This window comes from Oncorhynchus tshawytscha, linkage group LG22 (genome assembly GCF_018296145.1).
Source record: "Oncorhynchus tshawytscha isolate Ot180627B linkage group LG22, Otsh_v2.0, whole genome shotgun sequence".
NCBI classification, from domain to species: domain Eukaryota; kingdom Metazoa; phylum Chordata; class Actinopteri; order Salmoniformes; family Salmonidae; genus Oncorhynchus; species Oncorhynchus tshawytscha.
In genome coordinates, this window is record NC_056450.1 from 10,748,742 (window position 1) to 10,861,643 (window position 112,902).

At 42.7% G+C, this 112,902-nt stretch overlaps 2 protein-coding genes across 12 annotated transcripts; both read right to left on the reverse strand.

Annotated features, from left to right (window-relative positions):
- Window positions 1-9,838: 9,838 nt before the first annotated feature.
- On the reverse strand, window positions 9,839-36,207 carry mical1 (microtubule associated monooxygenase, calponin and LIM domain containing 1). Of its 9 annotated transcripts, none has more exons than XM_042303724.1 (26): window positions 34,449-36,207; window positions 33,918-34,037; window positions 31,387-31,688; window positions 30,764-30,971; window positions 28,996-29,103; window positions 28,726-28,821; window positions 28,382-28,537; window positions 27,877-27,977; window positions 22,898-23,155; window positions 22,521-22,636; window positions 20,754-20,880; window positions 19,914-20,001; window positions 17,444-17,591; window positions 16,972-17,168; window positions 15,641-15,741; window positions 15,027-15,089; window positions 14,437-14,644; window positions 13,773-13,837; window positions 12,875-13,520; window positions 12,508-12,726; window positions 11,665-11,783; window positions 11,468-11,581; window positions 11,092-11,185; window positions 10,781-10,874; window positions 10,466-10,539; window positions 9,839-10,289 (listed from the first exon to the last, which is right to left on the reverse strand). In XM_042303724.1, exons 3-26 carry the CDS (start codon window positions 31,642-31,644, stop codon window positions 10,081-10,083), a joined length of 3,867 nt encoding a protein of 1,288 aa, XP_042159658.1. In that variant the 5' UTR covers window positions 31,645-31,688; window positions 33,918-34,037; window positions 34,449-36,207; the 3' UTR covers window positions 9,839-10,080. The 9 variants fall into 9 exon arrangements, with proteins under 9 accessions (XP_042159658.1, XP_042159657.1, XP_042159651.1 ...); XM_042303723.1 differs by having other exon boundaries at window positions 11,665-11,786; window positions 15,641-15,738; window positions 34,449-36,206; XM_042303717.1 differs by having other exon boundaries at window positions 11,665-11,786; window positions 34,449-36,205.
- Window positions 36,208-36,569: 362 nt separating this feature from the next.
- On the reverse strand, window positions 36,570-91,576 carry src (v-src avian sarcoma (Schmidt-Ruppin A-2) viral oncogene homolog). 3 transcript variants are annotated; one of them, XM_042303726.1, is made up of 13 exons: window positions 91,139-91,576; window positions 51,461-51,725; window positions 51,027-51,126; window positions 48,019-48,036; window positions 47,279-47,377; window positions 46,678-46,781; window positions 45,182-45,331; window positions 44,881-45,036; window positions 44,124-44,380; window positions 43,847-44,000; window positions 43,495-43,626; window positions 43,009-43,230; window positions 36,570-36,745 (listed from the first exon to the last, which is right to left on the reverse strand). In XM_042303726.1, the coding sequence occupies exons 2-12, from the start codon at window positions 51,714-51,716 to the stop codon at window positions 43,022-43,024; spliced, it is 1,635 nt and encodes a 544-aa protein (XP_042159660.1). In that variant the 5' UTR covers window positions 51,717-51,725; window positions 91,139-91,576; the 3' UTR covers window positions 36,570-36,745; window positions 43,009-43,021. The 3 variants fall into 3 exon arrangements, with proteins under 3 accessions (XP_042159660.1, XP_024239868.1, XP_024239870.1); XM_024384100.2 differs by lacking the exon at window positions 36,570-36,745 and having other exon boundaries at window positions 41,633-43,230; window positions 91,139-91,575; XM_024384102.2 differs by lacking the exons at window positions 36,570-36,745; window positions 48,019-48,036 and having other exon boundaries at window positions 41,633-43,230; window positions 91,139-91,574.
- Window positions 91,577-112,902: the final 21,326 nt, after the last annotated feature.

The window sequence follows — 112,902 nt, forward strand, 5'->3', positions numbered from 1 at the left end:
TGCCCCACCACCACAGAAAGCACTGGGCAAGGCTGAAACAGCTGCAGTTTGTATGCAGCTTTATTTACAAATATTATTTTGTTTTTACATTGTTTGCAAACTAATTCTTGATATGTTTGAATGCCAAAATAACATGTAAAACAGGCAAAACATTTGTTTAATAATATATATTGTCACAGGCCAGCTCATAGCCTGTGGCAAAAATGAGGGGACAAGAACAACAGGTATAGGCCAATCAAAACGGTTCAACTTTAAACAAAGAAAAAGGAATGAGGTGTGAAAGTATGTAAAGTGCAGGGATGTGTGAATCTGTGTGTGTGAATGATTGAGTGAAAACTATGTAAAACTACAAAGGAACAAACAAAACAGTATCATACCTGGAGGAGCAGAGAGGGAGACGAGTGGTTAGTGAAGCAGTTTAAATACCCTGAGCCCAGGTGGCTCCAATCACTAACGACCCTCCTCTGCCTGCAGGAGGAACTGCCCCTGCAATGCAGAGGAGGGGCCGTTACAATATATATATATTTTAGGTAAACGAGCCCCACCTGCCCTGAATGACGGGTTGCCACTGCATAACAGAGATGAGTACTGAAGAGCTGTTGCATGATAACAATGATGTATGTATTCTCCCACACTGAGCTTACCTCAACTGGAGGGCTGGGCTCACTCCCAAGCCCTACCAAGGTACCCAAGACCTGGCAGAGTAGTCCAACGTTCTCCACTAAATATAAATCTGTTGGACAACCTCATTGACAATCAAACCAAAGGACCATTCTAGAGCTCATCGGTGCCTTATAATACTGACACAAAAATGACCATAACTTGTGCACTGGCAAACTATGCTAATATTTTGCATCTTCCCTTGCCTTGAATCCCAAGAAGGCACCATCTGCCCACTGGCCCAGCTTGCCAACTCACTCATTCAGACCCAGAGCACAAGGTTAAAGCATGAAACATACTTTACATGACCCTTTGTTCCGTTGGGAGGTCCTGTATATTGGAAGTGTTGAATGCAAGCAATGTAATCAAGGGTTCCTAGAACAACAACAAAAATGAATATTGAATACTTACAGCTAAGTTAGCTGATTGAAATGGAGGTCGAACGATTAATCGGAATGGCCGATTTAATTAGGGCCGATTTTCAAGTTTTCATTTTTTTTTTTTTACACCTTTATTTAATCTGTATTTAACTAGGCAAGTTAAATATATATTTTTTAAAATTGTACCTTTAATTTACTAGGCAAGTCAGTTAAGAACACATTCTTATTTTCAATGACGGCCTAGGAACGGTGGGTTAACTGCCTTGTTCATGGGCAGAACGACAGATTTTTACCTTGTCAGCTCGGGGATTCAATCTTGCAACCTTACAGTTAACTAGTCCAATGCTATAACCACCTGATTACATTGCACGCCTGCCTGTTATGCGAATGCAGTAAGCCAAGGTAAGTTGCTAGCTCGCATTAAACTTATCTTATAAAAAACAATCAATCGATCATAATCACTAGTTAACTACACATGGTTGATGATATTACTAGTTTATCTAGCGTGTCCTGCGTTGCATATAATCGATGCATATTCGTGAAAAAGGACTGTCGTTGCTCCAATGTGTACCTAACCATAAACATCAATGCCTTTCTTAAAATCAATACACAGAAGTATATATTTTTAAACCTGCATATTTAGCTAAATGAAATCCAGGTTAGCAGGCAATATTAACAAGGTGAAATTGTGTCACTTCTCTTGCGTTCATTGCACGCAGAGTCAGTGTATATGCAACAGTTTGGGCCGTCTAATTATGACATAACATTGAAGGTTGTGCAATGTAACAGGAATATTTAGACTTATGGATACCCATTAGATAAAATACGGAACGGTTCCGTATTTCACTGAAAGAATAAACGTCTTGTTTTCCGGATTCGGCCATATTATTGACCTAAGGCTCGTATTTCTGTGTGTTATTATGTTATAATTAAGTCTATGATTTGATAGAGCAGCCTGAGCTGTGGTAGGCACCAGCAGGCTCGTAAGCATTCATTCAAACAGCCCTTTCGTGCGTTTTGCCAGCAGCTCTTCACAATGCTTCAAGCATTGCGCTGTTTATGACTTCAAGCCTATCAACTCCCGAGATTAGGCTGGTGTAACCGATGTGAAATGGCTAGCTAGTTAGCGGGGTGCGTGCTAATAGCGTTTCAAACGTCACTTGCTCTGAGACTTGGAGTGGTTGTTCCCCTTGCTCTGCATGGGTAACACTGCTTCGAGGGTGGCTGTTGTCGATGTGTTCCTGGTTCGAGCCCAGGTAGCAGCGAGGAGAGGAACGGAAGCTATACTGTTACACTGGCAATACTAAAGTGCCTATAAGAACATCTAATAGTCAAAGGTTTATGAAATATAAATGGTATAGAGAGAAATAGTCCTATAATTCCTACAATAACTACAACTTAAAACTTCTTACCTGGGAATATTGAAGACATGTTAAAAGGAACCACCAGCTTTCATATGTTGTCATGTTCTGAGCAAAGAACTTAAACGTTAGCTTTCTTACATGGCACATATTGCACTTTTACTTTCTTGGCAACACTTTGTTTTTGCATTATTTAAACCAAATTGAACATGTTTCATTATTTACGAGGCTAAATGGATTTTTATTGATGTATTATATTAAGTTAAAATAAGTGTTCATTCAGTATTGTTGTAATTGTCATTATTACAAATAAAACAAATTTTAAATTGGCAGATTTAATCGGTACCAGCTTTTTTTGGTCCTCCAATAATCGTTATCCAATAATCGGCATTAAAAAATCATAATCGGTCGACCTCTAGTTTGAAATGCATGATTTACTGAAACACAGACAGACACTGGCTGATCTTGATAATGAAGTGTTACACTGTACAGTCATGTTTAAACTGTGAACTCAATGGAAGAGTGCTAGTTATGACTGGAAGAATAAGAATGGTACATCTTGCTTCTACATCTGCATTGCTTGCCGTTTGGGGTTTTAGGCTGGGTTTCTGTACAGCACTTTGACATCGGCTGATGTAAAACGGGCTTTATAAATACATTTGATTGATATCTATCCATCATTTCAGGTCAAGTCAGCCCCTTAATGTGATATTAATAACACTGAAGGTCTCACTTGAACTATTATTATATTAGAGAAACCACTTGACCTACAATTCTAAATAAAATACACCCAAAATGTTTGACCTAATAGAAAGGGCTACTCTTCAGATGCTGCAACCTGGTCTCAGAGCATTAAGTAACCATCTATCTTATGTAACCATACCAAACGTAACATATCATATTCATTTGAGTGTCATGGATTTACACTTTACATGTAGTCTGAGACCAGGCTGGATTAATGGCCACACTGGGATTGGAGAGACATGTCAATGAGGTAATCTAACTCCTCTTGTAATTATCTCCTATTTATAATCCAGATTCTATCCCCCCTAGCGATTAAAACAATAGAGTTTATAAGGTTATCTATAATTGAACCCTAATTGATTGTTGATTGTTTTCTGTGAGGATCACTGTGCAAAGTTTCACAAGGCTTCACTTGACACGTAAAGCAATGGCCATACCTGTGTAGTAACAATGTAATTCCTCATCCACAACATTGTATTAACATGTTGTTACAAAGAACTTTGGTAAATTGCATTGTTGCAATCATCACCACAATCTGACAACAACAATGGTGACCCAACCAACCTATGTCAATGGTCAAGTAGGATTAGCTCAGGCCAGGCTGCAGGCACATCAATACCATATAAAACTGTCCGTATTCTAGTATGAGCGAGGTGTCTGGGGGTCAGGGCTCTGTGCAGGCCAGGCAAGTTCTTCCACACCGATCTCAACAAACCTTTTTTATATGGATCTCGCTTTGTGGACAGGGGCGGCAGGTAGCCTAGTGGTTAGAGCATTGGACTAGTAACCGAAAGGTTGCAAGATCGAATCCCCGAGCCGACAAGGTAAAAATCTGTCATTCTGCCCCTAAACAAGGCAGTTAACCCACAGTTCCTTGGCATTGAAAATAAGAATTTGTTCTAAACTGACTTGCCTAGTTAAATAAAAAAATTGTCATGCTGAAACAGGAAAGGGCCTTCCCCCAACTTTTGCCACAATGTTGGAAGCACAGAATTGTCTAGAACGTCATTCATTGTATGATGTGGCGTTAAGATTTCCTTTCACTGGAACTAAGGGGCTTAGCCCGAACCATGAAAAACAGCCCCAGACCATTATTCCTCCTCCACCAAACAGCATTCTCCTGGTATCCACCAAACCCAGATTCGTCCATTGGACTGCCAGATGGTGAAGTGTGATTCATCACTCCAGAGAACGTGTTTCCACTGCTCCAGAGTCCAATGGCGGCGAGCTTGACACCACTCCAGCCTACTCTTGGCATTGCGCAATGGGATCTTAGGCTTGTGTGCGCTTGCTCTGCCATGGAAACCCATTTCATGGTCCCGACAAACAGTTTGTGTGCTACCGTTGCCTTTTTGGAACTCTGTAGTGAGTGTTGCAACCGAGGACAGACCATTTTTAAGTGCTTCAGTGGCTGAGCCATTGTTGCTCCTAGACGTTTCCACTTCACATTAACAATCTTTGTCTATGGAGATTGCATGGATGAGAGTTTGACGTTATGCACCTGTCAGCAACGGGTCTGGCTGAAATAGCCAAATCCAATAATTTAAAGGGGTGTCCACTTACTTCTGTATATATATAGTGTATTCCATATCCGCCTCCATTGTTGCAACCCCTATTACCAGTCTGTTCAACCTCTCGTATTGTCCGAGACTCCTAAAGATTGGAAAGCTGCCGCGATCATACCCCTCTTCAAAGGGGTGACACTAGACCCAAACTGTTACAGATCTATATCCATCCTGCCCTTCCTTTCTAAAGTCTTAAATAGCCAAGTTAAGAAACAGATCACTGACCATTTCGAATCCCACCATACCTTCTCCACTGTACAATCCGGTTTCCGAGCTGGTCACGGGTGCATCTCAGCCATGCTCAAGGTACTAAACGATATCATAACCGCCATTAATTAAAGACAGACGGCTGCACAGTACTTCATCGACCTGGCCAAGTCTTTCGACTCCGTCAATCACCGTATTCTCATTGGCAGACTCAACAGCCTCTACGCAGACAACACCATTCTGTATACATCTGGCCCTTCTTTGGCCACTGTGTTAACAAACCTCCAAATGAGCTTCAATGCCATACAACACTCCTTCCGTGGCCTCCAACTGCTCTTAAACTCCAGTAAAACTAAATGCATGCTCTTTAACCGATCGCTGCCCGCACCTGCCCGCCCGACTAGCATCGCTACTCTGGACGGTTCTGACTTAGAATATGTGGACAACTACAAATACCTAGGTGCCTGGCTAGACTGTAAACTCTCCTTCCAGACTCATATTAAACATCTCCAATCCAAAATTAAATCTAGAATCGGCTTCCTATTTCGCAACAAGGCCTCCTTCACTCACGCTGCCAAACATTCCCTCGTAAATCTGACTATCCTACCGGTCCTCGACTTCGGTGATGTCATTACCAAAATAGCTTCCAAAACTCTACTCAGCAAACTGGATGCAGTCTATCACAGTGCCATCCGTTGTCACCAAAGCCCCATATACTACCCACCACTGCAACCTGTATGCTCTGGTCGCCAGACCCTCTGGCTCCTGGTCATCTATAAAAGTCTCTGCTAGGTAAAGCGCCGCATTATCTCTGCTCACTGGTCACCATAACACGTGCTCCAGCAGGTATATATATATATTTTTTTTTAATTTTACCTTTATTTTACTAGGCAAGTCAGTTAAGAACAAATTCTTATTTTCAATGACGGCCTAGGAACAGTGGGTTAACTGTCTGTTCAGGGGCAGAACGACAGATTTGTACCTTGTCAGCTCGGGGATTTGAACTTGCAACCTTCCGGTTACTAGTCCAACGCTCTTACCACTAGGCTACCCTGCCGCCAACACCCCCTTGGCCGCCTTCCCTTCCAGTTCTCTGCTGCCAATCGCTGGAACGAATTGCAAAAATCGCTGAAGTTGGAGACTATATCTCCCTCACTAACTTTAAACATCAGCTATCTGTGCAGCTTACCGATCGCTGCAGCTGTCCATAGCCTATCTGTAAATAGCCCATCCAACTACCTACCTCATCTCCATATTGTTTTATTTACCTTTGTGCTCTTTTGCACACCAGTATTTCTACTTGCACATCATCATCTGCACATCTATCACTCCAGTGTTAATTTGCTAAATTGTAATTACTTTGCTACTATGGCCTATTTATTGCCTTACCTTCTTATGCCATTTGCACACACTGTATATAGACTTTTCTATTGTGTTATTGACTGTACATTTGTTTATTCCATGTGTAACTCTGTTTGTGTCACACTGCTTTGCTTTATCTTGGCCAGGTCGCAGTTGTAAATGAGAACTTGTTCTCAACTGGACTACCTGATTAAATAAAGGTGAAATAAATCAAATTTTAAAAAATCCCCACCTGCCCTCGCAACCCTTAAAGCACTATAATATATTTCAACTAAAAGTATTACATTTTTTTCATTCGAATTTTTTTATTAATAAATTCCTAATGACTTGAATACATTTTTTCATATGGCTTTTCTAATGTTAATCACTAGCATGGAGGCCAATCAAAGTAGATCAGATTTGCATTAGGTTACAAGCTGCATATTAAACACCATCAAAGGAAACTTAAATTATAGCCTAACAGTATGCTAATATAGATAATAATAGGCCATAGCCTATATAGACTAGTACAGTGATCACAACTTTTATTAGTCGAGATCACTTTAGGAGTCAAAATGCAAGCCGAGTGCAATTTTCTGCTGAGGAGACTGGAGGCCCTTCATGGTGAAATCACTGATATCAAATAAATTGGCAAATTCTCCAACATCAAGGTCTCCTGAAAAAAAAATTAACAGTGTGCTTTGTTTGGCCATTTTACTTGTTTTGGCTAGCGAGTTTTAGCTAAAGGTGAATAGCCTACACAGCGATAGATACTGTTTACTGCACAAGGTATCAGTGCGAAGTGACACACGTGCCAGAACCCGCCTATTATTTTTGTTTTTTTTAAACAATGTATTTATTTTTCCTGGTAAATAATCAAACATAATTCATATTCATTACATAGGCCTAATAGATTTTATTACAGCACTATATTTTATGTAAGATGTCCTTGAGTGTTTTAGAAGGCATCTGCAAAATCAAATGTATTATTGTCAATTTATGTCCCACCCCCCTTCCTATGAGTGTATGAATGTTTATGCCAGTGCTCGACTTGGACTGAAAAGCTGTAGGTGCCGGTACCGTTTATATTTAGGTTCAGGAACTCAATATTTTGCGCTAATATTCTATGAGGTGCAGGAACTCGAGCAGAAAAAAAAATGTAGGTGCCGCTACTCAGTTCTGGTGAGCTCCTACTCAAGTCAAGTATTGTGCTTAGGTAAAAAGAGAAATAATGTCCCATTTGTAACACTGACAAATAGAGCAATAACATTTAAACAAAAAAAATAATCTCAATCTGATTGGGTGGACCTGTGCCCACCAGGGCCCAAGCCCCTGGTGCCAACCCTCATGCGATGGATATGGTGACAGCAGCTATAAGCTTAATAACAGAGGCTTGCTAATAGCACATCTCAACTTAGATGTAATGACAGTGAGCTGCATAGAAATGCTGGCCCATATCTGTCCTGATGAACAGGATCAAAGTCAATCGATATGGATGACCTGGAAGATCTCCACCTGCAACTATTGCACAACTGCAGCCTAGTTGCAGAATGGTGCATTGAACATCACATAAGTGCGTCAGCAATGAAATTGCAAACACATCACTGTAGTTTATTACTTTCAGAATTATATTCAGGTTATTTCCAAGAGGCTAGATATATAGTTGTTTTGCATTGCTAGCAGGAATCACTGTGCAAGTTCAATTTGCAGTGAAACAAGACTACTTCTTTATTCAGAGTATTTATTTAGTCAATCCAGTGCCAGTGCAGAATAAACTAGATTACAATTGAACACTTGCTGAACCTATTGCAGTTCACGGGCAATTTGTGAAGTCACGTGAATCATGTGTCTATAAACTCTGACAAACAGGGGCTGTATCACATGTGGAAACCAAGACTATTCTTAGGGCAGATGTGTCGGTTTTGACTAGCAGAAGCAACTTTTCGTAACGGGTTAGGAGAATGAGGTTAAGGTTAGGAAGAGGGTTAGCTAAATTTGTCCCGGTCACAACTAAAATATCTAACTACAATCAGGTCTGCCATGACCAAAGTCTTGGTTTCCACTAATGCAATGCAGCCAAACAGGGTAGGTATGCTCTCTAGTGGTAACCATTAGGAACAGCATCAAAACAACATGGGACAAGACTTACACCAAAAAAAAATCCAATACGTACATATGAGGATGTCCTTAAAAGTCATAAAATTAGATGACAGTGCAGGGTCTTTATTTTATATTCTGCAAAGTACTGTCCCGGCAGCACAACATGGAGGCATTCAACACTGGAGGATACATAAGGCTGGGTCTGACTAAAAACATTTACCCTTGGCTATACTATTATACTTAGAGATTAGCAAATGATAAATAGTGTCAGAAAGTAGCCTGTCACTTCAGAATGTATTTCACCCATACACTAAAAGCTGCATTTAGACAGGCCGCCCAATTTTGATCTTTCTTCACCAATTGGTCTTTCGACCAATCAGATCTGCTGTGAGTGGTCAAAAGAACAATTCAAATTGGGCTGCCTGTGTATTGCAGCCTTAGTACAGCCTTACACATCCAATTAGTGACCTCCATCAAACAACGATTCCTAGAGGAGTGCACTGGTTAACCCCTGAGACTAAACATTAACTATAAATGTAACATGCAAAACAATCCACAACATGAGTCACTGAAAGTGCAAAAAAAAAAAGAAAAAAAAAAGGAATAACTTTAATTTTAAATAATCTAATATTTAACATCTTTAATAATATTGAATTGTTATGGACCACGCAATTCTCAAACAACAAATTGTTGTAATATATCTAATTATGTCAATTTATACAGTATACAAAAGTAGAATTGTGACATTACCGTGGTGCTAGGCAGAACTCACTCATCCAGGGTTACACAACAACAACAAAAAAAGGCATTTTACACAACACTGTCCAACCCACAGAATATATTAAACCTGTGTTAAGAACCTGTGACCGTTCAACTCCTTGGCTTTGTACTGCAGTCAGCAGTTCTGCAGTCAGCAGTTAGTCAGGTTGGTGCGAGTTCAGCTGGCTGTGGGGGTCTCTTTATTCTGGGGCTGCTGCTGGAGCAGGACTGCCTTCACTGGAGATGTATGGCCAGTGGGAACAGGCCAGGAAGGCCTGGATGCATCCAGATTGTAAGCCACATATCTCTAGACCGGTTTCTGTGTTATACATCTGGAGTCGGACAGTACACTGCGGCTCAACACAGAGCACAACACTTCTGGAGAAATACCTTCACCAATACATCTTTGGCTTTGCAAATGTAAGATCATGCGTGTGCATCTGTAAGCAGCAATATTCTCTTTAAATACATTTAAGTGTGTATGTATACCTGTACATATGTATTAATGTAGGCATGTACTGCCAAAATAAAGGAAACACCATCATAAGTGTCTTAATATGGCGTTGGGCCACCACGAGCCAGAACAACTTCAATGCGCCTTGGCATAGATTCTACAAGTGTCTGGAACTATTATACGAGAAATTCCATCATTTAGTGTTTTGTTGATGGAAAACAGTCTCAGGCACCACTCCAGAAGTGTTCAATTGGGTTGAGATTTAAACCCCCTAGGCTCCTTTGAGACTCCTCTATCAAAGTCACGGAGATCTCTTCTAGCCATGGTAGCCAAAATAATGGGCAACTGGGCATTTTTATACATGACACTAAGCATGATGGAATGTTAATTGCTTAATTAACTAAAGAACCACGTACCTGCTTTCAATATACTTTGCATCCCTCATTTACTCAAGTGTTTCCTTTATTTTAGCAGAGATATATATGTATATGTGTGTGTGTGTGTCACCCTCACGCCCAGTGCACCTGTGCCCCTGCTGAGGCTGTGGAGTGTCTCTTGGCCTCTAGCAGCGAGGTGGCCTGCTGCTTGTCACTCTCGATCTCCTTGAGTCGCTTCTCGTCCAGGAAGGACACCAGAGAGTTCCTCATGTCAACCACCTCCAGCATCTCCTGTAGCACACGGTCCTCTTCTGCCTGCTGCGCCGCCGTCTTCTCAGAGTCTGGGGTGGACACGGACACGATAAAAGAGGATTTTACGGACACAAGTCAAACTTCGCACAGGAGCTGAACAAAAAGCCTATCCGCTCCCTCTTTTGCTCCTCCCAATAAGTGAGCTTTCAACAACGCTATCAGTGAGACAAATGCAACGATCCAGTCTTTTTGTAGAGAAACATACCATCCAGCTCCATGTATTGTCTGAGCTCCATCTCCAGCATGCTCTGTTTGTCCTCTAACTCCAGCTGTCGAGACCTGAGGGGCAGAGGAAACAGAAAACAGTTGAATAGAAGTGGCTGGTCCCCCCCACCCCCCACCCACAGCTCATGAGTCAACATGGCAAAACAAGGGTGCAGCTATGTTGAACACAATAACTGTCAGGAGCATGCAGTCTGCTTCTGTCCCCCACTGGCTACTTCAGCTAGGGACTCTCACCACACAAGAACACCACACTCTGTATAATGTATGGAAATGTATTGAAAAGTTGTACACTCACGCCACCATGAGGTCTGACTCCTCAGAGACCAAGGCGTTCTTCTGGTGGACCAGATGGATCCACTGGTCGATCATCTCAGGGGAACCGCCACTGCCTGTGGGAGAATGAGAAGACATGATGGGGGGAGGGCGAAAGAGACTCAAGGAGTTCTTTGATCCCTAAAGTTTGCCAAATGCCAATGTTTCGCTCTACGGACGTCCATCCGAGCATCACAGGATAAAAGATGAAAAGGCAAATCTTTGCAAGACGAGCGATGTTCAAAGTACTGTGTTATGGTTCGCTAGATCAAACGAAAGCGGGGGGGGTCGCACCTTCGTCTCCTCGGAGTACCTGCTCCAACACCACACCTTTATCCTCCAGCTCTTTAAACGTCACCTCAATCTCCTCCAGGCGTCTCTGAATAGACTGGGTGGAGGGGGTCACAAGCATACAATAAGATGAGCTTTAAAGCAGAAAACACTGGACAAGCAGCAAGACTCAATACTGGCAGGTCCAGTGTTACGACTAACCATCCCAATGTAGAGCTGTTCTGATCTGGCATCAGCACTGTCCTGTTCAGACAGTGAACAGACCTGTGCAGTATTCAGTAGGGTGCACCAGAGCAAAACCTTTTGCAACAATTAATGTTCTCTCTCTAGTAAACACAATCCCATGCTTTACTGGCAAATCTCAGTACAGTGAACCGACCTGTGCTTTGTGGAAGCGCTGCATCTCACACGTCTTGGCCCGTCGATCCAACGTCCTCATCTTCAACAGCTCCAGTTTCTCAGCCTCCACAGGGTCTGAAGGGATGGTCTGGAACTAGAGACAAGGGAGAGTGTGTGTGTGTGTGAGTGCAATATCTATGGACTTAATATGCCAGCCAGACAAGTCCCACTCCTTACCTTATCATCATATAAATCCAAGCCATCTGGTGCAAACATATCCAACTCATCCTCCTCCTCCTCGTCCTCATCATCATCATCAGCACAATCTTCCTCAGATACACTGTGGCCATGGTGTACTTCTTTGAAGTTAAAGATATACAATTATTCATTCAGAATAGATATGAAGAACATGGCTATTAACAACTGCTGTTTGCCATGTAAATAAATAATTGATAGCTATAACGATGTTGTCATACTGACACCATATAATTAGGAATCAGAATACTAAAATGGACATGGACCTTCTTATGATGGGATAAAGGTCAGCCATTTTGATCAGGGAGTTGGTTAACCAGTTTTGCCAGTGCTGTGATATGATAGTGTAAAATAATGAATTTGAATCATTTATCTGCACTGTATGTTTGTTGGCTAGCTAGCCAGACAGTTTTAGAGGAATGATTACATATATATAGACACGTTGTAAATGCAACAAGTACTGATATAGTATCACGTAGAATAGCCCTCGCTGCTTTCCAAGAAAACATAATTATACAGAAAATGGGTATGAAAATCCATTTGAACTATTTATATTATGACAATATTTTAGGATGACAGTAATTGTACTTCACAACTTCTGACATAATCACATGCCGTACTCTATTTTCCTGCAGAATAAAAATCAGGATTACGCCTCTACTGCCATTCTTTCCAATTACACTGGTTTGGATTACTCCCTGACCAAAGTGGCGGCCATTTTCACCCCATTCTGAAACTTTGAGGTTTTATGACATATCCCCTCTAGTAATTTAATAGGATCTCTATGGCCGAGACAGTAAATCCACACCCCACTAGGGTCTTTACCTGGGTGGCTGTTGAGGACGCTGAAGCGTTGGTCCCTCCCCAGTCGAGGGGAGGACAAGTTCCATGGGGAGAACTTGGAGCGGACCCTGGCGTGCTGACCCTTGCCCTCCGCTGGTTCCTCTTTCCTCCTGAAGCAGCGGCGGTTCCTGTGCTCCCGTATGTGTCCCCCCGACCCAGGGCCCCCACTCCAGTAGCCCTCCTCCTCCTGGCCATCTGCACCTCAAATCACACTTTATTAAACCCTTCAAGCTTTCGACTGGGCCATTTTAAACATAGTTCACACTCCCATTTAAAATCGCAACATTTTTAAACAGTTAAAACAATAGAAGAGACTAAACAAAGAAAAGGTCATGAAAGAGAAAGATACCTGGGGGTTTGGGTGGGCAGGGACCCCCTGCTGTGGCTGAGGAAGAGGAGCAGGAGGAAGAACCGGGTGTCTCCGAGTCAGAGTCCAGGCTGAAGCTCAAGTTAACTAGGTGGTTCTTCTCCTCGTCGGTCAGCTGCAGCTTCCGCAGGGATGGCTTCGGCCTGGAGTCAGGGGCTGCCTTGGGAGTCCCTTTTTCTCTTTCTGCCCTGGGGGACCCCTTCTCCCCTACATGGGCTGGTGACGTGTCCCCTTTTGGGGTGAGGAGGACGGTGCGTGGTTTGGGTACAGGAGGGGAGGCCTGAGGGCTTAGGATTGACGAGCGAGAGTGGCGAGGTTTTGGGACAGGGGTCAGAGGATCCGAGGGGGCATCCTCACCCCCCTCCTTCCCCTCTTCCTCCACCTCACAGTCCTCAAAAACTTTCTTTGTGAAAACGTCTATGGGTGGTTTTGGTGAGACAGGGTGCTCCTCTAGAGGGTTAGGCTGTTTGCTACTGGGGTCTTCCTGACTCGGAGGATGCAGAGCCTCCATGGGTTTAGGAGGACCCGAGTCTAGATAGTACTCATCGTCCTCAGAGGGACAAGGTGAGGGGTCTTCACTGGAGATCGAATTCACACCTCTCTCCTCCTCGTGACCTCCGATGGTATCCTAGAAGGGAAAGCAATGAAAGAAGCATTGTAGCATTGTTGTGATTAAACATTCCTCTGTAAATGAATGGTTATGGTACACAGCCCTGTTGGAAATGAACAAGTCTTGTGACTCAACGCCAATGTACTACTTCTACCCACTGGCTGTCCTTAACTGTTCTGTACAGAAAAGCTGAGCCACAAGCTGGCAACATGGTATGCAACAGAACGGTTTAATTTCCCATCTGCTCAAACTCAGAACAGAGAGACCCACCTTAACGGATGGGGATTGTTCCCTGTTCTCTAGCTGTTCAGAGTGCAGCTCACAGTAGAACTTCCCTGAGGGCACAAGAGGGAAAACAACAGCTTGCACAGACTCTGGATCTGGTACATGTTAAGAGATGCTACTTGACAACCCTTTCTCCCGTTCTCCTTTTCACATGAACCACAAAACACGTAAAAAGGGTATCTTTCATTCATTTTTCATATGGTGCATAAATAAATTAAACTGCTGTATTTATCATCCGGATGTAGGTTCCTTGCCTTGGAGGATTTAACTTACTACAGGTATGGAAGCTGTTGCACCAGAAATAACTATATTCTGTTTCTGTATTGTCCAAAGAGGGAGTAGCTTGCTGCGTCTTTGTGAGCAGACAACATTTCAGAAGACAGAACACAACATGTCACAGAGAACATTTTTTCCATACTTGACTACATAACGACCATGGAAGTCCTACTTGCATAGTAACATGATGTTGCGCTTGTAACAAAAATATTCAAAGGGGCTCATTAGGACCCAGCAGATATCCCACGAGACTGAGTGCCAGTCTACGCTATCAGGTCACCTCCTTGAAATTCATCAGCATGCTAAGGAATTAACATGATTAGCACAAACAGACTGGCACTCAGCGGTAGAAGAAGTTGTCACGCTCACTCACCCGTGTGCTGGTTAAATGTATATCTGCCAAGTCTGAGGGTGGTGCCACACTGCTGGCAGGTGAAGCAGCTACGGTGGAAGAACTTGCCCTCGGTGCTGATCCTTTCCAGCACATAGACCCGCTGGCCGCAGAAGTAACACTCCTCATTGTTCATTGACGTCGGGCTTAGTTCAGGGGTCACCTCAGGGGCTGAGAGAGGGGCTACAGGCTGAGAGCAAAGAAATTGAGACCAACAATCATATTTGAACAGCACTTCAATAACTTAGCACACAAACATGTGCTTATGATGTAACAATAGCGACTAGTCCTGAAGGCCAAAGAAAGAGGAACGACTCAAAATGACAAATCTGGCGTGTTCAACAATTATTACAAAGGTCTGTACCCTAGGTGTTATACCCCAGTAGTAACCAAAGAGAGGAACAACCGCCAGTGATGTCAGTAGTTCAATAACATTGCACGGAAACATTTTATAGAATAGCAGTTGGAGTAGCCCTGAAGTCTGCAGATACATCCATCACACAGCAAAAGGTTAGCGCTGCATGGGAGCCTATGGTAATGAGGATAGCATTTGTATTCTAGACACTACTCACATCTTCCTCATCTCCCATCCTCATCCTTTTATCTTTTTCTTCTGTCTCGGCTGCCAGTCTCTCCTGTGTAAAAGATCAAACAGTCACATGACAGTTTTTGGTTTAAAATATGCAAATGAATAATGGATGATGTCAAAATGAACAATGCTTTAGATATTATCTTACATACTTGAAAGGTGTCTTTGCTATTACAGTTGATTTTGGAAAAGGCCAACAAAGGTAAACATCTACTGTAAGTGTTCTGTAGTATGGTATTAGTTATAATAACGAACTAAAACAAGCAAATTATGACTAAAACACATTGTTTAACTGTTGACAATGAACGTACAATGAATGAATCAAAGCATAATTACGAGAACCAAAACCAAAATGGCTGGGCATGTGAATTCAAGGTTCCTATCTAGAGAACTCTGATATTACTGTAAGTAAATAGTTAATGACAGCGGGGAGTTGCATGGAAAAGATTGACAGTCGATGTGAACTTGAGGTTGGCCTACTCTCCATTTTACCCGACAGACAAATGTGGGTTTTTTTGCGCGCTATCCCTGATACTGTATTGAGTAAACAGCTGACCAGTCGCAGTGACAACATGCAGCTGATTGCCTGAGCCTTACCTTGCGTCTTTGCAGAGAGTTATGCTTGAGCTTGTTGAGGAAGAACACAGCCTGAAATGACAGGGTCTTCGACGGTGTCAGGAGAAGGCTCGGGGGTTCTGCTGCAGACACACAAACGCACTCCGGCTTCAGTTTCATACTGTCCCTGTTCTGCCAGAACACACACGTTTCACAGGCACTAACCTAACCCCACTGTGTTGTCCCGAGTCCCTCCCTACAGCAGAGAAACCTGCATTTAAAAAATGTGCACAGCTTCTTGTACATAAACAATGTGTTCTGGCTTTTTCCTCTACCAATCTCTCTTATGTAAAAATCCTGTCAAGTCATTTTATATTACACATCCAGCTTCTCCACACTGCTGTTGAAAACAAGGCTTTGTAGAAGATGTAATTAAATTCAACTTGTCAATCCCCCTGAGAGAACTCCTGTGTAAGCGCCCGGTGACAGACAGGACATGTCCCTCGTGCATGCGCATCTGTGTGCAAACCAGACAGCCGATCCCCCTACAGAGAGCTACTGTTATGCTACCTACGGCATCACAGCGACAAGGAAAGCGGAGCAAGTCACACCCTCTCTCCAAGCCTGCCTCCAAATGCTGGATCACCACTGAAAATATTTCTGCTACACACTCTGCTAGTATTTACCAGAAATACCCCCGGCAGCAAAAACAGACCGGGAAAATCCTTCTTCCTCACAGCAGGAATATTAGATATCATTTAGATGACGCCGAGGCTAGTCCCACCCAAGCCTGACAAGCCATTTCCTCACGGGCTGCTGTGCCGTTTGCTTTGACTGCTGCCTGTCTTACCGACTGAGCGCAGGAGAGCAGCACAACCCTGACAGTCAATCAGGGCTGGTTATGAGCACAGACCCAGCTACTCTAACCAGAGGAATGCTGGGTAATGCTCTTAAAGGGACAATGACAGCACTATCCCTCCTTATCAACACAAAACACATTTAATAGAGAAAAACACCTGGGCCCAAGGTTGTACAAATGGGGGTTACATAAACTATGCACTGTCTAAACAGCAAACATAGGTCCAGATTCAATCGCTTTCACTAATAGTAGGATATTTGGTTGGTTGGTTGGTTTGGTTGATATTGAAAACTGCTGAAAAACACCTTTATGTAATGAATACAACTATGCATAATGTCGAGATAACAATGTCACAGTAACATTCTACAAATATACATCATCTAGTCTCGTGATGGCAGACCTCAACAACACTTTCTTGTTCAAGGTGGCTGGCGTCAAGGCTACAAGTAACCAAACAATCACGGCGCTAATTACTGTACGTAACATGTCTAACAGCCATTGCCCTGATGCTTACCTCTAGTGGGCGTCCTTTCGTTGAAGGCATCGTGGATCTGTGTGAGGTAGAGCACCATGGAGAGCTTGTCTATCTGTTCCTTGGTGGCCATGTCACTGGCTGATATGATGGGAGGGATGCCCAGCTCTTCCTCCAGGAGGCTGAAGGCCAGCTGGTTGTTGTGGACCGAATCAGACTCCTTCAGAGAGGACATGTCACTGTGGAGGGACAGGTGAGGGATAGTTACTGTGTTGACCTGGGCCATGTTCAGTAGGGCACACCATAGAACATGAACGTTTGCTTTCTTATTGGACAGGTTACTACCATGCTACTGCATGGAATTAGAATAATTTGAAATTGGAAAAGCCTCTCAGACCAATGACATTTTACTGTAGACTCACGGGTAGTCTTTCCTCCTGTGGTACTACTTGTGCATTTGCTACATTTGTGGTGTATAAGTTGAATTGTCCCCTTATAAAGCCCACAGACTCACATAAGATGGGGTCTGAAGGTGTTGATGAGGGCACACAAGGCCAGGCCAGACCTCCAGGACTGGGTCAGATCCTTCACCTTCACCCTGTCGTACCCTGCCGTGTGCTGCTGGCACCACTTCAACAGCTCCTCAAAAGCTCCAACTGAATCTGGGCCATGAACACACATAGGAACACTGCATTAGGATTTAGAACGCATGCTCAGTAGGCTTACACTACGCAGGAATCGCTCCGCCATTTCCTGGTTGTTAAAATTCTAATAGTTCGCCTAATTTCAGTTTAGTGACAAAACAAGCAAGTATAGTGTAGATAATCATTGTCCAATCTAAACCACTGTGAAATATCTTTCCATAACCAAAAATATTGTATTTTCAGATGTTTGAAGCGGGTGTACAAAACTGAAAGTAAAAGACAGCAAAAACTAAACTTAATGCAATAACACACATAGAACAGATCTACTGCTTTTTAAACTTGCTTTCAATAAGAATGGCAGATCTATAACTCACATTTCTATGTGCATTTGGTCAGGTCTCCCAATAAGTTACATATTGCAGCTCTATTAAAACTTGTAAATTCCATTACAGAATTATGCCAAAGATCTGTAACGGAATTACTGCAACTGAATGGGAAATCATAATAGCCACAAACCACAGTTGGGTCACCTGCTACTGTGCTCCCTTCCACTGGCATAGTGTTATGTTCAGATCAGAACTATTTTCTTTGTCTTTCTGTTATCTGGCCTGGAATATTAAAACAGTCCGAGTCTGGACAGTGCTCTGCTGTGCTGCACTGTGATTTCCAAACTTGCGAAACATGAGAATAACTACATTCAGATCCAGAATTATGCATCTCTGTACAGTACAGATCAGGGACCCATGATGTAATTCCGTTACTGTAATTCCGTCACCGTAATTCCATTACCAGATGTAAATCCACTTGTAGTTCAATAATCAAAATATATATTTTCAAACTCAAGGTGTCATGTCATAGCTGACACCCCATTCTTTCTACAGACATCTTTGAATCTTAATTCAGAGCACATATTTAACAACGTTATTGTAAAATGTAGACCTGTTACCAAGGTTTGCATCTGCACAGTTCTTCCACTCCTTCCGTGGCCTCCAGCTGCTCTTAAATGCTAGTAAAACCAAATGCATGCTTTTCAACCGTTCGCTGCCTGCACCCGCACGCCCGACTAGCATCACCACCCTGGATGGTTCCGACCTAAAATATGTGGACATCTATAAGTACCTAGGTGTCTGGCTAGACTGTAAACTCTCCTTCCAGACTCATATCAAACATCTCCAATCCAAAATCAAATCTAGAATCGGCTTTCTATTTCGCAACAAAGCCTCCTTCACTCACGCCGCCAAACTAACCCTAGTAAAACTAACTATCCTACCGATCCTCGACTTCGGCGATGTCATCAACAAAATGGATTCCAATACTCTACTCAGCAAACTGGATGCAGTTTATCACAGTGCCATCCGCTTTGTTACTAAAGCACCTTATACCACCCACCACTGCGACCTGTATGCTCTAGTCAGCTGGCCCTCGCTACATATTCATCGCCAGACCCACTGGCTCCAGGTCATCTACAAGTCCATGCTAGGTAAAGCTCCGCCTTATCTCAGTTCACTGGTCACGATGGCAACACCCACCCGTAGCACGCGCTCCAGCAGGTGTATCTCACTGATCATCCCTAAGGTCAACACCTCATTCGGCCGCCTTTCCTTCCAGTTCTCTGCTGCCTGTGACTGGAACGAATTGCAAAAATCGTTGAAGTTGGAGACTTATCTCCTTCACCAACTTTAAACATCTGCTATCTGAGCAGCTAATCGATCGCTGCAGCTGTACATAGTCCATCGGTAAATAGCCCACCTAATTTACCTACCTCATCCCCATACTGTTTTTATTTATTTACTTTTCTGCTCTTTTGCACACCAGTATCTCTACCTGCACATGACCATCCGATCATTTATCACTCCAGTGTTAATCTGCTAAATTGTAATTATTCGCCTACCTCCTCATGCCTTTTGCACACAATGTATATAGACTCTTTTTTTAAATAAACAAATACTGTGTTATTGACTTGTTTATTGTTTACTCCATGTGTAACGCTGTCTGTTCACACTGCTATGCTTTATCTTGGCCAGGTCGCAGTTGTAAATGAGAACTTGTTCTCAACAAGCCTACCTGGTTAAATAAAGGTGAAATAAAAACATAAGTTCATTTTTTAAATTCTCCAGTGGAAATGGTTAAAAGTAGTCTTTGTGCATACAGTTGTATGGTTTGTAAAACATTAAGATCAAAAGGTTTTTGTTTGGCATATATTTAAAGTGGAAAAAACTGAGTCAAAGTGTAATTCCGTTACCGTGGAATTGCCCAGCACAATCGTGCCCAAACAAAAAATGAATCATGCCCATGCTCCCCTCATGCATTACTGCTTTAGTAAAGTGAAGCTTGACAAACCTTGTCGCAGGTGAGACAACCTGCCTTTCTGCTTCTTGGTTGGTCCGCCCAAATCAATATGGTCTTCAACATCATACAGATGTTGCAACTTTGGAATGCATGCAAAGAGAGAGAATCATAATAAACAACATAGCACTTGATTTGAGTTGAATTTTATACTAGAGCCAGAACACCGTAGCCTGGTCCCAGATATGCTTGTGCTGTCTTGCCAACTCCTACGGTCATTGTCAAGCAAGGGCAATAGGAGTTGAATATACAGCACAAACAGATCTAGGACTAGGCTTAAGAACACAGTAGGCTTCATAAAGCTGGTACTCAAATGCAGAAGCTGGGGTTTGGTTTGATGCAGTGTAATTGATCTGGTAGTTTGTGAAAACTAAAGCCTTTCAGATCAATACTCCTCTAGTGGGGGAAATCAAAAAGCATTTCCTAGCCGGCTCAACACTTCATACACAAACAGAGCAGTTTCCTGGCAACACATGTATACTCTGGGAAATATCAACCCAAAATGGCAGAGCAGCACTGATATAATTCACAACGTGTTTACAATGTTACTCAGCACAATATCTATTCACTTTGCTAGCACTGATACAGTGAGACAGTTATACCCTTTTCACCCCATCGAACCAACCTGAACCAAACTTTACTGAGCTGGCCTGGTTACGCATCCACTATAGTTGCTGGAACCGTGTTGAAAAGAAAAAAAATCCAAGCCAGCACTGTGTCTTTCAGGTTTGTCCAATATTGTGAATCAGGCATCAATGGAGCTTTGAGTCTGCGCTGACCATAGAAATAGAAGGACTACAATGTAATAGATAATAATATTTGTGTGTTTCTGACCTGGTTGGCCTTGATGGAGTTGAGGTTGACGTGCTGGTAGCGTGTAGCCGGGTCTATACTAAAGGCACTGTAGTTTTTACTGATGTTCTCTGGCGTGGTCTGGGACAGGAGCTGGTAGATACTCTCCCTATTTCAGTCAGAGGGAAAGATATCTCCTAGAAACACTTATCCCTCAGAAGCCCAGTGTAGAACTGAAGAAGAAGCAGCTCCAAAGGAACAGAAGATTGATGGGTTTGTTCAGTGTCATGAGTTGGCCTGGGGGTAGGTTTATGACAGTCATAAATACCTCTTCCCCCCCTTTTTCCTCTCTCTACCCTACTGATGTTACATTTGCTAACCCCTTGGTTAACATAGAGATTCTGGTAACATCAGAAGGTGGGGGGAAATTAACTATGCTTTGGTAATCCGACCAATTGAACATATGCAGTGGTACTTAATGAATATGATGTCAGTTCGGTTGTCATCTGAGACATTCTCATCAATGATAAGATGACAAACTCTACAGTGTAAAGCCTACACATTAGAGTTATCAGATTCACATGGAATTGTTGTTCAATTTAAATGTTTGAATATGAAATAATTCGTGATGGGATGAAATGTGATTTTAGCTTCTAAAATGTGAGAATTGGGCCCGACTCAGTGGCCCGCCCACGGAAGAGACATAGATTGTAAACTATGAAACACACCACTTTTCTCCCTTCCTATATAAAGCCTTGACGACAATATAACCTCCTGTTCCGAGAATGTGAGGACGACAGTCCGATGTCAGAATGGTTCAGATAATAACTACAGAACGAAGCCAACATCAGGTTAGGAAGGAACAGACAGAGTATTCCGTCTACCACACAACGATGTTACTACAACGTATCCAATTTACCAGCAGAGACATTCTTCAAAGGACAAAGGACTCGGTTGGGCAACACGGCCTTCCATCTACCACCAACCTACCGAAGCGCAGCCCAGAGTAAATATTTATTGCATTTTCCTTTTCGAAATGGCCGGTAATTTAGAAGATAGAATTTACAGAAGATACTGTATTTACGATAGCCCAGCTTCTCCCTGTGTCCCTCAGTCTTCCCGCTCTTTCACTCAAACCCAGCCCCTTTTCTTTTGTGTAACCAGCTGTCATATCTGTTCCGCCCGCCAGGGACATTTTCCTTTATGATGTAATTTGTAATCAAGTTATGATTAATTATGTGTATGTGTAATTCTGTGTGATTAGTTAGGTATTTAGTAAATAAATAATTAAACCCAATTTTGTATCGCTGATTCAACTTGTTAGCCAGGGTTCATGCAGATAACCAAGAATTAAGGACTGAATTAAGGTGACGATTAATATTGACTGCTATTGATGTAAAATATTACTAGGTCTTTAAGAGTTTATTCGGAAGATAACAGCTCTATAAATATTCTTCCGTGGTGCCCAGACTCTCTAGTTAATTACATTTACATGATTAGCTCAATCAGGTAATATTAATTACGGATAAATTATTTCATAGAATAGCATGTCATATCACTTAATCCGGCATAGCCAAAGACACGACACCAGGAAGATTTATTTTTAAAGCAGCTGCTTGTGAAGTAATGGATGTTCAAAAGAATGTTGTGAGGAAAAACAGTTAAAGGCCTAGAGTGGTATTACCAGTTGGAGAGTTTTCTCTGAAAGGCCCGGCCAGGGTAACCCCCTTCGATACAGTAACAACGAAAAGGGATGGGCACATGATTTTTGAGGTGGTGTTTATGATCATATAGAAAAAGCTTGGTTACCGTTCAGCAACGACTTCCAGGTGTGGTTTTCCCTTGCCCCAGCTCCTGACCATCCACGCTGTGTCGAAGGCAGCCAGAAACCCACGGGCAATACCTGTTCCCAGAGGCCAGAACGGCTGTGGACACATACACTTTCAGGATAGTGCTGTATGACAACAGGAAATTGTATGTAGACACTGTTATGCCCCGAGACGATTTTATACTCCATTTCCTAAGTGAGGACCGTGTATAAAGTACAATCAGTGTATCATTGTGTGTATAACTGAATGTATATACAGTATGTGATATAGATACCATGAATATATATATAGAAACCATGAATATGTTAGACATTTTAGAACAAGGTCATCATCCATCACATGTCCATGACCGCTCACCTCCACCAGGCAGTCTCCGACCAGGCCTATGAGTAGTTTCTTTCCTTTCCTCTCCCTGACCAGCGAGGCGTTCTCAGCACGGTGCATACAGGTGAAGTCAAACATGGCCACGTCAGGCTGGCCAGCGTGGTTCAGGGCAAACTGCATGTTGGGCAGGCGGTGGTCTGTGGAGAAGTGGGCAGCGCCGTGGGCGTAACGCAACAAGGCGTCCTGGTCCACGTTGGCCTGGCCCAGGAGCTGATTGGCGTCACTGAAGTCCTGGAGACAAGAGGGAACATAATTGAGGTGGTCACAGAGGGGACACCATATAATTAAATCGAACAAAAATACAAATGGGGAACTATGGGGGACACATTGGGGGTGGTCAGTGCTTGAAGTGGAATGATAAAGGTGCCAGTAGGAATTTTAGAGGCCAGTACTCATTCTAATTTTACAGTACTGGTGTTCTTATATAAGAGGTGCTGATACTCAAGCAATAGAACATTGGAGAAGCTGATAGTCTGTACTACTGATGCAGACTGACATAATTCAAGCACTGGGGTGGTGGTGACATACATCAGAGAGCTGTCTATCACAAACTAGAATCTAGATGTAGCTTTATGTGAAAACAATGGATATAATCCTCCCACGTAGTCTCGCCAAGCATTATATGCTCCACATAAAGAAGCAAGCTGACACTGAGTCAGCATCTTTAAACAAAGTGGAACAGTGACAAGAATTACACAAATACCAACCCTCCATAATCATGCGCAAATATATAGAATGATCATAGCTTCAGCGCAACAGAAATACTAAACAGTTACTCAGCAGAACATCTCCCATCTTGGCAACTGAACTATAACAGATGAGACAGGGGAAAGTCTCTATTTTGATAACAGGCAGAGTGGATATCCCCCGTGCATCCCGCAAAGGCGGAGGGGTTGCTAACATTTACGATAGCAAATTTCAATTTACAAAAAAAAAGACGTTTTCGTCTTTTGAGCTTCTAGTCATGAAATCTATGCAGCCTACTCAATCACTTTTTATAGCTACTGTTTACAGGCCTCCTGGGCCATATACAGCGTTTCTCACTGAGTTCCCTGAATTCCTATCGGACCTTGTAGTCATAGCAGATAATATTCTAATCTTTGGTGACTTTAATATTCACATGGAAAAGTCCACAGACCCACTCCAAAAGGCTTTCGGAGCCATCATCGACTCAGTGGGTTTTGTCCAACATGTCTCTGGACCCACTCACTGTCACAGTCATACGCTGGACCTAGTTTTGTCCCATGGAATAAATGTGGTGGATCTTAATGTTTTTCCTCATAATCCTGGACTATCGGACCACCATTTTATTACGTTTGCAATTGCAACAAATAATCTGCTCAGACCCCAACCAAGGAACATCAAAAGTCGTGCTATAAATTCACAGACAAAAGAAAGATTCCTTGATGCCCTTCCAGACTCCCTCTGCCTACCCAAGGACGCCAGAGGACAAAAATCAGTTAACCACCTAACTGAGGATCTCAATTTAACCTTGCGCAATACCCTAGATGCAGTTGCACCCCTAAAAACAAAAAAAAATTCTCATAAGAAACTAGCTCCCTGGTACACAGAAAATACCCGAGCTCTGAAGCAAGCTTCCAGAAAATTGGAACGGAAATGGCGCCACACCAAACTGGAAGTCTTCCGACTAGCTTGGAAGGACGGTACCGTGCAGTACCGAAGAGCCCTTACTGCTGCTCGATCATCCTATTTTTCTAACTTAATTGAGGAAAATAAGAACAATCCGAAATTCCTTTTTGATACTGTCGCAAAGCTAACTAAAAAGCAGCATTCCCCAAGAGAGGATGACTTTCACTTTAGCAGTGATAAATTCATGAACTTCTTTGAGGAAAAGATTATGATTATTAGAAAGCAAATTACGGACTCCTCTTTAAACCTGCGTATTCCTCCAAACCTCAGTTGTCCTGAGTCTGCACAACTCTGCCAGGACCAAGAGAGACGCTCAAGTGTTTTAGTACTATATCTCTTGACACAATGATGAAAATAATCATGGCCTCTAAACCTTCAAGCTGCATACTGGACCCTATTCCAACTAAACTACTGAAAGAGCTGCTTCCTGTGCTTGGCCCTCCTATGTTGAACATAATAAACGGCTCTCTATCCACTGGATGTGTACCAAACTCACTAAAAGTGGCAGTAATAAAGCCTCTCTTGAAAAAGCCAAACCTTGACCCAGAAAATATAAAAACTATCGGCCTATATCGAATCTTCCATTCCTCTCAAAAATTTTAGAGAAGGCTGTTGCTCAGCAACTCACTGCCTTCCTGAAGACAAACAATGTATACGAAATGCTTCAGTCTGGTTTTAGACCCCATCATAGCACTGAGACGGCACTTGTGAAGGTGGTAAATGACATTTTAATGGCATCGGACCGAGGCTCTGCATCTGTCCTCGTGCTCCTAGACCTTAGTGCTGCTTTTGATACCATCGATCACCACATTCTTTTGGAGAGATTGGAAACCCAAATTGGTCTACACGGACATGTTCTGGCCTGGTTTAGATCTTATCTGTCGGAAAGATATCAGTTTGTCTCTGTGAATGGTTTGTCCTCTGACAAATCAACTGTAAATTTCGGTGTTCCTCAAGGTTCCGTTTTAGGACCACTATTGTTTTCACTATATATTTTAACTCTTGGGGATGTTATTTGAAAACATAATGTAAACTTTCACTGCTATGCGGATGACACACAGCTGTACATTTCAATGAAACATGGTGAAGCCCCAAAATTGCCCTCGCTAGAAGCATGTGTTTCAGACATAAGGAATTGGATGGCTGCAAACTTTCTACTATTAAACTCGGACAAAACAGAGATGCTTGTTCTAGGTCCCAAGAAACAAAGAGATCTTCTGTTGAATCTGACAACTAATCTTAATGGTTGTACAGTCGTCTCAAATAAAACTGTGAAGGACCTCGGCGTTACTCTGGACCCTGATCTCTCTTTTGAAGAACATATCAAGACCATTTCGAGGACAGCTTTTTTCCATCTACGTAACATTGCAAAAATCAGAAACTTTCTGTCCAAAAATGATGCAGAAAAATTTATCCATGCTTTTGTCACTTCTAGGTTAGACTACTGCAATGCTCTATTTTCCGGCTACCCGGATAAAGCACTAAATAAACTTCAGTTAGTGCTAAATACGGCTGCTAGAATCCTGACTGACTAGAACCAAAAAATTTGATCATATTACTCCAGTGCTAGCCTCTCTACACTGGCTTCCTGTCAAAGCAAGGGCTGATTTCAAGGTTTTACTGCTAACCTACAAAGCATTACATGGGCTTGCTCCTACCTATCTCTCTGATTTGGTCCTGCCGTACATACCTACACGTACGCTACGGTCACAAGACGCAGGCCTCCTAATTGTCCCTAGAATTTCTAAGCAAACAGCTGGAGGCAGGGCTTTCTCCTATAGAGCTCCATTTTTATGGAACGGTCTGCCTACCCATGTCAGAGACGCAAACTCGGTCTCAACCTTTAAGTCTTTACTGAAGACTTATCTCTTCAGTGGGTCATATGATTGAGTGTAGTCTGGCCCAGGAGTGGGAAGGTGAACGGAAAGGCTCTGGAGCAACGAACCGCCCTTGCTGTCTCTGCCTGGCCGGTTCCCCTCTTTCCACTGGGATTCTCTGCCTCTAACCCTATTACAGGGGCTGAGTCACTGGCTTACTGGGGCTCTCTCATGCTGTCCCTGGAGGGGGTGCGTCACCTGAGTGGGTTGATTCACTGCTGTGGTCATCCTGTCTGGGTTGGCGCCCCCCCCCCCTTGGGTTGTGCCGTGGCGGAGATCTTTGTGGGCTATACTCAGCCTTGTCTCAGGATGGTAAGTTGGTGGTTGAAGATATCCCTCTAGTGGTGTGGGGGCTGTGCTTTGGCAAATTGGGTGGGGTTATATCCTTCCTGTTTGGCCCTGTCCGGCGGTGTCCTCGGATGGGGCCACAGTGTCTCCTGACCCCTCCTGTCTCAGCCTCCAGTATTTATTCTGCAGTAGTTTATGTGTCGGGGGGCTGGGGTCAGTTTGTTATATCTGGAGTACTTCTCCTGTCCTATTCGGTGTCCTGTGTGAATCTAAGTGTGCGTTCTCTAATTCTCTCCTTCTCTCTTTCTTTCTCTCTCTCGGAGGACCTGAGCCCTAGGACCATGCCCCAGGACTACCTGACATGATGACTCCTTGCTGTCCCCAGTCCACCTGGCCATGCTGCTGTTCCAGTTTCAACTGACCTGAACCCTAGGACCATGCCCCAGGACTACCTGACATGATGACTCCTTGCTGTCCCCAGTCCACCTGGCCATGCTGCTGCTCCAGTTTCAACTTCCACCTGACTGTGCTGCTGCTCCAGTTTCAACTGTTCTGCCTTATTATTATTCGACCATGCTGGTCATTTATGAACATTTGAACATCTTGGCCATGTTCTGTTATAATCTCCACCCGGCACAGCCAGAAGAGGACTGGCCACCCCACATAGCCTGGTTCCTCTCTAGGTTTCTTCCTAGGTTTTGGCCTTTCTAGGGAGTTTTTCCTAGCCACCGTGCTTCTACACCTGCATTGCTTGCTGTTTGGGGTTTTAGGCTGGGTTTCTGTACAGCACTTTGAGATATCAGCTGATGTACGAAGGGCTATATAAATAAATTTGATTTGATTTGATTTGGACTCTAATCATTGAGGACAAAACAAGAGGATCTGGCTTTGTCATTCCAGACCACTAGTGTGACAAGAGGGAGCGAGAGTGAGCAGACCCTGTGCTGCATAGACATCAATGACATTAACACAGTTTATTAGCGGCTAATCCCAAAGAGCAGGAAAAGCCCCCAGCTTGTTTGGGGAGGACTATGTTGGGATCCAGGCTTGGGCCAGTTTGTCTCAGTATTGTGAAAAGCCCTCTAGAGGCCTAGTGTGGAGCTGCTGCTGCTGGTTGTAATGATGTGGTTCCCTCACCTGTTTAATGACCCCCATCTTTAACAGGCTCTTCTTCTTGGCAGTCATGACAAAGTAGTGGGTGGCGTCTTTATAGTAGACTATGTTCTCCAGATCAATACCTGGAGGGAGAGTGGGAGAGATAGAGAGGAGAGAGAAAACGGCGAGAGTGGGTGATGGAGATATGGAAAAGAGAGAGAAAGAGAGAGAGATCAAAAACTAAATGAATGAAAGAGAGAGAATGAAATGAATGAGTGAGATAAACTAAGAACAAGACAATGACAGGACAAGGGAAACAGCACGAGAGAAGAAGAACAGGGGGATTGCATCACAGACGATAGCATCAATTCAAATGACATTGACAAGAGGAAGAGGGACACAGATTAAAAAGACAGCACTCTCCACTGTCCACACCTTCTCTGTCGCCATAATTGTCACCATGCCCAGACTGTGCAATATTCTTTACTTCTTTTAGAAGTGTTGGCACTCACTAGACCCAAACCAGGGTCATAGAATTGAATCCTACCTTCCTCTGTGAGCAGGTCCTGGAAGAACTTCTGGTTGTAGATGCGGGCCACACCACTGATCTCTGCCACCTGGGCCTCGGCTGCTGAGTGATGGTTGATGAAGTTACATGTGATGCCGATGGCCAGCTTTCCTCGCAGCTCCTTCCACCTGAAGCCTGGGGAGAAAGACATGCATATCGAGGAGAAGCACATGCAGTCTGAATTCAGGTGCATATAATTGAGTGTTTCCGTTTAATGAATCAATTGTATCGGAGCTTGAGTGTCCGGCTACATTCTTTGTTTTCTAAGTGCGTACAGTATGTGCAACAGGATGACAGCATGTGAGTGTGTCCTCACTCCTCACCATCAGGGACAAAGCGCCCTCCTCCTGCAGAGATGAAGACATCAAATTGGAACTTCCCAGCAGGGTGATCGTCAGGAAACAGTTTGGCCATCCAGCCTGATGGAGTGAGCCATAGGGAACCACAGAGAGAGCATAGCATTAAGGTCTATTACCACACACAGGATTCTGGGCAGATTATTTCAACTGCCCTACTATCTTTTACAGCCATGCAAATAGCTAGTATTTTATTTCTCTAATACAGGGAGGGAACAGAGGGGAGTCTAGAAGTACCCGTGGCTTCTGAGGGCTCCACGAAGCCTTTGAATTCCACTCCAGTGTTAACCTCCACCCCCAGGAGGAGAGACACCTTCAGCAGTATCAACTGGAGCTGACGGATGCCTGAAGGATACAGACACATAGAAAGATGTATGATATTGTCACACCGGGAATTCAAACAATCCTCTTCAATCCAAAAAGTTGACTGACGATACGGATACACACTACCAGTCAAAAGTTTGAGAACACCTGATCTTTCAAGGGTTTATCTTTATTTTTTACTATTTTATACATTGTAGAATAATAGTGAAGACATCAAAACTATTAAATAACACACATGGAATCATGTAGTAACCAAAAAAAAGTGTTAAACAAATCAAAATATTTTTTAGATTTGAGATTCTTCAAATAGCCACCCTTTGCTTTGATGACAGCTTTGCACACTCTTGGTATTCTCTCAACCAGCTTCACCTGGAATGCTTTTCCAACAGTCTTGAATGAGTTAGCACATATGCTGAGCACTTGTTTGCTGCTTTTCCTTCACTCTGAGGTCCAACTCATCCCAAATCATCTCAATTGTGTTGAGGTCAGGTGACTGTGGAGACCAGGTCATCTGATGCAGCACTCCATCACTCTCCTTCTTGGTCAAATAGCCCTTACACAGCCAGGAGGTGTGTTTTGGGTCATTGTCCTATTGAAAAACAAATGATAGTCCCACTAAGCAAAAAACAGATGGGATGGCGTATCGCTGCAGAATGCTGTGGTAGCCATGCTGGTTAAGTGTGCCTTGAATTCTAAATAAATCACCGACAGTGTCACCAGCAAAGCACCCCCACACCATAACACCTCCTGCTTCATGCTTTTACAGCGGTTGGAACCAAAAACAACCAATTTGGACTTTTCCACCGGTCTCCTCTTCTTCTTACTGGTGTCGTTTAGTGGTGGTTTCTTTGCAATAATTTGACCATGAAGGCCTGATTCACGCAGTCTCCTCTGAACAGTTGATGTTGAGATGTGTCTGTTAATTGAATTCTGTGAAACATTTGTTTGGGCTGCAATTTCTGAGGCTGTTAACTAATGAACTTATCCCCTGCAGCAGAGGTAACTCTGGGTCTTCCTTTCCTGTGGAGGTCCTCATGAGAGCCAGTTTCATCATAGTGCTTGATGGTTTTTACAACTGCACTTGAAGAAAAAAATATGTATCCGTATTGACTGTCATTTTTCTTTGCTTATTTGAGCTGTTCATGCCATAATATGGAATTGGTCTTTTACCAAATAGGGCTATCCCCCTACCTTGTCAGAACACAACTTATTGGCTCAAACACATTAAGAAGGAAGGTGCCTTAACAAGGCACACCTGTTAATTGAAATTAATTCCAGGTGACTACCTCATGAAGCTGGTTGAGAGAATCCCAAGAGTGTGCAAAGCTGTCATCAAGGCAAAGGGTGGCTACTTGAAGATTCTCAAATAAAAAATACATTTTGATTTGTTTACACTTTTTTGGTTACTACATGATTCCATATGTTATTTAATAGTTTTGATGTCTTCACTATTATTCTACAACGTAGAAAATTGTAAAAATAAATAACAACCCTTAAATGAGTAGGTGTTCTAAAACTTTTGACTGGTAGTGTACACAGGCACTGTATGTGAAAAAATCACAGTAATAGATTCATCAACTAAATAAGGTTTGATTTAGTCATGCATAATGAATGAAGATATATGATTGGCATTATTACATCAGTAAATCTAGTTGATATAGCATGGCAGTGGTAGACATACTGATGTGATCCAGAGCCCCAGTGCAGAATTTGCCATAGAACTTCTTGGCAGCCAGCCCACGCAGGTCACAGATGGTGTAAGGCCAGAGGTGCAGCACGTTATTCCGGGAAAAAGAGTCCCTCTTCTCCAGTACCACCACCTGAGCCCCCAGCAGAGCCAGCTCTATGGCTGTCCTCAGCCCGCACGGCCCTGCACCCAGCACCAGGCACTGAGGAGAGAGAGAGGGAGATAGAGGGGGGAGAAAGAGAGAGTGAGACAGAGGGGAAAGGGAAAGGGTGCGTGAGAGAGAAGAGGGGAGAGAGTGGGGGGGAGAGAAGGAATAAATAAATATAGAGAGGAAGGAAGGAAGGAAATAGGATAACGCTCTGCAGTTGCTGAATGCACCTTGATAGTATCAAAAGCACTGACAGTACTCTGCCAATTTAGAGACACGATGCTGATGTTGAAACCTTAAACACAACTAGACAGCCAACACGAACAGACCACCACACAGCCACCCTCCTTGTACAACTGTGTTTTACTTCAGATAACTTCTTGAGTATTCCTCTTCATTGTTTAAATGAGAATAATTACACACACATACACACACACACACACACACACACACACACACACACACACACCTTGGTTTTGGCACAGACTTTGCCCTGCTGGTAGTCTTGGTGTTGGGCCCGCTTGTCCAGCTTGATCCAGAGGGCTTTGGCCTTCCAGTAGTTGAGCCTCTCCTTGAGCTTGGTGTAGAAACTCTGGTAGTCCCGGGGGTCCAATTCTAGGTGGTGGCAGAGCTCTGAGAAGGTACGCTGCACCTCCTTACAGGTCTGGGTCTGGACAAACTGGTCAAAGAGGGCATGGGAGGGGTTGGTGGGGTCCTGGTTCACCATGGTCGTGGATGCTCAACCTGTGCCTCCAGATTTTGGGATGTTCACTGTGGATAAAGTAAACACCAACACCATGAGTAAACTAAAATATATCAATTATATTATTAAAGTTGTCCTCTAAATGGGCACACATTTTTGAAAATGTTAAATAATCTGCCTAAAAATAACTGAGCTCAATTACAGAAGTTATTATAATATAAAGACTAGCTAACAAAGTGATGCATTTTTGCCATTGGGCTATGGAAATATATGGAGGTGGTCTAGAGGTCTGACTAACAGACAACAACTGGGGACAATTCCCTCTGTCTGAAAATAAAACCCTAAAATTAGATGGTTTTAAAGCCACCTGAGTCATAGTCATCGCTAACTTCCCCAACCATGTGTTCTGTGTAGGTTCGTTATCTTTATGACAGCTCCCTAAGATTGAATGCTATGATGGGTGTTTACCATTGAACTTAGTGACGCTATATTACACACAAATAAGACAGTCTACTCTTAATAGAACACACTTCCTGTATCTTTGGTCCGGTGTTTCTCTTTCAGAGGGAAGAGAGACAGAAGTGGTTGGCCACATCACACTGAACAGATGGGATAATCTTAGCTTCACACACTGGCCACAAATAATACAGTCGCTATCCTCTTTACTTAAACTGGTTAGATAATAATCACTTAGTCAGCATTGGCTCTGGGCGCGGTAATACTAATAGATCTGAAAAGGGCTTACTTGGATCACATAGCTGAGCATTGCAATGACTAAAACAGACTGCTACTAGAACTCCTTCCATACACCTGTACTGCTACTACCACCACTACATGTCAGTCAAAAAAAGCAGTAAATATACATACGAATATGGACAGAAGAATCATTCAACTCCAGTTTAAATGTGCAGGCAAATGTAGACCAACCTGGGCGCGGTAATACTAATAGATCTGAAAAGGGCTTACTTGGATCACATAGCTGAGCATTGCAATGACTAAAACAGACTGCTACTAGAACTCCTTCCATACACCTGTACTGCTACTACCACCACTACATGTCAGTCAAAAAAAGCAGTAAATATACATACGAATATGGACAGAAGAATCATTCAACTCCAGTTTAAATGTGCAGGCAAATGTAGACCAACCTAAAATGTTTAACAGCAGTGACAACAACTAGGTGACAAACTCTACTCAAGCTACTGTATGTGTCAAGCATTTAGTGCATTGGGGTTGGCAAGTCATTTCCTGGAACTAATGTTTTGTTCACACATGACTTCCTGAGATGACATTTACAAACGCTGTAACTTGCTGGTTATGTTCAGCATCTTCTGCTAGACACTGGAGGCAGATAGACACAAACCCGATTGGACAGAGTGGGTGAGGGCTTTTTATGGCCATAGAGCTATAAAAATAAATGCGTTTGTGGGAGAAATATAGGCTACTGTACCATACAACCAAACATAACTGTATGAAGAGCTATTCATTCAATGGACCGAGATTGTCCAGGTCTTTATTATGTGGATGTTAAGAATAAGGTCATAAAACAGGCTCTAGTCTACAGTGTACATTATGCACAAGGAACCCTCACCCTCTCAGTAGATCTCCCTCTATGCACTGTAGCATTTCCCTGGAGTTCTCTTTGGCCCTCATATAGTTGCTCTGTAACAACTCAAGTGTTATACTGGACATTGATAGAACAACATTGTGGTTGAGAGTTGAACCTCTCCGTCACTGCCTCAGGCAGAGCTATAAAATCAGACACAGCCTTGATAGTTGAACACTTCAGCTGTCAGATCTAGCAGTATCATATCAACCCATGCCCAACAGTCACACTGTAGCTATGCAAGATAACTTTATCTGTCAAAATACACAGGATATTGCTTCACTGGAGACAAAACGACTGAACATAATTCCTCAAAACCATATCATTAAAATCAGAACTGCAACACTCTCCAGTCATGCACGCTCTTGAACTCAGCTTTACAGTGACTAAGTGACTGCCATAAAGCTGGTATAAACCAGAGGCACACAACCACAAATTTCTGCCTGGTAATGATTAATCCTCTCTTATCAAATACAATAACAGCTTCCATGTGGGCACAAAGGTCAGGGTAAAAGTCCTCTCACTAGACCTCAAGGAAACAAATAAAAGTGTGTCCAATACAACACATGTAAGCAGGTCACTTTCAGTATTGGTGGTGTGCAACTTGAATGTCCTACTATCCTACTGTCCCCAGCATCTCATCTTCTCGGAGTCGTCTTATGCCAGTCGGTCATTCAAGTCTGTCACACACCTACGACTGTTTGTTCAGCTTCATTTTAGATGTGACATTTCTGGCATCCTTCTTCTTTGTTAAGCAACAGACATCTGCAAACAGAACGTTGTGTCACTCGCAACATCCGGAGTATTTCATCTAAGAGAGAGAGACAAGAGCAACGGTATTTGTTCATACTGTCGAAAGACAGTTGACAGCCTCAATGAAGTGTTGGCTGCTGTGGTGGAGAAAGAAAGTAGACAGTTGCCTGTTCTTGAGATGATGTATGTGGTTAAGAATGCTGCACCCTGCAAAGCACAGAACATCTGCCTGGTACAAGTTAACACACACCATTTAGGGTCTGTTTCATTCCTGAGGTTCTACTCAAACAAGTCTTGTCATGACAAATATGGAAATGGCCAGGAACAAAACCTTGAGTGAGGAAGAACCTTTCCTTATGAAGTAGACTGCTCTGCTTGAGCAATGATCAAGTTATTGCTATACTTCCGACAGACAAGGCAGATGTTACATTTACCTGAGGAGAACAGTGGATAAGGGTTTTTGTCTTACCCCGTCGCGTGCCGGCTGAGGACAAAGGGTCTGCCACAATGACTGGTCTGCAAACGTTGCGGTGTATATGATCAAGCTGCTGAATGCCTCTAACGTGACAGAGCAGCCAAAAGTTGGGGCCAGGAAAGGGGCGGGACGGCAGAACAGTAGACACAGCACAAATGAGAGAGGTAGAAAGAAAAGGTGAGTGAATTGGGTATGAGATGCTCACCATATTTCCCTGAAGTGAACTAATGCGTTTTTGCTCGTTTGCCCAAAACAAAACAACTACGATACCAAGGTTGTACTTGAGAATTCTCACGTTACACGTTCCAATGGAGTTGAGTGGCAATGAGTTTTGGCGAAGTGTACCTCCGGCTACATCGAGTCGGTAATCACATCGATACATGTACATTCTTTAAATGTGTACCTTGTGCCCATTTGTCCTGTGTAAAGGTGTCATTTTCTTTGGGTGCTGCAATTTGTCATTTTTGATAAAAATAGCATTTTATTCGACCTCCACCCAGGGAGCTGTTTGTTAACAGAGAAGGAGCAGCCCTGTCATTGCAAGGCAGATGCCAAAATAGAACTATGGCTTCAAACTCTCATTGACAACTCTAATAACAAGCACAGGTATACAGTAAAAGTGTTTTCCACAAGTAATAGAGTAGCCAGCCAAATAAAAAAAGTAACAAAATAAACAAAAAATGTATAGGGGGAAAAAAACGACATTGAAAATGTTAAGACCACAACAATGCTTAAAACCTAATCAGGAGACAACTTTTGAGGTCTGAGAAAAATGTGTGCAATTTAGATTTTCGGGTGTAGTTACCCTTTAATTAAAGTGCTAGAACAGTGTGTTGTGAACAACATTAGCATGAGCAAAAAACAAGTGGAATCGGTGGTTCGCCTTCAAAATAAAAGTCCACGCCACCAAAACTCAATCGCCACTCAACTCCATTGAGATGTGATGCACATATTGTGGAGTTGAGAATTCTCAGCTACCAAGGTTGCTTGATATACAATAATGGGAAATTGATAAATGAAATAAACAGGGGGAAATGGGTTGCTGAATAATATGGCGTGTGCCAATCCTGCCCTGCAGAACATTCTTCCTGGTTTCAATAACAAAGTAGGCATAGTATCTGTAATATTACTGGACTTTCAGAATAAAACTTTATTGTGCCATTATCCCAACTGTTACACCGAGAAGATTGAAGCACTGCTACTGTTTACTAGCTGCTGTTCAATCTTCTCTGTGTAACAGTTGATATAATGGGATAATTCAGAGTATAACGCAATTTCTCATCATTGGATTGAGGGAAGTTTTTTTGTTGTTGCCATCTCTCACGCCAGCTCCACAGTGTTATAATTTAAGCAAATGCTCTGCTCAACCCTCTAGTGCAGCTGAGAGCAAGCAAAAGGTGTCGGATCTGCAGGCTACCTACTGTCTGATCACAGTTGAAGGGAATTCCAGAAATAAATCATTCATTCTCACCTGCACGCACATTCAGCGCACAGTCAAAAATGGACTATACTGTAACCATTCCTGAAAACAAAAATGTGCTTTTAGGTCTTAACTCTTAAGTATCTGCCCCTTTTTTTCCCCCTTCCAATTTTCACCTAAAAAAACATACCCAAATCTAACTACCATTTGAAAGGAAACACTGAAGTTTGTGGAAATGTAAAATGAATGCAGGAGAATACAACACATTATATCTGGTAAAAGATATTACAAAGAAAAGCCAACTGTGTTTTTGTAAAAAAAAATTGTACCATCAATCAAAGTTATTTATAAAGCCCTTCTTACACCAGCTGATGTCACAAAGTGCTGTACAGAAACCCAGCCGAAAACCCCAAACAGCAAGCAATGCAGGTGTAGAAGCACGGTGGCTAGAAAGGCCAAAACCTAGGAAGAAACCTAGAGACGAACTAGGCTATGAGGGGGGTGGGGGGGGTGGGGGGGGGCAGTCCTCTTCTGGCTGTGCCAGGTGGAGATTATAACAGAACATGGCCAAGATGTTCAAATGTTCATAGATGACCAGCGGGGTCAAATAATAATAATCACAGTGGTTGTCGAGTGTGCAACAGGAGTAAATGTCAGTTGGATTTTCATAACATCTCTACCGCTCCTGCTGTCAATAGAGTTGAAAACAGCAGGTCTGGGACAGATAGCACATCCGGTGAACAGGTCAGGATTCCATAGCCGCGGGCAGAACAGTTAAAATTGGAGCAGATAGCACGGCCAGGTGGACTGGGGACAGCAAGGAGACATCAGGCCAGGTAGTCCTGAGGCATGGTCCTAGGGCTCAGGTCCTCTGAGAGAGAGAAAGAAAGCAGAGATAGAGAGAGAATTAGAGAGAGCATACTTAAATTCACACAGGACACCGGATAAGACAGGAGAAATACTCCAGATATAACAGAATGACCCGACCCGACACCAACTACTGCAGCATAAATACTGAAGGCTGAGACAGGAGGGGTCGGGAGAAACTGTGGCCACATCTGACGTTACCGCCAAACAGGTCCAAACAGGCAGGATACAACCCCACCCACTTTGCCAAAGCACAGCCCCCACACCACTAGAGTGATATCTTCAATCACCAACTTACCAACCTGAGACAAGGCCGAGTATAGCCTGCAAAGATCTACGCCACGGGGGGGACAGCATACCATCATCTTTGAAATGCAAGAGAAAGGCCGTAATGTATTATTCCAGCCCAGTCACCATTTCGATTTTGGCAACTAGATGGCAGCAGTGTATGTGCAACGTTTTAGACTGATCCAATGACCCATTGCATTTCTGTTCAACATTTTCCCAAATGTGACTAATTGGTTTATTAATAACTTTTCAAGTTCATAACTGTGCACTCTCCTCAAACAATAGTATGGTATTCTGTCACTGTAATGGCTACTGTAAATTGGACAGCACAGTTAGATTAACAAGAATTTAAGCTTTCTGCCAATATCGGATACGTCTGTCCTGGGATTTTTTTGTGTTACTTACAACCTCATGTTAATCGCATTAGTCTAGGTAAGCTCAACCATCCCGCAGGGGACCCACCGATCCTGTAGAGGTTAATTTAAGGTTAGAGTTAAGCACAATGTTAGCAGTGTGGTTAGGGTTAAGGTCAGGTTTACAATCAGATTTTAAGAAGAGAAAATTGTAGAAAAATGTGGGTTTAGCCGTAATTATAACTTTGTGGCTGTGGTAACTAGTGATGACCATGAATAAAAGAGGGAGTTTCTGCATATTATGCAACAAGGACAGTGGTGTGAAGTACTTTCAAGTAAAAATACTTTAAAAGTACTCAACCAGTTTTTTGGGGTATCTGCATTTTATCATTTATATTTTTGACTAACTTTTACTTAATGTACTTTTTACTCCATAGATTTTGCCTGACACCCAAAAGTACTAGTTACATTTTGAATGCTTAGCAGGACAGGAAGATGTTCCAATTCTCGCACTTATTAAGAGAACGTCCCTGGCATCTCTACTGCCTCACTAAACAGAAGTGCTTCCTTTGTAAATGATGTCTGAGTGTTTGAGTATGCCCCTGACCAACCATACATGTTTTTTAAAAGAAAGATAATGGTGCCGTCTGGTTTGCGTAATATAAGGAATTTTAAATGATTTATACTTTTACTAATGTACTTGAAGTATATTTGATATTTGTTTTGTTCTCAATCATATCTTATATCAAATGATCTGACAACCAAACAGACCTACAGTAGCCTTTAACATGTAGCCTAGGTCTACTGCCTCATAACAACATACAATATGGATTTGGCAAATTATTTGTTTACCAAGCTATAATGTTTAAAAACACCTCTAAAAAAGACATTGGGTTAGTATCTCAAAGATATGCGATTATCTAGACCAACCCTAGCTCACAGTACCTTGAACTACAGGAGGCGTTTGGATAAAATGACATTGTGACACTGCATCTTACCTCCACCCTGTATAAACTCACCGAAAGGAAGCAGTCACTTCAGAATGAAATGAAAGGTATAATGTTCTAGTCTGTTAGGGATCATGACCTGATGTGAGGTAAAGCACTATTTACTGTAAACTGATAGACATCAACTGACTCACTGCCTGGTTGCTCAACCAATGTTGTCATAGTCAATATAAGAAACATAATTTAATGCATTTTACAACATTTGTCAGATTACAGTTTGCAATGTACACATTTTATTCCAACTGTCATTTGAATTTTAAACAATAGTAAGAATTTCAGGCAATATTTTTGCATTTTCCACTTGAATACGGTAAAAAAAGATTATACAAAAAGGAATATCACAGATCCAAAAAACTGCATAGGTTGAGGTGAAAAAGACCCAAAGAACCCAATGGAGACGTCCTTGTTTTATCAATATGATCATACAAATGGGGATTAGGATTAAGACGACAGACTAGTCAAACTGCTGCTCCATATATTCACAGGACAGAAAACATAACTCAGATGAATAATCTAGGCCAGTGTCTGAGAATTCAAATGAAAACCAGTGTAGAATTTCTAGTGGTTTATGAAATCTTAGCACTCAAGAAGCCCTACAGTACCACAATATCCAGTTCAGATTCTTGATGCAAGTCTTCTTGCCACAGTAACATAGAAACCATGCTGTACATCAGCTGTCTTCTATAAAAAAAAAAACACTGACCTTCAGTTCGCAAGCCAGCCTCCCCATCAATGGCCTTAAGAGTAGGAAAGACTTTGACATGTTAACGTATGATTGATGAATGCAATTTTTCATAGCAGAAATAGAATCAGTGGCACCTTTAGAGGCTACATAAAAAAGGCGCTCTCTTATTCTGAAACGAGGAAGATGAAACCTGAGGTGCGTTCAGTTTGCTTAAACGTTTGCGGAACAGTTTGTACTGAACTACAACGTTCCCCCAAAAATGTTCTTGTACCTTCTTGAACAGATATTGAGGTACGTTTGCTGCCTTTTGGGTGGGTGTGGCTTGATGCAATGAGTGACGTATTTTTTTTTTAAAAGGGCAGTGGCCATGCTAATAGCGTTCCCCAACCCAACCACGTTTTTTTCAACTGGACGTTCAGTACCGTTTCCGTTCAATTGAATGTTCCAGAACGTTAAAAAAAAAACGGACTGAACGCACCACTGATGAAAGCTTGTTTTCAACCATGTCTCTCGGGCAGTTCCTCAGTCAGATGTAGTACCAATAAGCATGGTTTCGTAAAAAGATGGAAACAAAGTAAAAAGTGGTACAAAAGACAGGCGTATAAAGAAAGATGTAAAACAAAAGAAAAAAAATGTTTCTTCACTCGTCACTGATGAGCTCCCAGTATAATAGTGGGATGTACCGTAGACATGGCAACAGGCAGAATGATGCTGAAAATAAATAGACAAATCAAAAGGACCTTTAATAATATGAATAAATTAGAAACAGGATGTATACAAAAAAAATAGTAGCACTGAGGATATTTATGTACAATTGCCCAATGACAGTGGACGTTCAAAATGGCAATTCAGCATCTCAGGCCACTGGGAAGCTCTGTCGTCTCACGCAGGTTGACGTTTATTGTCGTGAGTCTTGTCCTGGAGGCACAACTGAGCGATTTTGCCTTAGATAAGCCAGCTGCAAAGTCAAAATTGTCTATATTGTAAAAATTCATGAAAACACAAATTAGCTTTTTGGTCATAATTGAAGGTTAGGCATACGTGTTGACAGTGTAGTTACGGTTAAGGTTAGGTTTAAAATCAGATTTTATGGCTGTGCCAGCTAGACCACTCTGCAGAGCTGTTTCCAGAACAAGGTTCATGATGAAAAATGCTAACCTGCTCCTCTCATATCTTCAGAATAATTTCTCCATCAATCAATGAAAACAAAACCACTAAATACACTATATATACACAAAAATATGTAGACACCCCTTCAAATGAGTGGATTCAGCTATTTCAGCCACACCCGTTGCTGACGGATGTATAAAATCAAGCACAGAGCCATGCAATCTCTATAGACAAACATTGGCAGTAGAATGGCCTTACTGAAGAGCTCAGTGACTTTCAATGTGGCACCTTTCCAACAAGTCAGTCCCCGGTTGCAACACTCATTACAGAGTTCCAAACTGCCTCTGGAAGCAACGTCAGCACAATAACTGTTCTTTGGGAGCTTCATGAAATGGGTTTACATGGCCGAGCAGCTGCACACCAGCCTAAGATCACCATGCACAATGCCAAGCATCGGCTGGAGGGGTGTAAAACTCGCCGCCATTGGACTCTGGAGGGGTGGAAATGCCTTCTCTGGAGTGATGAATCACGCTTCACCATCTGGCAGTCCGACAGACTAATTGGGTTAGGTGGATGCCAGGAGAACTATGCCCGAATGCATAATGCTAACTGTAAAGTTTGGTGGAGGAGGAATAATGGTCTGGGGCTGTTTTTCATGGTTCGGGTTAGGCCCCTTAGTTCCAGTGAAGGGAAATCTTAATGCTACAGCATACAATGACATTCTAGACAATTCTGTGCTTCCAACTTTGTGGCAACAATTTGGGGAAGGCTCTTTCCTGTTTCAGCATGACAATGCCCCTGTGCACAAAGTGAGGTCCATACCGAAATGGTTTGTCGAGATCGGTGTGGAAGAACTTGACTGGCCTGCACAGAGACCTGACCTCAACCGCATCAAACACCATTGGGATGAATTGGAACGCCGACTGTGAGCCAGGTCTAATCACCCAACATCAGTACCCGACCTCACTAATGCTCATGGCTGAATGGAAGCAAATCCCCACAGCAATTTTCCAACATCTAGTGGAAAGCCTTCCCAGAAGAGTAGAGGCTGTCACAGACGCAAGGGGGGGGGACCAACTCCATATTGATGCCCATGATTTCGGAATGAGATGTTTGACGAGCAGATGTCCACTTACTTTTGGAAGGTAGACTCAGCGATATGACATAGGTGCAGGAATGAACAGCAGAGTGGATTCATTTGGCAAGGCTCAACTTCGCCTGGCTACCACGCTGTAACAGCGTGAAGCGAAGCACGCAGATACTCGGTGTGACTATGTGAGTGAAGTTTTGCATCTCGCTCATCTCAATATCTGCAGTGCTGCTCGTGGCAACGTCATTTCGCTGAGTCTACCTTCAACCAGCGGCTGCACTGATATCACTTCTCAAATAATAGATTGTGAAAGGTCTTAGGGTTACTCCCTTCCTGAAAATAACTAAAAACCATTGCAGAACATTGATGGAGTTTTAATCTGAATGTTTGAACAACCAAAGCCTTAAAATACATGCCTTAGATATTTGATGGAATATGGATGGTATTATTCAGATGGATGGTATTATTCAGATGGATGGTATTATTCAGATGGATGGTATTATTCAGATGGATGGTATTATTCAGATGGATGGTATTATTCAGATGGATGGTATTATTCAGATGGATGGTATTATTCAGATGGATGGTATTATTCAGATGGATGGTATTATTCAGATGGATGGTATTATTCAGATGGATGGTATTATTCAGATGGATGGTATTATTCAGATGGATGGTATTATTCAGATGGATGGTATTATTCAAAACACACGTTTGGGAATGATTTACAAATAGTGTGTATAATTACAGGGCAACGCTTATTGAACTTTGTAGTAAGAAAAAAAAAAAACTTTAAAACAATGAAGAGAGTAGAAAATAGTAATTTACAGCATTGGCACAAAAACATTGCAGCAGGATTCATGGTCCCCTTCCTGAGAGGAGACTGAGTGATCGTCAGTAGTCTTTTTTAAGTCTTCTTCTAGAAACGCTGTGAATATAAAATGAAAAATAACAAACAATATTCTCCTCTCATCTTCTTTAAGAGTGCCTGGGGAGGGGTATTCCATGCATAGCAATTCTAATTTGTTTCATGGAAGTGTCTGCGTAGTGAAAGTTCCGCCCACCTCGGTCAACTACAAACAGCACCTCAAGCTGCCAAGAATGGCCACAATGTAGAGGGGAAATGTTCATCTGAAATAACTGTGGCCTGATTATAATACCAAATATTCCAGGTTTTAGAACAAATTTGATCAAAAACATAAAGCGATATCCTGACAACAGTACCCCTCAGAGTTGCTTCTCAAGCAGTCTGTGGGAATAGATTGGAAGACATACCAGAACAAGAACCCATCCTTAAAACATGGAATCTCATTGTAGAGAGGAACCAATAGGGATATGAGAAATCTGTTATTTCTTTAGATCTCCAAGGGTGTACCTCTAAAGAGATGCACTGAATTGGTCCATACAGTTGGTTGCTACTCATGTCCAATGATAAATGAAGGGGGGGGGTGGAGCTACCGCACAATGTCAACAGGAGCACACAGTAACTGACAGGTATGAATGTAGATGAACTCAAAATAAACCAGTAGATTAGTGCTGTCCTTTTCAAAATCAGAAGGATATCAACATCAATCAAGTAACAAAATAACGATGTTGTCACATTGAATAATTATAATATAGGTCAGGAGTAGGTGTGTGGTCATTGGGAGTTCAGTTCCAGGTGCAACAGAGGTCGGTCTGGCTGTATCCAAAGCACCGTTCCCCTCTCCCCTTCCAACATGAGCCCTATAGTACCTCAGGTTCTCGACTAAAGGTTCTCCCCGGGCTGGTACTGTGGCTCAGTGGAGGTAAAGTAGTCTTCCAGGAAGCCCTGCAGGTACTCGAATGTGGGCCTCTCCTCAGCGTCCTTCCTCCAGCAGGTGAGCATGAGGTCATGGAGGGAGTCAGGGCACTCAGCAGGACAAGGCATCCTGTAACCACGTTCCACCTGGTCCAGCACCTCCCGATTCACCATGCCTGGGGGGAGAGAGAGAGAGCGAGAGAGAGGAAAGGGACGGGGAGAACACAAACATCATTATACAGGGGCCGAATGGCAGGAGAGATAGATACTGCATTGACCTTCATGGTTTCAAAAAGGTTAACGGCCAACAGTGTCTTCACATAGGTAGACTCGCTTGCCAGCAGTGTGCGTCTTTGGGATGTGCTCACAGTGGTAAGCAACTCTATCAGACAAGGGATCCTTTCACCAAAGCGACATCTTTGCAGATTCACAGTTGCTACCTGGATATGGTACTCTCCCCTTGGTGGCCAGTTCTGTCAGTAAGACCCCGAATGACCAGACGTCTGATTTGATGGTGAAGCGGCCATACAGCGCGGCTTCAGGAGCCGTCCACTTGATGGGGAACTTTGCTCCTGCAGGGGTAGGAGACACACGTTAGACAAGACTCTGTAATTCAAGTTGTGGGTGAGAAAACCTGAGAATAAAAACGATGCCAATAAGGTCTGATGGGCGATGGCTTCAACGCATGCCAATTGGTCTGGCGGGCCAAAACATTGAGAGGAGAGAGAGAGAGAAAAAAAAACAGACAGACAAAAGGAAGAGATGGTAATCAGCCCCCTCTAGTGGTCTTACCCTGCCTGGCAGTGTACTCATTGTCCTCTATGAGACGGGCCAGTCCAAAGTCAGCCACTTTACAAACCAAGTTGTCTCCCACTAGAATGTTGGCAGCCCTGAGGTCTCTGTGGACGTAGTTCATCCTCTCTACATACGCCATTCCTGAGGCAATCTGACGAGAAGACACATGTTTAGGTTTGACTAAAACAGCCAGCGTGTGTGTGTGTGTGTGTGTGTGTGTGTGTGTGTGTAATACTAGACAGTATTTACACTGACCATCTCTAAACTTGCTTACCTGTGAGGCCATGTCAACCAGCTGAGGAAGGCGGAGCATCTTGCCCATGTCTCCCTTCAGGAAGTCCAACAAGCTTCCTTGTCCCATGTACTCCGTGACAATATAGATAGGTTCTTCAGACACCACGGCGTACAGCTGGACCAGTTTTTCATGTCTCAGCTTCTTCATGACCTGGGCCTCCATAAGGAATGCCTCGGGGGACATGGTACCTGTCTTCAGGGTCTTGACCGCTACCCGCGTTGTCCCGTTCCACGTGCCTACATAAAGGTTGCACAGCTAGTTGTGGTAACCATTTCTAGCGTAAGATTATGTTTTCAAAACTGTCAAATAGGTGCCAACTGCCAAGGAATGTGTCGATGCAATGACAAATGCACTCTATAGACATGTTTAGTTCCTCTACATGGCAGTACCCTCTGCTTTGTTTGAGAGGATCAGCTGGTTTAGGGAGTAGGCTGAAGATCAGAATGGATCCCACTGATTAACTGATTCATAAAGTAGCTGATTAAATCACAACATAGCAGAGATGGTATTGTTTTTTAGGATTCCCATTAGCTACTGCACATACAGCAGCTACTCTTTCTGGGGTCCACATAAAAACATACAAATTCATGACAAAGTACAGAACAGTTACATTATTAATATATATACATATATATATAGATGAAAGTCACCAAGAGACAACAAATATACTATTTACACACTATTCATACTCTTATATACAGTTCAATTAGCTCGTAGTGGAGAGAGGCTGTCTTACCCATCCAGACCTCTCCGAAGCATCCCTGTCCCAGTTTGAGGTCGAGGCATAGAGAGTCCCTGGGGATCTCCCAGGCATCGCGGGCCAGCCCCTGGGTCTGAGGCTTTAGTACGGGACATACCTCCGTCAGACAGTGGCACAGTCCGTCTGCATGCTCTGAGAGGACAGGGAAGAAAACACGGTGAGCTCTAATATTACCTTCTGGTAGTGTTATTTGTTCATCACACATAGTCTCTTCTCAGAGGTATTTGCTTAGAGGTAATTGGTTGAGATGTTTACACTTGTACAGTGTGTGACTCACTGTGGTAGTGTGTGACCAGCTGATGTATGTTGTTAAACTGAGTGCGTGAGGTGATGTAGAAGCCTCCACTGTCCAGCTTTCTAATCTTGTAGTGTTTCACATTCAGTCCTTTAGTGTTGTCATAGTCCAGGACTGACAGACAGTAGGCACCTACGAAGAGGTACATTAGAGACAGGAAATCAGTAAAGAAAGCAAGATAACCTTGGGCAAGAAATATTGTCTAATCCTTTATTCACATTTCCATTAGATGATGCCTTTAGTGACTCCTAGTCTTCCTGGGGCCCAAAGGAAGAGTAGTTTGAAAGAAATTGCTTTATTAGTGTCATTTTGTGTTCACAAGTTCCATTCCTTGTGGTCCCACACAAACAAAACAATACATCCAGTCTGCCACCAGAGGGCAGCACCAGCCCAGTGAGCCAGCCTGACGAGTGAACTCAAAGAACCCCTGGGCAATTCCCCCTCCTTCCCTCTCTGTTTAAACTGGGTGATATGCCTCTGGTTGTCGAACGTTGCAGATAGAGATTTCACGAATAGAACCGACATGATTCCTTATTCTTTGTTATCTAGAGGCATGTTTACATAACATACACAGTGCCCTGCTAAACGCGCCCTGTCTCCTCAATGACCTACTTCTGTCTTACTCACCCGAGGGCTCCCCACTGCTCCCACTCAGTTCCCGGCAACCGCCCCCTCCCTCCACCTCTCTTTACCCTCTCTCTTTCTCCGCTGAGCTTGGCCCATGGAGAGCGTGTGTGCGCGACACCACTGTGGCTGTGCTGTAGTGCAGCAGCTGACGATCAGAGGCATCGAACTCCGCTGTGCCCCAGGAATCCACAAATCTAATTGTATTTGTCACATGCTTGGTAAATAAGAATTTGTTCTTAATTGACTTGCCTAGTTAAATAAAAGGTTAAAAAAAATGATTAGGAACACCTTCCTAATATTGAGTTGCATCCCCTCCTTTTGCCCTCAGAACAGCCTCAATTTGTCGGGGAATGAACTCTACAAGGTGTCGAAAGCGTCCCCACAGGGATGCTGGCCCATGTAGACTCCAATGCTTCCCACAGTTGTATCAAGTTGGCTGAATGTCCGTTGGGTGTTGGGCCATTCTTGATACACACAGGAAACTGTTGAGCGTGAAAAACCCAGCAGCGTTGCAGTTCTTGACACAAACCGGTGCGCCCGACGGTGTATTTCTATACCCCCTTCAAATGGACCCCACATTGTTTGTCGCACATTCGCCCTCTGAATGGCACACACACACAATCCTTGTCTCAATTCTTATTTTACAAATCAGAGGTTAGCTTTTTCTACATAAAAGGGTTTGCCGAAACAGCTATTTTAAAAGAACATGGTTGCACAGCTACACGGCTTGATCCCCAGAAAAGGACAATTCCCACGGGCCAGCATTCCAATGTGGTCTTAATTGTCAGTGGAGATGCTTTGGTGTAATCTGTGAGGTGTTTCCACTGGAGATGCCAGCCTCAGACACTCACCTTTGGTGGTCTCACTCTCTCTCACCAGGAACGTCCCTCTCCTGTTGTCCAAACTCAAGAGGAGCCTCTCCGAGTCGCGACGTGTGATCTTCCCAAAATACCACCTAGGGAAGAGAGGGAAGAGAGCACGGGGACACGGGGACCAGGTTGAGAGGAAGGGAGAAAGAAAAAAAAGTGTGGCTGTGTGTGTGTGTGTGTGAGAGAGAGAGAGAGAGAGAGCACGCGCGATATAACTGCCTTCTGTGCATGCCCCAATCAAAGAAGTATTGCATTCTGATTACTGCCCCTTACCTGGAAGCCATAGGCAATCTGAGATGACTGGTAGGATAAAGGTAAGAAATGGAATCATTACACAGGTTAGTTTGTGTGTGTTATTATCCACGTGTGTGTCTGTGCATGTCAGCTTGTGGAGTGTGTGTATGCCTTCAAGGTGCATAGAGAGATACTGTAGATGGAGCTCCTTTTGAATTCCATCAGTTTTATTTTCAACTCTTGATTAAAATGAAATACAGGAGAGAGAAGAAACGGTGGGACGGATAAATAGAGGATGAGAGAGAGAGAGAGAGAGAGAGAGAGAGAGAGAAGGGAGGGAGGGATTTACTCTTCTGCCTGGATGGAGTCGGAAGGAGCCACATAATTGCTGGGGATGTAACCACTTTCTCCAGTGGTCAGAGAGCGAGCCAGCCACCAGTCCCCTTCTCTGCGGAGACAAGAACGGAACGGTTTCACAGATGGTCTCCTTTGCAAGTCTGTGATTCCAGTTTACGTGGGGTGATTTGGATTCTACTTCATATGGTGGGATACTTAAGACAGGACTCTTGAGTGAAGGAAACACTTTGCACACAGTACATTCACATTGGGAGGCAAATATTGAATAGTCTTCACAGAGGCTCTTCTTCACATTCTATTTCCAATAGACAGGGACTACGGTGAAACAGTAACACGCGCTCATACAGGGTCGACTCAACGGGAGGAAATGATTTACAATATCCGTAGACTACAGGGCGGTTTCGTGAAGACAGATTAAAACTCCCGGACTAAGAGGATGCGTCAATGAAGATTCTCCATTAAACTCCAATAGATTCTCTAGGATTAGGCTTAATCTGTGTCCAGGAAATCAACCCTACAACTACTAGGAACACTAAAGGAATGGATGCAGGGTGGATTCAAACACAGACGTGTACTATGACACCATTAACCAAATGCCGGGAAGTTATCATGTGAACCAGCAACTATGATGTATTAGTGACGTGAACACACACACACACACACACACACACACACACACACAGCACATTCATTCACACGAAGGACACCAAAGACAAGAGAAGCTTCACTGACCTGCTGTTCAACTTTCTCCTACATACAATTACAAAAAGGTACGGAGAAATAGTTTGGGGAGATGGAGAGAGAGAATAGATACGAAGGGGGTGGATGGGGTTAAAAAAAAGAGACAGAAAGCGTGTTAGAGAAGCAGATTCGTAGCTAGAGATACAGTATACAGAACCATTTCAACAGGTATCCGCCAACCCCTCATCCCAACACTACAGCGGAACCTAGCTCCCTTTGCAAAGACATACAGTACAGCCATTAAACCAGAAGTCTGTCGAAAGATCACACCGTACGTACATGGAAACAAGGTTATTGACTGATTGCATAGAAAGAAGAGACATTCAGCAGCATACCTAAAACAGAGGACAGATAATATAATTGGTGCAGACCTAATATTAAACACCAAGAAAGCTTCAGAACATTATACCAAGTGCATGGTGCAGAAATAAAGCTGAGAACGGGTTGGCTCATAACACAGGAAATAGTGAAACATTATCTTGTGGTTATCATATCTCGGTGAGTTCACAGAGTTGACGTATTTGACCTGGTAACCCTAAGGGAATAGCTGTAGCAGCTTCGGGGACAGATGCACTAATCACAATAATCCACTATAGTTCTATTGTCCTCAGCTCAGGCCTTCTAGGTCAACACTTTGTTATAGCTAGAGTATTGGGGGCTCGGCTCACTAGAATAATATGGTCCCACTGCACTTCTATTGATTAGAGAAAGAGTCAAATTTGTAAAATCAGCACAGACTGACATTATTAGAATGAATGGTCATTTCTGTCACTTTAACATTTACGTTTACATGACAGTTATTTCGCAGACAATTATCGAGCAAGACTTCAACTAAGGTAGAGGCAGCAGGAAGGGGCTAGTCGCAGCAGGAAGTAGTCGCAGCAGGAAGGGGCTAGTCGCAGCAGGAAGGGGCTAGTAACAAACGGGAAGGGGGTTGAAACATATCAGCCTCCAAGTGGACGCACCAGTGAGATGAACAGCTGTACTTTTATGAATGAGCAGGAGAAAATAGGAAATCTACAACAAAAACATGTCAGCTCACACAAAACAGATACTGGTAAAGGGAGACTGTTTCTATGGTTACGGGCTTTACAAAGGGCGGGTGACTGACACAGGGTTTGGGGGCAAAACAGCCAGCCAGCGCAGCAAGAGACCAGACATGCAGACTACGGTGTGTGTGTGTGAGTGAGAGAGAGAGAGCGAGAATGCGGGGGGGCATGTGCGTCTATCCCTGGGGATATGTCCCCATCCTCATCTTATGCTAATATGTTTATTCTATTCTACTGGGCCATTTAGTTTATGTTCGTATTCTTATATTTTATTTATTCTTATTGTTGCATTGTTTAGAAGGAAGCTGCAAGTAAGTATTTCGTTGGACAATGTACAGTTGAAGTCAGAAGTTTACATACACCTTAGCCAAATACATTTATACTCAGTTTTTCACAATTCCTGACATTTAATCCTAGTAAAAATGACCTGTCTTAGGTTAGTTAGGATCACCACTTTATTTTAAGAATGTGAAATGTCAGAATAATAGTAGAGTGAATGATTTATTTCAGCATTATTTTTTTTCATCAGATTCCCAGTGGGTCAGAAGTTTACATGCTACCAAATACTAATTGAGTGTATTGCCTTTAAATTGGGTCAATCATTTCAGATAGCCATCCACAAGCTTTCCACTATAAGTAGGGTAAATTTTGGCCCATTCCTCCTGACAGAGCTGTTGTAACTGAGTCAGGTTTGTAGGCCAGGGCTTTGTGATGGCCACTCCAATACCTTGACTTTGTTGTCCTTAAGCCATTTTGCCACAACTTTGGAAGTATGCTTGGGGTCAATGTCCATTTGGAAGACCCATTTGTGAACAAGCTTTAACTTCCTGTCTGATGTCTTGAGATGTTGCTTCAATATATCCACATCATTTTCCTCCTCATGATGCCATCTATTTTGTGAAGTGCACCAGTCCCTCCTGCAACAAAGCACCCACACAACATGATGCTGCCACCCCCGTGTTTCATGGTTGGGATGGTGTTCTTCGGCTAGCAAGCCTCCCCCTTTCTCCGATGGTCATTATGGCCAAACAGTTCTATTTTTGTTTCATCAGACCAGAGGACATTTCCCCAAAATGTATGTGCAGATGCAAACCGTAGTCTGGCTTTTTTATGACGGTTTTAGAGCAATGGCTTCTTCCTTGCTGAGCGGCCTTTCAGGTTATGCCGATATAGGACTCGTTTTACTGTGGATATAGATACTTTTGTACCTATTTCATCCAGCATCTTCACAAGGTCCTTTGCTGTTGTTCTGGGATCGATTTGCACTTTTTGCACCAAAGTACGTTCGTCTCTAGGAGACAGAACGCGTCTCCTTCCTGAGCGGTATGACGGCTGCGTAGTCCCATGGTGTTTATACTTTTGTTTGTACTATTGTTTGTACATATGAACGTGGTACCTTCAGGCGTTTGGAAACTGCTCCCAAGGATGAACCAGACTTGTGGAGGTCTACCATTTTTTGGCTGATTTCTTTTGATTTTCCAATGATGTCAAGCAAAGAGGCACTGAGTTTGAAGGTAGGCCTTGAAATACATCCACAGGTACACCTCCAATTGACTCAAACAATGTCAATGAGCCTATCAGAAGCTTATAAAGCATGACATCATTTTCTGGAATTTTCCAAGCTGTTTAAAGGCACCGTCAACTTAGTGTATGTAAACGTCTGACCCACTGGAATTGGGATACAGTGAATTATAAGTGAAATAATCTAGTCTGTAAACAATTGTTGGAAAAATTACTCGTGTCATGCACAAAGAAGTCCTAACCGACTTGCCAAAACTATAGTTTGTTAACAAGAAATTTGTGGAGTGGTTGAAAAACGAGTTTTAATGACTTCAACCTAAGTGTATGTAAACTTCCGACTTCAACTGTATATCATGCGTTTCCCGTACATACGACTAATAAAACGTGAAACTTGAAAAACTCATCCCAGTGTGTGTGGAGTTGGCTCACATGTTGTTCACTATTTGTAGCCGTTCCCCCTTCCTGAAAGACAGATCGGAGGCAGTGCGAGACTCGTAGTCATACAGCGCCATGAACGTCGTCACACCTCCTGTGGGGGAGAGGGCAGACAGACACTCATACCTCAGAGGATGGGTCATCAAATATTAAGTGATATTGCAATACTATTTTTAAAAAATACAGTACTATTCATATATGCAGAGTAAACTGTGTAGCTTTTCCATAAAGGGTATCAAACATACATTGTACTGAATAAGATTTGCATGTACTACTGTAGTCAGTAGCATCAAATAAGTAGCATTCAATGCACCTCTGCCTGTTTTAGATAATCTTACCTTTAGTGAAATTAATCACTATAGTGATTTAATAATTTATTTATATTCCATTCTAGGTATTAGTGGGGTATCTGGGCCCTACAGTCTTACCTGCAAGTGTCCCTCTGTTAGGAGACGTGACACTATTGGCGGACTCCACTCCCCCAAACAGTGCCAGCTCCGGGGTATTGATCAACGGCTGAGTGGACCGGCGTGTTCCGCCCACTGCTGGACTCAGATTGGGCGTGAGGGTGTGCTGGGCGGGGCTGATGTTGTAGCTGCCACCCCCTCCTCCTAAACTGATGTTACCATCAAGACTCCGTGTCCGAAGGCCTGCGTCTTTGGGCTTGCTCTTGGTTCCCCCCATGGCCTAAGCCTGTAAGACAGACAGAGAGACTTATGAGCTTTTGCACTTTAAGCAAAGACAATAAAATGCTGGGAGTTTGAGCTGTTTAATTAATCCAATAAGATATTGCACAGTTCAGACTTCTCCTTTCTACATGATGGTATAGGCTTAGAATAGCTACAATAATCTTCAGCCAAACACCATTCGATACCTAGATACTGTATATTTATTTTGTTTGGTCAATAGGCTGTTGGTCGACCGAGATTTTTTTAGTCGAGCAGTAGCAAATATATATAGCACGAGACATATCATATTTCACGCCTGTCTGCGTGGATTGATCCATTGGAGGCCGCAGGGTTGGCACACCAGTAGTACATTTACCATTAACTTCTTGGTGACAGGGGGGCAGTATTGAGTAGCTTGGATGAATAGGGTGCCCAGAGTAAACTGCCTGCTACTCTGTCCCAGATGCTAATATATGCATATTATTTGTAGATTTGGATAGAAAACACTCTGAAGTTTCTAAAACGGTTGGAATGATGTCTGTGAGTATAACATAACTCATATGGCAGGTGAAAACCTGAGGAAAATCCAACCAGGAAGTGGGAAATCTGAGGTTTGTAGTTTTTCAACTCTTTACCATTCCAATATACAGTGTAAATGGGGTCATATTGCACTTCCTAAGGCTTCCACTAGATGTCAACAGTGTTTATAACATTGTTTCAGGCTTCTACTGTGAAGAAGGGGGCGAATGAGAGCTGATTGAGCCAGGTGTCTGGCAGAGTGCCACAGGCTCTGAGGCGTAGTCACGAGAGAGTTAGCTCTCGTTCCATTGCTTTTCTACAGACAGGAATTCTCCAAGATTATTGAACATTTATGATAAAAACATCCTAAAGATTGATTCTATACTTAGTTTGACAAGTTTCTACGGGCTGTAATATAACGTATTGAACTTTTCGTCTGACGTTAAGGCTGGACCTGAACGCGCGTTTGGATTTGTTTACCAAACGCGCTAAAAAAAGAAGCTATTTGGACATAAATGATGGACATTATCAAACAAATCAAACATTCACTGTGGAACTGGGATTCCTGGGAGTGCATTCTGATGAAGATCATCAAAGTGAATATTTATAATGCTATTTCTGACTAATGTTGACTACACAATATGGCGGATATCTTTTTGGCTGCTTTGTTGTCTGAACACTGTACTCAGATTATTGCATGGTTTGCTTCTTCCGTAAAGTTTTTTTTATTTCTTTAAATCTGACACAGCGGTTGCATTAAGGAGAAGTATATCTCTAATTCCATGTATAACACTTGTATTTTCATCAACATTAATAATGAGTATTCCTGTAAATAGATGTGGCTCTCTGCACAAATCCCAACATGTTTTAGAACTACTGAACATAACACGCCAATGTAAAATTAGATTTTTTAAATATAAATATGCACTTTATCGAACAAAACATACATGTATTGTGTAACATGAAATCCTATGAGTGTCATCTGATGAAGATCAAAGGTTAGTGATGAATTTGATCTCTATTTGTGCTTTTTGTGACTCCTCTCTTTGGCTAGAAAAGTGTTTTTCTGTGAGTTGGTGGTGACCTAACATAATCGTTTGTGGATCTTTCACTGTAAAGCATTTTTGAAAACAGACACTGTGGCTGGATTAATGAGAATTTTATCTTTAAAATGGTGTAAAATACTTGTATGCTTGAGGAATTAGAATTGAGATTTTTGTTGTTTTGAATTTGGCGCCCTGCACTTTCACTGGCTGTTGGCGAGGTGGGACGCTACAGTCCCACATATCCCAGAGAGGTTAATTCCCATAATTCCTTATTTTATATTTAAAAATCAATCAATCAAAAGTAACAGTCAGTATCTGGTGTGGCCACCAGCTGCATTAAGTACTACAGTGCATCTCCTCCTCATGGACTGCACCAGATTTGCCAGTTCTTGCTGTGAGATGTTACCCCACTCTTCCACCAAGGCACCTGCAAGTTCCCTGACATTTCTGGGGTGAATGGCCCTAGCCCTCAACCTCCGATTCAACAGGTCCCAAACGTGAAGATCTGGGCTCTTCACTGGCCATGGCAGAACACTGACATTCCTGTCTTGCAGGAAATCACGCACAGAATGAGCAGTATGGCTGGTGGCATTGTCATGCTGCAGGATGAACCTGCAGGAAGGGTACCACATGAGGGCGGAGGATGTCTTCCCTGTAATGAGTTGAGAATGCCTGAAATGACAACAAGCTCAGTCTGATGATGCTGTGACACACCGTTCCAGACCATGACGACCCTCCACCTCCAAACTCGATCCCGCTCCAGAGTACAGGCCTCGGAGTAACGCTCATTCCTTTGACGATAAACGCAAATCCGACCATCACTCCTGGTGAGACAAAACCGTGACTCGTCAGTGAAGAGCACTTTTTGCCAGTCCTGTTTGGTTCAGCGATTATGGGTTTGTGCCCATAGCCGACATTGTTGCCGTTGATGTCTGGTGAGGACCTGCCTTACAACAGGCTTACAAGCCCTCAGTCTAGCCTCTCTCAGCCTATTGCGGACAGTCTGAGCACTGACGGAGGGATTGTGCGTTCCTGGTGTAACTCGGGCAGTTGTTGCCATCCTGTACCGGTCCCACATGTGTGATGTCTGGATGTACCGATCCTGTGCAGGTGTTGTTACACTTGCGAGGACGGTCAGCTGTCCATCCTGTCTCCCTGTAGTGCTGTCTAAGGCATCTCACAGTACAAACATTTCAATTTATTATCCTGGCCACATCTGCAGTCCTCATGCCTCGTTGCAGCATGCCTAAGACAAGTTCACGAAGATCAGCAGGGACCCTGGGGATCTTTCTTTTGGTGTTTTTCAGAGTCAGTAGAAAGGCCTCTTTCGGCGGTCGGAGCTCCATGGCCCAAACCTAACCCCGATAGGGGCGAGAGCTGAGGCCCCTCAGTTTTTATAACTGTGACCTTAATTGCCTACCGTCTGTAAGCTGTTAGTGTCTTAATGACCGTTCGAAAAGTGCATGTTCAATAATTGTTTATGGTTCATTGAACAAGCATGGGAAACGGTGTTTAAACCCTATACAAAGAAGATCTGTGAAGTTATTCCGATTTTTACGAATTATCTTTGAAAGACAGGGTCCTGAAAAAGGGATGTTTCTTTTTTTGCTGAGATTATTATTATTACTACTACAGTCTTTCCATTGTCATTGGAGGAGTGGACTCATTGTTTGTAGAGCACACAACCTAGGTTACACTGGTGAGAAAAAGATTGGTGTTCATTTCATTCCACTTATGAGTTGTCAATTACTCACTGTCTTTTGTTCGGAGTGCTCCAGACTTGTCTACCTGGCCTGCATGCAAGTGTAGGCCTATAAATGTGCCAATTTGGGATCTGATACAATTTCTGATTGTCTTAACTCTCCATCACTGTGGCGCTCCTCAAATTTGTTTTTGCTTCACCTCAAACGGCAAGTGAACGAAGTCTGACAATAGTTCCTCAACGTAGCCTATTGTAAAAACTTTTCCAGCTCTCTCGCCTTCGATTAGCACTCAGCATGACAGGGGAAACAAATGTGATGCGCTGATCCGGTGGAAACATCATAAAAATAGGCCTACCTGAGTACTTCTGATCCCTTGCACAAAATAGCCTAGAGCTGTGTCTGTTTGTCTGGAGTGCATTGGTGTGGGAAACCCTGGAGGACCCAGAATATTCCATACAATGCTCGCTAGCATGAGCTTCAGGCCGGACCAAGTTAATACTATAGTTCATACAATGTTTCAAGTTCCTTGTTGGCTTTATGTAGGCTATTTTTACATATTGGCAATATGAGTTTTAGATTTGTATCATTTTCATTAAACCACATTAAGATATTTTGTCTTTATTATAAATTCAATTAAAAACTGTTCCACAAAAATGTGTATATGAAAATCATAACTAGCACTCAGATCAGTAGAAATGGTAGGATAACTTGGCACTCCAAATGGAAAAAGTTTGCGACCGCTGGTGTAGCCTATTATCGGCAACTTCAGGAGCATAACAGCAGAATCTGCTATGACCAGCAGCATCGGGTGGAGGAGGCTCAGGAACAGGTTCTTTCTTCTAGTTAGGCTATATTTATCTCTGGCTCCCTCTTTAGTCATTTGTATGTCTTTGTTTTTAATTGCAATGTTTAAAGTGTCAGACAAGCTCAGTAGCCTACATAGGGAGTGTCTATAGATGGAAAAATACACATTTTAAAAGTTTGACCTATCGTTTGGTCAAAAGAACAGAAGACTCAACCATTTATTTTTTATTTTTGTCGGGGACAATCCTAATATTTATATCCTGGACTCTGACATTGCTCGTTCGGATGTTTCTTAATTTCTTTCTTTTACATTTTTGGTTAATGTGTGTATTGCTAGGCATTACTGCACTCACAGTGCAACATCTGCAAATCTGTGTTCGTGACCAATAAACTTTGATTAAAAAAATGTTATATTTGAACAATCACCTCGCTGACCCCAGGCTGCTTAAGAGGGCAGGGCCAAGTGCAGAAACCAGAGATACATGGGAAACCATACAGTTGCTATATTCTAACCCACAGAAATACAGTCCTGTGCAGCAATAATATATGCTTAACCAATGCTTCCCTAAGGATGGGCTTGCAGCTGCCACTCCTCAGCCACCAGACAGGAAGCCACAGCTGTAAGACCCCTCATCCTAGCTTTCACCCACACCCACCCACAACATACCAAACAGAGGCTTCTCCACCCCAAGAGAGATGATTGAATATTAAATGTATGAAATACAGAAAAGACAGAATGGGAAAGATCATGTGAAGAGAGCAAGAAATCAGCAACTAAAGTGTATGGACATGGATAATTTTTCTCTCCGCCATCATGGCTTTGTGCCACTGTATGGCCTCCAGTGTTCAAATGGCAGAGCACGTTGCTCTCCGCCATCATGGCTTTTGCAGTGGCACTACAACACTAGTCAATGGCACAGGGCAGAGGACATAGCCACAGACTTCAGTTTACACCGAAAATGATCGTCGCCGACAATCACTTATCGCGAGCATTTTGCTGACATCGTTCATAACGATAATAGCCCATTCTAGGGAAATGTGAAGTTTGAAATGAAATACGTTTGCTAATATGGGTGATTGTTAAATGGGACAATGATGGCTACAACCAAAACTAGGACTATTTAAAGGATAATAAAAAAAAGATGGCGTTCTAAACATATATTTTTATTTATGTTTATCGCATCAATTCAGGCAATTTACTGCGACATGGATTTTTACCCATGTAGCCAAGCTCTAGTTTCCACACACTGATATTAATGAGTCAGGATCAATAGACTCACTACCAGTCAGAACAAAGGGTTGGCTGTACGGTACCCAACCTAACCTCTCATTCACATCCCCCTACCACCCGGTGAATAGTATGACCTGCTGCCGTGCCATCGCTCGAGCTCATTTGCTCCAAATGAATGCTGTGAACATGTTGCCCAAGGCGACTCAGTCCATCCGGCCATAAGGCTTACAAATGGGCTCGGACACATAATTGGACAGAGTTCAATTGAGCATAAATATTGACATGTTGCTGTATCAGTCTGTGTAATCACACGACCAGCCTGTATAAATCGCATGTACTGTAGCAGCTTTAAACAAAGCGGGTCTCTCTTTTTACCTCAAGAAGAATAGCCTGGATAAAAGGAGGTTCAATCAAAGAAAAAAGAAAAACCAAGAGCTGCAATTCCACCAGAGATTTTGTCCAGAGTATAACAATGACCTATGAGGAGAGTTTACACTTTAACGTGCAATTAAGGCACTAAGATCTCTTAAAGACTCTTGCCTCTTTACTCCGAAGCTCCCGGCATTCTTCGGAAGAGGCTCCAGCTATAAACACATGATGCATCTCAGTCTAATCACAGTTTAGTGCATGTAATCATTACACTAGATCCAGGATCATTTAGGCACTCAATCCTCCACTACTATTATGGATGGACACACACTAACCTATGTATTTATTTGGACAGCGAAGCTTAAACTTGTCATTTGTCTCTAAACTTCCAGCATTTTGGATTTGATATCAAATGTTTTCATATGAGGCGACAGCACAGAATGTCTCCTTTCATTTGAGGTCATGTACATATCTGTTTTACTGTTTAGAAATTAAAGCACTACGTATCTAGTCCCCCCATTTGAAGGTGTCAAGTATTTAGACAAATTTCCTTGATGTATAACATTTTGTCAAAAGTTTAGTATTTGGTTCCATATTCTTAGCACGCAATGACTACATCAAGCTTGTGACTCTACAAACTTGTTGGATACATTTGCAGTTCATTTTGGTTGTGTTTCAGATTATTTTGTGCCAAGTAGAAATTAATGGTAAATAATGTAGTGTCATTATGAAGTTACTTTTACTGTAAATAAGAATATATTTCTGAACACTTCTACATTAATGTGGATGCTACCAGGATTACGGATAATCCTGAATGAATCATGAATAATGAGTGAGAAAGTTAGATGCATAAATATCATTCCCCCAAAATTGCTAACCTCCCTGTTATTGGTAATGGTGAGAGGTTAGCACGTTTTGGGGGCATGATCTTTGTGCATCTGTAATATGTTGTTATTGTCTATAACTGTTCTGTACTTTGTCATGTACTTTGTGTGTTTTATGTGGACCTCAGGAAGAGTAGCTTCTGCATGTTCAGTAGTTAATTCGGGATTCTAATAAACTAAACTAAAACTCCAAAGTAACTAAACTAAAACTCCAAAGTAACTAAACTAAAACTCCAAAGTAACTAAATCAAACTCCAAAGTAAGATCCAAAGGATTCAGCTACTTTCTATCCCGTTGATCTAATTATGGAGTCAGTCATTGTGTGGTAGTGGAGTCATTCACCAGGCTGCCATGTGTCTGTCTATAATCTTGCTAAACTAAACCAAGGTAGCAAGGCTAGGGTGACAGACAGCTTCTCAGAGGCTTGCAATGTACTGATGACACGCTGGAAAAATGTATGACACACAAAGAAAAAAACACCCTTCTTTCACCAGGGGGAACATTCTGAGACCTATCCATGCTTCTCGTCTGTCAGAGGAGAGACACGCACACACATGCTTGGCAGGCAGCCAGGAGATTGGAGACGGAGGCCCCATAGCCTCTTGCTGCTTATCAAACAGCTGAGGAGATTCCTATGGATCCGATGTAGACTAGGACACAGCAGCAGCCAGTCTATCCTGCCAGCCTCCATCTTTCTCACTCACACACACACTTTTCATGAGGAAGAAAAGCTGAACCAGGGGGGCTCATTACATTTCTAGCCCAGCCGGCGTCAGGGTGTGTGAGGGGGCTGGTTGTTGGAAGGAAAGGGGGGCTGGTGGGGAGCGAGAGGGGGCAATGGGGATAGAGGAAGTCGATATGTCCCCCAAGGGTATGTCTGTACAACGGAGTAGTTTTACTGTACAGTCGCTAACAGTGTGGCCAGGTTAGAGCGCAGTCAGTGCACACACTCGAGCAGACACAAAGAGGACGGGTAGCACAGCAAGCCAGTCTTTGTGTCTTTTGTGTGTCTCATCCACTGCATATTAAATATCCTCAATGTAAATCAGCCTATACTCCAGAGTTGTATGTTTGTTTAATGTATTTAATAAAGTATATTGTCTATTCTGTATGGTGACAATGTTGACTGTCTATTCTGTCGGTACATTGTCCATTGCTGGCAGCACCTATTCTTGGCATGTGTAAATGTAGGCTACTTGGCGAATAAAGTGATTCTGATTGTGGTTGAATGGTTAATACGCCTTTTCAGACACTTCCTCTACCATCTCACTGTCTCCATCAAATGACCAGTCACATTTCACACAACTGGCACTTTCATGATGGAGATGTTATTTGAATATGTCTCAGGTATTTATTTAGTAATACACATAACAGTTTCTTAGTGAATACGCTGAACCCATTTCATTAGTGGAAATCAATGTAATATCTAGATCAGCTTTAGACTATAGCATGCAACAAGAGCTTAACATACCATGTGATCTGAGAGAAAAAATCCCTATTTTTTTTCTTCTACAGAATTTCCTCCCATTAACATCCAAAAACAAAACTCCACCAAAGCTTGTTTGTCAGATCTGACCAAATCTACCCACATCTCAGACAGCTGAGTGAAGTAAACATCAGATGGGTCTCAAAGTCTGAGCTCTGGGGCATTCCACCCTTCCTCTGTTATACTACTGCTCAAACAAAGAACTCTACTGTCAGCTCACACTCCCAGCAAGCCTTACAATCAAACACAATTTATTTGAATAGACTCGATTCACACTATAGATCCGACCTGGATCGCACTGCGTTGGCTCGGCTACTGCATGGTTTGAAACAGGCAGCACTTTGCCCATGCCCAAGCTACTGCATGTGAGTGTGTGTGTGAGAGAGAGCGCTATACCACCCAGATTCTGCCCTTTGTGCATGTACACTGTGTAATAAACCAGTGAGGTCCTGTCAGTGCCTCATTGACTAATAAGATTGAGGTAACTAAGCACCTGCTCTACTCACTACAATGCAGAAAGAAACGCAGTAAAATCCCTCTGGCAGCAAGGCAGGGGGTGATGAGGGATAATTATGCACAAGAAACCAGCAATGGTTTCCAAATCCTTCCAGTCTCATGGGCTTTGGCTGAATGGGGGGGGTCGTCTTTTCACTCGCTGCCGTTGTTGGTTTTTTTGTATATTCTGTTGTTGTTCCCTCTTCATTTTTCTGTTTCTTCTGAAAGGATCATCTCCGACTAGGAAAGTGAAACAGACTATTCAAAGGCTATGGTGTCATTAATCTATTTAAGACGGTGCACATTAAATCACTTCTTTGTCTGAACATTTCCTATTAATTCAATAACACATTGATAAAAAAAAAAAAAGAAATCCCTGATGAATTCAGTGTTTTTGCTTAATTTTTTAGCTCCTTACTGATAATCGAGAAGTCATCATTTACTCATGAATAGTGGTGCTTCGTGGATCAGTTGGTAGAGCATGGCGTGTTCAACGACATGGGGTTGTGGGTTTGATTTCCGCTGGGCCCACCCATATGGGGCAGCCGGTAGGCTAGTTGTTAGAGCGTTGGGCCAGTAACCTGAAGGTTGCAGGATCGAATCCATGAGCCGACAAGGTAAAAATCTGTCGAGGAGTTGGGTTGAATGCGGAAGACACATTTCAGTTGAATACATTCAGTTGGACAAATGACTAGGTATCTCCCTTTCCCATATCAATTTGTATGCACACACTACTTGTAAGTCTCTTTGGAGAAAATAGTAAGCAAAATGGCATATTATTATATTATGAAAGTAATAAAACAGCTATTTGCTTGATTAGATTTTTTTCAGGCTAAGATTGAAACCCTGTAGCCAACTATGATGATGGACTGTAAGTGAGAATTACATGCTCATTCCAGTGAGACAGCTGAATACCACACAGAGGAAATCAAAACAAAACTCATGAGAAGGAGAAATCGCCACAGGGGGGGAACCAAACATAATGAGCCTGAAAGTCGTCATTGTGGCAGTCTGACGTCAGTGGTGAGGCTTGACATTTAAATTCCATCTTATCCACTAGCCTTCCTTCCGCAGTCCTCCCATTACATGAGTGACAGAACAACAGGTGCCAGACAGGTGGAGAGATAATCATCATGATGATTTTATTCCATTTGCATGAGTAAGACATCAAATATTGTTTGTTTTAATATGCTGTATGCATCCGAGACCTGGACAGCTCGGTACAGTGTGTGTTTTTTAATATGCAGTCAGAGCCGGCCCTAGCCTTTTGGGGGCCCTAAGTACAATTTATTGGGCCCACCCCCACCTTGCGAACAAAACATTTAAGTTTTGTGTGAATTTCCTGCAATTCTACACATTTTGCTATGGGGCGTAAAGAAAATGTTGTAGTTTTAAAACAGGTTTGCTGCAATTGTACACCTTTTGCCATAGGTTGGAGAGAAACATTTGCCATAGGTTGGAGAGAAACATTTGCAGTTTTTTTATATATCGGTCGCTAATTCGACCATGATTACTACAAATTGATCGTCTAGCCAACTAATTTACTCACCTAAAAAATGTTAGCTGACATGGGCTAATTGAGTGACTGTCAGTGACTGACATAACCTGTGTTTTCTACCATTATAACTCAGTAAGTTGAAACCCCAACGGAGTTACTCATTTTGTATTTCTTTATGCATTTCTTTTAAATTAAAATCGGGCCGGACGTTTTGTGGCCAATCCATGATTTTACCGTATAGTTTCTAACAACAAATCAACATATAGCTCAACTATTGTCCTGTTACATGTGAACTGCTTCCCAGGCTACTACTATCGTTATCAGCTGGAGACAAGTCTGAGCCACAGGTATAGTCAACTGGGGATGCTAAAGAAAAGGATTCAGGTAAATACTCATATCAAAACACTGAGGTACTGTACATCAAGTATCGAAAGGTCGGCTCATGGGCGAAATATCTGAGGCTACGGTTTCATGTCATTGCTCAACGAGGTTCACATGTAAGCAGAAGTTCCACATCAACTCCCTGAGAAAAAGAAGGTTGAGGGCAAGTTAGACCAGCATTGAACCAGGGAATTGCAGCATGTGGTCCTGTGTCCGAAACAGTTACCGACTGTCATTCTTGCTTCCTCAATTCTTCTCAAAGTGAATTGAAGGAGAGGATCTAAGGTCCCTCCTCCAATACGCTTGGTGAGGAACTGAGGAAACAAGAATGGAGGAAGCGAGGAGTTGACTGCTACAGATGTAACTTTTATTTTTTTATTTTTTTTTAGACACAGCCATGGATCAGGCCCTGGATGTATTCCTTCATCTTAATGCTCTCTAAGTAATTACTTAAGGGAAAGCAAGGAAATTGGGAGGCTTTGGCTCGGCCCTCCTTTTCCTGCGTCACTGCCCACCGTCTGCTTGTTCTCTCCAGATTATCAACATCAATTCTGTAATCGTGTTCAGCTATGCCGTGATGACATCCCATATGTGGAGTCAAGACTAGCTGTAACAGAACAACATGGCTACAACAAAATTGGAAAGACCGGATATACCGGTCGAACTTCTACATGCAGGGAGCACATATCTTATCCTGCCTAGACGAATCCATCTGCCGCAGTGTGCTAAATACGAGAAGGCACCCAACAGTAAATCTCCCCTACAGACAGAGTGAGTGAGTGAGTGAGTGAGTGAGTGAGTGAGTGAGTGAGTGAGTGAGTGAGTGAGTGAGTGAGTGAGTGAGAGGACACTGGCATTCCACAAGCAACGGCCCAAATGCACTTGTACACCCACTTTTTTTCTTTTTCAGAGAAACGTGCAGAAAACAGCAGCAAGTTTATCAGATAAAGAGAGAAAGAGAGAGAGAAAGAGAGAGAGAGGGAAGTCTCCCTGGCTGTCTCGGAGCTAGGAGCTATCAGGTTGGATGCCGGTCATGTCCTGAGAGCGACTGAAGTGAAATCACCCGGAAAATTCTTTCCATTTATGTTTGATCTCCAGAGAGTCCTGTAAAAACGCAGGCCTGCATCCCAAATGGCAGCCTATTCCCTTTAAAAAGTGGCCCATATGTCTCCGGTTGAAAGCAATGAACCACATAGGGGATAGGGTGCCATTTGGGAAACTCAATGTATTGTAGCCTCATTCGGACGACAGAGTAGCAGAGGAAGGAGTTTGCGGTTGCGCGTTACGCGTTGCGGCAGTGCTATGATTTGGGACGCAGCGTTTACTCACTTTCCTTTCCCCAGCAGTCTCTTAAGAGTCTACTGTACTGCGGAGAGTCCTGTTCCCGTTCACTGCTCAAGTATGTGTGTGTTTGGGGGGGGTGATGTGAACTTAACCCAATCTAAGTTCACATCACCTTCGGTTTTTAAAACAAAACATCCGGTCAGTGTGACCATGAGCACGAGTGACATCGCTCTCGCCATCAAAAAAGTCTCAGTGGCTGAGGCTGGTTGGCCTTTACAACCCTGTCTCTTCAGGCAGGCCTTTCATATTTACGACTTCACAACAACAAATGAGCCACTGGTCTGGCAGGGTTCCCAGATCCATGGATTTTCTAAAGGCCTGTTATCACCAGTTCTTAATCTCACTGCAACACATATTAAATCATTTGGGAATTTAGGCTCAACTCAAAAAATAATCTGGGCCATTTTGTATAAGAAGGGATTAGTTCAGAGGACAGTTCCTGTGACGTCATGGAGGGAGGGAGTTAAAAAAAATAGAAAAGGTACTTCACTTACTGTAGAGCAACAAAAAAGTAGGATATTTTCACTTTTTCAACCCTCTTTTTGCTTTCTTTAATCATCTCTCCCTTGCTTCATTCCTTCCTCCACTCATTATTCATTCCCTAGCAGAACCACCCCACATCATCTCTCAAAGCACAAACTTATACCACTCCACATTCTCTATGCTCTTATAATTCAGTCAAGTCACTCAGCATAGGACACATCAATATTGTGCATCACAAAATTAGAGAGCATTACAAGAGTAGAGAGGAGCAACTTCTAGCACCCTCACTGCAACCATGATTCAGAGGCATAGTCATTCCAGGACAACTATTCTGTGACCAAATTGAGAGTGTGGCAAGCAAGAGCAGAGCTGAGGCCGAGCTAGCAGAGCGCAGCACGCCAGTCTCTCTCCATCCCTGCAGTGAGCCTCCCACCCAGGCAAGCTTGGCCCATCTGATCTGAGCCACACACAGTAGGAGACGAGCCCCAGTCCCACAGCAGCTCTGTGTGTGTGAATCATCCACAGATTTAGCCCACACCGAGGTACAATCCCATGTTAGACAGAAGCACAGCACTGTTTCCCACGCAACTCTGACTGACTGAGCCATAGGCCTACAACCATCCCAACACAGACTTTGCTGTACCATGCCTAGTGGCTTATAAGAGGCTCTTAAGAGACAGACATGGATAATTAAAAATGGTTAGCTTACACAAGTTTGGGAAGTGGATTTACAAAATATGACTCTTTCCGTCTCTGAGATTCTGTAAGAGGTTCAAGCTGTTGACTGATTTTGGAATTGAAAAACAAAAATTGGTTGACTGTTTTGAATCACGAGACTATCAAAAAGAGGTAACTCCTAGAGTGCCAAAAGTGATCATCATTGCTTACCTAATAAGGAGGTAGCAAACAAAAACCACTGCTGATGTGGACAGCTTCAAAGCAGTCATGAAGCCACGAGGACTGTCCCCGACTAAAAAAAAAAATCTTGGTAGACCGAAATTAGTCTGTTCTTTTGACCAATCGATTACTCAAATGTTACATTTTAAAACGTGTATTTTTCCATATATAGACACACCCTGTGTGTTTTAATAAAATCAAATAATAATATATATATATAGCTTCTCTGATGCTTTAAGCTTATGGTTTGATGCCTCAAGAGGGTGCCAGATATCTAGATTTTCTTTTTAAAACTTCACCTGACCCAACTATTCTCTTCCTGCTCCTGCTGGCATTTGCAGATTCTGCCATTACTCTCCCGAAGTTGCCGGTAACAGGCTACACAAGGAGTCAACAACCTTTCTAATGTGGAATACCAATTTATCTTACTATTTCTACTGATCTGCGTTCCAGTTTCTATTGTTTACATATGGAAAGTTCCGTGAAACAGTTTCAATTGATTTATAATAACATCTTCATATCTCAAAATCATTGTCATGTGATTAATCAAAATTCTATCCAAATATAAAATGAAAATGATAAACCTAAAGAGTAAATTCTACTGCCATTGCCAACTATTTCAAAATAGTCTACATTGCAGCTGCAGGGACAAAATATCCAGATGAAAATAAATATCCTATAAATCGCATTGGCTACACATGGCTTATCTGCAACGAACTTGAAACATTGTATCAACCATTAACTTGGGTCTGGCAGAAGCTTGCACTAGCAAACTTGCAACATTGTATAAAATATTCTGGGCCCTCAGAATTTCCTGAGCCAGTGAGCTCGGGACAGACACAGCTGTAGACTATTTGCGCAAGGGATAAGAAGGAGTGCTTGACTTGGGCAGGAGCTTCTGTTGTGCTCCTGTTCCTCTTATAGAATATTAGCTCAAAAGTATTGTGGAGCTCCTGCAACTAAATATAAACAGTAGCAGCACCAAAAAACGATTACCAGAACCGATTTCAGTCCAAGTCAAGCACTGATAAGAAGCCTATTTTATGACGTTTCCACTGGATCAGAGCATGACATTTTTCCCTTTCACGCTGAATGGTTATCGAAAGGGAGAGAGCTCTAATAAAAATCGAATACATTGAGGAATTAGTGTAATTCTCAATGGATGTAAAAACAGACTTCATTTGCTTGCTGTTTGAAGTGAAGAAAACATTACTTTGAGAAGCTCCACAGGTCAATAGTGGTGGGGGGTTAAAGCCAATAAGAAATACTATCAGATCCCCAAATGGGCACATTTATATGCATACATTTGCACGCAGGCCATGTAGCCTATAGGCCTACTTCTATTGGCAAGAGCACTGCAAACAAAAGACAATGACTGAACTGACAGAACTCAAAAGTGGAATTAAATCAAACAAAAACGTGTTTATCACAAGTGTAGCATAGGTTGTGCACTCTGCAAACAACATGTCCACTCTGACAATGAGAACAGGAAGAATTATGGAATAATATTGACTGCATTAAAATAAATGACCAAAGTAAGAAACATTGTAGATTTAAAGTTATAGGAATTAACGGTAAATTTACTACATAGGATGGGGAATACATATACACTAAACAATCAAACGCAAACAATTCACACAATGAAGTTATGAAACAATGAATGTGCACAAATTTGCGGGAGAAAGCGCATTCTGGAGAAAGAAGTGCATTGGGCATCTGGGCACATGGTCAATCCTATGTCTGCATTGGCCATGCAGCATTTACGGTGAAATGGCCTCGGCAGAAATCAAGGCATTCATACTTCTTGCGCTTCACGGAGCAGTGCCTAGCTGAAGTCAGAGAAGTGAGTTTGTGTTTATACAGGATGAAACGCCCCCACCTAGGGTCAACCAATCATGCCATGCTATGCTATACAGAGCCCTTGGCATTGTTTTCAAAATTCGGGAGGCACATGGCGATGCGGTACAGAGCTCGATTTGGCCTCTGCATGCCTCTGGAAGCTCCGCAATTGTGTCACACCCTCCATATGGAGCCTCTGACCACATTTTTGGATCAAGCATAAATTGGCTTTTAGTCTAGGCCTCCCCAATGGATTAGTTCACTGAGATGGGCAAAAATAAATAAGTATTTCTACAATGTAGAAAATAGTAACAATGAAGAAAACCCCTTGAATGAGTAGGTGTCCAAACTTTTAACTGGTATACAACTGATTGGCTCAAACACATTAAGAAAGAAAGAAATTCCACAAACACATTAAGGAAAGAAACATTCTACATTTCTGTAAAGGCTCTCTTCTATCTCCTCCTCTGACGAAGAGGTAGAACAAGGATCGGACCAAAATGCAGCGTGATGATGATTCATGATATATTTTAATGAAGGAAAACCTATACATACAGAAACTACAAAACTAACGAAATGAAATAATGAAAATCGAAACAGCCTATCTGGTGAAATACAAAACACTAAGACAGGAACAATGACCCACAAACACACAGTGAAACCCAGGCTACCTAAATATGGTTCCCAATCAGAGACAACGAGAATCACCTGACTCTGATTGAGAACCTCAGGCAGCCATAGACTATGCTAGACACCCCTACTCAGCCACAATCCCAATACCTACTAAAACCCCCAATACCACAACACAACACAAAATAACCCCATGTCACACCCTGGCCTGACCAAATAATATTATAAACACAAAATACTAAGCCCAGGGCGTGACAGAACCCCCCCCCCAAGGTGCGGACTCCCGGCCGCACACTAAAACCCATAGGGGAGGGTCCGGGTGGGCGTCTGTCCACGGTGGCGGCTCCGGCTCGGGACGTGGACCCCACTCCAACCAAGTCTTAGTCCCCCTGTAACGCGTCCTTTGATTGGCGACCGTCGCCGCCGACCTAGGCCTAATAACCCTCACCAAGGACCCCACTGGATTGAGGGGCAGCTCGGGACTGAGGTAGAAGCTCGGCACTGAGGTAGAAGCTCGGCACTGAGGTAGAAGCTCGGCACTGAGGTAGAAGCTCGGCACTGAGGTAGAAGCTCGGCACTGAGGTAGAAGCTCGGCACTGAGGTAGAAGCTCGGCACTGAGGTAGAAGCTCGGCACTGAGGTAGAAGCTCGGCACTGAGGTGGAAGCTCGGCACTGAGGTGGAAGCTCGGCACTGAGGTGGAAGCTCGGCACTGAGGGGAAGCTCGGCACTGAGGGGCTCGGCACTGAGGGGAAGCTCGGCACTGAGGGGAAGCTCGGCACTGAGAGGAAGCCCAGTACTGAGAGGAAGCCCAGTACTGAGAGGAAGCCCAGTACTGAGAGGAAACTCAGGCAGGTAGTAGGCTCTGGCAGATCCTGGCTGGCTGGCGGGATCTGGAAGAGTCTGGTTGACTGGCAGATCTGGAAGAGTCTGGCTGACTGGCAGATCTGGAAGAGTCTGGCTGACTGGCAGATCTGGAAGAGTCTGGCTGACTGGCAGCGCTGAACAGGCAGGAGACTCCAGCAGCGCTGTAGAGGAGGAAGGCTCTGGCAGCACTGAACATGCGGGAGGCTCCGGCAGCGCTGTAGAGGAGGAAGGCTCTGGCTGCGCTGAACAGGCGGGAGGCTCCGGCAGCGCTGTAGAGGAGGAAGGCCCTAGCTGCGATGAACAGGCGGGAGGCTCCGGCAGCGCTGTAGAGGAGGAAGGCCCTAGCTGCGATGAACAGGTGGGAGGCTCCGGCAGCGCTGTAGAGGAGGAAGGCTCTGGCTGCGCTGAACAGGCGGGAGGCTCCGGCAGCGCTGTAGAGGAGGAAGGCTCTGGCTGCGCTGTAGAGGCGGGAGGCTCCGGCAGCGCTAGAGAGGAGAAAGGCTCTGGCTGCGCTGAACAGGCGGGAGGCTCCGGCAGCGCTGTAGAGGAGGAAGGCTCTGGCTGCGCTGAACAGGCGGGAGAGTCCGGCAGCGCAGGAGAGGAGAGAGGCTCCGGCAGCGCTGAACAGGCGGGAGGCTCCGGCAGCGCTGTAGAGGAGGAAGGCTCTGGCTGCGCTGAACAGGCGGGAGGCTCCGGCAGCGCTGTAGAGGAGGAAGGCCCTAGCTGCGCTGAACAGGCGGGAGACCGGCAGCAGCTGTAGAGGAGAAAGGCTCTGGCAGCGCTGAACAGACGGGAGACTCCGGCAGCGCAGGAGAGGAGAGAGGCTCCGGCAGCGCTGGAGAGGCGAGGCGCACTGTAGGCCTGATGCGTGGTGCTGGTGGTACTGAGCCGAGAACACGCACAGGAAGCCTGGTGCGGGGAGCTGCTACCGGAGGGCTGGAGTGTGGAGGTGGCACAGGATGGGCTAGACCGTGAAGGTGTACTGGAGAGCCTGAGAGCAGGGCTGGCACAGGACGTGCAAGGCTAGGTAGGTACACGGGAGGCCTAGTGCGTGAGGCTGGCACAATTTTCACCAGCCGACTAACACGCACCTCAGGACGAGTATGGAGCGCTGACCCAGGTGCCATCAAATCCCTGACTCGCTCCATCGGACGAATATCGTACCTAAAGCACCAAACTAGCAACTCCCTCATTACTCTCTCCTCCAATTTCCCCATTAACTCCTTCACAGTCTCTGCTTCGCTCACCTCTAACACCGGCTCTGGTTCTGGTCTCCTCCTTGGTTCCTCACGATAAACAGGGAGAGTTGGCTCAGGTCTGACTCCTGACTCTGCCACTCTCTCCCTGAGCCCCCCCCAAGAAATTTTTGGGGCTGACTTTCGGGTTTCCTTGCCAACCGTGTTCCCTCGTATCGTCGGCTCCTCTCTCCGGCTGCCTCTGCTCTCCTAAGTGCCTCCACCTGTTCCCATGGGAGGCGATCTCTTCCAGCCAGTATCTCCTCCCAAGTGTAACAACCTTTGCCATCCAAAACGTCTTCCCATGTCCATTCCTCCTTTCGCTGATTCTGCTGTCGCTGCCTGTCACCACGCGTGACAGGTCCGTGTGTGGTGGGTGATTCTGTTACGGCTTTCTTCCATCGAAGGAGAGTCGGACCAAAAAATGCGGCGTGATGATGATTCATGATATATTTTAATGAAGGAAAACCTATACATACAGAAACTACAAAACTAACGAAATGAAATGAAATAATGAAAACCGAAACAGCCTATCTGGTGAAATACAAAACACTAAGACAGGAACAATCACCCACAAACACACAGTGAAACCCAGGCTACCTAAATATGGTTCCCAATCAGAGACAACGAGAATCACCTGACTCTGATTGAGAACCTCAGGCAGCCATAGACTATGCTAGACACCCCTACTCAGCCACAATCCCAATACCTATTAAAACCCCCAATACCACAACACAACACAAAATAACCCCATGTCACACCCTGGCCTGACCAAATAATATTATAAACACAAAATACTAAGACCAGGGCGTGACAATTTCTACATTCTACAATGTAGAAAATAGTAAAAATAAAGAAAAACCCTTGAATGGGTAGGTGTGTCCAAACTTTTGACTGGTACTAATATATATACAGAGGGGCAAAAAAGTATTTAGTCAGCCACCAATTGTGCAAGTTCTCCCACTTTTAAAAGATGAGGCCTGTAATTTTCATCATATGTACACTTCAACTAAGATAGACAAAATGAGGGGGAAAAAATCCAGAAAATTACATTGTAGGATTTTTAATGAATTTATTTGCAAATTATGGTGGAAAATAAGTATTTGGTCACCTACACACAAGCAGAATTTCTGGCTCTAACAGACCTGTAACTTCGTCTTTAAGAGGCTCCTCTGTCCTCCACTCGTTATCTGTATTAATGGCACCTGTTTGAACTTGTTATCAGTATAAAAGACACCTGTCCACAACCTCAAACAGTCACACTCCAAACTCCACTATTGCCAAGACAAAGAGCTGTCAAAGGACACCAGAAACAAAATTGTAGACCTGCACCAGGCTGGGAATCTGCAATAGGTAAGCAGCTTGGTTTGAAGAAATCAACTGTGGGAGCAATTATTAGGAAATGGAAGACATACAAGACCACTGATAATCTCCCTCGATCTGGGGCTCCACGCAAGATCTCACCCCATGGGGTCAAAATGACCATAAGAACGGTGAGCAAAAATCCCAGAACCACACGGGGGGACCTAGTTAATGACATGCAGAGAGCTGGGACCAAAGTAACAAAGCCTACCATCAGTAACACACTACGCCGCCAGGGACTCAAATCCTGCAGTGCCAGACGTGTCCCCCTGCTTAAGCCAGTACATGTCCAGGCCCGTCTGAAGTTTGCTAGAGAGCATTTGGATGATCCAGAAGAAGATTGGGAGAATGTCATATGGTCAGATGAAACCAAATGATAACTTTTTGGTAAAAACTCAACTCGTCGTGTTTGTAGGACAAAGACGGCTGAGTTGCATCCAAAAAACACCATACCTACTGTGAAGCATGGGGGTGGAAACATCATGCTTTGGGGCTGTTTTTCTGCAAAGGGACCAGGACGATTGATCCGTGTAAAGGAAAGAATGAATGGGGCCATGTATTGTGAGATTTTGAGTGAAAACCTCCTTCCATCAGCAAGGGCATTGAAGATGAAACGTGGCTGGGTCTTTCATTATGACAATGATCCCAAACACACTGCCCGGGCAACGAAGGAGTGGCTTCGTAAGAAGCATTTCAAGGTCCTGGAGTGGCCTAGCAAGTCTCCAGACCTCAACCCCATAGAAAATCTTTGGAGGGAGTTGAAAGTCTGTGTTGCCCAGCAACAGCCCCAAAACATCACTGCTCTAGACGAGATCTGCATGGAGGAATGGGCCAAAATACCAGCAACAGTGTGTGAAAACCTTGTGAAGACTTACAGAAAACGTTTGACCTCTGTCATTGCCAAAAAACGTATATAACAAAGTATTGAGATAAACTTTTGTTATTGACCAAATACTTATTTTCCACCATAATTTGCAAATAAATTAATTAAAAATCCTACAATGTGATTTTCTGGATTTTTTTTGCTCATTTCGTCTGTCATAGTTGAAGTGTATCTATGATGAAAATTACAGGCCTCTCATCTTTTTAAGTGGGAGAACTTGCACAATTGGCTGACTAAACATTTTTTTGCCCCACTGTATGTATGTATGTATATATATATACACACACACACATATATAAATTGGGGTCAGCTCTAGAAGCCATACAGATTAGGCAGTTATAAAAGCAGTTTATTCAGTTAAAGTAATGTTGTGAAACAGTCTATACAAAAGCGTGTTTGATTTCAGGGCTCAGGATTGACGGCTGCTATCTTAGCAAAATATCTTCAGATAAATATAGAAGAGACTGAAGCAAGCAACCCAAAGCCTTAGTCACTTTCTCCTGCATTGAGAGTTAAGGATCTTAAAGAGATGGTTCATCGACATGTAATTCAGCAAAATCTCCAATTAAAGATGGATTTTTTTTGTGCGTAACAAATATGTACCTTACCATGCTCGTTTTAGAATTTAAAAATGGTATTTAATTTATTTTTAGGAAAGCTTTTTTAGGAAACATCAATTTCTCAAGCAATAATTTTGCTAGGACATGTGCTACTGGGCACGAATATGGCATGTGGTTCGTATTCAAACAGGTAATCAAACTCCAGCTCATCTTGGCAGTTCCTCTTCCAACCCTAACTCACTAGGGTTCTTTCTGTTGTAAAACGAGCTCATCTGTCTTATTGAATCAGTTTACTTATGATACAAATGAAAGGAAACAATGATGTTACGCTGGCTACTCTCGTCATCCACTAAGGCCATGCGATGTCAGAGGCGTTGATGGAGAGGGGAGAGGCTATGGGAAAATATTTAGATGCTCGATTGAAGCGATGATGCACCCTTGATGCATCAGTAAAAAGCTTTGAAAAGAACGAGCAGAAACGTAATATCAGCTGAAGCTTCCTGGTTCAAACTTAACCGCATGGTGCGATAAGGAGTGTCTATTTTCAGAAAGTAAATAAATACGATGCAATGTGTCAAAGGAGAAGTGATCACGCCTCTCTATGATCACTGGCATACAGGAACAGCTGCACAACTTCATAGTGATGAGTTGCATCAGTGGTACCGTTGATGTGCTGCTGCCCCCGGGTGTTTGACATCTTATGAGTGGTAGGAAAGGAACTCTTTCTTATTGGTCTATTAAAGGTCGACTTTGGGTAAAAATAACAGTTTTAAACTGTATAACTGAGCAATGCACCACCACACCAGGCAATGTAATACTTAAATACAAAACAAAATGGAGGAATATAATATTTTGCTACAGAAGTGCCATTTCTTACCCATCTCTACAGCTTCCGATCAAAAACAAATCCTGTGAAATGAAATCGTCACATACTGGACGTAGTAGAGGTCGACCAATTAATCGGAACGGCCGATTAATTAGGGCCGATTTCAAGTTTTCATAACAATTATACCTTTATTTAACTAGGAAAGTCAGTTAAGAACACATTCTTATTTTCAATGACGGCCTAGGAATGGAGGGTTAACTGCCTTGTTCAGGGGCAGAATGACAGATTTTCACCTTGTCAGCTTGGGGGATCCAATCTTGCATCCTTACAGTTAACTAGTCCAACGCTCTAACCAGCTGCCTCTCATTGCACTCCACGAGGAGCCTGTCTGTTATGCGAATGCAGTAGAAGCCAAGGTACGTTGCTAGCTAGTATTAAACTTATCTTATAAAAAACAATCAATCATAATCACTAGTTATAACTACACATGGTTGATGATATTACTAGTTTATCTAGTGTGTCCTGCGTTGCATATAGTCGATGCAACGCTGAGGGATGATTTAACAAAAGCGCATTTGCGAAAAAAGCACAATCGTTGGATGACTGTACCGAACCATAAACACCAATGCCTTTCTTAACTTCGAGATAGGGGGCGCTCTTTTAATTTTTGGATAAAAAACGTCCCCGTTTTAAACAAGATATTTTGTCACGAAAAGATGCTCGACTATGTATGTAATTGACAGCTTTGGAAAGAAAAAACTCTGACGTTTCCAAAACTGCAAAGATATTAAAGATCTGAGTGCCCCAGAACTAATGCTACAGGCAAAACCAAGATGAAATTTCATACAGGAAATGGTCCAGATTTTGAATGCCCTGGGTTCCAATGTCTCCTTATATGGCTGTGAATGCGCCGGGAATGAGCCTGCACTTTCTGTCGTTTCCCCAAGGTGTCTGCAGCATTGTGACGTATTTGTAGGCATATCATTGGAAGATTGACCATAAGAGACTACATTTACCAGGTGTCCGCCCGGTGTCCTCCGTCAAAATTATTGCGTAATCTCCAGGTCCAGGCGTTCCATTTTCTTCAGAGGAGAAAGTCAACTGCCACGAATGATTTATCATCGATAGATACGAATGATTTATCATCGATAGATATGTGAAAAACACCTTGAGGATTGATTCTAAACAACGTTTGCCATGTTTCTGTCGATATTATGGAGTTAATTTGGAAAAAAGTTTGTGTTGTAATGACTTAATTTTCGTTTTTTTTCTTACCCAAACGTGATGAACAAAACGGAGCGATTTGTCCTACACAAATAATATTTTTGGAAAAACTGAACATTTGCTATCTAACTGAGAGTCTCCTCATTGAAAACATCTGAAGTTCTTCAAAGGTAAATGATTTTATTTGAATGCTTTTCTTGTTATTGTGAAAATGTTGCATGCTGAATGCTAGGCTTAATGGTATGCTAGCTATCAATACTCTTACACAAATGCTTGTTTAGCTATGGTTCAAAAGCATATTTTGAAAATCTGAGATGACAGTGTTGTTGACAAAAGGCTAAGCTTGAGAGCTAAAATATTTATTTCATTTCATTTGCGATTTTCATGAATAGTTAACGTTGCGTTATGCTAATGAGCTTGAGGCTATAATATATATATCAATACACAGAAGTATATATTTTTAAATCTGCATATTTAGCTAAAAGAAATCCAGGTTAGCAGGCAACATTAACTTCTTGGATATAGGGGGCGCTCTTTTAATTTATGGATAAAAAAACGTGCCCGTTTTAAGAGCAATATTTTGTCATGAAAAGATGCTCGACTATGCATATAATTGACATCTTTGGAAAGAAAACACTCTGACGTTTCCAAAACTGCAAAGATATTTTCTGTGAGTGCCACAGAACTCATGCTACAGGCGAAACCAAGATGAAACTTCAAACAGGAAATGAGCAGAATTTTTGACACTCTGTTTTCCATTGTCTCCTTATATGGCTGTGAATGCGCCAGGACTGAGCCTGCCCTTTCTGTCATTTCTCCAAGGTGTCTGCAGCATTGTGACGTATTTGTAGGCATATCATTGGAAGTTTGGCCATAAGAGACTACATTTACCAGGGGTCCGCCCGGTGTCCTTTGTCTAAATTGGTGCGTAATCTACAAGCTGCACGCAGTCATCCAGTGATTGAGAGGAGAGAGGAGGCTTCCACGAACGATATATCATGAAGAGATATGTGAAAAACACCTAAACAATGTTTACCATGTTTCAGTCGATATTATGGAGTTAATTTGGAAAAAAGTTCGCCGTTTTGATGACTGAATTTTCGTTTTTTTTTGGTAGCCAAACGTGACGCACCAAACGGAGCGATTTCTCCTAAACAAATAATCTTTCAGGAAAAACTGAGCATTTGCCATCTAACTGAGAGTCTCATTGAAAACATCCGAAGTTCTTCAAAGTTAAATGATTTATTTGAATGCTTTTCTGTTTTTTGTGAAAATGTTGCCTGCTGATGCTAATGCTAAATGCTACACTAGCTGTTACACAAATGCTTTTTTTGCTATGGTTGAGAAGCATATTTTGAAAATCTGAGATGGCATTGTTGTTAACAAAAGGCTAAGCTTAAGAGCTAGCATATTCATTTCATTTGCGATTTTCATGAATAGTTAACGTTGCGTTATGGTAATGAGCTTGAGGCTGTATTCACGATCCCGGATCCGGGATGGCTAGAATCAAGAGGTTTTAACCAGGTGAAATTGTGTCACTTCTCTTGCGTTCATTGCACGCAGAGTGAGGGCACATGCAACAGTTTGGGCAGCCTGGCTCATTGCGAACCAATTTGCCAGAATTGTACGTAATTATGACATAACATTGAAGGTTGTGCAATGTAACAAGAATATTTAGACTTAGGGATGCCACCCGTTAGATAAAATACCGAACAGTTCCGTATTTCACTGAAATAAAAAACGTTTAGTTTTCGAAATGATTGTTTCCGGATTCGACCATATTAATGACCAAAGGCTCGTATTTCTGTGTGTTGTTATAATTAAGTCTATGATTTGATAGAGCAGTCTGACTGGGCGATGGTAGGCCGCAGCAGGCTCATAAGCATTCATTCAAACAGCACTTTTGTGCGTTTTGCCAGCAGCTCTTCGCAAGCACAGCGCTGTTTATGACTTCAAGCCTATCAGCCTAATGGCTGGTGTAACCGATGTGAAATGGCTAGCTAGTTAGCGGGATGCGCGCTAATAGCGTTTCAAACGTCACTCGCTCTGAGACTTGGAGTGGTTGTTCCCCTTGCTCTGCAAGGGCCGCGTCTTTTGTGGAGCGGTGGGTAACGCTGCTTCGAGGGTGGCTGTTGTCGATGTGTTCCTGGTTCGAGCCCAGGTAGGGGCGAGGAGAGGGATGGAAGCTATACTGTTACACTGGCAATACTATAATGCCTATAAGAACATCCAATACAAATGGTAGAGAGAGAAATAGTCCTATAAATACTATATTAACTACAACCCAAAACCTCTTACCTTGGAATATTGAAGTCTCATGTTAAAAGTAACCACCAACTTTCATATGTTCTCATCTTCTGAGCAAGAAACTCAAACGTTAGCTGTTTTACATGGCACATATTGCACTTTTACTTTCTTCTCCAACACTTTTTTTTGCATTATTTAAACCAAATTGAACATGTTTCATTATTTATTTGAGGCTAAATAGATTTTTATTGATGTATTATATTAAAGTGCAAATAAGTGTTTATTCAGTATTGTTGTAATTGTCAGTATTACAAATAAATAAAATCAGCCGATTAATCGGTATCGGCTTTTTTTGGTCCTCCAATAATAGGTAGAGGCATAGAAAAATCATACTCGGTCGACCTCTAGTTACAAGTGGCTAGCTTAGCTAACAAACTAGCTATGCCAGTTGCGTCGCACATGACCAGAATAACACATTAGTAGTTCAAAGGCACATCCCATTTCTGTTTGAGAATTGAGAAAGAGGAGTTGGACCAGTTCTCATGCCCAAAATCAGTCTTTTCAACCAGCTCTTACACTAAAAGGGCGTTTTCATAAATGTCACAGTATTATTTCAACCGGAAATGTATGTTTTTGACTGCACAGGGCCTTTAAGCATCTGGGGCTCAGCAATGAAAATAAAACGTGACTGCACTGCAGTGACCGGTGTGTGCATTCTATAGACCATAAGCAGATCCATTTTGTTTCTATTGTATATGGTATATTTACACTAAGAATAGAATGGCTGATTTAGTGTTGAATTGTTTAAAATCTGCTCTGCCATAGCTTCACTTTGGAATCCTGGAAGCCTTACCAGAAGTATGTATAATGTTTGGGTACCCTATATTGTTCTGCCATTGACCCCAAACAATCACATATCCTCCCCATCTCTTTCCCTTCATCTGAATATGGTTATTATGTGCACAGAGACTGATGATCTGTGGTCATGTGTTTGAGGGATATGAAGAGTGAGTGAGAGTGAGGCAGGAGAAAAACATAATTCTAAGGGTTTAGCTTTTTCCAATTCTTACTCTCTCCTTTGCTGTCTCTTTCTCCAATCCTTTCAAGAGATTTCCAAAGGAAAATGTATAATTCAAAAGGCACTTGGCACATCTGAGCTATTTTTTGTTTCAGGTGCATGATAACAGTTGAATAAAATGAGAAAGAAACCTGCACACTGCTCTTTAATAAGCTTTTACGTACCAGCCTCACCGCCTTCCGTCAGAGCTTTTGTGAGTTTTTAAAAATTAGCGCCCTTTGGGGCGGCAGGGTAGCCTAGTGGTTAGAGCATTCGACTAGTAACCAGAAGGTTGCAAGTAAAAATCCCCGAGCTGACAAGGTACAAATCTGCCGTTCTGCCCCTGAACAGGCAGTTAACCCACTGTTCCTAGGCCGTCATTGAAAATAAGAATTTGTTCTTAACTGACTTGCCTAGTTAAATAAAATAAAAATTGTTTTTTTACATGTAGACATAGCCCCACCCACATCTGTTCCATGCATCGAATGGGGTTGGAGTCGAGGGAGAAACAAATAAGTGCTACCAAATACAACGTGCATTTCATAAATATTCACAAAAATTAAAACACATCTGTAAAACCACAATGAGGACATCGACCTACCAAGCAAGTTTTCATAAATCATTGGGTACAGCACAAGAAAAACGTCAGATTAATCTGAAATGGGGACATAATTCATATTCACATCATAACATAACGTACATAGCATTTCATCACTAAGATCTCTAGGAAAACAAAAAAAACTCTCAAAAGCCATGACGAAGGCCGTGAGGCCGATACGTAAAGCTAATTAAAGAAGCAGTGTTACTATCAAGAGTAGTGCGTGGATTTCTTCTTTTTTCTAAAAGAAAATGTATAAAATATACCAATTTCATCCACAGCCTATTACGGCACATGACAAGGAAAACCATCCTCTTTGCCTGCTTCCCAAATATTACTGAACTAGTCAACTACAAGTAGTTGAAAAACACACCGATCCATATAGAAATGTATTAGAAAATATAGCCAATGTACTGTATTTTCTTCCCCCTCGGTTTTGCTTGTTCACATTATAAACTCTGTCAGAACAGATTACCAAAACTATGCAACATAAATGACAAGGGCAGAAATATAGGATAATAAAGGAGAAAACTAGCAAACATGTTACAAAGCCTACAGAAGGCACTGAGATTCTATGAAGTATAACCCTTCAATGATGCTTCTAGCACTTTTCAATCTTATTTCAAAAAGAGGGAACATCAGAGCAGCTGAGCTAACATCTGACCAGCCAGCATCCACAGAGACCCGAGAGCGCTGCATCCTTCAGTAACTCAGGGGTTTGACCATTTAACTTCTGATCTAGGCAGCAGTGCCTAGTACTTACTGTTACCATTAAGAAAAATCCATGTAGCTCTGAAATCTGAAGTCCCATCAGGGAAACATATACACTACAAGACCAAAAGTATGTGGACATCTGCTCGTCGAACATCTCATCAAAAATGTTTATGGGCATTAATATGGTGTTGGTCCCCCCCTTTGCTGCTATAACAGCGTCCACTCTTCTGGGAAGGCGTTCCACTAGATGCTGGAACATTGCTGCAGGGACTCGCTTCCACTCAGCCACAAGAGCACTAGTGAGGTCGGGCACTGTTGGGCTCTTAGGCATGTCTCGCAGTCAGCGTTCCAATTCCTCCCAAAGGTGTTCGATGGGGTTGAGGTCAGGGCTCTGTGCAGGCCAGTCTAGTTCTTGACAAACCATTTCAGTATGGACCTCACAGTATGCACAGGGGCATTGTCATGTTGAAACAGGAAAGGGCCTTACCAAACTGTTGCCACAAAGTTGGAAGCATAGAATTATCTAGAATGTCATTGTATGCTGTAGCGTTAAGATTTCCATTCACTGGAACTAAGGGGCCTAGCCCGAACCATGAAAAACAGCCCCAGACCATTATTCCTCCTCCACCAAACTTTAAAGTTGGCACTATGCATTCGAGCAGGTAGCGTTCTCCTGGCATCCGCCAAACCCAGATTTGTCCGTCAGACTGCCAGATGGTGAAGCATGATTCATCACTCCAGAGAACGTGTCTCCACTTCTCCAGAGTCCAATAGTGGTGAGCTTTATACCACTCCAGCCGACACTTGGCATTGCGCTAAAAGCCAAGTGTTAGGCTTGTGGGCGGCTGCTCGGTCATGGAAACCCATTTCATGAAGCTCCCAATGAACAGTTCTTGTGCTGACTTTGCTTCCAGAGGCAGTTTGGAAGTCAGTAGTGAGTGTTGCAACAGAGGACAGACATTTACACTTAACAATAACAACACTTATAGTTGACCGGTGCAGCTCTAGCAGGGCAGAAATTTGGCAAACTGACTTGTTAGAAAGGTGCCATCCTATGATTGTGCCACGTTGAAAGTCTCTGAGCTCTTCAGTAAGGCCATTCTACTGCCAATGTTTGTCTATAGAGATAGCATGGCTGTGTGCTTGATTTTATACACCTGTCAGCAACTCGTGTGGCTGAAATAGCAGAATCCACTTATTTGAAGTGGTGTCCACATACCTTTGTATATATAGTCTATAATAGATTGGAGAAATCCATCAGGAAAAGTGAATAAAATGTAAAATGGCAGTTCACAGCAACTCTAAACACGTGTGCTTACACACAATCCCAAATATTAGAGGTATGAGCCATCAACAGGAATGAGGAATGAGACAACCAGGTTTGTGTGTGTGTAGTGGGTCGGTTTGTTGGGCGGGCTGTGTGTCTACGTACAGTCTGTGCATTCAGGTTTGTTACAACAGTGAGAGAGAGAGTGAGGCAGCCCCAGTCATGGTTGTGGAATGTAGATTGGAGGATAAGGCAGGTCCTATCTCCTCTCCCACTAACACACCCCACATGAGGAATGCTCTGGGAACAGGTAGAGACACCGTACACCCAGGATGTGGATAGATGTTCATGATGCCACAGGCCATAGAAACGTTTTACAATAACTTAGAGTAGGAAAAAGGTTACGGGAGTGTTTCCATTCTTAAAAACAATAAGCAGAACTAATGGAAGACTGATCGTTGTGCTCATCAACAACACAGACTTCTTCAGACTAGTGGATGTTTGGATTTAGAACTGTGGTCCTTTGTAGCTCAGTTGGTAAAGCATGGTGTTTGTAACACCAGGTTAGTGGGTTTGATTCACGGGACCACCCATACGTAAAATGTATGCACATATGACTAAGTCTCTTTGGATAAAAGCGTCTGCTAAATGGCATATATTATAGAACTGACTGAATCGGTGTTTGTTTCGTAATTAGCGTGGAAATAATTAAAGCTTTAATTATATTTTCCTCTTGAGGCTTCAGACAAGAGCACTTCTTCAATGAGACTTCTTCAATGAGACTTAAATTTAAAAAAATCTTTCTACAAAAGTAGAAACATTCACTATAGTTTTTCCCTTTACTGTTGGAATTGTGATTGAATCAACGCAATATTAGTCACTTTCAACGCAACATACCGAAGCAAAACAAACTATGCAAGACTTAGTATGCAAAACTAACTATGCAGTAAATTTGGTTGTAGGCATAATGCTACACAGACCGGTGCGGCATAACCAATCAGAGCTGCAATAGGCCTATACCATTGCCATATATGGATCTGTGCCATTCACTTTGAACTTGACTGTGTTTACAGCATGAGCGGTCGTGAGTAGATGCGCTTGCTTTGAGATCAAAGCGAGAGCTGCATGTAGCCACATGTGCACGTGTTCATATCCGTTGAAAGTTAGTTAATTATTAGCCCAGTTATAGATAACTTGTAGTCAGCAATGGGGGAGGGATTGCTTCCTACAAGAGCACAAAACGTGTACATTTCTAGACATCTTTGAAAAGCGAGTCGGGTAATGAGCTTTTTTTTGGTCTTAAAAGGGGTAGCGTTGTATTTTAAATGGGCTTGAATAGGCTAAGTAGCCAATAGGCAGAGGGTAGCATAATGCATTTGATTTTCTGTAATAATGGTATGGAATAATAATGCATTTAATTTTTTAAAAGTGGTTTATTGCATCAAACAACATTTTCAGTCACCTCCTTGTCTGAAGGACAAGTGGATAAACAGGTTAATGTCAAGCCCTGCATGTTCTTTTCAAAAGTCTCATGGAATGTAGGCCTACATTGAACACCACACATTGGCTGAAGGACAGAACAGCTATTTCCATAATAAAATGTTATGGGATACATTTTCTCATTTTTTTATGGTAGACCACTCTGGTAGGCTGACATTATGAACAAATAGCCAAAGTAGACTTCTTGACCTTTTGTCTGAGACTGTAACTTAAAGCGGGTTCAGCCTCAGTGTTTACAGTAAACGTACGCTGAAAGTTGCACAGAATTTTCACAACGTTCAAGTTTGCGCTCAGCAGACCTGAAATTTGCTCAGTGCTGAAAATAAATTAGAGGGAACATTGGTCATAAACTAAGCATATTTAGAACTTTTATTATTCAAAAACATAAAATGCAGTCAAAACCAGTTGTTCTCTCGTTTATTACTTAACTATGTCAACCGTGAGCTAGGCTAGTTATCTGGCTAGGCTAAAATAACTGACTTTAGCTAGCTGGCTTTCTGGCCAAGATAACAGCATATACCAGTGACATTATTTGTTAACTGGTTAGATTGCGTGGTATATTTCCAAAACTTTGGTTTACTTTAATGTAGCTGGAAGCTAGGTGTTGATAGCAACTGTCTGACTCACGCAGTGCTAATGTTAGCAGGCTGGTTGGGCTATAATTGGCAGGCTATTTGGCTAGCAACCTTGCGAACTGTTTTGTAACCATAAATTATTTGCTTGTAAGTTGGCAGAAAATTCAATTGAAACCAGTAGCCATGAGAGCAAACAATTTGGTTCAATTTGAAGTTTACATTATAGGGAATAGGCTGCTTGCCCGTCCTTCATATTACGTCAAACCCCGCATATGTTTTTTCCCCCGGAATTCTGATCAGTTTTATGTAATAATTGTAACTTTGCATTGGGACTTTTGATGGGCATTCTAATGCAAATCCATGTTACAATTGGTTATATTTATGCTACCTACCCTTTAAAGGAAGTCCAGATTTTTTGCTGTCCTGAGTTATAATACCTCTTGATAAGCTGCAGACCATACTATTTGCCAGTTTTCGTAACTGTCTATTTACCACCACAAATTGTTACTGACACTAAGACCACACTCGGCGAGCTGTATAGGGCCATAAGCAAACAAGAAAATGCACAACCAGAAGCTGCGCTTCTCGTGGCCGGTGATTTTAATGCAGGGAAACTGAAATCAGTTACACCTCATTTTACCAGCATGCCAAACTTGTTCAACTAGAGGCGTCAAAATTCTAGATCACCTTTACTCCACACAGAAAAGCATACAAGGCTCTCCCTCGCTTTGGCAAATCTGACCATAAAACGCTGTCCTCCTGATTCCTGCTTACAAGCAAAACCTCAGGAAGTACCAGCTCAATAGGGAAGCGGTCCGATGAAGCAGATGCTAAGCTACAGGACTGTTTTGCTAGCACAGACTGGAATATGTTCTGGGATTCATCCGATAACATTGAGGAGTTTACCACATCAGTCACTGGCTTCATTAATAAGTGCATTGACGACATCGTCCTCACAGTGACTGTACGTACATATCCCAACCAGAAGCCATGGATTACAGGCAACAGCCGCACTGAGCTATAGGATAGAGCTGCCGCGTTCAAGGAGCGGGACACTAATCTGGACGCTTAAGAAATCCCACTATGACCTCTGATGAGCCATCAAACAGGCAAAGCATCAATACAGGACTAAGATCCTACTCTGGCACTTGTTGGATGTTGCAGGGCTTGCAAAATATCATGGATTAGAAAGAGAAACCCAGCCGCGACTTGCCCAGTGACGTGAGCCAACCAGACATGCTAAATGCATTTACGCTCACTTTGAGGCAAGCAACACTGAACCATGCATGAGAGCACCAGCTGTCCAGACAACTGTGTGACCTCACTTTCCGGCGAAGTGAGTAAGGCTGAGAGCCAGACGGATTACCAGAACGCATACTAAGACCATGCGCTGACCAGCTGACAAATGTTTTTACGGACATTTTCAACCTCTCCCTGACCCAGTCTGTAAAAACTACATGTTTCAAGCAAACCACCATAGTCACTGTGCCAACAACGCCAAGGTAACATGTCTAAATTACTATCGCCCGTAGTATCACATCTGTAGCCATGAAATACTGTAAAAGTTTGGTCATGGCTTACAGCAACACCATCATCCCATACACCCCGGGCCCACTCCAATTTGCATGCTGCCCCAACAAATCCACAGATCACGCAATCTCTATTGCATTCCACACTGCCCTCTCCCACCTGGACAAAAGGAATACCTATGTGAAATTTCTGTTCAACATCAACTACAGTTCGGCGTTCAACACCATAATGCCCTCCAAGCTCATCACTAAGCTTAGGACCCTGGGACTAAACACTTCCCTCTGCAACAGGATGGTTGCAGGTGGTGAGGGTAGGCAACAACAAATCTGCCACTCTGACCCTCAACACGGGGCCCCTGTGCTTAGTCCCCTTCTGTACTTCCTGTTAACCCATGACAGCCCACGACTCCAACACCATCAATAAGTTTGTTGACATCATGGTGGTAGGCCTGATCACCGACGATGATGAGACAGCCTATAGGGAGATCTGTAACCTGCCAGTGGGGTGCTAGGACAACGACTTCCCCCTCAACATCAGCAAAACAAAAAGGAGCTGATCGTGGACTACAGGAAACAGAGGGCCGAGCACACACCGACAGGGCTATAGTGAAGCGGGTCAAGAGCTTTAAGTTCCTCGGTGTCCACATCACTAAGGTATTAACATGGTCCACATACACTATCACAGTCGTAAAGAAAGCAGGACAACACCTCTTCCCCCTCAGGAGGCTGAAAATATTTGGCATGGGCCCTCAGATCCTCGAAAAGTTATACAGCTGCACCAGTGAGAGCACCTTGACTGGCTACATCACCGCTTGGTATGGCAACTGCTTGGCATCGTACCGCAAGGCACTACAGCAGGTAGTGCGAACGGCCCAGTTTATCACCGAGCTCCCCTGCCATCCAGGACCTCTACACCAGGCACTGAGGAAGGCCCTAAAAATGTTCAAAATATCCAGCCACCCAAGTCATAGACTGTTCTCTCTGCTACCGCAAGGTAAGCATTATCGATGCACCAAGTCTGGAACCAACAGGACCCTGAACAGCTTCTATCCCCAAGCCATAAGACTAAATAGCTATCCGGACTATCTGCATTGACCCTTTATGCACTAACTCATCTCATACACTGCTGCTACTGTTTTATTATCTATCCTGTTGCCTAGTCACTTTACCCCTACCAATATCTACCTCAATTATCTCATACCCCTGCACAGACTTGTTACTGGTACGCTGTGTATATATATAGCCAACTTTTCGTTACTCATTGCATATTTATTCCTTGTGTTATTATGTTTTTCCTCTCTCTGCATTGTTTGGAAGGGCCCGTAACTAAGCATTTCACCGTTAGTCTACGCCTGTTGTTTATGAAGCACGTGGCAAATTAAATTAGATTCTTTCAACGATGTCTTCATTCTTTCAGCAGACATCATTGAATCTTATTAATTCGGAGCATATATTTAAGAGTTTTTAGAAAACGTGGACACAAACTGTTACCGAACTTTGCATCTGCACAGTCATTCCAATAAATGTATATATTAAAACCATTGTGTAAATTGTTAAAAAGTAGTCCTTGTGCATAGAGTTGTATGGTTTGTTAAACTTTAAAAAAAATAAAAAAATCGATGTTTAAGTGAAAATTCTGTTATCGTGGAATTGCGCATGATCATCAAAACACAACATTTAATTTCCATAACTGATTTTAGGGTCAGGGCCCCATCAATGGAGCGATATCCTCCATTGCTTTTATATCAGCCTTTGTTCACCACAGAGCCTGATTTCAATATTCAAATTAACACTGCCATTCAGGCGTGAGGACCAGGGGCAACTTCCTTTGGGTAGGGGACAGCAGGGCCATGTTCATAAGGCACTAAATAGAAGAAAACAGACTGCAACAGGGAGGGACTACCTGGACTTATCCAACAAGAAAAGCTTAGCTTTGCTTTTCATTGCATAATGTTTTGCTACAGTGTGCACTAATAAATACACCAGCTGTATAGCTTCCAGTCCCCAGGGCGTGGCTGCTGCTGCTCAGCTCAGACAACTGATGAGGAGGAAGAGGACCCCAGGGAGCAGCTCTCGCACTCACACAGATAAGCATCAGGGCATTCAGGGGCAACTAAGGCCACCACTCAGGAAAACTGCTCGTCTGTCCATGTGAGGACTGGAACAGGTTCTCAGTTATAGATAAAGGCTGCTTTTCAAGCATGACTGAACCCATTCCCACTCACAGATAATTCCCCTATCCGTTTCTCCTTGACCTGCTCTGGCTTAGTAGTGGTTGTTGTCAACAAATAGCCCCCACAGGAATCACAGTGATCCACTGTCTTTTGTTACGATAGACACTAAAGTCACACAGTAAATCCAGAAAGGAGAATTGTGTGTTTCCATTCCCCTGTAAACGAGAGGATCTGAGATTGTGTTGTTGTTGTTGTTGTTGTTGTTGTTGTTGTTGTTGTTGTTGTTGTTATCTACCTACATCCTCTTGTGCTCATATTAAAAAATATTTAAAAAAATAAAATAAAAAAAATATTCTGTGTTGTCTTTTCAGTCATTTTACAACCACAGGGTAAAGGACAGCAAGTCCAACTTGAGAGGCAAATTTTGTCAATACAACATTTACATAAAATCCATTCCAATATAGTGATTTTCAGGCAGGGCAGAGGAACAAAGACCAAGGCTGGTCCAGCATCTCAAAATTGTATTTATCAACCAGGTGAGTCCAATTTTTAAGGGAGCCCTGGACAAGAGGAAGCCACAAGCAGTCATACAACTTGACTTAGTGGCCCAGCTGTGACTGCATTAAGACACGGAGACAGAGAGACACCTCTGAATGCAAAGGAGCCATTTCCTGTCAAGACAAGTGGGGGGGTGAGAAGAAAATCCATACAAGATATTTTGACTGATAGCCCTCCCGTCCACACTCCCTTGCAACAGTGGAGGGATTGAGATGAGAAGTATGGCCCCGGTCACCCTGTTCACAGAGCAGGCTAGGCCAGAAAAGGAAGTGACTAGCCTCAGTAGCCTGAAACCCTGGGAGGGCTGAGAGGACACAGTCCTTCCTCTGTTCTATTCCGCTTAATGAACCACAATCAGATATTCAATTCAAATGTCTCCAGCCACAGGAACAGCCACAGATAGCAGTCACTCACCCAGCCCTCTCTCCATGCAGCTACCTGTGCAACCCCTTTCCATTCTTATTATCATATACAGTGGTTGCTAAGCCAAACACTAACAACATTGATTTAACAAATGGTTTGACTTTTGCATATTATGCACCCTTACATAAATCTACTTATATAACTCAGGTGACATCCTGCGGGGTGTTCACTGCTCAGTTGACTGTAACCTGTAACTTGGTAATACACTCCAGGTCATACGTTTGGTTCCCTTTACACACACGTTCACAAACACACTTTTACATGAAGCTTTGTCAGTAAATTACAATGAGGCTTAGACAGCCCCACGCAGCTCTGTGAAGATGGCCAGGGATCACCTTAAAAACAGATGTCAATCTTAATGTGTCTGCCCTGTTTAAATAAAGGATAGGCCTACATAAAAGGAAAAACAAGTTGTCCTCTTCCACCATTTATGGAAATACTACCCCAAACAAAGTCTGCTTCAACAGAGAACAGGTGGTATTTCCATTCCCCTCTTAAAATGGCTGCCCTTGAACATCGCTGGGCACTAATTAGCACCAAAACTGTGCCAGATACAACAGAAGTTTGGTGTCTGTCGGAGTGTGCGTCTGCCACATGAAAAATTCAATGAGTTCAGAGGCTGTCACAGTCACAGTGCTCGCGCCAGCTAGCCAAAGTACCAATACAACTGCACTGAGCAGTGTGACTGTGAATCATACATCCTAAGGCCAAAACTTAGAGGGATTGTTGGCATCAGATATCAGGGAATGTTGTGCTGTTCTACTTGGACCAACAAAACAGCACGTCTATACTTCTGTATGGCTTATTGTTTTCATCATCCCACCATTTGTTCATCATTTCTATCCTATTCCCCGGGCCCAAAAAAAACAGACCCCTACTCATAGTATTATCGCTAATTAAGTAGTTAGACGTTTCCTCAAATGAATCCTCCTCTGACCTGAAGTGACCTGGAGCAACTCACCTGAAATGATCTTCACTAGAAAACTAACTAGACTGTTCTGTTTTCATTCTATTTGCCCAGTTTGAGTCCTACAGCCAAATTAGGTTAACATTTCAATTCAAGACAATAATATAGGGTCAAAACTGTACATATTAGACGGCCTCAAGTGAGATTCATGGTAATGGAGTCACTCCTCAAGTAGTTCTACAAGGCCTGTCGAAATGCCCTTTCCATTTGGCTTTTTCATTATGAGCACAAAGACATTTTATGAAAGGAAGTCACAACTTGTTTCCGAGGCAGATCATTCTCAAGGCTTGGAACGCCTGGCTTCAGAAACAAGCAAGTCATTGACTACCGCCAGGCCCAGTGTAGTGTACTGCCCTGTCAGACAGAGTGATTCAGTATATAGGGGGAACAAAAGGGGCCAATCCACCAATTGACAGGAATTTCTGCTTCAAGAGCCACTTTGCAGTGATCTCATAGGAACCAACATGAAGCGCCAAATCTTTCACTGGATGACATTCTTTCATAGGATTCCAAGGGGCCATTAAGTTCTGTCTGTGAGGCCTTTCCTTCGACAATGGCCCCCAAATCAGGCAGGGAAGATTCTGTTAGTCACGAGTGTTTCACCACCATGCCACTGGCCAGCTGAAAAGACATGTAAGAGAGTGAGAGGATGGCTCCCAAGAAATCAGCAAAATCATATTGAAATATCCCATTGTTTTATTACAAAAGAAGCACATTTTAAATTAAATCTTCTGGAGGAAAATAAAAGGGTGACTAAAAAGACTGCAGTGCTCTTCTCGTCATATTGTATGCTTTGGGGCATTACAACGGTATAACTAAATATCCATGGAGCGTAAATCTGCGTGTCAGATTTTGGGAGACAGATTAACTGATTTTTGGAAAGGATATAGCCTATACAGAGATGTTAATAGCTTCAGAATGCTCTGCCAAACAACATAATTCCTCAATAATAGAGAAAGAGATATAGGCTTACTGTTCATGCACTCTAAATTCATTCTCATCCTCACAGAACACACAACTGAATGGTTCCTAGTTCATATTCATTTTAGGATGTGTTTTCAATTCATCTAATAATCGAACAGTTTACCATTTTCTGGCGAATTCAATAGAATGAAATTCCTTGGCAAATTTGTGATTCTAAATTCTGGGTGAATTTCTGGATTTCAGATTAGATTTTTGCCTTTGTTCACACAATATCTTGCCTTCAGGCAGATCAAAAAGGTACAAGACAACACATTCAGCAGGGCGTAAACAAAGTGAATGTATACTGTGTAACTTATGTGTGCATGCTTAAGGAATATGACAACTCCGTGTTGGATACATTCAATTGCCATGAGGCTGAGGTGAATCCATTACTTCAAGTGTAGACCACTCCTTACATCTCAACACTGAAACCTAGAGTTTAATGTCATTATTCTTTATAGCCATACTCAACTGGGGAAAACATAATTCATTCCGCATGTTCAAAAACAGGAATTAGACATGCTAGGATACCGCTTCATTAAGAGTCAATATTTGTCTAAGTCATCCTTTTTTATTTGAATTATTTCACCTCTATTTAAACAGGTAGGCCAGTTGAGAACGAGTTCTAATTTACAACTGCGACCTTGCCAAAAGCAAAGCAGTGCGACAAACAGAGTCACACATGGGATGAACAAACGTACAGTCAATAATACAATAGAAAAGTCTATATACAGTGTGTGCAAATGTAGAAGATCAGGGAGGTAAGGCGATAGTAGCGAAATAAATACAATATAGCAATTAAACACTGGAGTGATGGATGTGCAGAAGATGAATGTGCAAGTAGAGATACTGGGGTGCAAAGGAGCAAAAAATAAATAACAATATGGGAATGAGGTAGTTGGGTGGGCTATTTACAGATGGGCTGTGTACAGGTACAATGATCTGTAAGCTGCTCTGAAAGCTGATGCTTAAAGTTAGTGAGGGAGATATGACTTCAGCGATTTTTGCAATTCGTTCCAGTCATTTGCAGCAGAGAACTGGAAGGAAAGGCGGCCAAAGAGGAGTTGGCTTTGGGGATGACCAGTGAAACATACCTGCTGGAGCACGTGCTACACCCGCAGCAGGTATGTTTCACTGGTCATCCCCAAAGCCAACTCCTCTTTGACCGACTTTCCTTCCAGTTCTCTGCTGCCAATGACTGGAACGAATTGCAAAAATGCTTAAGGACTATGACAACTCTGTGTTGGATAAATTCAATTGCTGCTATGGTGACCAGTGAGCTGAGATAAGGTGGGGCTTTACCTAGCAAAGACTTATAGATGACCTGGAGCTGGTGGGTTTGGCGACAAATATGAAGCGAGGGCCAGCCATCTTGAGTGGGATAACACTAATCCTGAGCATATGACACAGCCCATAGTTTAGTAAATAGGACATAGGCACCGGCAGAGACTGGTCTATACACTAAGTATACATGACAAAGACTGACTAAGTGAATCCAGGTGAAAGCTATGATCCCTTATTGATGTCACTTTTTAAATCCACTTCAAATCAGTGAAGATGAAGGGGAGGAGAAAGGTTAAAGAAGGATTGTTAAGACATTTGAGACATGGATTGTGTATGTGTATGTGTGCCATTCAGAGGGTGAATGGGCAAGACAAAAGATTTAAGTGCCTTTGAACAGGGTATGGTAGTAGGTTGCAGGCGCACTGGTTTGTGTTAAAAACTGCAACGCTGCTGAGTTTTTCACACTCAAGAGTTTCCCATGTGTATGAAGAATGGTCCAGCACCCCAAGGACATCCAGCCAACTTTACTACTGTGGGAAGCATTGGAGTCAACATGGGCCAGCATCCCTGTGGACCGTTTGACACATTGTAGAGTCCATGCCCCGACCAATTGATGCTGTTCTGAGGAAGGTGTTCCTAATGGTTGGTTTAGTCAGTGTATATCAACACCTTATAACATATCACCCCCCTCACACACTAATGTATTGTTGATTGACTTACATGAAAAATATGATGCAATGGTCAATGGGGTTTGTGTCCCAATCATAGTACTAGCTACTGAATATCTATGTAAAATGGTAAACACACAATTAACATGCATTCAAATCATTTATTGGATTTAAAGCCCCTCCTCAGCACCCTGATCCAGCGAGCTATTTCATATCAACTGTAGCCTATCAGAAGAATTGTTGAGATCAGAATGCATTTCAATAAATATTGCCGGACTGGATACATTTGTGATACATTGTTTCTGTTCAATCAATGGTTTCATCGTATACCAAAATAACAAGTCACTTACCCTAACGCGTACCAGTGTATTGCGTTGCTCGTTTATTTACCAGACGGACAATAGTTCATCGAATGTAACGACAGAAAACACAGATCCGTCATCGAAGTAAACCCAAAAATGATAACAGATTACAGACGACGTTCACAGCAGACAATCTATGGTCGAACTAATGAGGTTTCCCATCCATTCAACCAGAGGGGCGGGCTAGGTCATGACGGGGAATGCCCGAGAATCACTGTACGTAGGCAGTCAGAACTAGTCTGATTGCTGCAATAATTTTAATCCCAATAATTATGAAAGGGAGTAGGCTTTCAAGCAGGTTGACAATTGGCTAAGAAATGGCTAGATTTTGCGATGGAAAAATATCTAGGCTACTGCGTTCAGTGCTGCGCGTAGTAAATCACACACACAAGCAGAGAGAATTCAGGACCAAAACATAGAGGGTGGCAGAGTGTGGGATAGGAGGGGGTACGGGGAGGGATTTGGAGTATTGGGACAGCTGACTATGGAGACCTAATAGACTGTTTCTGCATAATTAGCTTTAGGCTCATTTGAATTGTTCCGCATTTGAGCACCGCCCGCAAAAAGGTGGGAGTCCACACACATACTCTATTCTGGAAGTATCCACAATTTCGCCATTGGCTGTGATTGGGATAAGGCGGGTCATGTTCACAATTAGATATGCATTTATTATACATAATCATGCATTATAATTTGACAGGTAATTTGTCCATTCTCAGGTCATTAAAAATCAACGGACCTACTTTGGGCACAGTCCTTGAGTCTACATTTTTAGGTTAATGAAAATATGCTATCATTTTAGGGCAGTAGGCTAAATATAGAAAAACAATATATGGGAGGGTGGCGTAAATTGAGTCATTTTTTACTTTCAGCATCACGCGGTCAAGGGAAATATATTATTCTTTATCACAAACATATGTACATATATTTCAGGATGTTGTGTATCCCTGGAAATAATCGAATCTCTTGGCAAAACAAGCAAGTATAGTGTAGTAGAGAATCATTCTACCATCTAAACCGCTGTGAAATATATTTTCAGCTGTTTGATGCTAGTGTACCAAACCTGAAAGTAAAAGACGAAAAAACTAAATTTAAGCACGGGAAGCATAGAACAGATCTAGCGCGTCTTAGACTTGCTTTCAATGAGAATGAAATATCAAAAAAAAGTCTGAATTGTCGGGTCGCCCAAAAAGACACATAATGCAGCTTTAAGAGGCCTCTAAGACGCCTGCAAATGTCTATACAGAATATTACCACTACATTTTTAAAACAATGTCCATCTTTATATCACATTACCTTTTTGTAATTTAATCACTAAGCATATTTAAACACAGGCTTCACACATAACATAGGACATGTTCTTACCTCAAATCCCAGCGATAATGCATTGCATTACACCTGGGAAGAAAACCCTTCAATTTCAACTTGCTATTGACTGAACTATTGATTGGCTAAACTTACCATGGCAAACATTGCCTATATTAGCCCACACAACTACAAGGATGCACTTTCATACTAGATTTAGTACCTCCCATTGATGTGTATAGAGACCCAAACTGATGTATAGAACAATCTTAAAATTATCTACTTTGATTTAGATACAATAATAACACCTCTTTCACAATACTTTCATTTGACTTGGTGCAAAACAAATTTGGGGACCTAAATTGCTTACCACTTGCTCATGTGGTTTCTTCCTTCACAGAATCCATGAAATGACAACCTCTTCCTAAATATAAATGCAACATGTAAAGTGTTGGACCCATGTTAATGAGCTGAAATAAAAAGATCCCAGAAATGTTCTATATGCACAAAAAAAACATATTTCTCTAAAATGTTGGGCACAAATTTGTTTACATCCCCATTAGTGAGCTTTTCTCCTTTAACAAGACAATCCATCCACCTGACAGGTGGCATATGAAGAAGCTGATTAAACAGCATGATCATTACACAGGTGCACCTTGTGCTGGGAACAATAAAAGGCCACCCGAAAATGTGCAGTTTTGTCACACAACACAATGCCACAGATGTCTCAAGTTTGAAAGTGTGCAATTTGCATGCTGAATGCAGGAACGTCCACCAGAGCTGTTGTCAGAGAATCTAATGTACATTTCTGTAGCATAAGCCGCCTCCAACTTCGTTTTAGAGAATTTGGCAGTATTGTCCAAACGGCCTCACAACCACAGACCATGTGTAGCCATGCCAGCCAAGGACCTCCACATCTGGCTTCTTTTCCTGCAGGATCGACTGAGACCAGCCACCCGGACAGCTGATGAAACTGTGGGTTTTCACAATGGAAGAATTTCTGCACAAACTGTCAGAAACCGTCTCAGGGAAGCCCATCTGCGTGCTCGTTGTCCTCACCATGGTCTTGAGCTGACTACAGTTCGGCATCATAACTGACTTCAGTGTGCAAATGTTCACCTTCAATGCACACTGGCACGCTGGAGAAGTGTGCGCTTCACGGATGAATCCCGGTTTCAACTGTACCGGGCAGATGGCAGACAACGTGTATTGTGTTGTGTGGGCGAGCTGTTTGCTGATGTCAACATTATGAACAGAGTACCACATGGTGGGGTTATGGTATTGGTACGGACAACAAACACAATTGTATTTTATCGATGGCAATTTGAATGCACAGAGATATCGTGATGAGATCCTGATGCCCATTATCATGCCATTCAACCGCTGCCATCACCTCAGGTTTCAGCATTATAATGCACAGCCCCATGTCTCAATGATCTGTACACAATTCCTAGAAGCTGAAAATGACCCAGTTTTGCCATGGCTTGCATACTCACCAGACATGTGACCCATTGAGCATGTCCACCAATTTCGCATAGCCATTGAAGGAGTGGGTATAACATGTCAAAAGCCACAATCAACAGTCTAATCAATTCTATGCAAAGGTGGTGTCATGCTACATGAGGCAAATGGTCACACCAGGTACTGACTGGTTTTCTGATCAATGCCCCTACCTTTCTTTTTCAGGTATCTGTATTCCAAATCATGTGACATCCATAGATTAGGGCCTAATTTATTTCAACTGACTGATTTCCTTATATGAACTGTAACTCAATCTTTGAAATTGCATGTCGCATTTATATTTCGGTTCAGTATAGTTACTTTGCTAGTCTAAAGCAGTACTATTTGCCAGTCTAATGCAGTTATTACAACTGTTCTTCTTCGGTATTATGGCAGTACGCAAACAAATGTTACAGGTGCATGCCGCCACCTACTGTATTGACTGTGTATCAGCCTACTATTCTCCAGTATGAATTCATTGCAATTCATGAAAATAAATGGCCCTACCAACTAACCCTGCACCCATTAAAACCACTATTCCACTACCTTGTTCGGATCCTACTCCAGGCCAGCAGGCTGGGAGGACAGGATACTATAGTTCAAAACATCTTGTAACTCATCTGCTGTAAAATCTAAAACACCCAAGTTCCTCTCTGCAGCTGCCACCACAACTTCTGTCCTTTGTGATTTACATTCCATCCCTGCGGTACAACTGACAACCATGAACATGAATGCCACAAAAAAAAAACTTACTGAAGCACATGTTATTCCTATCACTTTGGTCCTCGGCCTACTCACAGGGATCCTCTTAGGATCAATGAACCTGGACCCATCTTCCTCTACTACTTACTTTCACTGCCTCAGCATACGACACCTTCTGCACTACTCTGATCCTGGTAAGCTGAACCTGCCTTTCTCTCACCGGACACCTCTGATCTCCAGCACCATGGGTAGCCCTACAGTTTACACACACAACCTTTCCCACCGATACTACACATTCCTTTGTCTCATGTCCTCCCGCACATTTCTCACATCTAGGAGTCTCCCAGATTTACCTCCAAAAATATCACTCCCACTGGGCCATCTGTCTTACAAATGTTTGAGTATGAGATCTGTCTTGTAGCATGTGGAGGGGTGTGGCCACCAAGCGTGCAGGTGACCATGGTCTGCTCATTAAGAAAGGACACGCCATTATTAATTAGGGGAAAATAGTTTCTTCACTAGTCCAGCTCTTTAAAACTATTCTATATATTTCTGTCTCGTACAGGTTATAGTATCTAAACTGTCATTGTGGAGTTGTTTACTTTGCTAAGTGTTTATTGGCTTAGTTTGACCAAGTGAATTCAAATACAAGTGCTTCCTGTTTCCTAGTCTCTGCCAGGTTATAAATGCTCAACATACAAATTGACCGAACCACAGTGGAGAAGGTGAGAAGCTTAAAGTTCCTCGGCATACACATCACTGACAATCTGAAATGGTCCACACACACAGCCTCTTCTACCTCAGGAAGCTGAAGAAATTTGTCTTGGCCCCTAAGACTCTCACAAACTTTTACAGATGCACCATTGAGAGCATCCTGTCGAGCTGTACCACCACCTGGTACGGAAACCGCACCCCCCGCAACCGCAGGGCTCTCCAGATTGTGGTGTGATCTGCTCAACACATCACTGGGTGCACACTGCCTGCCCTCCAAGACACCTACAGAACCCAATGTCACAGGAAGGCCAAAAGAGACTGAGAAACAGCTTCTAGATCAAGGCCATCAGACTGTTTAAATATCTATCACTAGCCGGCCTCCGCCCAAACAGTGCAGCAGCAGTGTAAAAACCCGGGGGGGTTCAATGTAAATAGTCCGGTGGCCATTTCATTAATTGTTCATCAGTTCAATGGCTTGGGGTAGAAGTTGTTAAGAAGCCTTTTGGTCCTAGACTTGGTTCCCCGGTACCGCTTGCCATGCTGGGGTCTGGGGTCTTTGACAATTTTTGGGGCTTTCCTCTGACACCGCCTAGTATATAGGTCATTAATAGCAGTAAGCTTGGCCCCAGTGATGTACTAGGCCGTACACACCACCCTCTGTAGCGCCTTATGGTCAGATGCTTAGCATTTGCCATACCAGCCAGTGATACAACCGGTCAGGATGCTCTTGATGGTGCAGCTGTATAACTTTTTGAGGATTTGGGGACCCATGGCAAATATTTTCAGTTTCCTGAGGGGGAAAAGGTGTTGTCAATGCCCTCTTCATGACTGTCTTGGTGTGTTTGGACCATGATAGGTCGTTGTGATGTGGACACCAAAGGAACTTGAAACTCTCGACCCGCTCCACTACAGCCCCTTCAATGTTAATGGAGGCCAGTTCGGCCAGCCTTTTCCTGTAGTCCACGATCAGCTCCTTTGTCTTGCTCACATTGAGGGAGAGGTTGTTGTCCTGGCACCACACTGCCAGGTCCTGACCTCCTCCCTATAGGCTGTCTCATCGTTGTCAGTGATCAGGCCTACCGCTGTTGTGTCGTCAGCAAACTTAATGATGGTTTCGGAGACATGTTTGGCCATGCAGTCGTGGGTGAACAGGAAGGGACTAAGCACACACCCCTGAAGGGCCCCAGTGTTGAGGATCAGCGTGGCAGGTGTTGTTGCCTACCCTTACCTCCTGGGCTTTGTGGGCACTATGGAGTTGAATGCTGAGCTGTAGTTAATGAACAGCATTCTCACATTGTTGTTCCTTTTGTCCAGGTGAGAAAGGGCAGTGTGGAGTGTGATTGAGATTGTGTCATCTGTGTATCTGTTGGGGCAGTATGCAAATTGGAGTGGGTCTTGACCAGCCTTTCAATCACTTCATGTCTACAGAGTGCTATGGGTCGGTAGTCATTTAGGAAGGTTACCTCCGTGTTCTTGGCCACAGGGACTATGGTGGTCAGCTTGAAACATGTTGGTATTACAGACTCAGACAGGGAGAGGTTAAAAATGTCAGTGAAGACACTTTCCAGTTGGTCAGCGCATGCTCTGAGTACACGTCCTGGTAATTCGTCTGGCCATACGGCCTTGTGAATGTTGACCTCTTTAAAGGTCTTACTCACATTGGTTGCGGAGAGCGTGATCACACAGTAGTCCGGAACAGCTGATGCTGTCATGCATGTTTCAGTGTTACTTGCCTCAAAGCGAGCACAGAAGTAATTTAGCTCGTCTGATAGGCTCGTGTCACTGGGCAGCTCTCGATGGTCCTTCCCTTTGGAGTCTGTAATAGTTTGCAAGCCCTGCCACATCTGACGAGCGTCGGAGCCATATAGTACGATTTGATCTTAGTCCTGTATTGTCGTTTTGCCTGTTTGGCGGTTTATCGGAGGGCATAGCGGGATTTCTTATAAGCTTCCGGGTTAGAATCCCTCTCCTTGAAATCGACAGCTCTATCCATTAGCTCAGTGCGGATGTTGACTGTAATCCATGGTTTCTGGTTGGGGTATGTATGTACAGTCCCTGTGGGTACGACGTCATCGATGCACTTATTGATGAAGCCAGTGACTGATGTGGTGTACTCCTCAATGTCATCAGAAGAATCCCGGAACATATTCCAGTCTGTGTTAGCAAAACAGTCCTGTAGTTTAACATCTGCTTCATCTGACCACTTTTTCATTGACGAGTCACTTGTGCTCCTGTGTTAATTTTTGCTTGTAAGCAGGAATCAGGAGGATAGAATTATGTTCAGATTTGCCAAATGGAGGGCAAGGGAGAGCTTTGTACGAGTCTCTGTGCGTGGAGTAAAGGTGGTCTAGAGTTGTTGTTTTTTCCCCCTCTCGTTGCACATTTAACATGCTGGTAAAATGGATTTAAGTTTCCCTGCATTAAAGTCCCCAGCCACTAGGAGCGCCATCTCTGGATGAGCGTTTTCCTCTTTACTTATGGCCGTATACAGCTCATTGAGTGTAGACTTAGTGCCAGAATCGGTTTGTGGCGGTAAATAGACAGCTACGAAGAATATAGATGAAAACTCTCTAGGTAGATAGCGTGGTCTACAGCTTATCATAAGATACTCTACCTCAAAACCATCTTAGTTAGACTAAGATCTTCTCTACAAAAATTTAAAAAATAACAGATTTCTTGTGTTATTTTATACAGACTATCCACTATATTGACCAGATACTGTAGTGGCTGCTCTAACATCAATGAAAATAAATGGTGTTCGAGAGGATCAAAACTGCAATGTATAATGGTTAAATTGTGACTGACTGATCTACCAATAATTAGTTGTTATTTATGATGCAAGGTTTGTAGATCAGTCAGTCACCTGCAGTCGTTTTGATGCTCTCAAACACTACCAATGGGTGTTTGAGTTGTAAGCGAAAGCTACCGACTGTAGACAAAAGTCGAGGAGTGAAGTGGGGAGAGGTGCATCTTCGATGGCCAAAAGTTGGGCACTGGTTTTCTAACAGCAATGCTCAGACCAACATCCCTAGTGTTGTCATTGTTTATCAAAGTTTTTCTTTAAAATGACGAAATAACATAGCTCCAATACCCATATCACACGCTCACAAACTGAAATGATGTGTGTTCATTGTTCAATTATTTACCAAATATCAAATATAATATTTATCAAATATCACATTAATTTGTATATAGGTTATCCACTGTATACAAGAAGTTGGTTCCTGTTTCAGACATGTCTTTGGTCTCATTCAGATGGATCAAACAAAAACACCCAATTGATTTGTTTACAATAGTGCCTCCCACAATGCAGGCAAGGCTGCAGGAGGAAGTTGGTGAAGAGCAGCTTGCAGTCAACTTCATTACCTTTGATCACATGATTTCTGTAAAGTCCATGCAGTCGACATGTGGGAGCAAGTCAGACTATTTTTATGCACATAACACAACACGTTTTCAAAGGCGGTGACCAACGATGCGAACATGTCCCATGTCTTCAAAAATGGAAGGCAGTTGGAGAAGGCCAGATCAGGTGGGAACATTCTAGCCAATGAGAGAACGGATATGCATGTGAACAGGTGCAACGGTTTCCACTAGTTACCACAGCCACAAAGTTAAAACTGTATGCTAAAAATGTATGGAGAAAAAAGTGCTTTTTGGTCTTAATTTAAGGTTCGGGTTAGGCATAAGGTTAGTAGTGTGGTTAAGGTTAGAATTAGGTTTAAAATCACATTTTGAGAAGATAGATTGTATAAATAGTTAGGATTATATGACTTTGTGTTTGTGGTAACTAGTGATGACAAGGCACCACGTTGTTGCCAGACTTGTGACCTTGTGACCTTATTTGACCTTTTCTGCTGCTTTTGGTACATGGTTCGATCCCCCCTTGGGGCACTACTTGTTGACTAATTATAACACTTAAACAATCACAATACAGTAACTATTGGTCACTCTTATATATTATTATTCTATGTATTAATTATATAATTGTGTCCGTTATTAATGATAATTTTTATGATAAACCTTTTTTACTGCACTTGAGTGTTAGAGGCCTAGATATCTTACAATGTATTTATATATTTACAGACTGTGTGTGTGTGTGTGTGTGTGTGAGAGAGGAGAGAGAGTGTGTGCAGGTTGTTTTATTTTTTCCTTGTCAGCCACCCATCTCTGCTTTTCTGTTCATAAAAAGCTAAGGTCTGGAACTCCCTCCAGGTCAACTCTCTCTCCATTCCTTGGCCTTGGTTACCTGATGACTCACCCTGAATTTAAATTGCTACATACATTCATTGTGGAGAACAAACATCAGTTTGGCCTGAGTAATGTGATGGGTAGCTAGGGGCCTTAGTACATTAAAAACACTTTTGCAGGACAATAAACTATCTGCCTGCCACTCCTGGGAACCTTGTATATGCTGTATGTGAGGGAGAGAGAGAGATGAGAGGGAGTAATGTTTTTCAACAGAAAAAGCACACAGAATTTCCTCAAACTGTACACATTAAGCAATACTCTTTTACAATATTATCAATCACACTTTGATTGAGATTCAAAGTTTAGATTCATTATGTAGATGTTGATAATGGATATGTAGGAGTATATATCTCCAATCCTAAAATAAAATGGAGCATAGATAAAATAAACAAGTCATTACAAATGATTTACATTGGGGATAATGTGTGTGTGTGTGACAGCGAGAGTGTGTGTGCATGTTGTTTTACTTTTCCTTGTCACTCACCCATCTCTGCTTTGTCAGTCTTGATAGGCCCAGTGTACGCATGTCTGGGTGAGGCTGTCGGGCTTTGGTGGAGTGCATGGTAAATCTGAAAGAGAGATGCACAAAGTGGCCGTAAGTATATAGCTCAACAACATGTTTGTGTGTGCACATCTGTTGGTCTGAGTTAATGTGTGTGTTAATGTAATATAATTCTGAATTGCCTGATTCCATCTGAGAATCCTTAAAAGTTTCTCCCTTCACGGCCAGTGTAGTAGGACCTGGTGCAGCAGAGGACTGCAGAGGACTGCTGTGGATGCAGCTGAACTGCTGAGGGTGGCAGATCAGAAAGAGAGAGGCACACGTTTTAAGATTCAATCAGATCCTAAAGATTTTTTTTTAACCTTTAATTAATAAGGCAAGTCAGTTAAGAACACATTCTTATTTACAATGACAGCCTAGGAACAGTGGGCTAACTTCCTTGTTCAGTGGCTGAATTGGGTGGCAGGGTTAGCCTAATGGTTAGGGTGTTGGACTAGTAACCAGAAGGTTGCAAGTTCAAATCCCCAAGCTGACAAGGTACAAATCTGTCATTCTGCCCCTGAACAGGTGAACAGGCAGTTAACCCACTGTTCCTAGGCTGTCATTGAAAATAAGAATTTGTTCTTAACTGGAGTGCATGGTAAATTTTTAGACTACCTGACTACCTGCCGCAGATAGCCGACTCCCGCATAGCTGATGTTTTGGCGGTGTCTGAGGTTTAACTACGTAATAAGAATTTGTTCTTAACTGGAGTGCATGGTAAATTTTTAGACTACCTGACTACCTGCCGCAGATAGCCGACTCCCGCATAGCTGATGTTTTGGCGGTGTCTGAGGTTTAACTACGTTGGAGTTGTAAAATCGGTAAGCAGCTGCTCTTGATCATTTGCCTAGTTAAATAAAGGTTAAAAAAATTCGGTAAGCAGCTGCTCTTGATCATTTGCCTAGTTAAATAAAGGTTAAAAAAAAAAGACAGATTTTTACCTTGTCAGCTCAGGGATTCAACCTAGCAACCTTTTTGTTACTGGCCCAACACTCTAACCACTAGACTACCTGCCGCAGATAGCCGACTCCCGCATAGCTGATGTTTTGGCGGTGTCTGAGGTTTAACTACGTTGGAGTTGTAAAATCGGTAAGCAGCTGCTCTTGATCATTGTCACAAAGCCACACCCATCCTACTCGTGATACAAGTTCCGAACGAGAAAGTGGTTTGGTTTTTGTGGCTGCAATTGAAGAAACTTTCAAAGTTCTTGAAATGTTCCATATTGACTGACCTTCATGTCTTAAAGTAATGATGGACTGTCGTTTCTATTTGCTTATTAGAGCTGTTCTTGCCATAATATGGACTTGGTCTTTTACCAAATAGTGCTATCTTCTGTATACCCCCTTACCTTGTCACAACACAACTGATTCGTTTAAGAAGGATAGAAATTCTACAAATTAACTTTTAACAAGGTTAATTGAAATGCATTCCAGGTGACCACCTCATGAAGCTGGTTGAGAGAATACCAAGAGCGTGCAAAGCTGTCAACAAGGCAAACGGTGGATACTTTGAAGAATCTAAAATAAAAATATATTTAGATTTGTTTAACACTTTTTTGGTTACTACATGATTCCATATGTGTTATTTCATAGTTTTGATGTCTACACTATTATTCTAAAATGTAGAAAATAGTACAAATAAAGAAAAACTCTTGAATAAGTAGGTGTGTCCAAACTTTTGACTGGTACTGTATGTGATAATTCCCTGTATCACCTGTCGCGGCCAGTGTAACAGGTGAAAGGAGCAGACGACTGCAGCTATGAGGGCTATGCTTGAGCTAATAGGGGTGTCAGATCTAAAAGAGAGCGGCACAGTTTTCTTAAGTGAAAATAATTATACAACAAAACAGAGAGTGATTAAGTGAGTGAGTGTGTATACGTGTGTGCGATAATTACCTGGACCACATCACACTACTTCAAGTCTACAAGCCTCTAGTTCCAGAGTGCCACTCCAGGTCTGGAACAGCTTGGTGGAAACACAGTTGCCTGTCACCCACCGAGCCTAGTTGGCAGATCTGAACTATAGGCACAATATTATGTTAATGACATAGCCTTGACTACACACTAACCTAAATTAAGTGTGTGTGTTTGTGTGTGTGTATAGGGCAACCACGCAGCAGACTTCATTTTCCCAACTGCTCATTGTACTTGCACTCGCAAACTGTGGTGTATGTGTTCTGTGTTATTGTGAATCAGTGTCACGTTCTGACCTTAGTTCCTTGGTGATGTCTTTGTTTTAGTATGGTCAGGGCGTGAGTTGGGTGGGCAGTCTATGTTCTTTTTTCTATGATTTGGTATTTCTGTGTTTAGCCTGGTATGGTTCTCAATCAGAGGCAGCTGTCAATCGTTGTCCCTGATTGAGAACCATACTTAGACAGCCTGTTTTCACCCTTGAGTTGTGGGTGATTATTTTCTGTTCTGTGTAGTCACCGTACAGGACTGTTTAGTTTTCGGTCAGTGTCACTTTGTTTTGTTTCAGTGTTCGATTGTTCTATTAAATCAATATGGACACTTACCATGCTGCGCATTGGTCCTCCTCTTCTTCCACCACCAACAACGGCCGTTACACTCAGAAGTGTGTCAACCTGACCACATCTTTGTAGTAGGACATTCAGTGATTAGCTTTGGAAAAAATTACTATCAACATTGTACAGTAAAAAGGATATCAAATATTCAGATTGGGATTGACAAATTGGCTAAATCATGTGAAGTTACAAAACCTCTCGGGCATAGTCTACACTTAAATTAAATAAAGAATTTAGGACCTGAGCTCTAGGACCATGCCTCAGGACTACCTGGCCTGATGACTCCTGTCCCTGTCCCCAGCCCACCTGGTCGTGCTACTGATCCAGTTTCATGCTGTTTCTGTCTGCGCCTATGGAACCCTGAACTGCTCAGGGCTCACTGGAAGTGCTACCTTGTCCCAGACCTGCTGTTTGATCCTGTCTCTCTCTATCAGACCTACTGTCTCAACCTCTAAATGCTCAGCTATGAAGAGCCAACTGGCATTTAATCCTGAGTTGCTGAATTATTGCACCCGCTATAACCATTGTGATTATTATTTAACCCTGCTGGTCATCTATGAACGTTTAAAAGCCTTAAAAAACAATCTGGCCTAAATAGCTGTACTCTTTTATAATATCCACCAGCACAGCCAGAAGAAGACTGGCCACCTCTCAGAGCCTGGCACCTCTCCAGGTTTCTTCCTATGATCCTGCCTTTCTAGGGAGTTTTTCCTAGCCACTGTGCTTCTACAGCTGCATTGCTTGCTCTTTGGGGTTTAAGGCTGGGTATCTGTATAAGCACTTTGTGACAACTGCTGATGTAAAACAACATTGATTGAGTGCTTGTATATGCTTCTCTTCATGTCAGTAACACTAAATATGACATTGAGTTTAGAGGTTGACCGATTAATCGGAATGGGCGATTAATTAGGGCCGATTTCAAGTTTTCATTACAATCGGAAATCGGTGTTTTTGGACACCGATTTGGCCGTTTTTTAAATATATTTTTTTACCCCTTTATTTAAATCTTTATTTAACTAGACAAGTCAGTTAAGAACACATTCTTATTTTCAATGACGGCCTAGGAACGGTGGGTTAACTGCCTTGTTCAGGGGCAGAACGACAGATTTTTACCTTGTCAGCTCCGGGGATTCAATCTTGCAACCTTACAGTTAACTAGTCCAACGCTCTAACCACCTGCCTCTCAATGCACTCCACAAGGAGACTGCCTGTTACGCGAATGCAGCAAGCCAAGGTAAGTTGCTAGCTAGCATTAAACTTATCTTATAAAAAACAATCAATCGATCATAATCACTAGTTAACTACACATGGTTGATGATATTACTAGTTTATCTATCTATAATCGATGCAGTGCGTATCGTTGCTCAAATGTGTACCTGACCATAAACATCAATGCCTTTCTTAATATCAATACACAGAAGCATATATTTTTAAACCTGCATATTTAGCTAAAAGAAATCCAGGTTAGCAGGCAATATTAACCAGGTGAAATTGTGTCACTTCTCTTGCGTTCATTGCACGCAGAGTCAGTGTATATGCAACGGTTTGGGCTGCCTAATTTGCCAAAATGTTACGTAATTATGACATAACATTGAAGGTTGTACAATGTAACAACAATATTTAGACTTATGGATGCCACCCATTAGATAAAATACAGAACGGTTCCGTATTTCACTGAAAGAATAAACGTTTTGTTTTCGAAATGATAGTTTCCGGATTCGGCCATATTAATGACCTAAGGCTCGTATTTCTGTGTGTTATTATGTTATAATTAAGTCTATGATTTCATAGAGCAGTCTGACTGAGCGATTGTAGGCAGCAGCAGGCTCGTAAGCATTCATTCAAACAGCACTTTCATGCGTTTGCCAGCAGCTGTTTTTGACTTCAAGCCTATCAACTCCCAAGATTAGGCTGGTGTAACTGATGTGAAATGGCTAGCTAGTTAGCGGGTGCGCGCCAATAGCGTTTCAAACGTCACTCGCTCTGAGACTTGGGGTGGTTGTTCCCCTTGCTCTGCATGGGTAACGCTGCTTCGTGGGTGGCTGATGACGATGTGTTCCTGGTTCGAGCCCAGGTAGCAGCGAGGAGAGGGACGGAAGCTATACTGTTACACTGGCAATACTAAAGTGCCTATAAGAACATCCAATAGTCAAAGGTTAATGAATTATAAATGGTATAGAGAGAAATAGTCCTATAATTCCTATAATAGCTACAACCTACAACTTCTTACCTGGGAATATTGAAGACTCGTTAAAAGGAACCACCAGCTTTCATATGTTCTCATGTTCTGAGCAAGGAACTTAAACGTTAGCTTTCTTACATGGCACATATTGCACTTTTACTTTCTTCTCCAGCACTTTATTTTTGCATTATTTAAACCAAATTGAACATGTTTCATTATTTATTTGAGGCTAAATTGATTTTATTGATGTATTATATTAAGTTAAAATAAGTGTTCATTCAGTATTGTTGTAATTGTCATTATTACAATACATGTATTTTTTAAATCGGCTGATTAATTGGTATCGGCTTTTTTTGGTCCTCCAATAATCGGTAAATCGGTATCGACATGGGAAATAGGTCGACCTCTAGTTGAGTTATCTTACATTTCCTCAATAGGAAGTTGTACCTTAAGCCAACACTTTTCCTTGTCTTTCCTGCTGGGGACAGGGGGCTTCGGGTTTTGGAAGGACCTAAAGAATTGTAATATCAACAATAATTAGTGGACACATTTATGAATGAAATTCAAGGTGGGTTAGCTGTTTATCTCATCTGATTGCGAATTGCTGATGATATACTGCACGTCTATTTTCTTTTGAAAATCTACGCACAATTCAATCTTGTGAGAGTACACACCACCGTTAGCTTATTTCATCAGGTCAAAAATAACAAACAAAAAATTCAAGGAAGACCTAGCAAAGAGGGTAGAGCGCTCAAGTAAAAGGCATATCAATAGCAGCAGCTATGGTATGGATAAAGACAATGTGACACCACCACATCTGCATGAATGTGTGATTGCTCGATAATAGTATCTAATTTAAGCTATTAGCTTAACTAGTAATTTAGCTCCAAAGAGACAACCAATGGCATCAACAGTCTTTTTAACTAAAGGTCCATCTAGTTAGCAATGGTTGCATGTAAAACCACTTTAGAGATGATCACAAAGTTTGAAAGCAAAGTTGAATGATTGGTCTGCTGCTCTTCGGAACTAGAGGCATCCACATACCTAGCGTTGTTAGCATTAGCTAGCTAGCAGTGCTTGCGTGTTAGCTATCAAACTATCTATCCAGCAAGAATGTCAAAGTCGAAAACAAAATTAAATATGTTAATTAAGCCATGCATATTTAGTAAGGTAAATCCAATTGGACTGAAGTAATTAACAGGCTGAACGTACATTTCTGTGACTCACTAGCTAACTTTAGCTTGCTAGTTGTCCCAGCGTGCGGATTCTTTGGCTCAACAGCCCTAACCATTTCCCATGCATTGTCAATGGGGTTTCTAAAACAACCCGGGTATAATGTAATTCTGGCCACTGGTTGGTTTTGTGTCACTAGTCTGATTTCCCATAGGGAACACTGAAAACAGGACGAGGTGCACATTTCTTAGCCCAGCAGCAGTCACTGAGACAACTGGCCTCTGATATAACGTTGTTGTTTTTTAGTTACTGGGATGTCACGTTTCCTATTTGTATCAGTACACTTCTAACAACCTAATCATTACGAAACTTCTATTCGATCAATAAGCCACACCTAGCAAATAAACCATTACCTTTTTTGTTAACCAGATTCGAAACTCTTAAGAATAGAATACACTACATTACCAAAAGTGTGTGTACATCTGCTTGTCGAACATTCCAATTTAATAAAATTTGATTTGATTTATGGGAGATTTAGATGGTGTTCCAAGATTAAGTCTTATAGTTGACCGGGGCAGCTCTAGCAGGGCAGAGATTTGACAAACTGACTTGTTAGAAAGGGTAGCTTTCAATGATGGTGCCATGTTGAAAGTCACTGAGCTCTTCAGTAAAGACATTCTACTGTCAATGTTTGTCTATGGAGATTGCATGGCGGTGTGCTCGAGTTTATACGTCTGTCCAGGGGCGCAACTTTGGTTTTAGAAGTAGGGGGGCATCATTTATTTATTTATTTTTATCTAGTCGGATAAACACTCCAAACAGCCTACCCGACCACTCGGAGGCGTCCGCATTGTCCTAAAGCACACCGGTGCCTTGTTTTGTATCACATTTCCATGGTAAAACTGGGGAGGACAAAAATGCAATTTCAGAATGTGGAGGGGACATGTCCCCCATGTCCCTAGTGAAAGTTGTGCCCCTGCATCTGTCAGCAATGGGTGTGGCTGAAATAGCAAAATCCACTTATTTGAAGGGGTGTCCACAAACGTTTGTATATATAGTGTATGTGAGTGGAGCTGGAACTGGAGCACAGTGATCCTAATTTGACTGGAGTGTGGAGCGAGATTCCCAAAGGCTGGAGCCTTGGCCTTCTCGCCCACTCCAATTTAGCTCCAGTTGCGCTCACTTCACGAGCTCAGGGCATGCCCTGACCCAGCATGCATTTGTAGTCTACTTGTGTGCTGCTATAGCCCCTTGCTTTAGCTACTGTAATGCAGTTCGCTGTATATTCTCACAAAGAAACTGATAAAACACACAGGTGCAAAATCAAGGTGACTTACAAAGATGATGACCAGAAGCAAGAGAGGGAGTGTGGTGTTGTTGCGTCTACATCTAAAAAACTATCATGTAATCTGAAAAGACAAGTATCCCAAAAGCATGATAGTTTTCTTATTACATCCACATTGTAAATGAAAGGAAATGAGGTGGTTAGATAACTCAGTGTGTCATTGTAGCAAATCATTTAGAAACTAAAAATACGATCTCTTAAACGTTTCGTTCATTTTTTGTTCTATTATCTATACAATAGACCATCAGTTATTTTGGCCCAATAGACCTGGCATATTTCCATGTTCAAAAAGCTTTCCATTTTGATTGGGTTATTTTGCCTAAAAACCTTTAGGCCTACCTATAAAAATAAAAGCAACTCTGCATCTCTGCCCGCCTGTCAAGAACAGCCAAAAGGATGTTAAGCATCCCCAGTGGCTCTGCAAGTGTGGAGAGGATATTCTCCGCTCCTGGCCTGCTCTCCAGGCAACATTGCATGAGCCTGAAGCCACAGACTGGCCAAACTTGTGCTTCTAAAAATAAATTCAAAGGCACTAATTAGTCATTTTTGTATAATTTGTATTTAATTCTAAGTACGTTCTAGCCTATATGTGAAATTTATAGTGAAAGTATTGAGATAAACTTTTGTTATTGACCAAATACTTATTTTCCACCATAATTTGCAAATAAATTCATTAAAAATCCTACAATGTGATTTTCCAAAATGCAGCGTGGTTAATTCGATACATGTTTAATGATGAATAAACACGACAATACAAAAACAACAAATGGACCGTGAAAACCTATACAGCCTATCTGGTGACAACTAACACAAAGACAGGAACAATCACCCACGAAACACTCAAAGAATATGGCTGCCTAAATATGGTTCCCAATCAGAGACAACAAGAATCACCTGCCTCTGATTGAGAACCGCCTCAGGCAACCATAGACTTTGCTAGAACACCCCACTAAGCCACAATCCCAAAACCTACGAAAAACCCCCATACATAAACACAACACAAAATAAACCCATGTCACACCCTGGCCTGACCAAATAAATATAGAAAACACAAAATACTAAGACCAGGGCGTGACACTGTCATAGTCGAAGTGTACCTATGATGAAAATTACAGGCCTCTCTCATCTTTTTAAGTGGGAGAACTTACACAATTGGTGGCTGACTAAATACTTTTTTGTCCCACTGTAGGTGGTAATCACATAGTTGACAGCATATAATCTTAAATGCATATTTGTATATTATTTACAGTATGGATAGACTTTAACAGATTCCCTGTGGCTCACATCTTGATCAATATGGCTTTTTTCACTTCAAGTGAATTATTTAACAACATGTCAATAAAAGATCATACACAGGCTTCACCCAGAAAACAGTTTATAAGCGGTAAACTACAAAACAGTACAGCAGTCATTTATTGAAGTCTACAAGGGCTATTGTTTGTCTATCATAGAGTAATACTGGGCAAGCGAGTGGTAAGCTGAAAGTAGCCAACTGTAGACGGAAGTCGAAGAGTAAAGTCAGGGCAGGTACATATGCACTGACAGCAAATCATAAAACTTCTGATGTTTCTAGGAAACACGACAATAGAGTACCACAGAATGAGTCATAATACCCATAAAACCTTGCGGTCAAACAAGGAAATGGTTCCAAATGTTTTTCCGCCATTCATTTTTCCCATAGGGGATTTTAGAAACATTTAAACTAAGGGCTGTGTTTCGTGTAGGCTTACTCTGGCATGATGTTTTGAGAACTGTGTAAATCTCTCTAGGACAAGGAGACTTTTATCAATATATTCGCTTGTAATTACCCACCCAAAATGAAATTATAATTAGCTGCTAATGTGGCTATCAAAGAACTACAAATGTCATGATGATCTGGACGAAACTGCCAAACTGAGGCAAAGGTAAGAATCTCTGGATTAACCATCTAAGGAAATCAAACGTCAGAGACAAAGTGGAGTAGCAATTCAACTGCTCAGACACGAGACATATGTGGCAGGGTCTACAGGCAATCACACCGACATCTTGCTTCCGGACAAGCTAAACACCTTCTTTGTCCGCTTTGAGGATAATACAGTGCCACAAACTCGGCCCGCTACCAAGGACTGTGGGCTCTCCTTCTCTGTGACCAACGTGAGTAAGACATTTAAGCGTGTTAATCCTCGCAAGGCTGCCTGCCCAGACGGCATCCCTAGCTGCATCCTCAGAGCATGTGCAGACCAGCTGGCTGGTGTGTTTACGGACACATTCAATTTCTCCCTATACCAGTCTGCGGTCCCCACATGCTTCATGATGGCCTCCATTGTTCCTGTACCCAAGAAAGCAAAGCATCCTCCAAGCTCATCATTAAGCTTGAGGTCCTGGGTCTGAACCCCACCCTGTGCAACTGGGTCCTGGACTTCCTGACAGGCCACCCCCAGGTGGTGAAGGTAGGAAACAATACCTCCAATTCACTGATCCTAAACACTGGAGCCCTACAAAGGTGTGTGTTCGGCCACCTCCTGTATTCCCTGTTCACCCATGACTTTGTGGCCAAGCACGCCTCCAACTCAATCAACAAGTTTGCAGATGACACAACAGTAGTAGGCTTGATTAACCAACAATGACGAGAGTGTGGTGCTAGGAGTGTGGTGCCAGGAAAATAACCTCTCACTCCATGTCAACAAAACAAAGGAGATGATCATGGACTTCAGGAAACAGCAGAGGGAGCACCCCCTATCCACATCGACGGGACAGCAGTCAAGTTCCTCGGCGTACACATCACTGACAAACTGAAATGGTCCACCCACACAGACAGTGTGGAGAAGAAAGCGCAACAGCGCCTCTTCAACCTCAGGAGGCTGAAGAAATTTGGCTTGGCACCTAAAACCCTCCCAAACTTTTACAGATACACAATTGAGAGCATCCTGTTGGGCTGTATCTCCCCCTGGTACGGCAACTGCACCGCTTTCAACTGCAGGGCTCTCCAGAGGGTGGTGCGGTCTGCCCAACGCATCACTGGGGGCAAACTACCTACAGCACCCGATGTCACAGGAAGGACAAAAAGATAATCAAGGACAACCACCCAAGCCACTGCCTGTTCACGCCGCTATCATCCAGAAGGCGAGGTCAGTACAGGTGCATCAACACTGGCACTGAAAGACTGAAAAACAGCTTCTATCTCAAGGCCATCAGACTGTTAAATAGCCATCACTAGGACATTAGAGGCTGCTGCCTGTTTACATAGACTTGAAATCACTGGCCACTTAAATAAATGGAACACTAGTCACTTTGATAAATGTTTACATATTTTGCATTACTCATCTCATATGTACACTTCTGGTCAAAAGTTTTAGAACACCTACTCATTCAAGGGTTTTTCTTTATTTTTATTATTTTCTACATTGTAGAATAATGTAGAATAATAATGTAACGTGTACGCTAATAATCTGGAATCAAGTACAGGGTGTGAATTTACTAAATAAACTAACCATGGAACAAAACAAGAAACACGAGTAGTGTGCAGACATATAACACAGGAACAGAATCAATAACACCTAGGGAAAGAACCAAAGGGAGTGACAGATATAGGGGAGGTAATCAGGAAGGTGATGGAGTCCAGGTGAGTCTCATGAGGCGCAGGTGCGCATAACAATGGTGGCAGGTCTGCGTAATAATGAGTAAACTGGCGACACGGAGCGCCAGAGACGGGGAGCGGGAGTAGACGTGACAGTACCGCATCCCTGATACACGGCTCAAGCCGCAGGATGCCAACCAGAGGGACGTCCAAAGGACCAGGAGCGGGCCGGTCGCTTCTGCTGAGGCGTGGGAACCTGTAGAGCCGGCTGAGGCGCGGGAACCTGTAGAGCCGGCTGAGGCGCGGGAACCTGTAGAGCCGGCTGAGGCGCGGGAACCTGTAGAGCCGGCTGAGGCGCGGGAACCTGTAGAGCCGGCTGAGGCGCGGGAGCCTGATGAGCCGGCTGAGGCGCGGGAGCCGGCTGAGGCGCGGGAGCCTGACGAGGTAGCGGAGACATCCCTGGTAGCTTCGGCAATGGAAAACTGACAAGCCAACCGGGGCTTGTGAACATGTCGAGCCAGCTGAGGCATGGAAGCCTGATGAGCCAGCTGAGGCATCCCCAGTTGCTTCAGCAGCCACCCTTGGACCCGACATAACCAGTAAAAAATAAATAAAACATCCCTGTTGCTTCCCTTTGGCGATGCGTTATTCTTTCACGTGTACGCTAATAATTGGGAAGCAGGTACAGGGAGGGAATTTAATAAATAAATGATCCATGGACCAAAACAAGAAACACAAGTAGCATACAGACATATAACACAGGAACAGAATCAATAATGCCTTGGGAAAGAACCAAAGGGAGTGACAGATATAGGGGAGGTGATCAGGAAGGTAATGGAGACCAGCTGAGTCTCATGAGGAGCAGGTGCGTGTAACGATGGTGGCAGGTGTGCGTAATAATGAGTAAACTGTCGACAATGAGCTCCAGAGAGAGGAAGCGGGAGAAGATGTGACAATAGTGAAGACATCAAAACTATGAAATAACACATATGGAGTCATGTAGTAACCAAAAAAGTGTTAAACAAATCAAAATATATTTTATATTTGAGATTCTTCAAATAGCCACCTTTTGCCTTGATGACAGCTTTGCACACTCTTGGCATTCTCTCAACCAGCTTCATTTGGTAGTCATCTGGAATGCATTTCAATTAACAGGTGTGCCTTGTTAAAAGTTAATTTGTGGAATTTCTTTCCTTCTTATTGTGTTTAAGCCAATCAGTTGTGTTGTGACAAGGTAAGTGGGTATACAGAAGATAGCACTATTTGGTAAAAGACTAAGTCCATATTATGGCAAGAACAGCTCAAATAAGTAAAGAGAAACAACAGTCCATCATTACTTTAAGACATGAAGGTCAGTCAATACTGAACAATTCAAGAACTTTCAGTTTCTTCAAGTGCAGTCACAAAACCCATCAAGCACTATGATGAAACTGGCCCTCATGAGGACCACCACTGGAAAGGAAGACCCAGAGTTACCTCTGCTGCATAGGATAAGCCCATTAGAGTTACCAGCCTCAGAAATTGCAGCCCAAATAAATGCTTCACAGAGTTCAAGTAACAGACACATATCAACATCAACTGTTCAGAGGAGACTGTGTGGATCAGGCCTTCATGGTCGAATTGCTGCAAAGAAACCACTACTAAAGGACACCAATAATAAGAAGAGACTTGCTTGGGCCAAGAAACATAAGCAATGGACATGGAGGAAATGTGTAATTTGGTCTGGAGTCCAAATTGGAGATTTTTGGTTCCAATGGCTGTGTCTTTGTGAGATGTGGGTGAACGGATGATCTACGCATGTGCGCATGTGTATTTCACACCGCAAAGCTTGGAGGAGGAGGTGTTATGGTGTTGGGGTGCTTTGCTGGTGACACTGTCTGTGATTTATTTAGAATTCAAGGCACACTTAACCAGCACGGCTCCCACAGCATTCTTCAACCAAATTGAGATGGTTTGGGA

Excerpts from the sequence above, each read along its gene's own strand:
- src (XM_042303726.1), bottom strand. The coding sequence starts at position 51,716 with ATGGGGGGAACCAAGAGCAAGCCCAAAGACGCAGGCCTTCGGACACGG. Across the intron at positions 45,332-46,677 it reads AGAGAGTGAGACCACCAAAG|GTGCCTACTGTCTGTCAGTC; the intron begins GTGAGTGTCTGA and ends ACCTCTTCGTAG. Across the intron at positions 43,627-43,846 it reads TGAGTACACTGCCAGGCAGG|GAGCAAAGTTCCCCATCAAG; the intron begins GTAAGACCACTA and ends CTACCCCTGCAG.
- mical1 (XM_042303719.1), bottom strand. The coding sequence starts at position 31,644 with ATGGTGAACCAGGACCCCACCAACCCCTCCCATGCCCTCTTTGACCAG. Across the intron at positions 20,002-20,753 it reads ACTCCATCAAGGCCAACCAG|TTGCAACATCTGTATGATGT; the intron begins GTCAGAAACACA and ends TGCATTCCAAAG. Across the intron at positions 15,742-16,971 it reads CGAAAGGACGCCCACTAGAG|CAGAACCCCCGAGCCTTCTC; the intron begins GTAAGCATCAGG and ends GTGTGTCTGCAG.